The sequence below is a fragment of the Carex rostrata genome, chromosome 15 (assembly GCF_964058835.1).
Source record: "Carex rostrata chromosome 15, lpCarRost1.2, whole genome shotgun sequence".
Lineage (NCBI taxonomy): Eukaryota > Viridiplantae > Streptophyta > Magnoliopsida > Poales > Cyperaceae > Carex > Carex rostrata.
In genome coordinates, this window is record NC_135932.1 from 5209673 (window position 1) to 5353851 (window position 144179).

The following is a 144179-nucleotide window of genomic DNA, read 5'->3' on the forward strand; positions in this document are numbered from 1 at the left end:
CTCACATCTGCATTGTTTTATTTATATTCTTTTTTTGTCTAGCTCAGTAAGAGAACATTCTTCTATATCAATTCATTTATGAAAAAAGAGAGAGTCATATTTGATTCACTCTAATATCTTAAATATTTTTTTTTTGTGATTTAAATTAAGCATATTTTCTTTAACAAATAATATCAATATTGGATAACATTTTAATATGAACATAATTAATAGATATTTGAACTATAAAATAAAACAAAAGTGTATAAATATTTGTTATTCACACATAATTCATTTATATCCATTACTTCAAAGCATGTATTGGTTTTACATTCATCTGTATTGTTATATTTATATTCCTTGTTTTTTTTTCTCGCTCAGTGAAAGAACCTTTTTCTATATCAATTCATTTATGAAAAAAGATAGTTATATTTGATTTACTCTAATATCTTAGATGAAAAACAATTGTCATTTAAATTAAGTATATTTTCTTTAACAAATAATATCAATACTGGCTAATATTTTAATATGACCATAATTAGCAAGTATGTGAACTAAAAAATACAACAAAAGTTTATAAATATTTGTGGTTCACACAGAATTCATTTGTATTCATGACTTTGTTTGAAACATGTATCGGTTTTACATTCATCCAAATATAGTGAGAAGATTCCACTAAAAAAATACCACTAAAGTATATAAATATTTGTGGTTCACACATAATTCATTTGTAATCATGCCTTTAAAGAATATAACGGTTTTACATTCATTTAAATAAAAATACAACTAAAAGTTATAAATAGTAACTTTTTACACACAATTCAGTTTTATTCATGACTTTAAAGCATGTTTGATTTTATGTTCACCCCTAAAGCATGTATTGTTTTCTAACAATTGAGAAATTGTGTGAAAAAGAGTTATGATCCAGAAGTCCTATTTTTTTAACGGGTCATATTTTCATGTTCATTAACGGCAATCTGAACTTTTGTAAAAGAATGCTTTTAGAATTTCAAACGTATGACAACTACCATTATAATTTGAAAAATATAATTTATACACTTAATATTTCATTTTATAATTATATTATTGTATCAAAAAGCAGTGGTCGAATAAATTAGTAACTAAACTATTGTTGATTTCAATTGCACTACTTACCTTGTTTGCGGCTACACCGCAAATGTGCAATTGTTCTTTTATTGTTGGGCAGATTTTCATTTTGGAAAGTGCATTGATTAGGTAAACATAGAGGAAGTGACTTTTATATATGTGCCTAAATTTTATTGTATATTTTTTTTGTGAGAACAATTACATTAAGAAACAAAGAACAGACTGTAGGATATATGCGTAGTCGAAAATAATGATGAACAATAAATAGATTCAGATTAATACAATTGAGGTTGTTTAAGATACGTACTATTGAGTAAAAGCCAAAGGCCATGTTTGGTTGTGGAGTAAGAGGTGGAGTAAACCCCTTACTCCACGCTTAAGGAGCCAAACGAGGAGTAACATAGGCAGTTTAAGATGGAGTAAGATTTGAGCTAAACCGGATTAACTTACACCACCTAGAGAGGTGGTTTAGCTTACTCCACCAAACATGATTAACTTACTCCGGTTTAGTTTGGAATAAGAAATTTAATCCGGTTTAACTTTACTCCACAACCAAACATGACCAAATAGAAGAGGTGTACAAAGGAACCGAATCCTCTGCCCCCTTGTGGCAGGATTTTCCTGCCCACAAGTGTAAGATCGAATCTGAAGTGTTAGATTTTGTCAAAATTCGTGTTGATAGATCTTTGGATCAGCGACTCCGTTTATTAATCAAATACTCCGTTAATTTTCCTCTCTCTTCGCTTTCTTGTTTCTTCCCCAATTAAACCCGCTGGCATATCCGTCTCCCCCAATTTTCTTTCTCGTGCTCTGCTAGAGAAGCACGGCAGACACACCGCTGCCCTCCCCGAACCCACCGGCCGTGCCTTCTCCGTGCTCTCCCTCCTCGATCCTCCTGACTGTGCCCTCTTCCCCTCTTCGTGCTCTCCCTATACCAATTTGGATTGTTTTGCTGGAGAAGCTAAAAAAAATGGTCCCCTCCTCCCTTCATCCTGGTCGTCGCGCCATCTCTTTGCCTCTCCCTGTGCGGCTGAGCGTCACCTCTCCTTCTTGAACAGAGAAAGAGCCAACAATGAGTTATTAAGTTATGGGTTTTTATTTTCAAGTAGACTCTGGTCTAGTAACTATAATGAAATGCAAGATATTGATTTGAAGTAAATCGTATTTTTCATTGAATTAATATCCAATTAGAGTTGAGTTTGTTACAAGCATTTTGTTATTCTAACTAACTGTTTATTCTAATCTAATTGTATGTTGCAAAGGTAAACTATTTGTTTGTTCTAACCCTCAATTAGTATGTTAGAATAATGTGTCCGGTCAATTAGTATATCAATCGAAGTTTCACTGACCTCTAACTCTCAAAGACAAACTCAATTATAAATAGAAAAAAATGTTAAAGGATATAGATGGTGGAAAGTAATGGAGATGCAAATATATTTTTATGTTCTAGTTAGCATTCGTTAATTTTGGTTTTATTTTTGTAGGTATAGTAGTCTTTGCATGAAGGCCATGAAAATTGTTGATAATTTCTGTAACCCCTTGGAATTGTATACCATTGCTAGTGAAAATCTTGAGTCGTGCTTCAACGAAATAGGTGAGATTGCTAAGAGTATGAAGGCTGATATGTCAGCCAAGCATGTTGGTGACACTGCTGACCAGATTCTTATTGGAAATGGAGAAGGTGTTAAGGAGATTAACTACCAAGACCCCCCTCAATCATAGTGCAAAGGGAGGAGAAAACCTCAAAGGTTTAAACATCCAATTGAGTAAAAGATGAGAACTTGCACAAGGAAGAACTGAAATTGGAGTCTGAGTGAGATACACTGCAAGGAATTTAGGATCATTTTGTAATGGTTGTAGTTAATTAGGTGCTTTTGTAATATTTGGGGTTATGTTTTGACATGTCATGCTAAGAAGGAAATGGATGAATGTTGCTAAATGTTTGAATGTTGGATGTTTTGAGTAGATTCTGTCTTGCTTTGTTTGAACCAATATTGAGGGCATAAAAGTCTTTTTATAGAATTCGAATTATCATGTTGTTGCGGATCATAAGCACAAGCATTTTGCATGTACCATTGTTGGATACCAGTGATATTGCTTGTTGATTCAGCATGATATTTCATTTTACGTCTTTCATTGTATTTCATGATTTGGTACAGATCAAGATCCACAGGTTTGAACTTTGAACCAAGCTGCAGTACTCAGTCTGCAAGTTCCATTATAATCCTGCTACTACTATGTCCTATTCATTTTTTTAATGAAACTAGAAGTACAATATAATAAATGTTTTGAAGTATAACTATGTTATATTCATTTTTTTTTATTTTGCTAATTTGTCTTTTTTAGGGTAAAATGGCAACTGCCACCTTACAATTTTCATTAATAAGGAAAAAATATTTACACTAATATTTGCTCCCCTATTTATATAACAGCCCGGAAACTAGAAATGAGATTTTTTTTTTTCTAAATAAATCTCCATCCTAATTACAATCACAACCCAGAATCCAGAAATGGGTTTTAAAAGATAAATCTCCATCCTTTCGAGTGCCGAACTGTTAATGCTGCCTCCTGTACCAGTTGCGTCTCTAGTTTGCTCTCCTGTCTAAAAATTTTCCTATTGCATTCACACCGTAGCGCCCAAGTACCAACTGCTATAGAATTTTTGCCCAGTTTCGTAGTGTTGCTGCCTCTTCCCCCAGTACTGGCACGCCACATGTGTAACAAGTCTTGAGCATTGCTGGTTACAGGTTCCGTACCAGAAACCGTAAGAAAACCTGTTGAGAATTAGAATTTAGAATAATTAACCTTTTTTCTCAAATAGAAAGTTAATGTTAGAGCATATGTCCTTAAATAGAAATATTATTGTTAGAATAGAATAGGTACTGTTAGAGACTTTTTTATAAATATATCCATAGTTCTGAAACTCAGAATCGGAATTGGAATCGGGATTTTGACTGTAGAATCGGAATCGGATGAATCGGCCGGAATAACAATTTCTCAAGGATTTACGTATTTACACATCATTGCTAAGTAGCTGTGGAGAGAGCCCTTCTCCCTCGCAGCATGAGTCTTGGGAGAAGCGGGGCGCAACAAAGAGGAAGAAATGGTACTGTGCACAGAAAGAAGAAGTGAGCAGTCGAAGAGGAGGCCGGACGCAACAAAGAGGAAGAGAGAAATCGGGAGGCGGAGAGGGAAAGAAGGCAGGGGTGCAAGCAGAGAGAAATTATGAATGGAAGACCAAAGGTTTTGAAGAGACAAAAATAAAATAACGGAGACACTGCTTATAGAATTTTCCGTTTCCGTTTTATTTCACAGCTCTCATCACAACACGAATTCTAAAGTCTATCAGACGGCTAAATCAAGGTGTGGGCAGGATTTTCCTGTCCATGAGGGGGCAGGAGATTTGATTCCATGTACAAAAATATAATTGTAATGACTCTTATATGTAATGATTCTTACATATAAGGTATTAATTGTTATTAATTGGGATATGGGCAACAATAATTATTGAAAATATGTAATATAAATATCAGTTAAACAAAGGAAAAAGAGAAGAAGATAGAGTTTATGAGATCTCTTGAGGCTTGCTAACGAATAATATAAAAAATTCATTGGTTGATGCACGTTTCTCTAATATTATAAATGATTTGTCCTTGACATAGCTTTGCAATTTCTTTAATTCTATCAATGCACTGTACCTGCAGAGAATAACATATTAGTTGAAATAGGTATTGACACAATCCAGCTGTATTTCAAAATAGTGAAGGGTTTTGTAAATTGAATGGTGGTAATATATATTGTTTCAACTGAAATCCCCATCTCATCTGGAAAGACAAGTTCGTGTTTTGTTGTCATGTGTACATAATTTTGTGAAACTCTCTGCCATAATTTTAGATGTGAGAATGAAATAGTTACCTATAATAGTTCATTGTCAATCATTGTCCTCATTAACTATGTTATCCTTGCATCTCCCATTTTCTGAAGTGATCACATTTTTATCATTTTTTTTCGCTTGCATTCTCAGCCTTGTTTGTTTTTTTCGCATTCAGCTGCTTCTCCTCAACATGGAACTCAATATTTTCTAGTACAATATCAAGGACAAACGGACCTTGAATTTGCTTGTTTTTGCTCACAATAGTTCTTTTTTTTCTTTCTTTAAATCCCGAATAGATAAACATAAACAAAAGGTAATTCAATCCAATATAAAATATACAATAAGAAAATAGTTACAAGCCGTATGCCGAAAGCTTCACTGATACAAAATAAAAAAAATAAAAATAAAACAAACCTCCAATGTTCTTAGGTTCTTTCGATTGCTTTTGCACAAAGCATGCAGGAGCGTTCATCTTCTTCTTTGCATCCTATATACATAAAAGATATATATTTAGCATTAGTGCGCCTAGGTTAGGTTTTTTTATTAGCAAGCTACTTGTAATGTTTTATGATCGTGGAATGCTATATAAGATTCATTCTGTTGTACCTTGTTTCTCTGTGAAATTCATATATTGTACTGGGTAATATACATTGCTCTAATAACATTTGGCATTCTAGTGTGTACTGTGTATTACACTTCCGTGTTTATTGTTTTTCACTAATGGATCTATATTCAGACCCTTTCAAATCCAATCCGTTTTACAGACCATCTATCTGTTGTAATCGTCTCCAGTTCTCGGTTTCTTGTCACCTCGCGTCTCTCTCCTCTCCATTTTTTTCCCTTTCTCTTTGCTCTCATGGCCTCATGTTTTAATCCACATCGAGGTTTGTACTCTCTATTACACACAATCCAACAGGTTTTTAGATATTTTTTTTCTTTGAATATGGACAATTATTCTCATCTTTGATTTGAGGACAAAATTTCTGAAATTATATAGACTTTATTGCTGCTCCCAAATTTTAAGTCAGGTTTTCATTTGATCCGTCAAACTGCACATTTTAGAAGATGGATCATTAGTTTTCATTTAATGTTGATTCTGATTAATTAACAACATTTTCTTTGTTAAAAGACATGATGTTTGTTAGTCAATGCAAATAATGCATGATTTATTTCTTAGTTTGTTTAATAATAGCTGGTAACTGTTGAACAAAAATTTAGAGTTACTCTTGGCCTGATTTAAAAATACGATTTTAATTGAAATTCAAATTCATATGCACATTCACATTGCATAAATTTAGCAGCGGTTATTCTAGGTGGTGGTGTTGGAACTTAGATTGAAATAATGTACTATACGATGGAACTTAGATTGAAATTAATTTGAGAAACTCATTATTAAGTAAAAATTATATTTTCTAAAACCTAGGTCAGTAGTAAGTGAAATCCATGAAAAAAAAAATATGGTTCTCTAGTTACAACAATATTTAACATATTGTTGAAAAATATATTGTAATTGTATAAAGAGACACACACAGACATACCAATCGGGAAATGAATATTTGCAACCGTTTTGGGAAAATACAGTAAGCTTTCTTATTAATTTGAATAATATGTTTTTCTCAAATTAAAAAAAAGTTAGAAAGATACCATAATAGTTGTAGACAGAGCGAAGATGTTTTGTATGTATTGCTGAAGTTGATCTTAAAACTGGAAAAAAAATAAGACAACAAAGAATTAAAAAATTTGAGTACATAAAGAGTAACTTGTACCAAATCAATTAATTGTTTCTACCATAAAGCTATTTAAAGAATATAAGGAAACATCTTTGGTTAATTGTTTCTACCACATCGAACTGTTACACACTTACACTATAAAGGTTCAAGACTGTGCATGGTCTTAATAAAAAAATGCAATGACAATCATCAGGTTATTTATATAATAGGAAAAAATCACAGAAATTACTGAGGGTAAAGAATCATCCTTCATGTCAGTGTTTGTCCAAAGCCCATTTTAATCACCATATAACAGGATACAGATAAGTTTAGTTAGGCCATTGTTGTAGAAAAATAATCAGAACAATACTCGTACTTGTTTTGAATTATACAATATAAAGTCTGGGTACATTTAGTATATTAGTTTAGTTTATCGAAATGCATTTTTTTCTTTTATCAAAGTTAATAATCTCATCCCTTGTATATATCTAATAAAACACGCATCTATTCGGTACAACTGGTTTCTAAAGTTAGTGTACTGGTACGCATCTCATCTCCTCTACGCACTGTTATCAATCGCATACTGTTGCATTACTAAATCAATCCAAAACATGAAGAAATCAATTTCTTGCTCCAAAAATCTTAAGTGTTACTAGTAATTTGTGGACACGGTCAATTCAGTACATTACTGGTTATGTATCCGTTCAATTTTAATCAAGTCTTACACCACAACATTACATAATCATACTATTTACGCTTTGGTCTCTATAATAGCAATTTTACCAGAAATTGTCACCACCAACATATCACAAAGGGGAGGGGGCCTTACACGGATCAAAAGGAGATGAAAATGAGCCAAACGGCCCTAAGTTGAGCAATTCAACAATTTCCAAACAAAATTCATAGATGGACCTGATGATTGATGACGTCTTTTGTCATGAGATTTAGTACAATTCTTACTCAGTTGCATAAGCAGCAGCAAAGTTTTGATCTGGATTCTGGATGGTAATCACAAAGAGATATCTTATCACAACCATTATTTTAATTACCACAATATTCTCATTATCTATGTATATAATTAGAAAAATTAGAGAAACAAAAAAAAACTTATTAAAATTGCAATACAGGAAATTCAAAGAAGGAAGAACTTAAGAATTAAGAAAGCCAACCTTGTCGTTGCAAAGAAGCTTCGGACGGCATGGAGACCGCATGAAAGATAGGACGGCGGAAGCGAGCGGCGAGCAATACGGAGAGAAGAGAGACGGAGAAGAGAAAATCGTATTTAGAATCGAAAGAAGAGAGATGGAGAGAAGAATGTATTGTCTTAGGAGTGGAGTTTTTGTCTAAAATCTAAAGGGGCTTTGGACAAAATCTCATCCAAAATAAGTTGTAAACCGTCCGATCTGCGTTAAATTTTATACGGGTGGTTTAGATTTACAGAGCCATTTAAAGTTAGTAAATTTTAATATATTAGTGCGAATCTCAAAACAAATCAAACAGTAAGGACCGACTTTGAATGAGTGTCCAAAGTCCTTTGGACAAAATCCAATTCCTTTTTTTAGACCACGGCAAAACAAGGAGTGCGTATCCTCTGAGATAACTTAACTTTTGCATGACCGACATGTCTGGTGCCTATTTGGGGGTGATGTGGGGGGTCAGTATTATGTCTGCTTTGAGATATCTCAGAGGATACGGTTGGGATTTTCCACAAAGTCACGCAAAGTTTGAGATATCTCAGAGGATACGAATTCAAAAGCAAGAGTATCAGCGGAGCTCCGGAGATTCAGAAAAAATATAGAATAGCTGTGTGGGACTAAATGAGCGCTTGCTCTTTAGATTGTCAAGCAACCGGTTGTCCCTTTCTAATGGACCGGGTTTTACTGGGCCAATCGATTGGTTTATTGTCGGCCCGAATTTAGTAGCCTACCTTAACCTTTTGCAATCAAAGAAGAGAGTACGATTGGTATAATGAGAAGTGCATAAATAATATAAAAAATTTATTATCATGTCCTAACTTACATTATCACTTAACTTGTATAAATTATTTGCAACTTTAGTCCATAGGACTAGACTAAAATTTTGGATTATGAAATGATCTACATAAAAACAAACACAATTGCATCGTCATACTAATTCTTGCATTTATATGATGCCAAAACAATTATTTCCAGTAAATATATCATGATCAAATAAATAAAAATTCCGAATGCTTAATGGTGTTCATTTTAGTTAATTTATCTCCAAAAATTTAACAGCATAAAGTTATTTTTCATTTATAAAAGAGATATCACTGAAAATTATATTTTTCATTATTTGATCAACTTTATGAAACTAAGTTTACATCTCCCTATAGTTGTCATTACGATACAACTATAACACATGATCTGAATAGTCACCTTCACATTACACCTACATCAAAAAACTCTTCATAAAAAAACACAGCATAATTTGGCATGTTTGATTTATACTGAAGAATTTAGATTGTTGTTTTGAGTCATTTTTCATTCTCATTTTGTAACAGGTTTAAGTGCAACACCAATTTTTTTTTAATTAATTTATCAAACAAGGGCTAAACTCTTAATTTTTCTAAAAAAAGAAAAAAAAAAATCAGATTGTTATGTAATAGTAGGCAGCAAATTTAGAGCCAGTATTCTGCATTGTTCAATTTTTTTTTTTGTTTGGCTGCGTTTGTTCCTGCAGGTCAGCACTGTTATTCCAAACTGACAGTCTGGGGGTATAATCGTGATTATTTGTGAAAAGTCTGGAAGTTAAGATTAGTGCATACTTTTCTAATACCAAATTACCAACTTTGATTTTTCAAACTTCACATTTCAATTTCTAGTAGCTTGACCAGTTCCGCAATCACAGGATATGCAACCATTTCTTCATTGAAAGAACCATCTATAATTGCGGGGAAGATATTAAATGTCAACATCTCTCCATTCTAAATCTTTGAGGTGGGGGAAGATATTAAATGTCAACATCTCTCCATTCTAAATCTTTGAGGTGGCACTTGACAGATGGTAAATACATCTAGGGGGTGTCAATGACACTTATTTATCTGTTTATCCTACTCATATCGTATTTGATAAAACGGGTATTGATAAGATTTTTTTTTTTAACTTATTGGGTGTGAATATGGATAACGATTTTTTTTTTCATTAGATAAACGAAAATGGATACGAGTAAATGTTATTTCATACTTGTTAGGTAACGGGTAATTATATAAAATAAGTTATGTCATAAGAATATTATGCTAAACATTTTACTATTTTATTTGAATGTTTTATTATTTAGTTAAAAAATTGAATTGGTTAGAAGAGATATTTGTGATTTTGATTTTTTTTGCTTAATAAAAAACTATTAATTAGAATTAATTGCATATTTATGTTTTAATTTTATATTAGTAATTGTGATTTCATATGTATGACATGATAAGTTTTGATGGTTTATTTGTAAAAATAATAAAACTATTATATTTGTATTATTTGTTATTCGTCCACTACCGTTTCATTACCCGTTAATCTTAACGGGTTTAGGTAGGGTAGGGTAGGGTAGGGTAAGGCAAATTCTTAACGAGTATAAGTAGGGTATGAATAAAATCAATTCTTAGTGAGTATGAGTATGAAAATAGTTTCACCCTACCCGTATCGTATCCATTGACACCCCTAAATGCATCTTTCAACGCACATGCAATAAATGGAGCGTTGTGGCTTGTGAAAGAGATTGCCGCATGAACATCTTCCACAAGGATGAAGGAGCAGAGCAGCTATTTGGACACGTACACATTAGCCTCGGGTCCCTAATTAAACCCGTTTAATTACTTCCGGAAAGAGATGTCACAAGTAGTGTTGTAAAAAACGTCTGATTAGATCGATTAATCAACGGTGACCAAACTATTACAGATTCTTCCAATTAAACGGCCAATTATTTTTTATTATGATTGATTATTCTTGATTATTTTCGATTAATTGCTTAGTGGTACCATGTCCATCCAATAACCGCATACCGTTATTTACAACACTGGTCACAACTAAGGGTGTCAATAATACCCTTGTAGCCGTTATTCGACCCGTATCGTATTCGATATGGCGGGTATAGGTAAGATTTTTTTTTTTTGTTAGCTTATTAGGTATGGGTAAAGATTTTTTTCGTTAACTAAACAGATAAGAGTACGGATAAAGGCTATTTCGTACCTGTTACCCTATAGGGTCTAGGGTAATTATATAAAATATAATAATATGATAATATTTGAGTAATAATTACTGAGTACTTTTGGTTATTGGGAAAATTGGTTATTTGCTACTCCAAAACCTTAAAATTTGAAAAATGTCACTCTAAATTTTGAAATTGTAAAAATGTCACTCTAAACTTGGTTAATTCCTAATTTTGTCATTTATATTGTATCCTTATACTATTTTTTATTAAAAATTAACTGAAAAATACTGTTTTGGTATACGTATTTCTGTATTTCCAATTATACCCTTCTGATTCAATTAATGCATCTGTTTATGCATCGCCTCCTCCTTCCTTCGATTACAATCGCGCCTCTCCTCCAGACCATCGCCTCCTCCAGACATTCGATTACCATCACGCCTCCTCTTCCAGACATGGAAGCCGTGTCGCTGCAACTGGCCCGCATCGTTGCAAATCGAAAGCCGCGTCACTGCAATTGGGCCCCGACCATTTGATCCTGACCAGGGGGTCCCACAAGCAGGAGAACAATAGCCTTCAGAGTCGCAAGGTGTTGTGCCAGTTCAGACAGTTACACCACTGACTGATTTTCTTTTTGTTATGCAATTGAACAATTTAGTTAGTATTTTTAACTAATTTTTGTTGTATTCATTTCGCTTATATAAGGCCTTTGTTCCTATGAATTCATTTTAAAGAAAAATAATATCAATTTTGGAGAATTTTTCTCTTCTCTTTGTTACTGTTTCCTTACTGGTTTTTTCTCAGTTCCACCTAAATTCGTGAGATGAAGGAGAGGGAGAGAAGAAGGAGGGTATTTGAGTAATTATTATTATTATTATTTTTAACAAGACTAATATCAAAGAATACAGTATAAATTGCAAAATTAGAAATTAATCTAGTTTAGAGTGGCATTTTTACAATTTCAAAGTTTAGAGTGGTATTTTTCAAATTTCAAGGTTTTGGAGTGGCAAATAACCAATTTTTCCTTTGTTATTTAGTGTATTGTTTTTGTTGTAAGAAAAATATTAAACATATTATTTTTATTTGTATGTTTTGTTCTTTAATTAAATAATTAAATTTGTCGGATGATATATTTTTGTTTTTGAATTATCTTGTTTCATAAAAAATACAATTTAGTTGAAATTGATTACACATTTATTTTTTATTTTTATTAGTAATATTATTACATATGTGAGAAATAAATGAGTTTTGATGTTTTATTTGTAAAATATAATAAAACTAATTATTATAGTAGTATTATTCATTATTCACCTGTGGCTACCGTTTTGTTACCCGATAATTTTTACGGATAAAGATAGGACAGGAAAAGTCAAATCTTAATGGGTAATGATAAAATATCAATAAAGTCATACTTAGTGGGTATGGATATAAAAACACTTCCACCCTATCTATATCGTACCCAATGAAACCCCTGCTCACAACTGGTCACAAGACAATGTATCGTACCATTCACCATGATTTTACACTCTTGAACCTTATTGAACGAATAGGTAAATCAAATTAACCGCAAAAGTAAAACCCAACTATTTAGATCCAAACCCGTTATGAGTTGAGTTTGACCGTTTTTCCCTCCCCAAACTCTCAGCTCTTCTCCTCTATATAAGGCATAACCATTCAGTTCTCATCTCTCACAAAAAAAATATCAATCAATGGCATTTCTCCTAAAACCCCTCCTGCTATCCACAATTCTCTATCTCACCATCTTAACCCCGATCAACGGCCAAAATTGCGGCTGCTCAGATGGCCTCTGCTGCAGCAAGTACGGCTACTGTGGCACTGGCAATGATTTTTGCGGCACTGGCTGCCAACAGGGCCCATGCTACTCCTCACCACCGACCAATGGCGCGTCGGTGGCAGATATAGTCACACAATCATTCTTTGATAGTATCATTGGCCAGGCAGATGCCAGTTGTGCTGGCAAAGGGTTTTACACACGTGAAGCATTTCTGTCTTCGATCGGGTCGTACCCGGCATTCGGACAGACTGGCACAACCGATGACTCGAAGAGGGAGATAGCCGCATTTTTTGCGCATGTTACACATGAGACTGGGCGTAAGTTCATTTATATTTGCAATTTATTTTGCTTTTTTGGAACAAAATTTGCATCATGAAATAGCAATTCAGTTGATCAAGCACCTCACAGTATGCTATCAGTCAAGACTGCATGAAGTATCTCAGAGGTTCTGATGATTTTTGCTGCGTCATACACCATTTATAGTTATTTTAGAGATTTTTAGATCTACAAAATTATTTTAAAATAAAATATATGGTGAATTTGTGATGGTACTATTTGTGAATTCATACATTCATACAACATGGAAAAAAAAAGGTTATCAGCAGCAACAAGCAGTTAGTTTATTATATGACATCAGCCACATCATCCGATAAAAAAAAATTAATAAGTCACGGGGGAAAGATGTATTAGAATGAAAAAAGGTTCTTGTCTATTTAATTATTTCCATAATCAGCCTGAGGTTTCCTACCTTGATGATAATAACACTAGTGAAACTATATATCTAGACATGCTAGGACTCCTTTAGTTTAGCTGATGAAGTTCCGTACCTTGTTTTGCGTTAAGTAGCCTCAGTTCTATTCTAAGTGGCTTAATGTTGGCAAATTTTATACACTTTTGGAACATGATGTCTGCTATGTTTTTGGTGATGCATGAATGTTTCTTTTTTCTTCTTTTGGGATGTGGTAGTTGGTCCAGGGTGCTGGCCACTTAAACGATCATCAGCTTGGTTTGTATTTAACTCTTTTTTAGCAATGAAATGGGCTTTTATGCCTCTTTTAAATATATATATAGATATAGACATGCAGAAAGCTTAGTTTGCTGATTATTATCTTCTTCTTTTTCTTAAAATAAAAAACTCAACAAGGTACAGTTACAAAAGTTCATTTAGTTAATTTGATGCATGGTAGGAAATACTTCGGAAATTTTGACTATTTTGGTTTCTGTAATACGTACAAAATGTACATCTTTTTCATTATCTTTGACTAGAGGTTACGAGGTCAACGAATTGTGCGAGATAATTATCTAGTACGTACTTTTAGGCAGATAATGCATGGGCTTGATGGCAAAACTGTAATTATCAAAAATATTTGTGATACAATTACAAAGATAAGCATGCATGCCTTCTCTGACCAAGTGAGAAGTAGACCTGTTAGGTGTATAATGTAAAAGTTTGTCAACTTAATGTCAACAAATTTTTGCGGTTTGTTTTGTGTGCTACTGGCCTACAACAAAGATAACCAATTTTTAATTCCTCTCGTTAAAAAGTCAACACGGAACCAATTGCCCACGCACCTTAATTTGCAAATTCTTAGATAGCTACCCATCTAAGAAAATAATAAAATAATTCTTGAAAATATAAAATTTAGTCTTAAAATATATCTACACATCATGTTTAATGATTCGAATCAAATTAATATTTAAACTTTAAAATATTTTTAAGATATAAATTGATAACACATATAAATCGATACCTAATATAAATGTTACCATAGCCAATATAGATGGGGTCTTTCATCTAAACATCTATATTTCTCAAATTCTTGGAGTTTCTAATTAATCTAATGTGACAGTTTTTAATATAGTTTTATGAATGTGGGAGAGTTTCTTATTTAAAAATTATGCAGAAAAGTTTCTCATTAAGAAAATATTTATAAACTCCATGATGACCAAATGATTGGCTCAAATTACTTCTCATTTTTAATTTATTGTTGGCGTTGCTTAATAGAAACCTTAAACTTAATTTCAGGGATATGCGAGTTAGAAACTTTAAAAATCTAAATTTTTAAAAATTAGTTAATAGTTATTTAGAAACTCAGTTGAGTTGCTAGGATGTAGATGCTCCAAATATAAAAACAAAAAAAAAAGTTATTTAGTTTATGTCCTGTAAAATCAATGAGGCCGCTACTAGTCTACTATACTACAGACAAGCTAAAATTTTCTTCCAAATAATAAATTTTTTGACGCGGTTAATATTGAAAAATGCAGATTTCTGCTACATAGAGGAGATAGACGGCGCATCAAAGGACTACTGCGACGAGACCAACACACAGTGGCCCTGCGTTGCCGGCAAGGGGTACTACGGCCGGGGCCCACTTCAACTCTCTTGGAACTACAATTACGGGCCAGCAGGTAAAAGCATCGGGTTTGACGGTCTGGGTTCGCCTGAGACCGTCGCCAATGACGTGAATACATCGTTCAAGGCCGCGTTGTGGTTCTGGATGCAGAATGTGCACTCGGTAATTGGACAGGGATTTGGGGCCACTATCAGGGCGATCAACGGTGCGATCGAATGCAACGGTGGGAACACGGAAGCGGTCAATGCACGTGTTGGGTATTATAAGGATTATTGCCAGCAGTTTGGAGTTGATCCAGGACAGAATCTTACTTGTTAGTAGAGAATTAATTATATTATGAAGAAGATTTTTAGATTGTAATGAATAAATTGTAGCTACTATATATCTAGCTATTGTACGATGAGCAATAAAGATGTTACTCTTAAAAACAGTGGTTTAGTTGGATGGATAATTTTTATTAATTAATTGCCATAATTAAATAGGTATGAATTTGTGAATTTGTTTGTATTTTATGTTGTCTAATTCGGTTCAAAAAAATTGTAAAATTTATTTTTTGCTTAAAACAAAGTTCATTCAAACCCAACAAACCAGCTCAGTTTGGCTCGCAACTTGGTTTATAACGATTATAAGCTGATATTTCAGCTCTGATTTCTAAAGTTTGCTTGGTCCAGTAAATAAACGAACCGATCACGAAATGGACCCAACTTGTTGTGACCCCCAAGTAAAACTGTAATGAAGACAGTAATACAAGCTCTAAAACTCTTCTTTCTTTTTCTTTATGGGTCTGTAGGATCGATCGGAATCTCTTTCTATTACCAAATATCCATAACTAACTACTGGATTTCTTTTTTTTTTCAAAAAGAAAAAAAAATATATATTAGGGTTGTAAACGGATACAGATAATCCGCTCCATATCCAAATTAAACGGATACGGATAATTGCGAATACAGATACGGATAATTTTTGCATATGATGAAAAGATGGCAGATACGGATACGGATAATTTCATGAAGGTGAATATTCGTATCCGTATTCGCAATTATCCAAATCCGAAATTACTCTAACCAATTTTGACTTTACTGCTCCGGATAGAAGTTGTTATATATTATCTCATATTCATTTCAGTTTTAGTTGTGGTATAAATGATAATACGATATGGTTTTCAATTTAATCTCTTTTTCGCTAGTGATGGTGCTAAAATAATGCAATTTAACTACCTTTTTATTTCCATTTCTTCTCTCCATTCTTTTCCATTCAAGACTTTAGCCCGTGAATGTAGTATGCTTTAGTCTCTGCTAAATTGGTTTTAGTCATTATTTCAAGACAACAATAAGTCACTCTTTTGTATCTTAAAGTGCATAACTCAATTATCCGACAATTATTAGTTCTGTATCCATATTCAAATCTATATATGTAGGTTATCCGCTCCATATCCGTATCCGTTTAAGGCAGATATGGTTTTAAATTTTGATATCGGTTTACTATCCGTATCATCTCATTAAAAGACGGATACAGATATGGTATTAGCATTATCTGCTCCGAATCTGCTCCGTTTACACCCCTACATATATTGCATCAAGATTTAATTACATTGAGATCCCTGATCCATATATATATATATATATAGATAGAGAGAGAGATGGGCTATGGTGCATTGCAATGTATAGGCCATGGTGTGCATTGGACCATAAATCACCGATTCAAAGTCCAAATGACCGATCCAAACCGTTAATCTTGTTCTCCATATTAATATGTGCTTGGAGACCAAATTTTACATTTTTTGTAATTTTTTTACTATTTATTAAGCCACTTTGAAAATCGCTGATCCAACGGTGACTGTTTGGAACAGTAAAATCAGAAGCCACCGTTGGATCAGCGATTTTCAAAGTGGCATAATAAATAGTAAAAAAATTCCAAAAAATGTAAAATTTGGTCTCCAAGCACATATTAATATGGAGAACAAGATGAACGGTTTGGATCGGTCATTTGGACTATGAATCGGTGATTTATGGTCCAATGCACACCATGGCCTATGCATTGCAATGCACCATAGCCCATCTCTCTCTCTCTCTCTGTATATATATATATATATATAGAGAGAGAGAGAGAGAGATGAGCTACGGTGAGTTGCGAAGTAAAGTGACTATTTTACTTCACACTCATATTTTGCGATTTTAAATTTCAAAACATTGATCCGAACCGTTCATCTTGTTCTCCATATTGAAATGTGCTTGGAGACCAAATTTTATAATTTGTTGGAATTTTTTTATTATTTATTAAGCCACTTTGAAAATCGCCGATTCGATAGTCTAGAAATTTTTAATGTTTTTACTGTTCACTCGGATTTTCAGATTTTCAAAGTGGCTTAATAAATAGTAAACAAATTTCAAAAAATGTAAAATTGGTATCCAAGCACATTTCAATATGGAGATCACATCTAACGGTTCGGATCGACATTTTGAACTTTGAAAATGAAGATATTGCGTAAAGTAGAAACACGTTTTACTTCGCAACTGACTGTAGCTCATTTATATATATATATATATATATATATCTCCATTCTATTATTAAGAATGTTGGGTGTCCGATCCGCCAACGGTGTTCACACAAAAGTATGCATAAAGTTTCAGTACAACAAGCTGTATCTGAACCATAGAAACGTCTTTTTATTTGCAAGTGTACAATCCTAATCGCGTAGTATTATCAGGTATCGATCCACAGGGACGGTTGAAACTTAACTAGACTTTACTTAAATTAAATAAACTCTAGAAGTTGCAAATGTGATTTTGGTGTTTTAAAAAGATTAATAATAATATTCAAAACAATAAATCTTTTTGGGGTTTGTTTAATAAGAATAAAAAGGCGTTTCCAGGGTTCAGATTTTATTTCTGTCCAGCCCCGAGGCATACGGCCCGTACGGATTCCCGTACGGCCTGTAGGGAACCCGAGTTAATGCTGCAGCTACTGTTTTCTGCGTTGGTGCTAATGTTTAGGATTTCTATCGACCAGATCTAGATACCTAACCTCAACTTTCGCATTTTGGCCTAGTACCCGATTACCGGACTCAAATACTTCCCTCTTAGATACGTTAAACCTCAACTTTCGCATTTTGGCCTAATTTATCCAAGTTACTTGTCGGTTTACTAAAAGTATCCAAGGACTTTCGCCTCAAGGAAAGTTTCACCTTTCGGGTACTCCTTGGTTTCACCCTACTTCATATACTTTATTCGGTTGGATTAAATGTCATAGACTTGGCTCCTAACACTTAGATGTGCGCATTCATCTAATGGGATGACTAATCGATTCAAGCAAGCACAAATAAAGCAATCAAAATACTACACAACAAGGTAAAAACAAAGCATTCAACACAAAATCCAAGTAGCATACAAACAAAACCAAACTAGAAACTACATCTTAGCCCTAGAAACTAAAAGAAAAGAAAGCAAATAAAACAAGTAAAGATAATGATAAGGGAGCTCATGGCAAAACTCGAAGAAGGAAGAAGATCTGTCGCAAAACTCTCGTTTTCCTCCTCTCTACTTGCTCTCCAAGCCAAGCCCTCGCTCCCAAACCCTAGGTTGATCCCCCCATGATGAGGAATGATCTCCACCTCATGCCCCTCATGCCCCAAGAAGGATTGTATTTATTCCATGATCTAATCCCCCTTTTTCTGGTGTGGAATATCTCCTTTAATGACCCAGATCCCGTCCCCAGAGGCTTCCTTTTCAGCCCCCTTAAATTATGCTCATTTCAGATTCCAGCTGGATTTTTCGAATTTGCGTCCTACGGGCCGTAGGGGACCTCGTAGGGGACCCCGTACGGGCCGTATGCCTGTGCTTTGTCTTGGAGACTTTGTGCCTCTGTTGTGGAACCTTCTCTGTGGTTGGGCAGATCTTGTACGGGCCGTACAAAATGTCATACGGGCCGTATGAAAAGTAGTCAGATCCAGTTTTTCGCCCTTTTTCCTGCAAAATACCAAACAAAGCATAGCAGTACCACATTTCATCGAAATATAAGTAAAAAGTCCACATTTATAGGCTTTAAAGCACAGGTTTCAGTGTAAATCAGGGCCATAATTTAGATATAATATGGAGATATCAAACGGCTACGATTGAAAGGTGAAACTTCGGATTTAATCTCAGTCCTTCAATTACATAATTTGTCTTCTTTTGATTAAATGCATATGTTTTATGTATAGAAGTCTAAACTTAGTTAAAAACATACCCACCACATATGCTGCCACACGATACGTTACAATTAAAATTGAACAAATTATGAAATTTAGCAATATATTTATCTGTTTCCATATTTCTTCTCTTCAAATGAGAAGATTCCACCTTCCATTTTCTTATTTCTTTGTTTCCTTACTTCTTTGTTTCTCTTTCTTTGTTTTTATACATATTGGTGTGGGTAATTTAGAATATATTTTCAATATATAATATATCAATGTGTGTGTGTGTATATATTCTATAAATTGAAAACAAATAAGAAGAAGAATATAAATTAGAAACAAAGAAGAATATAAATTGGAACGTGTGTGTGAATATATATTTCTCTTATAATATGTGTGTGTGTGTATATATATCCTATACATATATACAATAACACTTTTTATTTATGTTTTTTGATATCATATTATATATTGATATTGAGAGTAGAACTAGGGTGCTCTTAAGCTCACCAAAGTGTTTGGTGAGCTTGACTCTAAAACCGATCAAATCGATTTCAAATGATGAATCCGAACTGTTGAAACCCGCCTACCTTACGTGTGATGCGTCTACATGTGAAATTTTTAAACATTCGAATTAATTTAGTATAAAGTCAAGCAGTCAAAAAAACGTTCAAAAAATGAATGCACTAAAATTAATTTATTAACCTTCTAATTTTGACCAATTGACTTTATACTAAACTAATTTGAATGTTTAAAAATTTCACATGTAGACGCATCACACGTAAGGTAGGCGGGTTTCAACGGTTCGGATTCGTCATTTGAAATCAATTTGATGGATTTTAGAGTCAAGCTCACCAAACACTTTGGTGAGCTTAAGAGCACCCTAGTTCTACTCTGATATTGAATTGTTGTATGATATTTAATATTAGATTCAAATCAAGCTATTATTTGATACCATTGGTACTTAAAAATAAAGAATCATCACATCATCAAATTGTTATCAAAGGTCACGATTAAAGTTAATTAAAAATACATAATCATATAAAATTTCTATTAACATGTGTTTTAATTTTTAAATAGTTATTAATTTTATTGATATATTTGTTACGAGTAAAGCTAATATACACTTAAGTGTACCGTACACTTAACTTTATGACCGTCAGATTTCTTTAAAATTCGTGTAGATTCTTTAAAAGTCGTGGTAGCACGACTTTTAAATAAATCTGATGGCCCTAAGGTTAAGTGTACGGTACACTTGGTACACTTAAGTGTATATTAGCTTTACTCATTTGTTACTTATAATATGTCCCGTTGCAACGCACGGGTATGATACTATATCTATATATATATATATATATATATATATATATATATATATATAGAGAGTTGGGCTACGGTGAGTTGCGAAGTAAAGCGACTATTTTACTTCACGCTCATATTTTGTGATTTTAAAGTTCAAAACGTAGATCCGAACCGTTCATCTTGTTCTCCATATTGAAATGTGCTTGGAGACCAAATTTTACATTTTTTGGAATTTTTTTACTATTTATTAAGCAATTTTGAATGCCGCTGATCTGAGGGTTCACAAAATTTTACTGTTTTTTACTGTTCACAGCAAAACAGCAGTTTTCAAAAATGCTTAATAAATAGTAAAAAAATTCCAAAAAATGTAAAATTTGGTCTCCAACCACATTTCAATATGGATTAAACATCTAACGGTTCGGATCGGTCGTTTGGGCTTTCAAAATAAAAATACGGCGTGAAGTAGAAACGCGTTTTACTTCGCAACTCACCGTAGCCTATCTCTCTCTCTCTCTCTCTCTCTCTCTCTCTCTATATATATATATATATATATATATATATATATATATATATATATATATATATATATATATATATATATATATATATATGATTTGGCTAATATGCTATGGGTAGCTAAGAGGCCTCCCGTGCTACGGCTCAATATTTGACTTTTCAAAATCCTAACGGTCGATCCGAACCGTTCATCTTGTTCTCCATATTAATATGTGTTTGGAGACCAAATTTTACATTTTTTGGAAATTTTTTACTATTTTTTTAGATTTATTGAATATCGTTGTTTTTTATGGTCCAGATTTGTCTGAAAAACAGCGATTTTCAATAAATCTAAAAAAATAGTAAAAAAATTCCAAAAAATGTAAAATTTGGTCCCCAAACACATATTAATATGGAGAACAAGATGAACGGTTCAGATCGACCGTTATAATTTTGAAAAGTCGAATATTGAGCCGTAGTATGGGAGGCCTCTTAGCTACCCATAGCACCGTAGTCAAGTCCTATATATATATATAGAGAGAGAGAGAGAGAGAGAGAGAGTTTGGTTAATTTGCTGCTGGCAGCATTTTAGCAAACTGCTACCAGATCTGTAAACCGTCTGATTTGGTTTTAGATTTACGCTTGATGATTACTTCAATTTGCGGAAATAAGAACTTAACGGAGTTCGTCAATGCTTCAGCGAATTAAACAAATAAAGTCCCGTCTCCTCTCTATCGTATTTTGAAATCCCGACTTTCTCTCTAGTTTAAAGAAAAAGGAATCCCTCCTGCTCGAGCCGCTCTCCCCCTCCGCCAAGCCCTCTCCAAACTTTTCCTCTGCGGCCGCCCTCTCCGTCGCGTTGCGTTTGTGATATCTCTGGACGCATCAAGCTGCTTTTCAGCAATTTGAGCATGTGGGCGGAAACCCTAGCCGTTGTAAGTCGAAGAAAGGTACTGTTCGCTTCCATGTCAGCCCCTCTGTCTCCGCCGCGGCGCACTGCTCTGCGTTTCAACGATTCGAGTATGTGAGTGGAAACCCTAGCCGTTGTCAGCCGAAGAAAGGTACTGCTTGCTCCCCTCCCTCTCTCCCTTCCCTTGCTCAAACTTCGAGTTTGCAAATTTAGGTTTAAATATTATTTTTGTGAACTGTTTCTCTCTCACCGATTCTGTCAATTTTTTTGTTGTATGCCCCAATCAAATATTTAAATGTGAGGATTCAACTGCTTTGAAACTGTTTTTCCCAATCATTTTTCCACATTGGAAAATAATTATAATTAAAAATTGAAATTCAAATCATAAACTAAATAAGTGGTACCAGCTAAATTAGTTCATCCGTGCCTATAAATCATAGTTGAGACTTCCTGATAATTTATACAAGCAATTCTATATTTCCGTGGCTATAAATCTGGTATATCTATATTGTACTTGATATTTATTTTGGATTTTAATTCTTTCTTTCTCTTTCTTTCTCTGAATTTAAAAATATTAACTTTTATTTTCTGTAGATGGTTGTCAGCTGAGCCTAGATGAAATAAAAGAAGAGCCTTCCTTCACATTCTGTTCAAATCCTAGAGAAGTTAAAGTGGACTTTTATGACACAGGAGGTATATTTACCATAAAAAATACCAGCACCGGTATGGTAAAAAGCGAATGGCCCACCATTTTTTTAGGTGTTGCTTTGACTGGTACCAATTTTATAGTACAGGTACATAACTTAGATGTTTCTTTCACTGGTACCAATTTTACAGTACATGTACACAATTTCTTTAGGTGTTGCTTTTGTTACTATTTAAACAATTGATCAATTTCACAGTTCGTGTAGCTTGCAAATGCTGAGTGGTAAAGTACATATATAGGCACTTCAAAGAAAATTAAAGTAGCCTTCTTCAATTTCCATTTACTCTTTTGGCTTTTATGCGATTGTAATTTCTCTTCTTAATTTTATGACAAGTACCATTTTATTTTCTCCACTATAGACACACACAGAGAGAGCGGCAGAGAGAGAGAGAGATAAAGAGACTTGGATGGTATCAGCGGTACTGGCACAAGAATTATCACAGAAGGTGGTATGTGGCTCAAGTATTGGTAAGCTACTGGTGCTGTAGGATCCAGATGAGGTGTTAAAGGAGAAGATGCATTGGTTTGCTAATTTTTGTTTAGAGATCAAATTGTTGTAATTTCTTTGTAATTAAGTTTTTGGATGTAATTTTTGTTCTCTCAACCTATGTTTGCTGGGGTTGGGAAGTTATATAATTTTTATGTGTTTTGATGAACAGTGATAATTTTATATTGGAATTACATTGCTTTTTTTTAGTAATCCATTGTCAATGGATCCCAATCTATTTTAATTTAGGATTGCTTGTTAGCATCCTTTGAAATATTTCTTACATAGGTATCCATTGTTTGTTGCTATATTGATTGACTATACTTAGTTGCTTAAATTCATACTTCCTGTGTTACTTGGGTCCGTTAATTTGCATGATTTTATTACTTGGTATCTAGTAATGATTGTGTTGAGTATGGAATTTCATTGTAAAAGTTTTATTTGTTTTGTTAATGGCTGCATGTATAATATAGCTTTTGTCATAGAAAAATAATGTTATGGGATTGTTTGAAACTGTCATTTCTATGGCTATACCAAGTATGCTTATATCATGAACTTGATGCTCTCAAACAAGTATTTCCATGAGAAACAAACACAACAAATACAGTGCATCAATGAGAAACAAACACAACAAATACAAATGAAGCTAAAATAACATAAACATCAAGTTCAAAGCTTTGCAAATTACATCAAGCAAACATATTCATAATTCATAAACATCAAGTTCAATTAGCAAAACAAGTTTGGTAACTTGAAATATTTCTTCTATAATTATACCAAAAATACCATTTCTATAACTATACCAAAAATACCTCGTGACTTTACCACATATGGAATATCAATCTTCCAATGACAAATCTTCACTATCATATGCATTATCGTCTTTTAATGACAAGTCTTCACTATCATATACATTATTCTCTTCCAATGACAAGTTTTCATCTGCATATGATTCTTGTGCTTGATCCTTGGCTAATTTAGCATCCTTCTTTTTCTACAAAAATAAAACACAATAGTTACTGTATGTTATAAAAAGATGAAATAAAAAAAAAATTCAGAGTTTGATGTTTACATAAAAGGAAAAATAATTGCCATAAGTTGAAATTGAGATTTTTTTTGTTAAATTATTATAGCTTTGGACATGTACTCATATTGTGGCCTTCTTTTTCCCCACAATAGCTACAAGTTCGCATTTTTTTGGCCTTTTTTACTTCAATCGGATGTTTGAATCGTTGCGGTTTTCTTTTTCCCTTGCATTGCGAGACCAGCGGATCAGACAGCTGTGAAATTATGGGGCTCCACCAGTAAAATTGGTTCCTCTCAAGATTTCTGCATTTGTAGTTGAAGTTTAATTTTAAGAAAGAAGAGAGAGTTAATTTAAGGGAGAATTTTATGAGGACTTACAGGTCAACAACATTTGGAGGAAGCTGACGTCCATTGAGACCAAGTCCTGATAAAACACTGATTTTTTTTAAAAAGGTAGAAATTAAAAAGTGAATGACAATTAATTTGGTATTAATTAATTAGATGCGCATTTGACTTGAGTAATGTTAAGTACTGGAATAAAAAATCAGAAGCAAGCAAGAATTTTTTAATAATTTTCAATAACAATCGGTAATCGCAACTCAGTTTTCATTAATAATTCTAAGAATTGGGCAAGAATTTTTTTCAGTAACTAATAGTCTATGCAATATAAGAATTTTTCAGTAACTAATAGTCCAGGGCATTAAGAATTCTAAGAATTGGAGAAAGAGAGAGACTCACGAATTACTGATGTCGTCAGGTGCTGCAAGCTCGAGATCGACAGGGGTGAGTCGGAAAGATCCTCTGGAATTCTTGCTACCTGACCAAACCCTAGCTAACGACAGCTAGGTGGAGCGGGAACCCCCAGCGAGAAGAGAGCAGGAACCAACGGCTCGAGCGACAGATAGATTTCTTCTGACTCGTCGACAGAGAGGGAGGTAGTCGAGCAGATCGGGCAGAGAAGGGTTCAACACCGGTGATTTCTCACATTTTGCGCAAGGGGTAGTCGAGCGGGTATTCAAAATAGAGATGATAGGGAGAGTGTAGAGAGACGGGAGGTAGACGGGAAGTTATTCTTTACCCTATCGCTCCGTTATTCTTAGTTCATCAAGCGTGAATCTAAACCAAATCGGATGGTTAAAAGGTCTGGCAGCACTTTCTTAAAATACTGTTGGCAGCAAATTAGCCATACTCTATATATATAGAGGAGGGTTCAAATGCCTCCATTTTTTGTGTCTCCATCATGCCTCCATTTTTAAAATCTTTAATAACTCAAAATTTAAAACTTAAAAGTCAAAATAAAACCGTTGGATATGATCTACATCATTTTATCTAGGCACGTGTAAAAAATTATGGCATTTCAAATTTGTTTTGGTTGTCATCAAAAACTTATAAAAAATGTACTAATGTGGATAATTTCTAGACGTTGATTTTTCAACTTATTGATTCATATAAAAACAAAATTGAAATGTAATAATTTTTTATGAGCACATAGAGAAAATAATATAGATTACATCTAACGGTTTTATTTTGACTTTTAAGTTTTAAATTTTGAGTTATTAAATATTTTAAAAATGGAGACATGATAGAGGCACAAAAAATAGAGGCATTTGAACCCTCCTCATATATATATATATATATATATACACAGAGAGAGAGAGAGAGAGAGAGATGGGCTATGGTGCATTGCAATGCATGACCCCCTTATGCATTGCACTATAATCACGGATTTAAAGTCCAAACGATCGATCCGAACCGTTAGATGTTTAATCCATATTGAAATGTGCTTGGAGACCAAATTTTACATTTTTTGGAATTTTTTTACTATTTATTAAGCATTTTTGAAAATTGTTGTTTTGCTGTGAATAGTAAAAAAACAGTAAAATTTTTTGGACCATCAGATCAGCGACTTTCAAAATTGCTTAATAAATAGTAAAAAAAAATTCAAAAAAATGTAAAATTTGGTCCCCAAGCACATATTAATATGAAGAACAAGATGAACGGTTCAGATTGGTCGTTTGGACTTTAAATCCATGATTAATAGTGCAATGCATAAGAGGGTTCATGCATTGCAATGCACCATAGCCCATCTCTCTCTCTCTATATATATATATATATATCTGTGTGCGCGCGCGTGTGTATAGTATAATTGGGGTATCTCAAGCTCACCAATGTATTTGGTGAGCTTAACTTCAAAATCTATTAAATTAATTTTAAATAATAAAATTAAATTATTGAAACCGATTTACTTCACAAATAATGAATTTTCATAGAAAATTTTCAAAATTTAAAATTAGTTTTATATAAAGGCAAGTGGTCAGCGGAGCTCCGGAGATTCAGAAAAGATAGAACAGCTGTGTGGGACTAAATAAGCGCTTGCTCTTTCTTTAGATTGTCAAGCAACTGGTTGTCCCTTTCTAATGGACCGGGTTTTACTGGGCCAATCGATTGGTTTATTGTCGGCCCGAATTTAGTAGCCTACCTTAACCTTTTGCAATCAAAGAAGAGAGTACGATTGGTATAATGAGAAGTGCATAAATAATATAAAAAAATTATTATCATGTCCTAACTTACATTATCACTTAACTTGTATAAATTATTTGCAACTTTAGTCCATAGGACTAGACTAAAATTTTGGATTATGAAATGATCTACATAAAAACAAACACATTTGCATCGTCATACTAATTCTTGCATTTATATGATGCCAAAACAATTATTTCCAGTAAATATATCATGATCAAATAAAAAAAAAATACGCATGCTTAATGGTGTTCATTTATTTAATTTATCTCCAAAAATTTAACAGCATAAAGTTATTTTTCATTTATAAAAGAGATATCACTGAAAATTATATTTTTCATTATTTGATCAACTTTATGAAACTAAGTTTACACCTCCCTATAGTTGTCATTACGATACAACTATAACACATGATCTGAATAGTCACCTTCACATTACACCTACATCAAAAAAATCTTCATAAAAAAACACAGCATAATTTGGCATGTTTGATTTATACTGAAGAATTTAGATTGTTGTTTTGAGTCATTTTTCATTCTCATTTTGTAACAGGTTTAAGTGCAACACCAATTTTTTTTTTAATTAATTTATCAAACAAGGGCTAAACTCTTAATTTTTCTAAAAAAGAAAAAAAAAATCAGATTGTTATGTAATAGTAGCAACTATGGCAGCAAATTTAGAGCCGGTATTTTTTTTTCTTTTTTTTCTTATGTCTGCGTTTGTTCCTGCAGGTCAGCACTGTTATTCCAAACTGACAGTCTGGGGTATAATCGTGATTATTTGTGAAAAGTCTGGAAGTTAAGATTAGTGCGTGATTATTTGTGAAAAGTCTGGAAGTTAAGATTAGTGCATACTTTTCTAATACCAAATTATCAACTTTGATTTTTCAAACTTCACATTGCAATTTCTAGTAGCTTGACCAGTTCTGCAATCACAGGATATGCAACCATTTCTTCATTGAAAGAACCATCTATAATTGCGGGGAAGATATTAAATGTCAACATCTCTCCCTTCTAAATCTTTGAGCTGGCACTTGACAGATGGTAAATACATCTAGGGGTGTCAATGACATCTATTTATCTGTTTATCCTACTCATATCGTATTTGATAAAACGGGTATGGATAAGAGTTTTTTTTTTTTTTAACTTATTGGATGTGAATATGGTTAAGAATTTTTTTTCATTTGATAAACGGAAATGGATACGAGTAAATGTTATTTCATATCGATTGGGTAACGGGTAATTATATAAAATAAATTATGTCATAAGAATATTATGCTAAATATTTTATTTTTTTATTTGAATGTTTTATTATTTAGTTAAGAAATTTAATTTGTTAGAAGAGATATTTATGATTTTGATTTTTTTTGCTTAATAAAAAACTATTAATTAGAATTAATTGCATATTTATGTTTTAATTTTATATTAGTAATTGTGATTTCATATGTATGACATGATAAGTTTTGATGGTTTATTTGTAAAAATAATAAAACTATTATATTTATATTATTTGTTATTCGCCCACTACCGTTTCGTTACCCGTTAATCTTAACTGGTTTGGGTAGGGTAGGATAAGACAAATTCTTAACGAATATGAGTAGGATATGGATAAGATCAATTATTAGTGGGTATGGATATGAAAATAGTTCCACACTACCCGTATCGTATCCATTGACACCCCTAAATGCATAGAGGATTAATTTTTCCCGCCTAGGGCATGCCCGCCCTGCCCGCCCGTGTACCCGTGCCCGAGCCCGGGTATAGGTCGGGTACGGGCAAAAAACGTGACAGACTCGATTTTTTGGGCAAATACACGACCATACCCGGACCGACCATACCCGTACCCGACTATACCCGTACCCGTTTACCCGTTGTACCCTACCCGGGTACCCGTACCTGTTGTACCCGATTAAATTCAAAATTTCAAAATTTTCAAAATTCCCCCCAACCCATTTAAATTCTGTTTTTGTTTCTGTTTTTTAAATTTTGTTTTTTAAATCTGTGTTTTTATTTTTGTTTTCTAATTTTTGTTTTTTAATTTCTATTTTTTAAATTCTGTTTTTTAAATTCTGTTTTAATTTCTGTTTTTTAAATTCTGTTTTTTAATTTCTGTTTTTTAATTTCTGTTTTTTAAATTCTGTTTTTTAAATTCTGTTTTAATTTCTGTTTTTTAAATACTGTTTTTTTTTTATTCTGTTTTTTAATTTCTGTTTTTTAATTTCTGTTTTTTTATTTTATATGTTAGATTCATTTTTAATAGGTTAAAAAAATTGGTTTTTTAATTTATGTTTTTGAATATGTGAAGTAATTAGATTTGTTTTTAATATGTTAGATTTTATTTTTGAAATTCGGATTTATTTTTAATAGGTTAAAAAAAGATGTTAGATTTATTTTTGTGAATATGTTATATTAGATTTTATTTTAAAAATGTTAGATTTATTTTTAAATAGATTAGATTTATTTTTGAAAATGTTAGACCTATTTTTGAATATGTTAGATTTATGTTGAATAGGTTAGATTTAATTTTGAATATGTTAGATTTATGTTGAATAGGCTAGATTTATTTTTAAAAATGTTAGATTTATTTTAAATAGGTTATATTTTTAATTTATATTTTATTGTTTTAAAGTAATTGATTTAAGATATTTTTTATTTATATTTTATTTAACCTATTAAAAATAAATGAACGTTTAGAAAATATATTATCAATTTAAAATGTAAACTAAAAATTTCAAGATATAAATAAATTATAAAACTATATAGTTAGAATGAGAATTTAAAAATAAAATAAAATGACTCGTGTAAAGAAATAAATAAACACATTTGTACTTAGCCGAATAAACTTACAAATTTTCGCAAGAATAATTTTTATATATAAGTGATAGGCCTAAATTATATATATATTCGATCTGATTTTTATCATGAAATAATACCAAATATCTTGTATTTTGAATATAAAGTGAATAGAATACACCTAGAATCAAGTTACTGTGTTTGCTTGATTTTAACTTGCAGGAAATGAAGAAAAATGAAGAAAACCGAAGGAAACTGCTCATTGCGGACACACGGTTTGTGATATGGCCAAAATAAGTACTTAGATGGATTTCTGGACGCGCGCCAATTTTAAAAATATATAATAAGTTATACATCAAAATCCGTGCGGATGCACGGATATCGATGCGGACGCACGGATCTCGATGCAGCCGCACTCTGGTCGCACAGGAAAAGTCTGAGCCTAGTGCGGATCTCGATGCAGCCGCAGTGCGGGTGGTGAAGACGCAGTGCGGATCCCAGTGCGGATGGTACTGTTTCAGTGCGGGTGGCCTGGCCGCACTGTAGCAGAACGCATAACTGGAGCCTGATCTTAAAATAGCCATATCTTTTGACTCGTAACTCCGATTTAGGCTTGCGACCACTTTTTGGAAAGCTAGGAAGAAGATCTACAACATGAGAAACTAAAAACGGAAATTTGGAGTCAATTGGACGCACAAAACTCGCAGAAAGCCAAAATTACACGTTTTCAACACGGTTTCTATTTTTGGCGCACCAAGGACACGTTTTTATAGCCAAATGTGGACAATGCAATCCTGAAAAATAATTCAAATATAGCACCCACTAACTCCACTTCCTAGCCTCTAAATTGGACATGGTCTTTAGTTATAAAAGGGGGGTTCATCCTCATCTCATTCTCTCCATCTCACATCATCTCTTCCTCTTTCATTCTCTCTCTATATACACAATACTTAGCGATAAATTCTGGAGAAAAGGAAAGCTTTCAAGCAAGGAGAAGAAGGGTTTCCTGAGCAAGAAGTCGGCAAGATAGAGGTTTTTGATTTGTCAAAGGGTGTAATTACTTCCTTTATTTCATTTTTTCTTACTTTGCCAATTTTTGTAATGGATCTCTCCATGAGGGAGTAGTTCTCTCTCTAGGGGTTTAGGTCAATGCATGAACTTGTTTAATTGTATCTTATTCGGTTATTTGTCTTTGTTATGATTGTTTTATGGGATTTGATGTTAATTTCTGTGATTTATCATTTGTGTTAATTACATAATTAGTACTTGAAATCGCAGTAGTCCCGCTTTGGTATCTCTTTGTCAAAGGATCCAAAGAAGTTAGGACGAGAGGAGAGTACCAAATTATGAATACAAATACCCTAGGGTTAGATTAGGATTGTAACCAATTTGTAATCTAAGCCGGAACTACAGAAATTAAGGTTAGGAATTTGGTGAAGGACCTAACCGTGAAGGCAAACCCTAATTAGGACATCTCAAATCGAATCGGCTATTGGTATGAAGGACTTAATCGTGAAGTATCAATATTTGAGGAGAGGAGAGACTAACAAGAGCTCAATGGGTCTAGGTAACTAGGGTGGGGGACTTCATCGAGAAGTTCGAGTTACCTAGGCAAGTTATTAATTCACGAAAGTGACCCTTAATGACATATTAGGTTAGAAACTTCATCAAATCATACATGAACTTAAACAAATACCGAATAGATATAGTTAGCAAGAGAATGTAGACCAAAGACCCCTAGATCTCTAAATCTTGAAAACAAATCAATTCCTTTCTTTTTCATTCATTTACTCTTATTGTTTTAAAAACTCTCTATTCGGGTATTAAACCCAAATTTAGGAATTGTTAGAACAAACCCCCCAATTTACTTTTGTTGCACTTTACTTTATTTTATTTTCTGAAATTTTATTACTAAAGTTTAAACTAAGTTTTTATCGTACTCCCTGTGGTTCGATACCTCAAATACTACTTTGATAGAATTGTGCACTTGCAATTTAACTCAAACGTGTGTTAAAGGTTTAAAAAATACATCATTGTACTGAAACTTTGTGCATACGCTTTTGCGCGCATCAATAAGTTACAAATTTTATTTATTTAGAAATTATAAAGATGTGACTTGATAATTTTATGTATATATATACACACTATTTGATATTAAAGTATTGAACTATTCAGATTTTAAAAGTCGAATTATAAACACGTAATAATATTTATACGACATTGTTAAAAAAAACAAAAAAAATATCCTAAAATTAAAAAATATATTAGAAATTGATCAACTTTTGATCTGTAAAATAGTTCTTTTAGACAAAATCAATTGTCCTAATCTGAAAATATTTTAATATTCTAATTCTCAAATGAAAAAATCACTTTTATGCCTGAATCTCTGTCTTTGCTCTCTTCAATGATGGAAATTAATTGTTTTGCTAATATTTTGTTTTGAATTTTTTTGATTAAATATTAAGTGATATTTGACAATTTTCAAATTAAGTAATGAAAATGTTGAATTTAAGAGTAGAAGAAAAAAGATAACAAAAATAAACTCAAATATTAGTTTTAGTGAAACTAAATAATTTGTCAAATATCACTAATTGACACAAATGTGATACACTAGAATTGCATAACACTTTTTATTATAACATTAAAAAAATACACAGAATTGACACAAATTTCAATTTATTTTGGATTTTTCTACAATTAGTTATGAATTTTCAAAGTTCTACCGTAAAAAAAAAACTTCAAACATCTACAACTTTGGCTACGAGTGTCGGATTCACGCGTTCTTCGACTTTTCGGAAAGGGGAGAACGAGACGGATCCGATTTTGCAATAATAATTAGAATGAGAATTTAAAAATAAAATAAAATGACTCGTGTAAAGAAATAAATAAATACATTTGTACTTAGCCGACTAAACATACAAATTTTGGCAAGAATAATTTATATATATAAGTTACAAATTTTAATTATTTAGGAATTATAAAGATGTGACTTGATAATTTTATGTATATATATACACACTATTTGATACTTAATTATTCATATTTTAAAAGTCGAATTATAAACACGTAATAATAACATTTATACGACACTGTTAAAAAAAAAAAGAAGCAACAAAAAAAAAAAAAACCAATAAAAAACAAAAAAAAAACAAAAAAAAACAGCAAAAAAAAACCAACAAAAAAACAGAAACAAAAAAACCAGAAAAAAACAGCAAAAAAAAAAAACAACAAAAAAACTGAAACAAAAAAACAAAAAAAAAAAAAACCAGTACCCAGACCGCCCTACCCGTCAAGGGTACAACGGGTACGGATATAGGACGGCTAGGGTATCGTTTTTGAAAAAAATACCCGACATACCCGTACCCGTCATACCCGTACCCGTGCCCGGGTATACCGGGGTACCCGTACCCGCCCGCCCATTAAACCACTATAAATGCATCTTTCAACGTGCATGCAATAAATGGAGCGTTGTGGCTTGTGCATGCAATAAATTGAGCGTTTGGACTCGTAGACACTAGCTTTAATGGGTCCGGATTAAAATCAAACCCATTTAATTACTTCTGGAAACAGATGTCACAAGTAGTGTTGTAAAAAACGTCTGTTTAGACCGATTAATCCACGGTGACCAAACTATTACAGATTCTTCCAATTAAACGGCCAATTATTTTCGATTATGACTGATTATTCTTGATTATTCTCGATTAATCGTTTGGTGGTACCCTGTCCTTCCAATAACCGCATACCGTTATTTACAACACTGGTCACAACTAGGGGTGTCAATGATACCCTTGTAGCCGTTACCCGACCCGTACCGTATTCGATATGGCGGGTATGTCTAAGATTTTTTTTTTTTGTTAGTTTATTGGGTATGGGTAAGGATTTTTTTTCGTTAGCTAAACAGGTAAGGGTACGAGTAAAGGCTATTTTGTACCTGTTACCCTATGGGGTCTAGGGTAATTATATAAAATATAATAATATGATAATATTTGAGCAATAATTAGTGAGTACTTTTGGTTATTGGGAAAATTGGTTATTTGCTACTCCAAAACCATGAAATTTGAAAAATGACACCCTAAACTTTGAAATTATAAAAATGCCACTCTAAACTTGGTTAATTCCTAATTTTGTCATTTATATTGTAGTCTTATACTATTTTTATTAAAAATTAATTGAAAAATATTGTTTTGATATACGTATTTCTGTATTTTCGATTATACCCTTCTGATTCAATTAATGCATCTGTTTATGCATCGCCTCCTCCTTCCTTCGATTCCAATCGCGCCTCTCCTCCAGACCATCGCCTCGTCCAAACATTCGATTACCATCGCGCCTCCTCTTCCAGACATGGAAGCCGCGTCACTGCAACTGGCCCGCATCGCTGCAAATCGAAAGCCGCGTTGCTGCAATTGGGCCTCGACCATTTGATCCTGATCACCAGGGGTCCCACAAGCAGGAGAACAATAGCCTTCAGAGTCGCAAGGTATTGTGCTAGTTCAGACAGTTACGCCAACTGGCTGATTTTCTTTTTGTTATGCAATTGAACAATTTAGTTAGTATTTTTAACTAATTTTTGTTGTATTCATTTCGCCTATATAAGGCCTTTGTTCCTATGAATTCATTTTAATGAAAAATAATATCAATTTTGGAGAATTTTTCTTTTCTCTTTGTTACTGTTTCCTTCCTGGTTTTTTCTCAGTTCCACCTAAATTCGTGAGATGAAGGAGAGGGAGAGAAGAAGGAGGGTATTTGAGTAATTATTATTATTATTATTATTATTATTTTTTAACAAGACTAATATCAAAGAATACAGTATAAATTGCAAAATTAGAAATTAATCAAGTTTAGAGTAACATTTTTACAATTTCAAAGTTTAGAGTGGTATTTTTCAAATTTCAAGGTTTTGGAGTGGCAAATAACTAATTGTCCCTTTGTTATTTAGTGTATTGTTTTTGTTGTAAGAAAAATATTAAACATATTATTTTTATTTGTATGTTTTGTTCTTTAATTAAATAATTAAATTTGTCGGATGATATATTTTTATTTTTGAATTCTCTTGTTTCATAAAAAATATAATTTAGTTGAAATTGATTACACATTTATTTTAATTTTTTATTAGTAATATTATTACATATGTGAGAAATAAATGAGTTTTGATGTTTTATTTGTAAAATATAATAAAACTAATTATTATAGTAGTATTATTCGTTATTCACCCGCAGCTACTATTTCGTTACCTGATAATTTTAACGGATAAAGATAGGACAAGATAAGGTCAAATCTTAATAGGTAATAGTAAAATATGGATAAGGTCATTCTTAGTGGGTATGGATATGAAAACACTTTCACCCTATCTATATCGTACCCAATGAAACCCCTACTCACAACTGGTATAGTCACAAGACAATGTATCGTACCATTCACCATGATTTTACACTCTTGAGCCTTATTGAACGAATAGGTAAATCAAATTAACCGCAAAAGTAAAACCCAACTATTTAGATCCAAACCCGTTATGAGTTGAGTTTGACCGTTTTTCCCTCCCCAAACTCTCAGCTCTTCTCCTCTATATAAGGCATAACCATTCAGTTCTCATCTCTCACAAAAAAAATATCAATCAATGGCATTTCTCCTAAAACCCCTCCTGCTATCCACAATTCTCTATCTCACCATCTTAACCCCGATCAACGGCCAAAATTGCGGCTGCTCAGATGGCCTCTGCTGCAGCAAGTACGGCTACTGTGGCACTGGCAATGATTTTTGCGGCTATGGCTGCCAACAGGGCCCATGCTACTCCTCACCACCGACCAATGGCGCATCGGTGGCAGATATAGTCACACAATCATTCTTTGATAGTATCATTGGCCAGGCAGATGCCAGTTGTGCTGGCAAAGGGTTTTACACACGTGAAGCATTTCTGTCTTCGCTCGGGTCGTACCCGGCATTCGGACAGACTGGCACAACCGATGACTCGAAGAGGGAGATAGCCGCATTTTTTGCGCATGTTACACATGAGACTGGGCGTAAGTTCATTTATATTTGCAATTTATTTTGGTTTTTTGGAACAAAATTTGCATCATGAAATAGCAATTCAGTTGATCAAGTACCTCACTCACAGTATGCTATCAGTTAGACTGCATGAAGTATCTCCGAGGTTCTGATGATTTTTGCTGATACACCATTTATAGTTATTTTAGAGATTTTTAGATCTACAAAATTATTTAAAAATAAAATATATGGTGAATTTGTGATGGTACTATTTGTGAATTCATACAACACATGGAAAAAAGAAAAAAAAAAAAGGTTATCCGGAACAACAAGCAGTTAGTTTATTATATGACATCAGCCACATCATCCGATAAAAAAAATTAAGAAGTCACGGGGGAAAGATGTATTAGAATGAAAAAAGGTTCTTGTCTATTTAATTATTTCCATAATCAGCTTGAGGTTTGCTAACTTGATGATAATAACACTACTTGTGAAACTATACATACAAGCTCTAAAACTCTTCTTTCTTTTTCTTTATGGGTCTGTAGGATCAGAATCTCTTTCTATTACCAAATATCCATAACTATTGGATTTATTTCTTTTTTTGAAAAAGAAAAAATATATATATTAGATCCGTGACCCGCACGTATATTACATCAAGAAGTTGGCTACTCTACTTATATCTCCATTCTATTATTAAGCACGTTGGGTGTTCGATTCGCCAACAGCTACAATTGAAATATGAAACTTCAAATTTGATCTCAGCCCTCCAGTTACATAATTTGTCTTCTTTTGATTAAATGCATCTATTTTATGTATAAAAGTCTAAATTTAGTTAAAAGTATACTCACCACATGTGCTGCCACACGATATACCACATGTGCTACCACACGATATATTACAATTAAAATTGAACAAATTCTGAAATTTAGCGATATATGTATTCATTTCCTTATTTCTTTGTTTCTATATTTCTCATCTTCAATTGAGAAGACTCCACATTCCATTTTCTTATCTCTTTGTTTCCTTACTTCTTCTTCGTTTCTATACGGATCATAATGGAAATCAATTTTTTTTTATTTCCTTATTTCTCTTTCTTTGTTTCTATACATATTGGTGTGGGCAATTTAAAATATATTTTCAATATATAATATATCAATATGTGTGTGTATTCTAAATTAGAAACAAAGAAGAAGAAGAATACAAAATTAGAATGTGTGTAAGTATATATTTCTCTTATAATATGTGTGTGTGTATATATCCTATACATACACACGATAACACTTTTTATTTATGTTTTTTATATCATATTATATGTCGATATTGAATTGTTGTATGTTATTTTATATTAGATTCGAATTGAGCTATTATTTGATATTATTGGTACTTAAAAATAAAGAATCATCACATCATCAAATTGTTATTAGAGATCACGATTAAAGTTAATTAAAAATACAAAATCATATAAATTTTCTATTAACATGTGTCTTAATTTTTAGATAATTATTATTTTCATTGATATATTTGTTTCTTATAATATATCCCCGTTGCAACGCACGGGTATGATACTAGTAAGCATATGAGGGTATATGCTTATAAGTCATCTTTTATTTTCAAAATCCAAAAAGTCGATCTGAACCGTTAGATGTAATCTCTATATTGAAATGTGCTCGGAGACCAAATTTTACATTTTTCTGAATTTTTTTACTATTTATTAAGCCACTTTGAAAATCGCTGATCCAACGGTGGATTCTGATTTTACTGTTTTGTTAAGCCACCGTTGGATTAGCAATTTTCAAAGTGGCTTAATGCATAGTAAAAAAATCAGAAAAATGTAAAATTTGGTCTCCAAGCAAATTTCAATATAGAGATCACATCTAACGGTTCAGATCGACTTTTTTGATTTTGAAAACAAAAAAAATGACTTATAAGCATATACCCTCATGTGCTTATGGAAGTAGAGTACCCCACAACTATTTTCTACATTTTCAAAGTCCAAATTGTCGATCCAAACCGTTAGATGTGATATCTACAATAAAACGTGCTTGGAGACTAAATTTTACATTTTTTGGAATTTTTTTACTATTTATCAAGGTTCTAAATAGCGTTTATCGCGTCATAGCGGGGAGCCTTCAAAAAAAGCTATAGCGAATAGCGACGCTATAGCGAAAGCTATTCCAAATAGCTTTTTTTATTTTTATAAAAATTATATTATATATTTGTACTAAATATCAACATTATTTAGTCTCATAGAACAATAAATAATATCAAAAAATTATAATATTCATATTGAACCAATACAAAGTCCAAATTGCGACTCAAAATATCTATAGTAATACTAATATCATAAACTACCGATCTTTGTCTATTTAAAATATCTTCAACATCATAACATAATTTATCTTTTTTCTATTTAAATTTCAAAATAACTTAGAAATTGAAAAGAAAAAAAAATCATACTTCTAGTAAAATAAACAGATGATCCTTGAAGAAATTCTTGTTAGTCCCTAAAATTTCCATAATTTAGCAATTATTTATTTGATTTATCATAAGTTAAAAAAAAACCAAGAGCAAAATGAAAAAATTATTATAGCGGACCTGAATTTAATATAATATTATAATATAATATTCATCAAAATTAAACAATATCTTCACCATTTATTTATTTTAAAGCTCATATAAATTGAAAAAAAAACCCAACAAATGTTGCATAGCGGGCGCTATTTGCGCTATAGCTGTTACATTCTGAAATTTTAAAACTTGATTAAAATTGATAAATCGATCAATTTTGCTTAAATAAAAAGTTTAATTAACTTAACAATCGTTCAGAAATTTTCTGACCGACTAAAACGAAACTAAAATTTCGTAATATAAATAATGTATGAAATTATGTATAATAAAATTTAGAGATTTAGAAATAAAATAAAATATACCAATATGAATAAAATTATAATTATTCGGTAAATTAGAAACTTAGAAAATCCGTTACATTTCCTTTTAATTGTTAGGAAAGAAGAAATTGATTTAATTAGATTCGTGTGAATAAATAAGTAATAAAATTTCAAATAAGAGTATAATTATACGAAATTATTCGTACAAGATAAATTATATAAAAGTTACCAATTTCATTTATTTGAGAATTTTAAGGATTTGATTTGATATTTATATATATAGACATAGATACTATTCGATATCGATTTATTCGAATTCTAAAAATTTAATATATATATAATTATATAAAAGGAAAATCAAATTATTCGAATCTTAAATTGAGAAATAAAAATACGAATTATATGTACAAATATAGTTACAAAAATATTATGAACTTTCGATTCGAAACTATAGTAGAAACAGATTTTTAAACCAATTAAATGACCCTATTGAAATTCAGAATTTGTTTGGACCTTTGGATGTAATCTAACACAGATCTTAAATGTTGTAACTTAAATTTTGGAATTATATCAACCATTCATCTGCTGCAGCACGGATCTTAAAGCAGGGGATTTAATTACCCCTCCCCACTCTCCTTCCTCTCTTTCCCTCTCTGTTGGCGAACCCCACAACAGACCCCCCCCCCCCCACCCTTCCCTCTCTGTTACGCCAAAGAAAAGAAGAAAAAAAAAAAGAGGGGCTCCGCCCCCTCCGCCTCCTCCGTCGCCGGCAAGCCGCGTCGCGCCCCAGCCCATCTCCCTCTCCTCCTCTTCTCGGTCCGACCCACCTGACCCGCCAGAAATTCTACGCCCAAAAACAGGGGCTCCGCCCCTCTCCCCTTGCGTTGCTGCCACGGCCACCCCGCCGGTCGCCACCCCATCCTCTCCTCTCTCTATCTGACCCGGGGCACTAATCTCTTGGATTCTTCGCAATTGCCGTTGATTTTTGCGAGCTTTCGAGAAACCCTAGAAATTAGGGTTATGGTGCTGAGTCGTGCTGGTGTCGATTGGTGCTGTCCCGGTACTTGGAAGTGCCCATTTCATGTGGTACTCGCTGATTTTAGACGACCGCAAGGCGAGGCGAAATCCTCGGAACCGATCACTTTCTTTCGACATTTTCTCTTTCGGTTAATTTCTAAAATTCTTGATTTGTGTTTTGATGAATTGATTAATGTCGTAGGATGTGAATTTGTTAAGTTTCGAGTACGGGTTGTTGATTTTCCCGACTCGATCGAATTGCTCGAATAAATTAAGTATAATGGGTTATATTGCAAAATGATTTTTATTAATGGTCGGAATGGTAAAATATATGACCATAGTGATTGTATGAATTAAAGGGAATTGTAGTTAGGGTTTTGTAAAGGGAATTATAGTTAATTACACCTTTGCTCGGGTTGTTGATTTTCCCGGTAAATGGTGCTGATTTTGTGTGTGTACCAGCCCTTGACTTGACAAGGACCAAAGAAATGTAAATAAATTAAATTGAGGGTTGTTTTGTGCAAAATACAAGCCTTGGGAATTTTTATAAAAATAAGGGGTATGAATTATAAAATATAAGGCCTATGTGAGATTGGATAAATGTTAAGTAATAAAGAGGAATAAAAGGGTTGAATTGCAAAGTAGACACCAATGTGTGAAATTAGATTAATTGAGGACCAATATGAAAAAGATGTGAATTTATATGAATGATAGACGTGACTTTGCGGTTGGGATATACTTGAATCAAATTGAAATGAATATGACATGATGTGTATATGTAAATTTGGAATTGGACTTGAATTAAAATGATTATAAATGAGCCGAAAGGTATAAAAGAATTGACGAATTGAAATACGACTTTTGGAATTTAAGTTTTGAGAATGTAACCGAACTAAACCAAGTAATCGTATAATATAGGTGTAGGCTCAGTCGAGCCAGATTTTGCGAGGCAATTCGAGACGCCTGATCTTTAAATTAAGCGGTACGCTCGTCATAATAAGGTGCGGGATTCTTGGACTTGTTTGATACTTTATTTTCAGGAATTAAATTATGTATTCGTTTGTCATGTTGAATATCATTGATTGCATCTGAATTGTGTAAAGCATTTGCATAGCCCAATCAAATTAAACTTGAATTGATATGACTTGAGTGATTTGCATGCTGGTATGGTTGTAGGTTGTGTCAATCTATTATGATCTGATTTGATTGAAAGTCACCACGATCGATTTGATTTGATTTGATATGTATGTGAATGGATTTACGAAGTTAAGCACTTGGATCCAATGAATTTGCCAAGTCGGGCTGTATGCTGACTTGGATTCCCAGGATCCTAAATGGCCTTAGGTGAACGGCCCTCGATATGCCCAGTACCGGTTGGGACGAGGGAGGGTGATTATGTGATGATATGTGATATGTTATGATATGTGATTTGAGGTCGTGGGTGACTTGTGTAACGTCTGTGGCTCTGTGGCATTCTCATACGTGTTAATGCATTCGAAAGGTCAATTGAATATTACGACTATTGGAATGATTCCAACGAGGATTTTCTTTATATGATTTGAATCAGACCTTAATAAACTGTTAAGCCAAGCGATTGCAGATGGGTGTCAGATAAAGGGTCCAGCGGTTGGCCATATGTAGGTGTCAGTAACCCTACAGATGTGGGTTTGATAATGGTTCAGCTCGAAAGAACATCTGTAATTGCTACAAGCCCTATTGAATTGAGCTAATGAATTGAGTTAAGCCAAAATATATGTTGTGTTTGAAATTCATCTTGGAAATTCCGTAAACTGTGTTTCAGGTTGATTAAACTGTTGTCGAGCATTGGCATTCTGTTATTTATGATTATATATATCTGTTTGAACTGTTATTGTTTGGGTTTCATTGTTGAATATAGAGTTTGATTGCAAGTCCAATAATCTAAACTGTGGCAAATTTCGCACTAAGAATTTATTCTCACCCCCTCTCCCCGATTATTTTCAGGTTCATTACACGGACGCAGCGAATGAGGATATTGGTAATGCATATAAAAGATCCACTGCCTTGCGTGTATATGTGACGATTGATTTATACACGCGGCAGGCTGTCAGACCCCCGGTGGATTTGGGGTGTGACAATAGCAGACCGCTATTATCGCTATAGCGTCCATAGCTCAAATAGCGCGTTATTATGCATAGCTTAGCGTTTAGGGTCCAAAAACGCTATAGCACGCTATTTAGAACACTGCTATTTATTAAGATGGGTACAAAAACTAGTCAAATTCAGACCATTGAATTTTGTACCCATCTTAATAAATAGTAAAAAAGTTCCAAAAAATGTAAAATTTGGTCTCCAAACACATTTTATTGTAGAGATCACATCTAACGGTTTGGATTGACGATTTGGACTTTGAAAATGTAGAAAATAGTTGTGGTAACTTGTTGTAACTCAAAAATTGTTGTAACTTGATCCCTCCTCATATATATATATATATATAGAGTTAGGCTGGGGTGCTATGGATAGCATAGTGGCCTCTATGCTACGGCTCAATATTCGAGTTTTCAAAATCCAAACGGTCGATCCGAACCGTTCATCTTATTCTCCATATTAATATCTGCTTGGAGACCAAATTTTACATTTTTCTGAATTTTTTTACTATTTATTAAGTATTTTACAAAATTGTTGATCCAACGGTGGCTGCACAAAACAGTAAAACCTGTTACACTAAGGGGCACCTCTAATTGAACAAAAACTGAAAATAAATTGCAATTGAAAGTAAAAGAGATGAGTTTAGAGAAATTGACACGCGGGATGATAACGGAGTTCGGCAAAACAATGGCCTACGTCTCCGGGGCGTCGCAACCTCTTTCTAGGTGCGCCTTTCTATTACCCAATATGAAAGGATTACAATTGTGAACCGTGAGCCCTTACAAAACGGGAAGTCACGGCCAACGAGAGATGAGCGCCGGCGAGCCCTTACAACCAAGGGAAGTCACACGAGCTACTCAAGAACAAGAGAAACACTCAATAGATCACTCTAACCTAATCTAATTAGAGATTAGTGAAGTGGATTTGAGGTTGTTTGAGATTGATTGAGAGATATTGAAGTTTTAAGCTCAATCAACAATGGTGGAACCAAGCTCTCAGAAAATCGCCTCTTTTGAAGTTTAGGGACGGCTAGGTTAGATTTGAAAGTGATCCCTTCGGTCTATTTATAGTGGCAGCTCAAAAATGAGTTGATTGAGCTAAAACGTTACAACGTTTTCCAGAAACGTTGGTAACGTTTTATGAGCCTTCAAAAGTCCGAGAGCTGCACCAAAACGTTACACAAACGTTTCAAAAACGTTACAACGTTTATAAAACGTTACATAACGTTTTGCACTGTAAAAACTTGATCAAAATCAGGAATTTCTTAAGTTTGGAAATTAATTAAAACGTTACCAACGTTTTAAACCGTTACCAACGTTTTAAAACGTTACCAACGTTTTAAAACGTTACAGAAAACGTTACCAACGTTTTAAAACGTTACAGCACCGTTTTTTGACTTTTTTTGACTTTTTTTGACTTTGATCGAGTTGTTTCACAGCGTTTTCTTAAGGTATAATCGTTATAACGTTTTACAAACGTTACCAACGTTTTTATCCTATTGAAACAACATCAAAAACACTTTACCAAGTTTAGATTTTACAATTTACATTCTTGATAAGTCTTCATGATTTCTTCAGTTCAAGTATTCCATATTGCAATTCCATTTGACTTGAACCTGCATAATTCTAAAATAGAAGAAATCGTAAAATTCAATAATTGTATGTTTTTGCAAATTAGTCAAATAGACTAAAAAGATTATTGCTAGAACAACAATCTCCCCCTTTTGACGATTTGCAAAAACATACAATGCGAGTAAGTGCATAAATTGAAAAAATTTCAAATTGGTTCACCCAATTGTGATTTTGCATGTCAAGCCATTTCTCCCCCTTTTGGAAATCGACGAAAGGGAGAAAAATTAGCACAAATTAAAAGTGCTCCCCCTCAAAATATGCACTCCCCCTCAATTTAGTAATATGATGCCGATAATTCACAAATGAGATAAAATTGAGGGATTACTCTAATACTTCATGTCAAACATTTTACAAATCCATTTAAATGTCGCAATTTTAAAGCAATGATTATCAATCGACAAATCAATTCAATGCATATCAATATATCACACAACTTGTCAAGATTCTAAGATATACAATTCTACTCATTCACAAATTTTGCAATTTAACTCTTGACAAGTTATCAATTCACACAATTCAAATAATTCATACATCTCATACATACCAACAACAAATACCAAATTAACTAAGATATAGCAATTCAAGCAATTAACATTTTTGCATTCAAACCCTTAACAAGTTCACAATTCATAAGACTCAACAATTCAAGGATTTCGTGAAAATATTGACAATTTGGTTTTTGGTGTCGATATATATGAGTTTTTAGTTCTAGAGTGAGGAACCACATTTTGAAAATCATTTTAGCACTAGTGTTGTCACACATAATTGGTATGTTGCGGAAGCGAATTTCATAATCATTCAGAGTTTGGATAATCCATAAAATTTGTGTGCAACAACTATCAATGATCCAAGCATTTTCATTACGAGATTTAATCAAACACTCCTACCTTGTTTAATCTCCCCATTTGTTCTTAGCAATTTGAATAAATTAGGGGAGATTTAGTATAAACTTAAGCTATTTTAGCTTTAGAAACCCAAACAACATTTGGGTTGTTGTCTCCATTCCTAAACCTACAATCTAAGGAGGTATGGCCAATTTTGCAACAATAATTACAAAATGTAATTGATGGCTTTTGAGCAATAGAACCTTGCTTGAAAGTGGATTGATATTGATGCTTAATTTCATGCATGCTACACCTATGACTATCATGAGACCTATTTGCAACTTTAGATGTGACACTCTTAGTTTTGTTGAAATCAAATCGATTGTGATGTTGGGGAACATCTCTAGCTACACCATTTCTTTGAGTTTGGTTTTGTAAAGCATTTTTATTTTTAAGTTCATAAAACCATCCATCGGGTCCTTTGAAATAAGTTTTGTTTGACCCCTTTGGATTAAACATGTTCTTATCACTATTTTGAAAAGTATTTTTGTTCTTGAAATTTCTTTTATTGTACTTATACCTAAATGCATAATTTGGTGACTTTTTATCTTGTTTAGCATTTGAGGCATGAGAAGACTTCAATTTGGATGACTCCTTGTTCAAGGGAGTTAAACCTTTTTTGGTAAAGAATTGATAAGTTGAGTATTGCTCACAATTAAACTTAAGTTTGGCATTTGGAATACTTGAAGTTTGAGAATGTTCCCCTTTTTCTTTTGGGCCTTGTATGTGATTGGATTTAAATGAGGATTTACCCTTCTCAAATCCAAAACCAACTCTATCTATTTTATGATAAGATTGATCATGTATCAAATTACTCACATAATAAGGATCTAGACTAGTGACATTTGAAGATTCACTAGGAGACCTTAATGCCCTATTTTCGGTCTCTAAGGTTTGAACTTTAACCTTTAATATGCCTATTTCACCTATGTGCGATGTTTTTAAATTTCTAACTTCACATTCTAACATGTCATTTTTAACAATCAATTTTTGAATAATACCTTCATTTTCAACCAAAATTCTATTGGACTCATCAAGGAGAGATTGCCACCTAGGTTCATCATCATACCGTGTTAGAATCTCATTTGTGAAATTGCTTGTATCATTGGTTTCTAACCGATTGGTACACAAGTCATGTTTGGTCTCATCAATTGAATCATTATATTCTTCACCACCTTCTTCCTCATCGGTCAATTCATCTTCGGTATCAAGATCATTAAGACCAAAACTTAAATGTACCTCATTAGCGGAGCTAGTTGAGGCTTCAATTTCATCACCTTTCTTGTTGATGTTTCTTGATTTGACAAGGTCTTTAAGGAATTCGATGGTGATCTCATCGGTGATATTCTTGCTTGCGATAATCGAGTCGACATCAATTGCCGAGAGACCTTCATCTACACTTGCCATCAATGCAAGGTTTGTCTCTTGTTCATTTTCCGACTCCGTGTCGGATTGCTCTGCCTCGCTCTCATCCGAGAATAAGGCTTGCAAAGCTTTAGCCTTTTTCTTGGCCTTGTACCCATCCAATTGGAAGCAAGTTTGAGTGGTGTGCCCTTTTCTATGACATGCGAAGCACGTCACTCTTTTGTTCTTCTCTTCTCGTTCCTTGTTGTAATTTATTTCGAGATCAAGCATGTCTTGAAACATTTTGGATAGGAGAATGGTATTTTTGGAGGTCTTATGATCAATTTTGTTTATAAATTGATCATTTGAGAGACAAGTGTTTGAGGAGCTAGAAGGTTTTCGGTTTTGAGCCGGAAATGCCATGGTTTTGAATTTTGAACTTTGCTTTGGGTTTCCGGATTGCCGAAGTTTCTCTTCGAAGCTTCGTAAGTGTGCATAGAGGTCATCCGATGTGAGTGAGTCACGTGTACCTTGAATTGCTTCTAGCGCACTCACCAAGCCGGACCATTTGTCTCTCATGAGCATGATCCTCAATAGCTTCCCTACAATTTTATTGTTAGAAAGCGGTTCTCCCAACTCGGTAAATTCATTTTGGATATGCATAAGTCTATTATACATATCCTCAATGCTTTCACCATCTTCAACCTTAAAGGTTTCAAATTTGGCTTCTAAACCGGTTAATTTGGTTCGTTTAATTTGGGTATTTCCCTCATACCGGTTTACAAGAGCATCCCACATTTCTTTTGCGGTTGAAGAGCTACCAAAGATTAAGGCAACCGATTCACTAACCAAGTTAATTATGGCATTAATTGCAAGATCATTGTCTTTCTTGGTTTGTTTGGATTCGGGAGTCTCGATTTTAATGTCGGTGGTAGTGGTAGTGAATATTGGTGTATACCCCTTGTTAACCACATCCCATAACTCAAGAATGTTTAAATAATTGATCATGGTTTTCTTCCAATGCATAAAATTTTTGGTCGAATTGCCAAAAATTAGGGGTTCCTTCACGGGTCTATAGGGTGCCATTTGACAAGTTGATCTAACTCTAATTAAGTGTGTCTTAATTTGAGTAACTTGCTCTGATACCACTTTGTTACACTAAGGGGCACCTCTAATTGAACAAAAACTGAAAATAAATTGCAATTGAAAGTAAAAGATATGAGTTTAGAGAAATTGACACGCGGGATGATAACGGAGTTCGGCAAAACAATGGCCTACGTCTCCGGGGCGTCGCAACCTCTTTCTAGGTGCGCCTTTCTATTACCCAATATGAAAGGATTACAATTGTGAACCGTGAGCCCTTACAAAACGGGAAGTCACGGCCAACGAGAGATGAGCGCCGGCGAGCCCTTACAACCAAGGGAAGTCACACGAGCTACTCAAGAACAAGAGAAACACTCAATAGATCACTCTAACCTAATCTAATTAGAGATTAGTGAAGTGGATTTGAGGTTGTTTGAGATTGATTGAGAGATATTGAAGTTTTAAGCTCAATCAACAATGGTGGAACCAAGCTCTCAGAAAATCGCCTCTTTTGAAGTTTAGGGACGGCTAGGTTAGATTTGAAAGTGATCCCTTCGGTCTATTTATAGTGGCAGCTCAAAAATGAGTTGATTGAGCTAAAACGTTACAACGTTTTCCAGAAACGTTGGTAACGTTTTATGAGCCTTCAAAAGTCCGAGAGCTGCACCAAAACGTTACACAAACGTTTCAAAAACGTTACAACGTTTATAAAACGTTACATAACGTTTTGCACTGTAAAAACTTGATCAACATCAGGAATTTCTTAAGTTTGGAAATTAATTAAAACGTTACCAACGTTTTAAACCGTTACCAACGTTTTAAAACGTTACAGAAAACGTTACCAACGTTTTAAAACGTTACAGCACCGTTTTTTGACTTTTTTTTACTTTTTTTGACTTTGATCAAGTTGTTTCACAGCGTTTTCTTAAGGTATAATCGTTATAACATTTTACAAACGTTACCAACGTTTTTATCCTGTTGAAACAACATCAAAAACACTTTACCAAGTTTAGATTTTACAATTTACATTCTTGATAAGTCTTCATGATTTCTTCAGTTCAAGCATTCCATATTGCAATTCCATTTGACTTGAACCTGCATAATTCTAAAATAGAAGAAATCGTAAAATTCAATAATTGTATGTTTTTGCAAATTAGTCAAATAGACTAAAAAGATTATTGCTAGAACAACAAAACCGTTGGATTAGCGATTTTCAAAGTGGCTTAATAAATAGTAAAACAAATCAGAAAATTATAAAATTTGGTCTCCAAGCAGATATTAATATGGAGAATAAGATGAACGGTTCGGATCGACCGTTTGGATTTTGAAAACTCGAATATTGAGCCGTAGCATAGAGGCCACTATGCTATCCATAGCACCCCAGCCTAACTCTATATATATATATATATATATATATATATATATAGAGAGAGAGAGAGAGAGAGAGAGAGTGACTAATATGCATTCGGTAGCATATGGGCCGATATGCACATGGTCCAAATTTAAAATTTCAAAATCCAAAAAGTCGATCTGAACCGTTCATCTTGTTCTCCATATTAATATGTGCTTGGAGACCAAATTTTACATTTTTCTGAAATTTTTTACTATTTATTAAGCCACTTTGAAAATTGTTGATCCAACGGTGGCTTAACAAAACAGTAAAATCAGCAGCAACCGTTGGATCAGCAATTTTCAAAGTGGCTTAATAAATAGTAAAAAAATTCAGAAAAATGTAAAATTTGGTCTCCAAGCACATATTAATATGGAGAACAAGATGAACGGTTCAGTATATATATATATATATATATATAGAGAGAGAGAGAGAGAGAGAGGGATCAAGTTACAATAATTTTTGAGTTACAACAAGCATTTTCTACATTTTCAAAGTCAAAATCGTCGATCCAAACCATTAGATGTGATATCTACAATAAAATGTGCTTGGAGACCAAATTTTACATTTTTTGGAATTTTTTTACTCTTTATTAAGATGGGTACAAAAACTAGTCAAATTCAAACCATTGAATTTTGTACCCATCTTAATAAATAGTAAAAAAATTCCAAAAAATGTAAAATTTGGTCTCTAGGCATATTTTATTGTAGAGATCACATCTAACGGTTTAGATCAACGATTTGGACTTTGAAAATGTAGAAAATGCTTGTTGTAACTCAAAAATTGTTGTAACTTGATCCCTCCTCATATATATATATATATATGAATATGCTAGCATGCTATGCATAGCATAGAGCCCCTCCGTGCAACGGCTTGGATTTCAACTTTTCAAAATCCTAACGGTCGATCCGAACCATTTATCTTGTTCTCCATATTAATATGTGTTTGGGAACCAAATTTTACATTTTTGGAATTTTTTTACTATTTCTTTAGATTTATTAAAAATCGCTGTTTTCAGCAAATCTGGACCATAAAAAAACAGCGATTTTCAATAAATTTAAAGAAATAGTAAAAAAGTTCCAAAAAATGTAAAATTTGGTCTCCAAATACATATTAATATGGAGAACAAGATGAACGGTTCGGATCGACCGTTAGGATTTTGAAAAGTCAAAATCCAAGGCGTTGCATGGAGGGGCTCTATGCTATGCATAGCATGCTAGCATATTCATATATATATATATAGAGAGATAGGCTAATGTGCTTCCATAAGCACTTGGCCCGAAGTGCTGCCACCCTATTTTCAATTTTCCAAAATCCAAACAGTCGATCCGAACCGTTCATCTTGTTCTCCATATTAATATTTGCTTGGAGACCAAATTTTACATTTTTTGAAATCTTTTTGCTATTTATTAAGCCACTTTGAAAATCGCTGATCCAACGGTGAACCCCTGATTTTACTGTTTGGCAAGCCACCGTTGGATCAGCGATTTTCAAAGTGGCTTAATAAATAGCAAAAAAATTCCAAAAAATGTAAAATTTGGTCTCCAAGCAGATATTAATATGGAGAACAAGATGAACGGTTCGGATCGACTGTTTGGATTTTGGAAAATTGAAAATAGGGTGGCAGCACTTCAGGCCAAGTGCTTATGGAAGCACATTAGCCTATCTCTATATATATATACTAGTATCATACCCGTGCGTTGCAACGGGAACATATTATAAGAAACAAATATATCAATGAAAATAATAATTATCTAAAAATTAAAACACATGTTAATAGAAAATTTATATGATTATGTATTTTTAATTAACTTTAATCGTGATCTCTGATAACAATTTGATGATGTGATGATTCTTTATTTTTAAGTACTAATGATATCAAATAATAGCTCGATTCGAATCTAATATCAAATATCATACAACAATTCAATATCAACATATAATATGATATCAAAAAAACATAAATAAAAAGTGTTATCGTTTGTATGTATAGGATATATATATACACACACACATATTATAAGAAAAATATATATTCACACACACGTTCCAATTTATATTCTTCTTTGTTTCCAATTTAATTAGAACACACACACACACACATTGATATATTATATATTGAAAATATATTCTAAATTTCCCACACCAATATGTATAGAAACAAAGAAAGAAAAATAAGGAAATTAAAAAAAAATGATTTCCATTGTGATTCGTATAGAAACGAAGAAGTAAGGAAATAATAAATAAGAAAATGGAAGGTGAAGTCTTCTCAATTGAAGAGGAAAAATATAGAAATAAAGGAATAAGGAAACAAATAAATATATAGCTAAATTTCAGAAGTTGTTTATTTTAAATTGTAACGTATCGTGTGGCAACACATGTGGTGGATATGTTTTTAACTAAATTTAGACTTCTATACATAAAAGAGATGCATTTAATCAAAAGAAGACAAATTATGTAATTGAAGAGCTGAGATCAAATCCGAAGTTTTATCTCTCAATCGTAGCCGTTGGCGGATCGGACACCCAACGTGCTTAATAATAGAATGGAGATATATATAGAGATAGGCTAATATGCTTTTAGCAGCATTTCAGCTGAAGTGCTGCCACTTTTTTAACCGTCTGATATGCTTTGTGATGTGCGCTGTGATTATCAAGTAAATGAATTGACGGAGCGCTCTGTTTATCTCCATTTGCTAGGTATATGAAATTAACGCTGAAGAGCTCCTCTCTCTCTCTCTCTCGCGTACGATCGTGCCTCCTCTCCTCCCCGATCAACCGACCCCTCTCGCACCGCTCTCTCGATCTGACCTCCCTCTCGCGACTAAGATGCACCGTGTCGATTGTTCGATACCTCTGCCCGTCCCTCTTTCGAAGCAACTCCTAGCTGGTTGCGCCTATCCTAAATCGACTCCCCTTTCTCTATCACTGTTTGAGCATGAGTCGCCTCTCCCTAAATCATCTCCCCCCTCTAGAATCCAGGTAATCAACTCCCTGCTGTATTTCCGTGCTGTATCAGCTGAAATTAAATATATACTTGTTTGACCACTTACCAATTAAGCATAATGTTAAGACCTAATTGGACCAATTAAGCATATAGTTTTAACTTGGAACAATTGAGATTAGTTATAATTTTTATATCATGGAATATTCATAGATTACGAGTGGTTCCCTTTAGCAACATAAGTAGCATAAGTAATAACTGAGATTATTTATAATTACCAATTAAGCAACTAGTTTTCTTGCACTTAGCATAACATTTATAAATTGCATGAATTCAAGTAAAACATAACTGAGGCATATAGATACCTAATTAGGCTTAATTGTTGTTATTTTCATTGTTAATAAGGGTTACTCTGTTGTTTATTAATTCAATTCATTATATGTTATTTTCACCCATGCCACTTGGTCATTAACCTTCATCTTCGGAATTTCAATTTTATTTTTTGATGTGCAGGCATAATGCATGCTTCCAAGGCACACGAACATGAAGATGACAGTGAAGATAATATTCAAGATGGTAGTGAGTACTAGACTAAAGAGGACAGCTTGTTTTGATAGTGCCTATTTGGATATAAAATAGAATAGTAATATTTTGGTATATAAAAGAATAGTAATAGTTTGGTATTGAAAATGATAGTGACATCTTACTTGTATACTGTTCTATGATTTATTTTCGTATAGAATAGTAATATTTTAGTATTCTGTTTGAGATAGAAATGATAGTAATATCTTGTTGTTGTTTGAGGTAGCTAATTTGACAGTGAAGGTTGAAAAGGTTATTGCAAAGATGTTAAAAGTTTTTTTCTTTCTGAGGTAGCTAATTTCATGTCGAATGCTTTGTTTACTCTTGTTATCTGTTTCAATGTTTATCTTGTATACTTCAGCCTCAAATATGAAATATGGTGGTGCTATGTTTATCTTTGGATCAACTGGTACCATTATTCCAAATTTATGTATGATTATTCTGTTTGAGAGATTCATATTACATGGAACTTTTATGATATTACAAAAAGTATGAATTGCCATATATTAGCTGTCAGGGGCAGAGTTACCATGTATCAATTAATTGGTGTAATCATGTTATTGACAATATTACCCTTGTACTCTTCAACCAAAATATGATATTACAAAAACTGAATTAATTTAATTGATAACTTAAACACAAGCATTACAATTTAAAACACGCTTAACTAGATAAAACTGGAAACTTACAGCATTCAAATAAACAATTTAATCACAATGCCCAAAAAAAACATACTCATAATAAAACTAATTATAATTCTATACAATATCAGCCACTCCTAAAAAATTCCTTCCTTCTCTATACCAAAACCCCTTCTATCACTATACCTAAAATAACATCTCATGAAGCCTAAAGTATTTTATAATCCTAATATTCTATTTTTTTTTTGGTTCACAGCCCGTAGGCTTTACAAATATTTCTCTATATCAAGCTTGCTATATGATCCTCCAATCATGTCTGTCAGGACATACTGCATTAATTGATTGAAAATTTTCTTTTGAATCAGAGAATACAAAAGCCACTCCATTTTCATGCTTTGCCAGCAATTCACATCCTCTAAGAACTGCCTTTGCTTCGGCTTGACTGGAACTAGCAGCATCAACAACCCTTGAAACCCATTCGGTTAACACTCCATCTTTTTTTCAGATATAACCCGGTACCCTTGAAAATCCATCCCCAAATGAGGCTCAAAACCTGCCTCTTCCATGGCCTCTTCACCTCTTCAATCCTCGTCATCTATTAGCAAATCGTCCATTTCACTATAGATAAAATTATAAAGTTTGAGATTATTAATTTAGAACAGAAAATTAAACAAAAACAAGAACATTTCAACACTGAATTGGTACGACCACGAGGTTTCCAACCACAGTTCTTTATTGAAATTAGACGATAATTATAAAGGTATATAAACTAATTCACAAAATTCACAGAGATGGTACCATCAAAACAAGGAAAATTGTTCTTTAATCAAACATAGGCCTTCATTCAAAATTGGAGCAGCGTTTCAGAAATTGAGATCTGTACCAGTATGAATTTGTAGATACATAAACATATTATTGGAAGTATATTTTCGGACCAGGGTAAACTTTGCAGTTCTGACCAATAAATTTTGATAGATAATGGTTCACATGTATGCTGTACTATAAAGTAACCTCATAAAATTTGAGATTACTAATTTAGCACATAAAATTAAACAAAAAGGTTCTTCAAAATGATCAATACTGGTTCATTATAAGAATCTATAATTTGAGACATTAGTTATAGATACTGACATATACCTGTGCCAATGATTTGCAGATATTTAAACCTTTTCCAATGTAGTAATCAGGAAATTCTGATTTGCAAAAAATAACATTAATAGTATGAGAAATAATTCCAACAAAGTTGCACTAAGAAAATTTTAAGTTCTGTAAATTCTTTCCCAAATAAATTTTAAGGCAGTATTAATATTTAGAATGAGGGCTTAATTTAGGAGTTTGAACCTCAAATTAATGGCAACCCTAATTTTTCTTGTACCAGTTGTGAGCAAATTAAACCAGAAAAGGACTTTGAAAGGTTTGAAAAGGTGATAATAAAATGATAACTTGACATTCGTGAAATTGTTTATGAGCTTGGGATTTCAATTTGTGCAAATTAACGAAAATAACACAAATCAACCAAATAGGGCAAATAAATAGCAACCAGACAAGGGAACGAGAAGATAGATATACTGAGAGAGAGAGAGAGAGAGAGAGACTACCTGGATACGGTAGGGAGAGGCGAGATGGTCGGAAAGCGATTTAGGAGAGGCGCAGCCAGTGGGGAGTTACTTCGAAAGAGCCGCGAGGCGGAGATGTGGCGAACCACCAGTGCGGCGCGACTGAGTCGTGAGAGGGAGGTCGGGTGCGAGAGGGGTCGGTTGATCGGGGAGGAGATGAGGCACGATCGTACGCGAGAGAGGAGCCCTTCAGCGTTAATTTCATAAACCTAGCAAACGGAGATAAACAGAGCGCTCCGTCAATTCATTTGCTTGATTATCACAGCGCACATCACAAAGCAGATCAGACGGTTAAAAAAGTGGCAGCACTTCAGCTGAAATGCTGCTAAAAGCATATTAGCCTATCTCTCTCTCTCTATATATATATATATATATATATATGCTGTGGCTAATTTGCTGCCGGCAGTATTTCTGCCGGCGGTGCTGCCACTGTTTTTTCTATTTTTTGATGTTCAAACGACAAATCTAAACCGTTAGATGTTTAATCTATATTATAATCTACTTGGAGACCAAATTTTACATTTTTTGCAATTTTTTTACTATATATTAAGCTGGTTTGAAAACCGCTGATTTCAATGCTGCAGAAATTTACTGAAATCAGCGGTTTTCAAACCAGCTTAATATATAGTAAAAAAATTCCAAAAAATGTAAAATTTGGTCTCCAAGTAGATTATAATATAGATTAAACATCTAACGGTTTGGATTTGTTGTTTGGACATCACACGGCTAAATATAGCCCCGGCAGCACCTCTGCCGAAATGCTGCCAGCAGCAATTTAGACAGACCCTATATATATATATTCATATATATATATAGAGTAAGGCTTGGGTGCTATGGATAGCATAGAGAGCTACGGTGCTACGGCTCAATATTCGAGTTTTCAAAATCCTAACGGTCGATCCGAACTGTTCATCTTGTTCTCCATATTAATATGTGTTTGGAGGCCAAATTTTACATTTTTTGGAAATGTTTTACTATTTTTTTAGATAGGTAGAAAATCAAATATCTGAATGGTGCAGAATTTTTTAGATCAAGTGATTTTCTACCTAGCTAAAAAAATAGTAAATTTTTTTCAAAAAATGTAAAATTTGGTCTCCAAGCACATATTAATATGGAGAACAAGATGAACGGTTCGGATCGACCGTTAGGATTTTGAAAACTCGAATATTGAGTCGTAGCACCGTAGCCCTCTATGCTATCCATAGCACCCAAGCCTTACTATATATATATATATAGAGAGAAGGGTTCAAATGCACCCAAATTTTTGTGCACCCAAATGCACCCTATCCTTTTTCTTCGTTTTCAAAGTCCGAATAGTCAATCCGAACCGTTAGATGCAATCTATATATTAAGATGTGCTCGGAGACCAAATTTTACATTTTTTGGAATTTTTTTACTATTTATTAAGCCACTTTGAAAATCCATGATCCAATGGTCCAGAAAATGTAAAATCAGCAATTTTCAAAGTGACTTAATAAATAGTAAAAAAATTCCAAAAAATATAAAATTTGGTCTCCAAGCACATCTTAATATATAGATCGCATCTAACGGTTCGGATTGACTATTCGGACTTTGAAAACGGAGAAAAAGGATTTGAAAGATAGGGTGCATTTGGGTGCACAAAAATTTGGGTGCATTTGAACCCTCATATATATATATATATATATATATATGAGATGGGCTACGGTGAGTTGCGAAGTAAAACGCATTTCTACTTCACGCCGTATTTTTATTTTGAAAGTCCAAACGATCGATCCGAACCGTTAGATGTTTAATCCATATTGAAATGTTCTTGGAGACCAAATTTTACATTTTTTGGAATTTTTTTACTATTTGTTAAGCATTTTTGAAAATTGTTGTTTTGCTGTAAACAGTGAAAAATAGTAAAATTTTCTAGACCATCAGATCAGCGACTTTCAAAATTGCTTAATAAATAGTAAAAAAATTCCAAAAAATGTAAAATTTGGTCTCCAAGCACATTTCAATATGGAGAACAAGATGAACGGTTCGGATCGACGTTTTGAACTTTAAAATAGCAAAATATGAGCGTGAAGTAAAATAGTCGCTTTACTTCGCAACTCACCGTAGCCCATATATATATATATATATATATATATATATATATATCTCATAGAGAGAGAGAGAGTCCGGCTAAATTGCTGCTGGCAGCAGTTCTGCCCAAGTGCTGCCGGGGTTATATTTAGCCGTGTGATGTCCAAACAACAAATCCAAATCGTTAGATGTTTAATCTATATTATAATCTACTTAGAGACTAAATTTTACATTTTTTGGATTTTTTTTTACTATTTATTAAGCTGGTTTGAAAACCGCTGATTTCAATGCTGCAGAAATTTACTGAAATCAACAGTTTTCAAACCAGCTTAATAAATAGTAAAAAAATTCCAAAAAATGTAAAATTTGGTCTCCAAGTAGATTATAATATAAATTAAACATCTAACGGTTTGGATTTGTTGCTTGGACATCACACGGCTAAATATAACCCCGGCAGCACTTGGGCAGAACTGCTGCCAGCAGCAATTTAGCCGGACTCTATATATATATAGAGAGAGATGGGCTATGGTGCATTGCAATACATAGGCCCCTTGTGCATTGGACCATAAATCATCGATTCAAAGTCCAAATGACCGATCCAAGCCGTTCATCTTATTCTCCATATTAATATGTGCTTGGAGACCAAATTTTACATTTTTTGAAATTTTTTTACTATTTTTTTAGATTTATTGAAAATCTGGGTGAACAGTAAAAAACAGTAAAAATTTCTGGACCATCAGATCAGCAATTTTCAAAGTGACTTAATAAATAGTAAAAAAATTCCAAAAAATGTAAAATTTGGTCTCCAAGCACATATTACTATGGTGAACAAGATGAATGGTTTGGATCGGTCATTTAGACTTTGAATCGATAATTTATGGTCCAATGCACAAGAGGCCTGAGCCTATGCATTGCAATGCACCATAGCCCATCTCTCTCTCTCTCTCTCTATATATATATATATGAGGTTGGCTACTCTACTTACATAAGCATATGAGGGTATATGCTTATAAGTCATTTTTTCATTATCAAAATCCAAAAAGTCAATCTAAACCGTTAGATGTGATCTCTATATTGAAATGTGCTTAGAGACCAAATTTTACATTTTCTGAATTTTTTTACTATTTATTAAGCCACTTTGAAAATCGCTGATCCAACGGTGGCTTTTAATTTTACTGTTTTGTTAAGCCACTATTGGATCGGCGATTTTCAAAGTGGCTTAATAAATAGTAAAAAAATTCAAAAAAATGTAAAATTTGGTCTCCAAGCACATTTCAATATAGAGATCACATCTAACAGTTCAGATTGACCATTTGAACGTTCAAAACACAAAAATGACTTATAAGCATATGCCCTCATATGCTTATGGAAGTAGAATAGCCAAGCACTATATATATAATAGAACTGGGGTGTTCTTAAGCTCACCAATGTGTTTGGTGAGCTTAACTCCAAAATCTATTAAATTGATTTCAAATAATAAAATTAAACTGTTGAAACCAATTTACTTCGCAAGTGATGAATTTACATGTAAAATTTTTAAAATTTGGAATTAGTTTTATACAAAGTAAATTGGTCAGCGGAGCTCCGGAGATTCAGAAAAGATAGAACAGCTGTGTGGGACTAAATAAGCAATTGCTCTTTAGATTGTCAAGCAACCGGTTGTCCCTTTCTAATGGACCGGGTTTTACTGGGCCAATCGATTGGTTTATTGTCGGCCCGAATTTAGTAGCCTACCTTAAACTTTTGCAATCAAAGAGGAGAGTACGATTGGTTCTAATTCTTTCAATCTTGAATCTGGAAGTGCATAAATCATATAAAAATTTTTTTATCATGCCCTAACATTATCACTTAACTTGTATAAATTCTTTGCACTTTAGTCCAAAGGACTAGACTAAAATTTTGGATTATGAAATGATCTACATAAAAACAAACACATTTGCATTGTCATACTAATTCTTACATTTATAGGATGCCAAAATAATTATTTCCAGTAAATATATCATGATCAAATAAATAAAAAATTACGAATGCTTAATTTATCTCGAAAAATTTAACAGCATAAAGTTGTTTTTCATTTATGAAAGAGATATCACTGAAGTTTATATTTTTCATTATTTAATCAAATTTATGAAACTAAGTCAGCACTTCCTTATAGTTGTCATTACGATACAACTATAACACATGATCTGAATAGTCAACTTCACATGACACCTACATCAAAGAACTCTTCATAAAAAATCACAGCATGATTTGGCATGTTTGATTTATACCGAAGAATTTAGATTGTTGTTTTGAGTCATTTTTCATTCTCATTTTGTAACAGGTTTAAGTGCAACACCAAATTTTTTTTTTTTAAATTAATTTATCAAACAAGGGCTAAACTCTTTATTTTTCTAAAAAAGAAAAAATAATTCAGATTGTTATGTAATAGTAGCAACTATGGTAGCAAATTTAGAGCCGGTATTCTGCATTGTTCAAATTTAGAGCCAGTATTCTGCGTGTGTTCCGAATTTGTATCCTTTGCATTAACTCAAAAAAGATCTTCTTCTGAGTTAATACATATAGACCGTCCAATTAGCTTTAAGATTCATGCGAAATATATATGCACAAATATTAAAGACTCCTATGTTGTAGGCATAGATCAGATGGACTCCGTTTACAATCAGACGATTCATATACATCAACCGAAAAGATTATCTTTTGAATTAATGATTATTTGTATAATCTTGATTATTTGTATCCTCTGCATTAACTCAAAAAAAAAAATCTTCTTTTGAATTAATGCAGACGATGCGGGCTCGTGTGTCAGGTCGGAAATAAATCTGCTGTGATTCTAAAGAGATTGCAGGATCCTGCGATTCCAAATCTAACCTTTCACTTTTTGAAATGGACAAATCTCAATAATACTTATTTTGTATGCACGAATCTCTAAACAGACAAATAGATAGATATGGAATAACAGGGTCCTGCAATCCCTTTAGAATCACAGGAGATTTATTTCCGTGTCAGGTCAGCACTGTTATACCGACAATCTAGGGTATTATCGTGATTATTTGTGAAAAGTCTGGAAGTCAAGATTTGTTTTCTTTTTTGAAGAAGAAATGCAGAGGTCGATGCCTCTATATTTCATTGATTAAAATGACACCAGTGGTGTCCAGTATTACAAATAAAAGGTTCCAAAGGAAAATGTCAAAGTAAATAAAACATAATGGAAAAAGGAATAAGAAAATTAAATTTAAATGACAGTCTATTGTTGCGGCACTTGCTGCTGCACTTGTTGTTGCTGTCTGAACCACGCATCAAATTCCTGTATGATCTGTGCAGAAATCTGCCTTGTTGTCTGATTTTGTTGTCTAAAAACTCTAGCACACCTTTCTCTCCATAGCACAAAACAAAATGTGATTTGCACTTGTCTAAGAATGAGATCTGGTTCTTTTGTCAACACCCATTTAAATTTCCCTCTATCAAAGGCTGCACCCTGTGGTATGGTTGTTCTAATCTGCCTCAAGGTTTGTCTCACCTGTACCGCAATTGTACAATTTCCAAATAAATGTTGAACGGATTCAGATTGGCTTCTACACATATAACACATATTTGCCATTTGCCATCCTCTTGCCATGAGATTGTCAATAGTGAGAATTTTATTTCTCATTAATAACCAAGTAAATGTTAGTTTGTAATAATCTAGAAGTCAATAATACGATAAATTATCATAAAGCTTTGTTCATGAATTGAATGTTTATTTATATATCATTCTGTTGCCTTGAGTATTATTGCATTTATGGATCATTTCGAGTTCATGACTGAAATTGTGAAACTCCATAATATAGATGATATATACTCTTAAAAGGTCACTGACCAAGGTAATTAGCAGGAACACTAATTACCGCTATAAAGTTAGTATGTGGATTAAAAGATGGTTAAGTTTTACAAACCACCTGACACGAGATGTCATTTTAATCACATAGATACATGTTCTAGGAACATGGTATTTGACAGACCCCGAATGAGACATTAAATAGAATTGTGTTTGTGTCATTTATGTTTTCATTCAGTGTCACGTTCTAAAGTATGAGGTATTTATCGTTCCCACTGAGAAATATGTATGTGTGATTGCTATTTACCGCTGTCCGTAAAAAGCAGTCATAACGGTAGCATTTTCATATGTATAGCTTAGCTGAGGAAGTGATAGTCTGCCAAGAATACTATTTCTCCCTCGTATCTCTATATGAGCTATAGCATCACTGGGCCCCTTGGTAGAGTTAGATTATCTGCATGCGGTATAATTACAAGAGTAATTCTATTTGATAATCTACTCAAGATCAAGAAAAGATTCAGTAAGCAAGGATGACACACATCTACCTTAAAACTGATCTGATAGCTATAAGACAGAAGAACAGACACAAGTAAATAGTTTATTGGATCGTGATATTGTACAGTACAGCATCATCTGTGTAATTGGATGGTCATGATGTGTTGCCAGATACCACTCGTGATTATAGAACTTAAAACGGTTTTAACTCTGTTTACCAACATAATACAGATCCTATTGGGTCACACCATATAGGAGCTACTCGGAGAATCTTACTGATTAATTATAAATTGATTATAATTAATATTAAGATGGTTATAATTAATTATACGTGATATAATTAAATTATAAATATCATTTAGAATGACAAGCAGAAACAACGGTTAATTTATAAACGTACACGTTACGTTGTATAAAAGTTACCTAACAACAACCGAAAAGAAATATAATTGTATATGACAATTATATATATTTGATTTGGATTTTAATTTGTTAATTATGGATTTGAATTATGGGTTTAAAAGCCCAAAAATAATCAAAGCCTTAATTAAAATTAAAAGCCCAAAGTCAAAACCCAAAATCAAAGCCTTTTACTATTCATGCCTTAATGGGCCAAGGGCAAAATTGTCATTTCACACCTATGCCACCTTGCATGACACCTTAGGGTGTAGAAGCATGGAGAAGAGTGTGGAAGGGGTATTTTGGTCATTTCACATATTAAAGCATGAGGTGTCAAGGTATTTTGGTAAATAGATTTGTTTTGAGGGGTATTTCGGTCTTTTGCGAACCTCCTCAAAACACTATAAATAGAGGGGTGAGGGTAGAGAGAAAACTTACTAATTCACGTGTTAATCTAATTACTTCGTTAATCGGTTTTTCTCTCTTCCCCGGTTTCGTTTATTACGAGATTCGGAAAAATATATTTTTGCAAACTCTGTGGTATTTCTTGTTTTGCTTTTAAGTGAAACGGGATAACTTGGAGTCTTAAATATATTTAATCTGTCCCTTTTCGGTGAATAGTGTTTCTGCAGAATTCTGCGGTTTACGGTATTTCTGGCAGAAGAAATAAACTGCTCTCCGGTTAGTCTTGGTGGATAACCGATAGAGGTATCACACGTGTGATACTCCGAGTCGATTCCTTCCCTGGTGTGGCTCTTCTCGCTCGGTCTGCATTCCAACTGTGATTTGGAAACAAGGTATAAACATGTTATATTAATCTATTTAATTGATAAATAGATTTAAAGCTTTAGAAAATCAATTATGGAGTAGATCTGTAAATAGGATTAAATGGATCTTCCTGATTCATTTAATCCGTAGCTTAAGGTAGATGTAAAAAATTTTGTTTTACTTTTTCCGCACCTTAAGCTAAATCAATGAGTTTAAATCGTCAAAAACCCAACAGTAAATACCATTACTCTCATCGGTGCCTTGATTATCCATATCTTGCTTACGTGCGTTTTTACATATGGACCCTCCTCCATCGCCTGATAGCAAGATTTGACCGTGAACTGACCTTCCTTGGTCCATTTCCATCTTGGTGTGTCACGCTGCTCTTGTGTTGTATGGTAATGTGCCAATTCGTGCATCATTTGAATCTTTTCTTCTTGTGCCAGTAATGATAGATTATCCGAGATATGCACCTCCCACTGATTGTCTTGTAGTGCCTGCTGCACCGTTTGTTGGTTCTCCCGCACGTGCAGATATAAGTTTGGAAACTTATTTCTTAGCGGCATATCTATCCACTGGTCTATCCAGAAGTTTATGTGTGTGCCTTGTCCCAGCTCGAAGCTAGCTGAGATGAGAAAGAAATCTCGAATTCTTGACAGTGCCTTCCAAAATGGAGAGGCTGATGACATATTCCATGGCCTTATTGAAGTGTTAATCAATGGTGCAATTTGCATCCATGCCGGCTTTTGAGCATGTAGCCATTGCCACATTTTCTTAGCCAACAATGCATGGTTCATTGTTTCCAAATTTTTAACCCCCAATCCTCCCAGTTCTTTTGATCTTGTAACCACTTCCCATGATGCCAAACACATACATTTGGCTTCTTGATTCTTATGTCCATGCCATAGAAACTTTCTCCGAATCTGATCAATTTTTTGTATAACCCATTTCGGTAACATGAAAGTTTGCATCATATATATCGGCATGGCCATTAATGTTGCGTTCAACAATGTAACTCTGCCTCCAATGGATAGCATTGATGCTTTCCATTTTGTCAACTTGCTCGATATTTTTTGAATTAGGGGCATATAGTGCAATCTTTGCAATTTTCTGTTGGAGAGGGGCATGCCTAGGTATTGAAATGGAAATTTTCCAGCATTGCATCCCATTATGCGTGCCAGTTCCTGAATTTCTTCAAGAGGAGCGCATGTGGACAGAAATTCAGATTTATGCAAGTTAACTCTTAGCCCTGACAAGCTAGCAAAAAATTTTAGAATGATTCTAAGAAATTGTAGCTGCTGTTGCGTTGGAGTGAAAATGAACAGTGTATCGTCAGCAAATAAGAGGCATGGTTGGCATCCTATGAAAGGTGTTACAATGAGCTCCATTTACACTAATTTCTTCATCCATCTAGCTAAGAAATCCATGGCTATTATGAAGAGGTAGGGTGACATTGGGTCACCTTGCCGGAGACCCCGTTTGAGCACTATCTTCTTGCCCGCAACCGAATTGAGCAATACGTACCCTAGAAGAACCCTGTACTATCACTCCTTTGATCCATCCAGTCCACTCTTCCGGGAATCCCATTGCCTTGAGAATTTGTAAAAGAAAATCCCATGACAATGTGTCGAATGCTTTGTATATGTCCGCTTTAAACAAACCCACTTTCTGTTTTTGCTTAGTTGCCATATTCACTAATTCTTGTGCGTAAAGGAACCCTTCATTAATGAATCTTCCTTGTAGAAATCCCGTCTGACTTGGTAAAATAAAATCTTGCACTACCCCTTTCAACCTGTTTGCTAAAGTCTTTGACAGTAGCTTTTGCACTTGGTTTATTAAACTGATGGGTCGGAAATCGTCTGTAGTGGTTGATGATTTTTTCTTCGCTATTAAAGCAATGTATGAATCATTGAGAGGGAATAAGGATGGTGAGTTACTCTGCAAAATATTTTGATAGGTGGCAATCAAATTCGGGATTAGTATATCTTTGAATTTTTTGAAGAATTCATTGGTGAAACCATCAGGCCCGGGCGCTTTGTTTGTCTGGAAGTCAAGATTAGTGCATACTTATCTAATACCAAATTACCAACTTCGATTTTTCAAACTTCACATTTCAATTTCTAGTAGCTTGAGTGCTTGACCAGTTCCGCAATCAGAGGATATGCTATTTCTTCGTTGAAAGAACCATCGGTAATTTTGGGGAAGATATTTTTTTTTTTGATGGTTAGATGGCAAGTACCAAACTAACAGGGGAAGATATTAAATGTCAAAATATCTCCTCTAAATCTTTGAGTTGACACTTGAGATAAATACTAGTTTATTGAAATTACCCCCGGGTTTCAAACCCGGTCCGGTCTGCCCGTGACTCATACCCGATCAGACCGGATCATGCCCGGGTTTGACACGAGTACACGGGTAACCTAGGTACGAGTTAAAACGGATCGGGACCGGTCTTTTAGAAGTCAACCCGTGATTATCCGGACCATGGTGAACCCGTACTCGCCCGGTCCGGACCGTCTACCCGCTGAACTCTCCGCCCGAACCAGCCTATCCGCCTTACCCGTACTCCCAAACCATTATGCCCGGATCCAAATTCAAATTTTTTTCAAAAATTTTCCCCCAAACAAAATGGTAAAACCTACATTGAAGAATATATTGGTACCAAATTCATTCTTATTTGATCCAACTTTATAGCCGGAAAAAATATTAATTTTCACGCTATTTTTGTAACAGTAACCGATACATTTTCTTATAAAATTTCCTTAAAATAAATATGCCACGAATTAAAATCAGACTTTATGGATAAAAAAAAAATTGCAATTCCTTTTTCTTATTTTAGTATCACTGAGCAATTGAGCATCAAGTCTATCTGAAATATAAAGACTAACATGCATAATTATGTTACAATCTATTTATATTTTAATAATTGCAATTGATCTCATGATAAAAAAATAAAATAAAATTGCATCTGCTTTTTAATAACTGCCACAGCTTTCTGCAATATATTTTCATTCCAACGAACATATGTTTTCAGATACACTATATTGAAGAATATATTGGAATATTTTATATACAATTTTCAGATACACTATTTTAATAATTGCAATATATTCTTCAATATATTTTCAATACACTATATATTTTAATAATTTCAATACACTATATATTACTTTGTTCATAAATTATTTCTTAGCTTTCTTATTTTATGAACTATATATTAAATCAATACATCTCGTTATTTCATTGATGAATTATTCAATTGCATAAAAATTAGTTTATTTCTTTTTTTAAATAAATTGGAAATTATGTTGTTTTATTAAATGGAGTTGAGGGAGAATTATATGTATACCAAATATCAATTTAAGTAATTAAATTGATGGAATGTAAACCAAACAGCCAAGGAAACGAGACATCACTGTTGTACATGATCTAAACATATATGTTTATTTTCTAAATGTAAGCCCCTTCAGGATCAAATTATTTAATCCCAGTCCTTTTTAATTTAATAAAATCCTGTCTTTATATTTTTTTTTCAAAACACATAAAATGATCGTATTTTTTTCTGACAGATTTTAAAATAATTCGTAATTTTGGTTTATATTTTATTATAACAAAAATTATTTTCAAATATGCAACTAGTGTCAAATGAGTTTAGTTTAAATGAATTTTGATTTATTGGTTTAAAAAGAAAAAAAAAACAGAAAAAAAATGAGAGGGAGGAATATAATATATGTATATATAATATGAGCAAAACTAGGGAGTGATGTGCTCACCAAGAGGGGTTGGTGAGCACACCTCCAAATGACTATCAGATTGACTCCGAACTACGAATCTAAACCGTTGAAATCCAAGTACTTCGTGAGTGATGCATGTACATGCAAAATTTTTAAAGTTCGGAATTCATTTAGCACATGGTCAAGCGGTCAAAACAATGAACATTTTATAAATTATTTTTTTAATTGTTTTATGTATTAATTTTTCATCATTGTTTTGACCGCTTGACCATGTACTTAATGAATTCGAAACTTTAAAATTTTTGATGTACATGCATCACTCACGAAATACTTGGATTTCAACGGTTTGGATTCATATTTCGGAATCAATCCAATAGTCATTTGGAGGTGTGCTCACCAATCTCTCTTGGTGAGCACAACACATCCTAGTTTTGCTCTATATAATATAATATGAGGAGGGATCAAGTTACAAGAAGTTACAACAACCATTTTCAAAGTCCAAATCGTCGATCGAAACAGTTAGATATGATCTCTACAATAAAATGTCCTTGGAGACTAAATTTTACATTTTTTGGAATTTTTTTACTATTTATTAAGATGGGTACAAAAACTAGTCAAATTCAGACCATTAAATTTTGTACCCATCTTAATAAAGAGATCTGCTTGGGTCTGATGCCCATTGGACCCAAAGTGGTTTCAATGGGTTCGGTAACCGTCAGATCTGCTTTAGGATTCGTGTATACGGATTTTAAAGCAGACGCAAAATTGCGGGCGCGAATCCTAAAGCAGATCCGACGGTTACCGAACCCATTGGAACCACTTTGGGTCCAATGGGCATCAGACCCAAGCTGCTTCCCTTAATAAATAGTAAAAAAATTCCAAAAAATGTAAAATTTGGTCTCCAAGCACATTTTATTGTAAAGATCACATCTAATGGTTTGGATCAATGATTTGGACTTTGAAAATGTAGAAAATAGTTGTTGTAACACAAAAATTGTTGTAACTTGATCCCTCCTCGTATAATATTTGTATATATATGTAGAGGTTGGCTACTCTACTTACATAAGCATATGAGGGTATATGCTTATAAGTCATTTTTTCGTTTTCAACATCCAAAAAGTCGATCTGAACCACTAGATGTGATCTCTATATTAAAATGTGCTTGGAGACCAAATTTTACATTTTTATGAATTTTTTTACTATTTATTAAGCCACTTTGAAAATCGTTGATCTAGCGGTGGCTTAACAAAACAGTAAAATCAGAAGACACCGTTGGATCAGTAATTTTCAAAGTGGCTTAATAAATAGTTAAAAAAATTCAGAAAAATGTAAAATTTGGTTCAGATTGAGTGAATTTTGAAAACAACAAATTGACTTATAAGCATATACCCTCATATGCTTATGTAAGTAGAGTAGCCAACCTCATATATGTATATATAATATAATATGTGTGTATATATATGTATAGTGAGGAGGGTTCAAATGCCTCCATGTTTTTGTGCCTCCATCTCTCTCCATTATTTTCAAAGTTCAAACAATCGATCCGAACCGCTCAACCTAACCTCCATACTAAAATATGTTTGGAGACCAAATTTTATATTTTTAGGAATTTTTTTACTATTTTTTTAGATAGGTACAAAATCAGTAAATCTGAACCATCTAAAAACAGTATTTTTGTACCTATCTAAAAAAATAGTAAAAATATTCCTAAAAATATAAAATTTGGTCTCCAAACATATTTTAGTATGGAGGTTAGGTTGAGCGGTTCGGATCGACTGTTTGAACTTTGAAAATAATGGAGAGAGATGGAGGCACAAAAACATGGAGGCATTTGAACCCTCCTCATGTATAATATATGTATATGTATATCAAATTTGACCTCTGCTAGTAAATAAGCAAGTCTGGACTGATACAGGGACCAAACTGCAAAAGTAATTATACCAGCACGTAAAGCATTCAAAAATACACAGAATTAACACAAATTTCAATTTATTTGAATTTTTCTACAATTAGTTATGAATTTTCAAAGTTTAGCTTTCGAAAAAAATTTAAACAGGCATAACTTTGGCTAAGAAAGTCGAATTTGCGTGTACGATCACTTTTTGGATTTATATAATTATATTACTAGTATCAGACCTGTGCGTTGCAACGGAATATATTGTAAAATTGAACATTAAAATTGAACAAAGAGGTGAATATTAAATAATATTAAAAGAAACAACAACATATGATCGCTTTAGTTCAATAACCTTCTATGAATGTCATTTGCTTCAGATCCTGACGAAAATAATAATATAAGTTTGTTTCCTTGAAAAATGTATATCAATTAGTGATAGTGCAAACAAACATACATTTTTTTAAACCCTAATGTTATTAGAATAGTTGCATAAGAATTAAACGACTAAATAAAAAGATGAGTGGATATAAAGAGGTGAGGAGGCAGAAATTTCAGGTGTATGAGAGACACGCCTCATCAAAAAATTTGCTTATTTTATATTACATTTGAAATAGATATGAATAGAAATAAATCTGGTGTTTATCATTTATCACATTGAAATATTATTTATTTGTATCAATTATCAAATTAAAGTATTAATAATCTGTTTATAATATTTTATATGAACTTATGTGTGTTGAATCAGAGGAAATAATTAATACAATAAAATAAAATTTTAACGTTGGCATTTCTTCCTAAATAAAATTAGATGCAACAAAATTAATGATTCAGAGAATCAAATAAAAATGGCGACTTCAATAATTTAGGAAATAAAAATCATTTACGGTTTTATTTCTCTATTTTTTTAAAAGCAATATAATTTTGAATAAAATGCGTTACCAAAATAGTTATAATCTTTATTATATTATAAAATAAAATTGTAAGTATAGATAATTATAAATTAATTTTTCGGAATGTTAAGTGATAATCTAAGTGATAAATAAGTTAATAATCTAAGTGCCAATCTATGAATCAACAATAAATTATGTATTATTTTAGTTCAGACATTTCCTCGAACACAAAAAAGCATTAATATATACATTGTTTAATAACGTTAAGCAAAATATAGTTTTTCAACCAAATAATAAGAGATAATAAGAGGGACACAAAGAACTAAGAATTATCAAGTTAATTTGAAAAAATAAGCTTTTGATTCTTGATTTTCTCTGGACCGTCGGTGTAGAAACAAAATTAAAAAATATGAAAATAAAATGGGGTGATTTGTATGGCACAAAATTTTTAATATATAAATTTTCATTCTATCGTTAGATGATCTTAATATATAAATTCTCTAATAAATGATATGTATAGAAACAAAAGAGAAGTAAGGAAAGTCAGAAATGAGGAAAAAAATAAATACATTGCTATATTTTTGGTGTATGTTCAATTTTAATTGTAATGTATCGTGTGTCATTACGTATAGCGAGTATGTTTTTAACTAAATTTAGACTTCTACATATTATTCATATGTATTTAATCAAAAGAAGATGAATAATGTGATCAGAGGGTTGAGATTAAATTTGAAATTTTATCTTTCAATCGTAGCCGTTGGCGGATCGGACACCCAACATGCTTAATAATAAAATAGATATATATCAATTGTAAAACAACCTAAATTATATATAATTATATGTAATTATATTATATATACATATATTATATTATATATACATATATTATATTATACATATATTAATTAAATTTATACAATAATTAATGTTATTAAATACTTAATTAAATGATTTTTGACACATTAAATTAAATAGCATTACATGTATGTTGCTTACATTACTCACATCTTCTATGCATGAACATGAAACATAAACTCTTGTTTGATGAGTTAATGAAGAAGAACGAGAATATATCATATGTTGGTCGATCGGAACCATTTAAATTAAAAAGCACTACATTTACTGTCTTGTATCCAAGTTTGATCAAATTTTATTTTTATTTACCCATCCATCTAGTTGATTGAAAATTGAAGTATCGTATGGTCATAAACACTTCGTGTTGGATCGAAGTCCATACATAATAAAACTTTCGAACTTTTATATTGGTTACGTTTAATGTTCTTCCTTGATTATTTTAAAACAGATTTGGAAAGATTTTATTGCAGATCGACCATTGATTTCCCACATGAAAATGAACAGTCCAAAAATGTTTTATAAATTTGAAGGGGTATATAATAATGAAAGTCTATAAAAATGATATGTATAACAGTATAAGTATTATTTGACTATATAAGATGTAAAAAAAAAAAAACTATTTTTTCTGAAATTTTTTTATATGTGTTTCTGTACATCTATTAGGTATTATGTATAAGTATTTGATTTAAGCAAGATTGTTTTAAAATAATTCGTAATTTTGATTTATATTTTATTATAACAAAAATTATTGAGTTCAAATATGCAACCATGTCAAATGAATTTTAATTTATATTTTATTGGTTTAAAAAGAAAAATAACAAAAAAACTGATCCGGACCGGACCCGTGCAACTCGCCTATCCGTGCTACCCGGGGGATTGAGATGGGCCGGGTAGGGTTTTTGAAAACAAAACCCGTGCTACCCAACCCGTGTCATTCGTGCCCGTCCGTTGCCCGTCGCGTGCTACCCTGCCCGGCCCGTTTTCAATACCCTAGTAAATACATCTTTCAACACGCATGCAATAAAAGGAGCGTTGTTGCTTGTGAAAGTGATTGCCTCATGAACATCTTCCACAAGGAGCTGAGCTGCTCATGAGTCGAGTTGAGTCCGAGTTGCTAATTCAGTTCCGAGTCAGAAACTTCAATTTGGAATCAACTCATGAGCAACTCGAGTCGAGGCGAGTCGACTCATAACTCATAACAAAAGACAATACATAATGTTTACTAAAATAATATTACATAACTCATAACTCATACCAATCTAATTTATTCATAACAAAAGAAATATTACATATTTTACTAAAATAATACATAATTAAAGACAATACATAATGAGATAATAGCCAATACATAATTAAGAATTACGAAAATACTAAAATAGTACATAATTAAAAATTACCGAACATATAAGATTTAGTCGTTTGATAAGCGGTGATTTTTTTTTTTTTTTAGTTTCAAGCAGCAATACACTAGCTAGATTGTGGGAAACATGTATAAGGTTTTGGGGAGGCCAAAATTAGGAATATATGGATTAGAGTTTGGTGTGAGTCCAACCGAGTTGGAGGTAACTTGAATTCGACTCATAAATCAACCGAGTCAGTAAACTCGAGTTATTAGCGAGTTGAATCCGAATTAATTCCAAACAGAGTTTCAAGTCGTGAACTTTTTGTGCACCCCTAAGAGCAGCTATTTGGACTCGTACACACTAACCTTAATGGGTCAGGGCTGAATCAAACCCGTTTAATTACTTCCGGAAAGAGATGTCACAAGTAGTGTTGTAAAAAACATCCGTTTAGACCGATTAATTGACGAATTAGTCATTAACGGTGATCAAATTGTGACAGGTTTTTTTAATTAATCGGCCGATTATTTTCGATTATAACCGATTATTTTCGATTAATCATTTGCCAGTACTCTGTTTGTCCAATGACCACATACCGTTATTTACAACACTAGTCACAAGACAATGAATCGTACCATTCACCTTCATTTTACACTGTTGAGCCTTATTGAACGAATAGGTAAATCAAATTAAACGCAAAAGTAAAATCCAACTATTTAGATCCAAACCCGTTATGAGTTGAATTTGACCGTTTCTTCCCTCCCCAAACTCTCACCTCTTCTCCTCTACATAAGGAATACCCATTCAGTTCTCATCTCTCACACAAAAAATATCAATCAATGGCATTTCTCCTAAAACCCCTCCTGCTATCCACAATTCTCTATCTCACCCTCTTAACCCTGACCAATGGCGTGTCGGTGGAAGATATAGTCACACAATCATTCTTTGATGGTATCATTGGCCAGGCAGATGCCAGTTGTGCTGGCAAAGGGTTTTACACACGTGATGCATTTCTGTCTTCACTCGGGTCGTACCCGGCATTCGGACAGACTGGCACAACCGATGACTCGAAGAAGGAGATAGCCGCATTTTTCGCGCATGTTACACATGAGACTGGGCGTAAGTTCATTTATACTTGCAATTTATTTTGCTTTTTTGGAACAAAATTGGCATCATGAAATAGCAATTCAGTTGATCAAGTACCTCACTCACAGTATGCTATCAGTTAGACTGCATGAAGTATCTCAGAGGTTCTGATGATTTTTGCTGATACACCATTTATAGTTATTTTAGAGATTTTTAGATCTACAAAATTATTTAAAAATAAAATATATGGTGAATTTGTGATGGTACTATTTGTGAATTCATACATTCATACAACATGGAAAAAAGAAAAAGAAAAAAAAAGGTTATCCGGAACAACAAGCAGTTAGTTTATTATATGACATCAGTCACATCATCCGATAAAAAAAATTAAGAAGTCACGGGGGGAGATGTATTAGAATGAAAAAAGGTTCTTGTCTATTTAATTATTTCCATAATCATCCTGAGGTTTGCTAACTTGATGATAATATTAATAACACTTGTGAAACTATATATCTAGACATGCGCGCAGAAAGCTTAGTTTGCTGATTATTATCTTCTTATTTTTCTTAAAATAAAAAACTCAACAAGGTACAGTTACAAAAGTTCATTCAGTTAATTTGATGCATGGTAGTAATTACTTCGCAAATTTTGACCATTTTGGTTTGTAGTACGTACAAAATGTACATCTTTTTCATTATCTTTGACTAGAGGTTACGAGGTCAACGAATTGTGCGAGATAATTATCTAGTACGTACTTTTAGGCAGATAATGGGCTTGATGGCAAAACTGTAATTATCAAAATTATTTGTGATACAATTACAAAGATAAGCATGCCTTCTCTGACCAAGTGAGAAGTAGACCTATTAGGTGTATAATGTAAAAGTTTGTAAACTTAATTTCCACAAATTTTTGCGGTTTCTTTTGTGTGCTACGGGCCTACAACAAAGATAACCAATTTTTAATTCGTCTGTGTGCTGGCCTCCAACAAAACCAATTTTTAATTCCTCTCTTTGAAAAGTCAACATGGCACCAATTGCGCACGCATGCACCTTTGCAAATTCTTAGATAGGTACCCATCTAAGAAAATAATAAAAATATTCTTAAAAATATAAAATTTAGTCTTAAAATATATCTACATATCATGTTTAATGCCCTGTAAAATCAATGAGGCCACTACTGCACTACACACAAGCTAAAATTTTCTTCCAACTAATAATTTTTTTGACGCGGTTAATATTGAAAAATGCAGATTTTTGCTACATAGAGGAGATAAACGGCGCATCACAGGACTACTGCAACAAGACCAACACACAGTACCCCTGCGTTGCCGGCAAGGGGTACTACGGCCGGGGCCCACTTCAACTCACTTGGAACTACAATTACGGGCCAGCAGGTGAGAGCATCGGCTTTGACGGTCTGAGTTCGCCTGAGACTGTCGCCAATGACGTGAATACATCATTCAAGGCCGCATTGTGGTTCTGGATGCAGAATGTGCACTCGGTAATTGGAGATGGATTTGGGGCCACTATCAAAGCGATCAACGGTGCAGTCGAGTGCAACGGTGGGAACACGGCAGCGGTCAATGCACGTGTCGGGTATTATAAGGATTATTGCCAGCAGTTTGGAGTTGATCCGGGACAGAATCTTACTTGTTAATTAGTAGAGAACTAATTATGTTATGAAGAAGAATTTTAGGTTGTAATGAATAAATTGTAGCTACTAGCTAGCTATTGTGATGAGCAATAAAGATGGTACGTACTATTAAAAACAGTGGTTTAGTTGGATGGATAATTTTTTTTTAATTAATTGTCGTAATTAATAAAATGATTGATCTACATAAAATTTTTGGATCTACATAAAAATGATTGATCTACATAAAAACTTTATTCCAAATTAAGGACGACTAGACTAAAATTTTGGATTATGAAATGATTGATCTACATAAAAACAAACACATTTGCATTGTCATACTAATTCTTGAATTGTTCATTTATAAAAGAGATATCACTTAAAATTATGTTTTTCATTATTTGATCAAATTTATGAAACTAAGTCTGCACCTCCCTATAGTTGTCATTATGATACAACTATAACACATGATCTGAATAGTCAGCTTCACATTACACCTACATCAAAGAACTATTCATAAAAAAATCATTTGGCATGTTTGATTTATACCGAAGAATTTAGATTGCTGTTTTGAGTCATTTTTCATTCTCATTTTGTATCAGGTTTAAGTGCATCACCTAAACTTTGTTTTCTTAAAAAAAATTATCAAACAAGAGCTAAACTCTTTATTTTGCTAAAAACAAAATAATTTAAATTGTTATGTAATAGTAGCAATTATGGCAGCAAATTTAGAGCCGGTATTATGCATCATTCAAATTTTATGTTATTTTTTCTGTCTCCATTTTTTTGGGAGCTGCTATTTTGAGTGCAAAAAAATATAAACTTCGAAAGCAGAGATAACTTTTACATTTTAGCTCCAAATTTACCGTTATTTTGAAATCTTTAATATTCTCTACTCTTTTTAATTCCATTTGTGCCTAAGTCTTTTATAGGAAACACTTAAATTCTTTTACACTCTAAAAAATGATGAATTGCTGCTTATTTTGTATTTTTTGCACAGGTTATAAACAAATATCAATATGTTTAGAGAGCACTAATAAAACTTTAAAAGTTGAGTCACAACATATTGCTTTAGGTTCAAACTTTATATTTAGAGAGCACTAAATTAGGTTCAAAGAGGACCTCGATATTTAGCATTTCACTATATTTTTTTTCACTAATATACTTTATACAAAAAACTACGAAAGAACTAAGTTACTAAGTATATATTATAGTGATATATGGAACTATTACAAACTCGAATTATTTGATAGTATTCGGAAGTAATCCACAATATTGCTCAAATCTATTTTTAATTTACAAGATAATCCACATTCAACATTATATACAATGTAGTAATCTTTTTAGCATAAAAAATTTTGGTTTATATAAGAAGAATTATGCCTAAATATATTTTTTTTTTCAAATTTGATCAACAAGAATTGGACGCAAATATACAATAGGCAATTCATTATAACAATAAGATTTTAATAAGCAAGGAACACCTATCATTTTGCTGCCTGCAAAATATAATTCAGATTTTGGTTTAAAAAAACGTCAAATAAATTCATGGCATTCGAGTACTTAATTAGTGTAAATCACAATTGGTCTTCGAATAATCAATTATACGAAAACTAGTAAATATACAGTCTCATCATCAACATTAAGTTCATTTTCATAAGCTTTCTTGCGATCAGAGTCAAATATATATATATATATATGAGTTAGGCTGGGGTGCTATGGATAGCATAGTGGCCTCCCGTGCTACGGCTCAATATTCAAGTTTTTAAAATCCAAACGGTCGATCCGAACCGTTCATTGTTTAATCCATATTGAAATGTGCTTGGAGACCAAATTTTACATTTTTTGGAATTTTTTTGCTATTTATTAAGATGGTTTGAAATCGCTGTTTTCCAGTGGTGCAGAATTTTAATAAAAACAGCGATTTTGAAACCATCTTAATAAATAGCAAAAAAATTCCAAAAAATGTAAAATTTGGTCTCCAAGCACATTTCAATATGGATTAAACAATGAACGGTTCGGATCGACCGTTTGGATTTTGAAAACTTGAATATTGAGCCGTAGCGCGGGAGGCCACTATGCTATCCATAGCACCCCAGCCTAACTCTATATATATATATATATATATATATATACACTAGTTAAGTGCTCGTGCGTTGGAACGGGGATTGAAATATTATTTTGATCACTTTCTTTGATTTTCTTGCGATCTGTTGGCCTTTAAACACTCAAGAGGACAGACTCAATGTAGATATGATATAAAAATATGAATTAAACAAAGGGCATAGCATTACATGCATGCTGTTACAAAGAAAACCCTATTATCATGCATTTTTTTTTATAAATACTAATGAGATGCTTATACTGAAATTTACAAAGAAAAACTCTATTATGCATGCTTATAAATACTAATGATATGCTTAATTAAATCTCTTTTCATTTTCTTAACCAAACCAGAACAGAGTCTAAGCCCAATATTTTTTTCTTATTCTCGGCTTAGAAGCTGTCCAAACAAATATTATAAAAAATCCACTAAATTAAATTAAAGTCTCAAATCAAATCAAAGCACTCAAGACTCATTTCAGTTTTAATTTATTTATAACTACTTGCATAGACCCAACCATTTATATTCCCAATTTACCAATTTGATTTCAGTCGAATCCATACCAAGCCAATTATACAAACTTGTGCTTAAGCCCCTCTAACAAGAAGTATTTACCACATATTTCAAATTGATAAGGCCTTCTAAAATTTGAAAGTAATTCACAATTCAGTTTATGGAGTTTCTATCAGCAAATACCAAAATCAAAATGCTTTATAACAACGTACAACATATATAACACTGGTACAAGGTCTTGTAAACCAGCACCACCCAATGGAAAAGTGATGTGGTTGAGAGTAGAAATCTATTAAAAAATGACCCTCCAACAACATACCATTTGTTTTTTAAGTAATTGTTGTTTCTGCCGGTATTAAGCTAGCTAGTGCCAATACAAAGTTCCAGTTAGGTTCAGCCTTTCAAGATATACATATCTGAAACACCATACTCAAATCTTATAAAGTTTCTTTGTAACAGTATTTGCTTGACCATGAAAGTCTTGTCACAAGCATTTGGGCTATCTAGCGCTGCTATGCATATCTGTGCAATCTCCTCTCTTGAAATCTTACCCTGCAATTACAGATAATAAAATCTCAAGGTTTTATGGGTGGTGATCTCACAAATATACAATAACCATCCTGTAGAATCCTCTATCATATCCTTATACTTCAGAAAATGCTCAAAATCATTCCACCTCCATTATTTTATTTGTTTTTGTGTCCTCTATTGAATTGTGTGGCTGGATTTCTTATTTGAATTTCTGATCAGATTTCTTATTTGGATTTCAGAATCGTAAACAACTAAATTGGAATCCAAAAGCTACAAACTAAGAATCAACAAAACAAAACCAGTAAAAAAAATCCCAATAAAAATAAAAAGAAACCAGTAAAAAAAATGGAGAAATCAAAAAGAGAAACAAAGGGAAAATACTTTACTCCTGCGACAAATTTGCCCAAATTACTGATTTCATAATTTCGAGAGGCTTACTGCATGTGTGCTCCGAAAATGACATCTTAGCTAGCAGATGTCGAGGCAAGCAACACGTCGTTGAGGGAGGGTAGCAAGTGGCCGTCTCTCTGAGGAACTCTTGCATCAGAGTCATCGTCGTTCCCCATGGCCGCAAAATAGAAACCTAGAGGGTCCGCATGATGCGAAATGGAAACCCTAGAGGCGCCATCTTCTCTCTTCTCTCTCTCACGCGGCATATTGAAAAAGGAGACGGTCGGTCGTTTGAAAAAAAGAAAAGAGACGCGTATTCGCGTTGGGAAGAAGCGAAGACAGAGGAAACGCATTTTTCTATTTGTTTAAGTGAAGCAATTATATATCATGTAGTTTTTTATGTGGCGTGTACATTTCAAATTAAATTTAGACTTTTATACGTCTGACTACATGAAACATATGTATAAAATCATGATTTATTTTTAATGGCTGAGATTGAGATCTGTTTTGATGAGTGGCTGAGATCTATAGAATGAACGGCTCAGATTTTCTCTTAACAGATAGAAGATTGGATCCCAAAAAATTTGCGTGATATTATAGTAGTCCTGATATATATATATAGAGTTAGGCTGGGGTGCTATGGATAGCATAGTGGCCTCTATGCTACGGCTCAATATTCGAGTTTTTAAAATCCAAACGGTCGATCCGAACCGTTCATCTTATTCTCCATATTAATATCTGCTTGGAGAACAAATTTTACATTTTTCTGAATTTTTTTACTATTTATTAAGTATTTTACAAAATTATTGATCCAACGGTGGCTGCACAAAACAGTAAAACCGTTGGATTAGCGATTTTCAAAGTGGCTTAATAAATAGTAAAAAAATTCAGAAAATTATAAAATTTGGTCTCCAAGCAGATATTAATATGGAGAATAAGATGAACGGTTCGGATCGACCGTTTGGATTTTGAAAACTCGAATATTGAGCCGTAGCATAGAGGCCACTATGCTATCCATAGCACCCCAGCCTAACTCTATATATATATATATATATATATATATATATATATATATATATTATTGAACTAAATGAACATGTGAGAAAGATCTACAATTTGATTCATTTCCATTGCTCAAAGAGAGATTTTTGAATAGGACAAGACTAGCTGTATTATGAATGAATCAAATGTTTCAGTTTAAAGTAAAAAATAATAGTATTAAACGAGGGCATAATCGGTGTAATGAAAAAATATTTTGTCAGCTCTCAATTTTGTAAATTGAGCATTCAGATTAGCACCTCCTTTTGTTTTTCCTTTGTGTGTCTGCGTGTGTTCCTGGCTTCCTGCAGGTCGGCAGTGTTATCCCAAACTGACAATCTGGGGGTAAAATCGTCATTAATTGTGCAAAGTTTGAAAGTCAAGATTAGTGCATTCTTTTTCTCATACCAAATTACCAACTTTGATTTTTCAAACTTCACATTTCAACTTCTAGTAGCTTGACCAGTTCCACAATCAGAGGATATATATGCAACCATTTCTTCATTGAAAGAACCATCTATTATTGCGGGAAAAATATTAAATCATTGAGTCGACACTTGACAAAAGGTAAATAAATCTTTCAACGCGCATGCAATAAATTGAGCATTGTGGCTTGTGAAAGAGATTGCCGCATGAATGGCTTCCACAAGGAGCAGAACAGCTAAAAGAAAAAGAGCAGGACAGCTATTTGGACTCGTACACCCTAGCCATAATGGGTCGGGCCCGAATCAAACCCGTTTAATTACTTCCGGAAAGAGATATGTCACAAGTCACAAGACAATGTATCGTACATTTGTGCCCAATGAAACCGCTACTCACAACTGGTCACAACACAATGTATCGTACCATTCACCTTCATTTTACACTGTTGAGCCTTATTGAACGAATAGGTGAATCAAATTAACCGCAAAAGTAAAATCCAACTATTTCGATCCAAACCCGTTATGCGTTGACTTTGACCGTTCTTCCCTCCCCAAACTCTCACCTCTTCTCCTCTACATAAGGCATAACCATTCAGTTCTCATCTCTCACACAAAAAATATCAATCAATGGCATTTCTCCTAAAACCCCTCCTGCTATCCACAATTCTCTATCTCACCCTCTTAACCCCGATCAACGGCCAAAATTGCGGCTGCTCAGATGGCCTCTGCTGCAGCAAGTACGGCTACTGTGGCACTGGCAATGATTTTTGCGGCACTGGCTGCCAACAGGGCCCATGCTACTCCTCACCACCGACCAATGGCGTGTCAGTGGCAGATATAGTCACACAATCATTCTTTGATAGTATCATTGGCCAGGCAGATGCCAGTTGTGCTGGCAAAGGGTTTTACACACGTGATGCATTTCTGTCTTCGCTCGGGTCGTACCCGGCATTCGGACAGACTGGCACAACTGACGACTCGAAGAGGGAGATAGCCGCATTTTTTGCGCATGTTACACATGAGACTGGGCGTAAGTTCATTTATACTTGCAATTTAATTTGCTTTTTTGGAACAAAAGTTGCATCATGAAATAGCAATTCAGTTGATCAAGTACCTCACAGTATTTTATCAGTCAAGACTGCATGAAGTATCTCAGAGGTTCTGATGATTTTTGCTGCGTCATACACCATTTATAGTTATTTTAGAGATTTTTAGATCTACAAAATTATTTTAAAATAAAATATATGGTGAATTTGTGAATTCATACATTCATACAACATGGAAAAAAAAAGTTCTTGTCTATTTAATTATTTCCATATATAATCAGCCTGAGGTTTGCTAACTTGATGATAATATATAACACTACTTGTGAAACTATATATCTAGACACATGCAGAAAGCTTAGTTTGCTGATTATTATTATCTTCTTCTTTTTCTTAAAATAAAAAACTCAACGAGGTACAGTTACAAAAGTTCATTTAGTTAATTTGATTCATGGTAATAATTACTTTGGAAATTTTGACTATTTTGGTTTCTGTAGTACGTACAAAATGTACATTTTTTTCATTATCTTTGACTAGAGGTTACGAGGTCAAAGAATTGTGCGAGATAATTATCTAGTACGTACGTACTTTTCGGCAGATAATGGGCTTGATGGCAAAACTGTAATTATCAAAATTATTTGTGATACAATTTCAAAACTAGATAAGCATGCCTTCTCTGACCAAGTGAGAAGTAGACCTGTTAGGTGTATAATGTAAAAGTTTGTCAACTTAATTTCCTCAAATTTTTGCGGTTTGTTTTGTGCACAGTGGCCTACAACAAAGATAACCAATTTTTAATTCCTCTAGCTCTTTGAAATTTAGTCTTAAAATATATCTACATATCATGTTTAATGGTTGGGATGAAATATTTAAACTTTAAAATATTTTGAAGATATAAATTCATAACACAAATCGATGCCTAAATATAAATATTACCATAGCCAATATAAATAGGGTCTTCTATCTAACCAAATATAAAAAAATTCTTTAGTCTATGGCTCTATGCCCTGTAAAATCAATGAGGTCACTACTGCACTACACACAAGCTAAAATTTTCTTCCAACTAATAATTTTTTTGACGAGGTTAATATTGAAAAATGCAGATTTCTGCTACATAGAGGAGATAGACGGCGCATCAAAGGACTACTGCGATGAGAACAACACACAGTACCCCTGTGTTGCCAACAAGGGGTACTACGGTCGGGGCCCACTTCAACTCTCTTGGAACTACAATTACGGGCCAGCAGGTGAGAGCATCGGGTTTGACGGTCTGGGTTCACCTGAGACTGTCGCCAATAACGTGAATACATCGTTCATGGCCGCGTTGTGGTTCTGGATGCAGAATGTGCACTCGGTAATTGGAGATGGATTTGGGGCCACTATCAAAGCGATCAACGGTGCGGTCGAGTGCGGCGGTGGGAACACGGCAGCAGTCAATGCACGTGTCGGGTATTATCAGGATTATTGCCAGCAGTTTGGAGTTGATCCGGGACAGAATCTAACTTGTTAGTAGAGAATTAATTATGTTATGAAGAAGTTTTTTAGATTGTAACGAATAAATTGTAGCTAGTACTAGCTAGCTATTGTGATGAGCAATAAAGATGTTACTATTAAAAACAGTGGTTTAGTTGGATGAATAATCTTTGTTAATTAATTATCATAATTAAATAGGTATGAATTTGTGAATTTGTATCTTGAATTTGTTAATTAATTGTTATAAACAAGACTCAGGACTATAACCTCTTCCACAGCTACTTGTGGATTTGGTACTTCCAGAAGCTCATCAGCTGAAGTATCAAGTGGTGGTATTATCTGATCTGATTCAGATATATTATTGTGTAATGTATCTTGAATTTTTTCAAGTATTACATTACTACTACTACTTCCTTTTGCGAGAAACTCATTCTCCAAAAATACACTATGACGAGCAACAACTAATTTGTTCTCGGACTGGTAATAGAAGTAATATCATTTTGTTTCTTTAGGATACCCTACGAAAAAGCATTTGTCAGCTTTGGGATCAAGTTTGTCAGACGCTGGGCGTTTGACAAATACTTCGCAACCCCATATTTTAAGATAAGACATATTTGGGGATTTCCCAAACCATAACTCATACATAGTCTTTTCTACTGATTTGGATGGAACCATGTTTACTGTTTGTGCTGCAGTTTCTAGTGCGTGTCTCCAAAATAATTTCAGAAGAGTGGCGTTACTCATCATGGAACGAACCATGTCAAGCAGAATTCGATTCCTTCTCTCAGAAACACAGTTCCACTGCAGTGTCCCCGAAGGCGTGAGTTGTGAGATTATCCAACATTCCTTTAAGTACGTTTTAAACTCAAAACTCAAGTACTCGCCTCCACGGTCCGATCGTAAAGCCTTAATACTTTTGTTTAATTGATTTTCTACTTCAGTCTTGAATTCCTTGAACTTATCAAAGGATTCAGACTTATGTCTCATCAAATAGACATAACCGTATCTACTGTCATTATCAATAAACGTGATAAAGTAAGAATAACCGTTTCTTACACAAGTACTCATAGGTCCACATACATCAGTGTGTATAAGACCTAATAAGTCACTTGCCCTTTCGCCCTTTTTGGAGAAAGGTGTTTTGATCATTTTTCCACGTAAACAAGACTCGCACCTGTTAATTGATTCAAGATCAAAAATCTCTTTCAATGCACCCTTCTATTTATAGGCTTTTGAGGAGGTTCGTAAAGGACTGGAATACACCTGAAACTATGCCTATTTACCAAAATACCATGCCACCTATTTGTGGCGGTTTGGAGGTCGTCCAAGAGATGTGAAAAGACCATTTTTCCCTTGGCCAAATGGGCTTTGTATTTGGGCTTTCAATTTGGATTTTTAATTTTAATTAAGGCTTTGATTATTTAATGGATTTTAAACCCATAATTCAAATCCATAATTAATAATTAAAATACAAATCAAATATATATATAATTGTCATGTACAATTATATTTCTTTTCGGTTGTTGTTCGGTAACTTTTATACAACGTAACGTCTACGTTTATAAATTAACCTTTGTTTCTGCTTGTCATCTTATATGACATTTAAATTTAATTATAACACGTATAATTAATTATAACCATCTTAATATTAATTATAATCAATTTATAATTAATCAGTAAGATTCTCCGTTTAGCTCCTATACGGTGTGACCCAATAGGATCTGTGTTATGTTGGTAAATAGAATTAAAAACTGTTTTAACTTCTATAATCATAGGAGGCATCTGACATCTGCACTATGACCATCCAATTACACAGATGATGCTGTACTGTATAATACCACGATCCAGTAAACTGTTTTACTCGTGTTAGTTCTTTCGTCTTATAGCTATCAGATCAGTTTCAAGATAGGTGTGTGTCATCCTTGGAAACTTAATTTTTTCTTGATTTTGAGTAGATTATCAAATATAATTACTCTTGTAATTATACCGCTAGCCAATAATCTTACTCTGCCAAGGGGCCCAGTGATGCTATAGCTTGTATAGAGATACGAGGGTCAATAGTATTTTTGGTAAACCATCACTACCTCAGCTAAGTTATGTGTACCAAAGAGCTACCGTTATAACTGCATTTTACCAACAGCGTTAGATAACAATCACACATACACATCTCTTAGTAGGAAAGATGAATACCTCATACTTTAGAACTTAACACTAAATGAAAACATTAATGACACGTACACAATTTTATTTAATGTTTTATTCGGGGTCTGTCAAATACCATATTCCTAGAACATGTATTTATGTGATTAAAATGACATCTCTTGTCAGTGGTCTATAAAACTGGATCATCTTTTAATCCACATACTAACCTTGTAATGGTAAATTAGTGTTCCTGCTAATTACCTCGGTTAGAGACTTTTAAGAATATATATCATCTATATTATGAAGTTTCACAATTCCAATTATTGACTCTAGTCAAATAAAGGAATGATCCATAAATGCAATAATACTCAAGGCAACAAAATAACAGTTTATTAATCACTCAATTCATAAACAAAGTTTTGTGATAATTTATTGACTTCTAGATTATTACAAACTAATACCTTGAGGGATGTTTAGTCATAAATTAGGGGAAAGTAACGCCTTGGCAACTCTAATTATAGCAATGCTTTACATGATCTGTTTTACAATAACTCTGTGTGTTACTTGTAGGATCTTTAGTTCAGCTAGCACTTATTCACCCACTAGTTCCCCATGTTGCTACTGAAAATTCAGTGTCTATACATAACCATAAGACTCAACATGCCTTAAAGGCATGCGACATGTTTTATATTTTCTGATATTGCAATGTTGTACATGATGTTTTGATGTTTTATATGAGCTGCACCATAAATAATTTCATTTTTTTTCCTTTTATGTATAGTGATGATGATAATGAAGTTTTGGAAAGGATAAACTAATTAACGATAGCTTCACATAATTTACAGATTCAAGAAGGTTTTGGAAAGGGTAAACAAAAAGCTTACGATAGTGATGACGACAATGAAGTTGATGATGAAGAATTTGAGTAGTGTTGTTAGAGTAATTATGCTCATATTTTGTTATCAATAACATATTTCTTTTGTTATCAGAAGTGGTATCAGTAAGAAAAAGGTTTACTTTTTCTTGTATCCTTTGTAATCTCTTGTATGTCATTTATAAGAGAAATACCAAATATACATTTTCTTGTCAAACATTCATTTCGAATACTAATCAGTGTTGTGTCATGATACATCTAAGCAAAAAGATGTTGGTACTAATTGTCATTTTGCAATAGCAGCATTTAGGTTGCTACCTGCTTTCAATGAACTAAAGTAAAAGTAGTAACATTTCAAATTTACAAATAAAAAATGACCACTGATTAATACTCACTTAAATAGCAAGCTCTTCTAGAATATTTAATGCAAAATGCATCACTTAGATTTGGATCTAGTTATGCACTGATAGATAGAGTTCCAAGTAAATGGCCGAAATCTTTTCTTTGATTGTATTACTGCCTTGGATGCTCTATACCAGCATTAAAAGACAATATATCTTGAAGTAACAGTTCTGGCCTTTTTTTTATGCAGCATCTTTCCTGTCTTAATCTTTCATGTATATACCAGAACTTGTTTCTTCGTTTATTTAAACTGTAAACTGATCAATTAGGATGGGTACAATTAATTGCATTTGATCCAAGCAATACTTGGTTTTGTATTGGGTCTTCCGACGGAACAATAAAGATTTCATGTTAAATTAATTAATAATTTTTGCATTTCATGTCTTTTAGTTTCCTTATGCTACCTAGTCTTAATTGTAATTGTCACTTCCATAAAATTGCTTCATTACAGCCTGTCACTCAAAGAAATATTGTCTTGTCGCATTACATTTAATCAACCGCTTCAAGGTAAAGCAATAAAATCAGAGACAATTGATCAACCGAAAAATAGAAAAAGAAGGAAAAATTGAAGACACCTGTTGCTGGCGGGCGACTTGATCCCATAACTTGGAGGCTTTAGCGCGAGAATCAGAGGAGATACTGAGCGGTTGAGTGCGGTAGAGAAGAGACGGACAGAAATTGGAGAGCGGGGTCGCTGGAAGAGGGGATCGTTGATTTGGGGTTCTGGGGAGCAGGCTGGCAACGACAAAGGGAGGGATGGAGCGAGAGCGCCGGAGAGAGTCGGGTTTGAGGGAGTGCGTTTGATTTTGGGAGGGTAGCGAACCAGGGAGGGAGCGAAACAAAAAATTTGACTGGAAGGGAAGGGAACTGGAGAGACCAGTTGAAATTTTATCCCTTCAAATGAAGGGTAAAATTGGAAATATCAAAATACGTTTTTAATACAATACTTTTCAGAATAAATGTAATCAATTATGTATATCAGATGTATAAATGGGGCAATTTCATAATTTGAATGATTTTGGGGTGACAATTTGGTAATTTCCAAGTTTTGAGGTGGCATAAAAAAAACAGTTATCATACAAAAAGTAAAATGCTTAGCATAACTACATTGTGACAAATATTTTTTCTAACAAAAAAACAGTTATCACAAATATTTTTTCTAGCAAATTTAATTTCTTAACTAAATAATAAAACATTCAAATAAAAAAATACAATACTTAGCGAGTGAGTCTATGGTACTATGCATATCACGGGTTGTTACCGTGCTACGGCTTTATATTCGAGTTTTCAAATTCTAATGGTCGATCCGACCCGTTCATCTTGTTCTACATATTAATATGTGTTTGGAGACCAAATTTTACATTTTTTTGAAATTTTTTTACTATTTTTTTAGATATTTAGAAAATCACTTGATCTGAAAATTATGGACCATCCAAAAACAGTGATTTTCAATAAATCTAAAAAAAATAGTAAAAAAATTTCAAAAAATGTAAAATTTGGTCTCCAAACACATATTAATATGGAGAACAAGATGAACGGTTCGGATCGACCGTTAGGATTTGAAAACTCTAATATAGAGCCGTAGCACGGTACCAAATCATAATATGCATAGTACCATAGACTCACTCATACTTAGCATAATATTCTTTTTATGATATAATTTATTTTATATAATTATTCGTTATCCAATGGGTACGAAATAATCTTTACTAGTACCCTTACATATTTATCTAACGAAAAAAAATTCATACACATATCCATACCCAATAAGTTAACAAAAAAAAAATATTATCCATACCCGTCTTATCGAATACGGATATATTAAATGGGTAAACGGGTGTCATTGACATCTGAAGGTCGGCAGTGTTATTCCAAACTGACAGTCTGGGGGTAAAATCGTCATTAATTGTGCAAAGTTTGGAAGTCAAGATTAGTGCATTCTTTTTCTCATACCAAATTACCAACTTTGATTTTTCAAACTTCACATTTCAACTTCTAGTAGCTTGACCAGTTCCACAATCAGAGGATATAGATGCAACCATTTCTTCGTTGAAAGAACCATCTATTATTGCGGGGAAAATATTAAATCATTGAGTTGACACTTGACAAAAGGTAAATACATCTTTCAACGCGCATGCAACAAATGGAGCGTTGTGCCTTGTGACAGAGGGGATTCGTATCCTCTCAGGTATTGCAGAGGATTAACCTCACTTTACGGTTTGAGATTAAATCTAAACCGGTTTGAAATTCGAGCTAGCATAGGGGCAGTATTATTGGGCTTTGAGATTCGTGCCAAGTTAAAAAGAACGGTTTAGATCTAGTGATTGTAAAAGATTCTCTTATCAAGTAGGAGAGAATATGAATTCGTGAAAGAGATCCACAAGGAGCAGAGCAGCTATCTGGACACGTACACACTAGCCTTAATGGTTCGGGTCCCTAATTAAACCCGTTTAATTACTTCCGGAAAGAGATATGTCACAACTCACAAGACTACAGCAATGTGTCGTACCATTCACCATCATTTTATACTGTTAAATGAGCCTTATTGAACGAATAGGTAAATCAAATTAACCACAAATGTAAAATCCAACTATTTAGATCCAAACCCGTTATGCGTTGACTTTGACCGTTCTTCCCTCCCCAAACTCTCACCTCTTCTCCTCTACATAAGGGCATAAGGCATAACCATTCAGTTCTCATCTCTCACACAAAAAATATCAATCAATGGCATTTCTCCTAAAACACCTCCTGCTATCCACAATTCTCTCTCTCACCCTCTTAACCCCGATCAACGGCCAAAATTGTGGCTGCTCAGATGGCCTCTGCTGCAGCAAGTACGGCTACTGTGGCACTGGCAGTGATTATTGCGGCGGTGGCTGCCAACAGGGCCCATGCTATGCCTCACCACCGACCAATGACGTGTCAGTGGCAGATATAGTCACACAATCATTCTTTGATGGTATCATCGGCCAGGCAGCTGCCAGTTGTGTTGGCAAAGGGTTTTACACACGTGATGCATTTCTGTCTACGCTCGGGTCGTACCCGGCATTCGGACGGACTGGCACAACCGATGACTCGAAGAGGGAGATAGCCGCATTATTCGCGCATTTTACACATGAGACTGGGCGTAAGTTCTCTTTTACTTACAATTTATTTTGCTTTTTTGGAATAAAATTTGCACAATGAAATAGTAATTATAGTTAATGAAGCAACTTTTTTCTGTCTGTTAACAACATTTTTTATAACGAGGTATAATTAAATGAACTTTCTCAGATTAGATTGCACGATGTTTCTCAGAGGTTTTGATAATTTTTGCTGCGTCATACACCATTATAGAATTAAAATATTGTTAGAGAATTAGATTTACAAATTAATTAACGCGGGTTGCCAATGGATATGGTGAATTTAATTGTGGTGGTGGCATTGCCACCGACATATTTGTCAATTCATACATTCATACAACATGCAAAAAAAAAAGGGGGTTAGCAAATAGCAATACAACATGACAACAAGCAGTTAGTTTATCCATCACATCACCCCAAAAAAAAAAAAATTAAGAAGCCACCGAGGAATCCGGGATGTTGGACTTGATGGCAAAATTGTAATTATATCAAAATTAATTTTATGTCTGTGCACAACAAAGATAAGCTAGCATGCCTTCTCTGACCAAGTGAGGAGTAGACTTGTGAGGTATATAATGTAAAAGTTTGTCCACTTAATGTCGACATATGTTGACGTTTGGTGTTAGGCGGAGGCAAAGAAAACCAATTTAATTCCTCTTTGAAAAGTCAACATGAAACCAATTTCCCATCTTTGCAAATTCTTGCATATATTTCCAAAAAATAAAAAAATAAAATAAATCCTTGCAATTATTTTTTTAAAAAAATTACATACATTTTGGTCAAAATATGTTGACGCTGCAATTCTACAAATGTGTCAAATGTAAAGTGGTTAAATATTAAAACTACAAAAGCATATGAATTTTAAACTCCCCTACATCATAAATATTCAATTATAGAATATAGATGGCCTTTTCATTAAACGAAACATAAATAATTACCTGAGTCTATGCCCTGTCAACAAAAATTGAGCCTACTACACTCAAGCTAATTTTTTTGACGCGGTTAATATTGAAAAATGCAGATTTCTGCTACATAGAGGAGATCGACGGCGCATCGAAGGACTACTGCGACGAGAACAACACGCAGTACCCTTGCGTTGCCGGCAAGGGGTACTATGGCAGGGGCCCAATTCAACTCTCTTGGAACTTCAATTACGGGCCAGCAGGTAACAGCATTGGGTTCGACGGCCTAGGTTCGCCTGAGACTGTCGCCAATGACGTGATCATATCGTTCAAAACCGCATTGTGGTACTGGATGCAGAATGTGCACTCAATAATTGTTTCTGGAGAGGGATTTGGGGCCACTATCAGAGCGATCAACGGTGCGCTCGAGTGCGACGGTAAGAACACGGCAACGGTCAATAAACGTGTCGGGTATTATAAGGATTATTGTCAGCAGTTTGGAGTTGATCCGGGACAGAATCTAACTTGTTAGTAGAGAATTAATTATATTATGAAGAAGATTTTTAGATTGTCATTAATAAATTGTAGCTAGCTACTCTGCTACTGTGATGAGCAATAAAGATGTTACTATTAAAAACAGTGGTTTAGTTGAATGAATATTATTTATTGATTAATTGTCATAATTTACCATCTATAATCAAGATGTTTACTTTATACAGAAGGAAGGAAGGGCTTCATAGCCGTTATAAAATAAACCAAAAATATTAATAATGATAATTGGCCAATTGGGTTAATTTCCCCTCTTTTTGGTATGCTTCGGAAATGCTAAATGGAGAAGAATAAAGAGGTGCAGGGTCAAATCTACAAAATTTCACTTAGGTTATGCTGTGTGTACCCAAGAGATAAATTAATCTCCCACAAGTGCACAATGCTATGGGAATAAAACTGCTGCCATCTGAAATAGATGAACAGTATTATGAAATTTCTGCTTTTTCGAATTTAACTATCAATTTGTTTTGAAATGCGTGCACAGACAAACTAGCTATTTCAAGATGCGTGCACAAGAAAAAGTTGAACGCAATGTTATCAGAATCGGACCGGACCTTGACCCGGTAAAGCTCCGGGTCAATGGTTCACTGGTCAAACCGCCGGGTCAACTGGTTCAACCGCTGTTTTTTTTAAAACAATTATAGTTTATAATCAAAAGTCTAACTGATTATTTATTTTTGTGTCTAAATCTAACAAAGGCAAAGTAGCACTTATCGAATTTTTGTAACTGACATGGAAGAAAGGTAAAACAAAAAATAGCATGTACGAGACTGGAAAACTGACTTGTGTACAACTGTACAAGGCACAAACATATTATTATTGTATCTAACATACATCGACTTTCATTTGTGTAAATAATACATCATTTAATTTACAATTTTCAACTATAACCAAAAAGATCATGCTTAATCATGGCAAACATTATCCTAATTTGCACAAATGGTTTATTTTATTCGGTGGAATCAATCAAACCATGTACTCAATATAATCAAAAGCTTGAACTATTGTAGCTCATATGTAAGAAATTTACTAATACTTATCAATTTATTGTCGATTAGGCTAAAAGGAACTCAATTAAAGAATGAAAGGAAAAGAAATGAAACGCACATACTCCCTGATTCTTATCAGTATTCTCTGCGTACCAGTAAAACTGATTACTAAAGTTCAATTTTTTTGGAAAGAAAAATTATCTTTGACTCAAATCTCAACTCTAATTTCATCTAACAGTCTGCATTGCCCTTAAAATTCTTCAAATTCAGCACAGTTCTTACCTTGAAAGGACATCAAACTCTCATCCTTCCTCCTCCCTCATCTCTTCACAGAAGGAGCACCGTATCCAATCGAACAACACTGCACTATTCCCAATCGGCCGTTTTACAACCATTGATACCTAGAGTAAGGCATTAGCGATTTAGCATCCTTTTGCCAGGAAGGTTGAGACGGGTGGTGGTAGGAGCAGTTGGAGAGGTCGAGATGAAGAGGGCTGAGGTCATGGTGGTAGCCTGGTAGGATTAACAGCAGATGTTAGGAAAGAGAGGGTTGAGGTCGGTGGTGGTCGGAGGCTAAGAGCTGTATGAGAGGTCAGGAAGGGTTCGTTCAGGTCACACAAGAAAGAAAGGTCTCAAAAAATTGAATCGATTTTGAACCGTTTTTTTGGTTGGTCTGATCGTTGGTTTTTTAATGAAACTCGCCCGGTTTAATCGATTTTCACCGGTTTAACAGCAGACGCGGTCCTTTATGAGAACCAAACCGGACAGGTGACCGGTTCCGGGTTATTTCGGTTGAACCGACCGGTCCGGTCCGGTTCTGATAACACTAGTTGAACGGATAGATTTGGAAAAACAGAAAATTTCAGAGTATTGTTCACCTAATTCAGATCGCAGCAGATTTATTCCCACAATGCTATGTATCTCCAAACAGTTACCTTAATATTCATGCCTCTTATTTTCAAGATAAATTTTGATTAGTGCAAAATTGAAACTAAAACAATAAAATAAGTAGAATAAATGCAACATTTTAAATTTTGTGTTGTTGGTTTTCTCAAAAAAAAAAAAAATTGTTGTTAGTTGTCATCAAGAAAATGTAGGAGTATAGCGGAATTTTATAAAGTTCATGATATCCATGAAAACGAAAAATGATAACAAATGTCGTCATCTTTTCAACCAATTCTGTGGATTTTTGAGAGAAATACTTTGAACATGGTTGATTAAAGGAATCTCTCATTCATCAATTGTAAAATGGTTCTAATCATCATCAATATCGTCATAATAAGTATTATTATTAAGACTAGACTAGGAGTACTACTATTGTTGTTTTTGTTGATGTTATTACGGAGAGCATCATCTCATACATGTAACATCATGATTGATTTTGCTTAAGAGTTCGAGTATCTTTTGAGAACAAATAAATTTTGAATTTATTTAAAATCATATTATTTTATTTAAAATTTACGGGACATTAATACTAGGAAAATGACAACTTTAACATTCGTGTTTTGAACGATCCGAATTCTCCACGAATCAATTCAATATTTAAAATATCTTAAAAAAATGTGGATTACATAGCATTATAATAGCATTATAATCGTTCACTTTATTTCAATATATTACATAGCAATATAATCATCGGCCATTTTTATTAATAACCCCAAAAAAAAAGGTTTTTTTTACAAAAATAACCTCAAAATCTGAGTTTTTTCAAATATAACCAAACCGCCAGGGACACGGACGGTCCGCTAGGGATCCGACCGCCAGAGTTCTGGGCGGTCCGCTATTTTTTTTTTTTTTTTTTTTAGAGATCTGATATGATATATTTAAAATTGTCGGATATTTTTCATTCTAAAGTTCATACTACTATATATATTACCTTTCTAAATTTCAAATACTCACTAATTCGTCCAGTTTATTTCCTGTTCTATTAAAACTCATTTAAATTTATAGAATTTTCATTTTACCATTTATTAAGAAAAAGTTGCATAACAATGTGTATTGGCTGTTGTGAGACAAATTTTCATTATTAACATTTTTCATTTTTTTATTGTAAGAGAAATGTTTAGTCTTCTATTGATTGATTTATGAAGTAAACCATCCATTTTTTTAGTTGTGACATACACATAAGCATATGACTAAATAACAATGAGTATGCGTTATAAGTAGAGAAACTAACCATATGCCCTCATAAATCAGCCAATTACAAGACTGAATATTTCTCTTACACTTTCTATGTATATTTGAATAAAAGATAAAATACGAACTTTATAAATTTTATATGAGCTTTGATGGAAAAGACAATAAGTTGGATAAATTTGTCAGTTTTTATAATTTAGACAGAGAAATATGATATTACATATTTATAGAAAGAGAAATGCATAATTTTGATGTTTTTGAAGACTATACATGAAAATAAAAAATATAATGCAAGTCTCACTCTATACGCTTGTTTATTTGAATTTTATTAGTATTAAATATTGACAAGAAAAAACTATTTGTACAAATAATTTTCAAGAAGGGGAAAACAAATATATAGAGAGAGAGAGAGAGATGGGCTATGGTGCATTGCAATGCATGAACCCCCTTATGCATTGCACTATAATCACGGATTTAAAGTCCAAACGACCGATCCGAACCGTTAGATGTTTAATCCATATTGAAATGTGCTTGGAGACCAAATTTTACATTTTTTGGAATTTTTTTACTATTTATTAAGCATTTTTGAAAATTGCTGTTTTGCTATGAACAGTAAAAAACAGTAAAATTTTCTGGACCATCAGATCAGCGACTTTCAAAATTGCTTAATAAATAGTAAAAAAATTCCAAAAAATGTAAAATTTGGTTCCCAAGCACATATTAATATGAAGAACAAGATGAACGGTTCGGATCGGTCGTTTGGACTTTAAATCCATGATTTATAGTGCAATGCATAAGAGGGTTCATGCATTGCAATGCACCATAGCCCATCTATATATATATATATATAGAGAGAGAGAGAGAGAGAGAGAGAGAGAGAGAGATGGGCTATGGTGCATTGCAATGCATAGGCCATGGTGTGCATTGGACCATAAATCACCGATTCAAAGTCCAAATGAGCGATCCAAACCGTTCATCTTGTTCTCCATATTAATATGTGCTTGGAGAACAAATTTTATATTTTTTAGAATTTTTTTACTATTTATTAAGCCACTTTGAAAATCGTTGATCCAACGGTGACTTCTGATTTTACTGTTCCAAACAGTCACCGTTGGATCAGCGATTTTCAAAGTGGCTTAATAAATAGTAAACAAATTCCAAAAAATATAAAATTTGGTCTCCAAGCACATATTAATATGGAGAACAAGATGAACGGTTTGGATCGCTCATTTGGACTTTGAATCGGTGATTTATGGTCCAATGCACACCATGGCCTATGCATTGCAATGCACCATAGCCCATCTCTATATATATATATAGAGTTAGGCTGGGGTGCTATGGATAGCATAGAGGCCTCTATGCTACGGCTCAATATTCGAGTTTTCAAAATCCAAACGGTCGATCCGAACCGTTCATCTTATTCTCCATATTAATATCTGCTTGGAGACCAAATTTTACATTTTTATGAATTTTTTTACTATTTATTAAGTATTTTACAAAATTGTTGATCCAACGGTGGCTGCACAAAACAGTAAAACCGTTGGATTAGCGATTTTCAAAGTGGCTTAATAAATAGTAAAAAAATTCAGAAAATTATAAAATTTGGTCTCCAAGCAGATATTAATATGGAGAATAAGATGAACGGTTCGGATCGACCGTTTGGATTTTGAAAACTCGAATATTGAGCCGTAGCATAGAGGCCTCTATGTTATCCATAGCACCCCAGCCTAACTCTATATATATATATATATTCAAATTTCCACTGATTTAAGGTGCGCTGCCAAAAAAATGGCAAATATTAAAGCTCGTTACAAAGTATCTAATTGACAATCTTTTATTTAACAAATAGATAGATATTTAATCTACAAGTTTAGAAAAATGTTGCCATGCAAAGACACAAAAACCTGACTCGATGTTCAAAACTTCCTAAAGGGAGGGGATTTGCTGCAGAAATTCTCTCTGTCTTCTCTTCTTCTTCTTTACAATCTGTTTTCTATGTATGTATGTATGTATATATGTATATATGTATATATTATACATATATTATAAAAACCGAAAAAAGAGAAGAAAATCAACAAGCTGTCAGAACTTGAAATTTTTTTAATAAAGACCAAGTCCTTAATTTTTTGACAAATACCCTAAACAAAAAAAAAACTAAAACTTCACAAATGAAAATATTAAGAAAAAATCAGATCTCTAAAAAAAAAAAATAGTGGACCGCCCAGAACTCTGGCGGTCGTGTCCCTAGCGGACCGCCCGTATCCCTGGCGGTCCGCTATAGAAGTGGACCGCCAGCAACCCTGGCGGTTTGGTTATATTTGAAAAAACTCAGATTTTGAGGTTATTTTTGTAGAAAACCTTTTTTTTTGGGTTATTAATAAAAATGGCCGTATAATCATTCACCTTAAAATAGTCCGTTTTATTTATTTAAAACAAAAAAGATGATTGTTTCCATCAAACGATTAAAATATATGAATTATGGTATGAAAATGAAAGTCTGAACCAAAACAATTAAAATATATTACAACCGAATTACTTGTTCCTGTTCTTTCGCCCAGTCTCTTCCTGTTCTTCCTCATCAGGTGCATACACTCATCATCTGATTTGTGCTTCTAAGATTTTCAATTGATTTCCGTTGTGATCTGTATAGATCTTATATAGAAACAAAATTGATAATATTTCTAGATTTCTCACGGCAATAGCTATAGAAACATAGAAAATAAATAAGGAATGATTGAAACAATGAAACATATTTATATCGCTAAATTAGAGAGGAAGAAATAAAAAATGAATGAAATAGGAAAACATATTATATCTCTGAATTTCAAAGTTTATTTAATTTTAATTGTAAGACATCATGTGGCGGTACGTATGGTGGGTGTGTTTTTAGTTAAATTTAGACTTCTACACATTATTTAGATACATTTAATCAAAAAAAGACATATTATGTAATTGGAGGGATAAGATTAAATCTGAAATTTCAACTTTCAATCATAACTGTTAACGAATCGGACACACAACGCGCTTAATAATGAAATGGAGATATATTTATTTATCAAGGTTTAAGTCAACTTTTAATTCTCCATATGTAGTTTTACATTTTTTTTTTTTTAAAGACTCGGCTCCTCGTCATTATTTTTTTGGAGACGCACCACAACTTAAAATTTGTTTTCCTACATGACATGTACAAATTACAAACTTAATTGTATACATAATTCATATTTAATTTGATCTGTCATTTTATATAAAATTCGCACTTAATTTTATTTGTCGTTTTAATATTTTATACAAAGTTCACACTTAATTTATACTAATTTGCATGTTAACTGTAAAACCTATATGATTTGGATTAGCTATTTTAGTCATTGATGTTAATTCCAGGTCAAGAGCAACGAGGCAAACTCTTTCACAATTTCTCACTCTTTTCCTATTCCACCACAATTCTTTTGTGCCGAACATCAATAAAATTTGAATGATTCTAGAGTGATCATCAATAAAATTTAATAATTGTATTTATTCTTTGATATAAATGATTCTGGAGTTTAACTTTTTATTTAAATTTTATTGCTCTTTATATCCTTTCATCTTCCATTGGACTTTCTAAACTTCATCTCTAATTTGATTTTAGCTTAAATTCATTATTTTGTGTACATAGCCCCAGGGAGCATTCAGTGAGCTCTTCATACTGACAGGTGGGTCTGTTTACGTCAACATTTTACTGAATATGAGTTATAATCAATTAATAGTATTCAGTGCATTGGTGCATTAACAAAACTCAACAAGGGTACAATAGTCATTTCCTACTATTATTATATTTAATGAATATTTACTTTTACTATTCTATTTGTTAAGTTTATCGAACACAATTAAAATAGAGAAGAAGAGTGATTAATTCTCAATTCCAAATTCCTTTATTCCGTCGCTATTCCACTCATTGCGGAACAAGCCATAACAATGGCAGCCTAGGTTGTCCATTGCTATCATTTTGACTTTTGTTTGAATTTTGTGAATTATGGTTGGCCTATGTTTATTTCCGACTATGTCTATGTTTATTTCTGACTAACATTCATATATTAAATTACTTCTTGATAAAAATATGAGTTTCAAGTACTTACAATAATTCAAATTTAAATTAATTTGTAGATTGAGCATTGTAATCTTGAATATCAAATGATTTTTAGTAATTTTAATTTGACCCATCTAATCATATCATTACTTTGGTGAAGTTGCTTAGTTATTAAATTGCATGTCCAGAAGTGTTCAACTTTTACTTGATATTAATATAACCAACTAAACATGCCTAAACAATGCAGCACTTCGACTGTGGTTCAAATTGAAGTACGTTATCTCTATTTGATGAGTGAGGCTATGGTAATATGCATATTACATATCTAACATGTGTTATAGATATATATTTATTTTAAGTTTTAAATAATTAATTTGAAATTCTATTAAGGTTATTGGTACTAAGATTATAGCTTTGACTCAATTTTGGTGTAAATCTAGAGATGATGATTCATTCTTTAAATTAAATCTTATATTGCCTTTTGATGTTAAGAATCTTCCAGATCTCCTTCTGCTGGAAGAGGAAAGAAGCTCAGACACGACCCAAACTTTGGACCTCCTGGTGCAGGATTCTGGGGTTGGCACCCCCCCATTTCCAATGTTTGGCGTCGAGGAAGATGATGAAGACTTATTAGATTTGTAGTACTTAGTTTTATGCATGTTATGATGTTTTTGTGTTTTCCTAGGATTGTTGCCTTCTTGTGTTGTGGACATGGTAAGATGTTTTGATTTTTTTCTATTGTTTTTGCTTATGTTTTGAATAGCTGTACAGACTTGACATATTTGATTTTGGTACCAATTTTAGGTACTAGGTCAAATATGCTATGATTCTTGATTTCAATGAAATCGGTGGTAAAATACCACTATTTTTCAAAAAAAAAAAATTAATTTGAACCATTAAACATCTTTTTCATATGAATTGTACTTGCAGACTAAATTTATGTTTTTTCTTTTTTTACTTTTTATTATTTTATTAGATAGGTACAATATCACTGTTTTTGAATGGTCTATAATATTCAAATCAAGTGATCTTCTGTCTATCTAAAAAAGGTAAAAAAAAAAAAAGATTCTAAAAAATATAAAATATAATTTGCATGTAGATCTTTATATAAATGTCATGTTTGATCATTTAGATCGACAATTTGAATTTAAAAAACAGAGATATAAACCCATAACACAAACCATTATATAATATTAGTAGAGTAGAACTAGGGTGTTCTTAAGCTCACCAAAGTGTTTGGTGAGCTTAACTCCAAAATTCATCAAATCGGTTTCAAATGACGAATCTGAGCCGTTGGAACCCGCTTACCTTACGAGTGATGCGTCAACATGTGAAAATTTTAAACATTCGAATTAATTTAGTATAAAGTCAATCAGTCAAAATTAAAAGGTTAATAAATTAATTTTAGTGCATACATTTTTGAACGTTTTCTGGCCGCTTACTTTATACTAAATTAATTCGAATATTTAAAATTTTCACATGTAGATGCATCACTCGTAAGATAGGTGGGTTTCAACGGTTCGGATTCATCATTTAAAATTGATTTGATAAATTTTGGAGTTAAGCTCACCAAACACTTTGATGAGCTTAAGAACACCTTAGTTCTATTCATATTAGTATATTACCATAGCCTCACTCATATCTGATATAGTGAAGAAACTTTTTTTTTCTTTCTTTCTTGGGAGAATTTCATATATACCACTCAAAAACTGTGAAATTGCGTATTTACCATTCAAATCTCTATAATTACGTATTTACTATCTAAAAATCTAATAACTCACAAATTTACCCAATATAACTTTAGTATATATCAAATATACCCAAAACTTAGATTAATTGTGTTTATTATTCTTAAAACTATAATTAATCAAGTATTAACTTAACGCCCTATCTTTTTTTCCTTAGATCTGTTCTCCTTTATACCCAATATAAGAGATTAAAAACATATAATCCAAACTGAGCCAGTAACAAAACACAAATTCTCAAACTCAGTTACTACTTTAATAATGGGTTGCGTATCAACATCGAATTCAATTAGAATTGTTATGTTGGAAAATGTGGAGTGGTTACATTGTTTTTAGACGATCAAACTGGAGCTGAAATCCTAATCTTTGAGTCTGTTGCCCTCTTCTCTTCGAGTTTCAGCGGGAGAAATGAGACGAGGAGAGAGTTTCAGCGGAAAAGGGAAAACTACGCCAAAAAAAGCGGGAGGTAAATATATGCGTAGAAGAGGAAGTGGTAGAGAAGGGGAAGAGACTAAATAAACTCTTTTTTATATAACATTAAACTTAATTAATCTCATTTTTTGATTAATTGGATAAATATGTGAGCTATTAGATTTTTAGATGGTAAATATGTAATTATAGAATTTTGGATGGTACATACGTAATTTCACAGTTTTTGAGTGATATAAATGAAATTCTCCCTTCTTTTTTTTTTGGGAAAAAGCATCCGATCCGACCGTCATATCAGTTATAGATATTGAAGCGAATCTTAAAGCTTAACATTTCAAGAGATAAAAAAATACTGGAGAACTCCATTTCTGAAGCGAATCTTCAGTCTCCTTCTATCCTCCTCTTTCCTTTCCTAGGAAGCGGCTCTCATTTCGGCTCCACCGCTCGCCTCAGACGTGGCAAACGAGGTTTAGGGTTTAGTACTTCTCCAGCTACTTCTCTCTCTCAATTCCGAACCAAAATAGAGGTATTTTTAGGGGTTTATGGAGGACTACTTCTGGGTTTCCTAACGAATTAGTTTCAATTATTCAGCAATTCTGGTACAAAAGTTTCTTATTTTACAAGGTATTTCACAAACCACAAGTCTTAAGGCAAGGTTGAGCTCAAAATCAGTGTGTTAGTTTGGCATCTCTATTTTTTAGCAGCTGTATTGGTTACATATCAGACAAGTTGGTACCACTGGTAACACCATTACTGACAAACATAGTCGCTCTATCAAGCCCTAATTCAATCATTCTACCAGAGTTTTCACTGACAGAAGATAAAGAGAAAAAGTTCACATTTGGTCTTTTACGAAATTAAGATTGTATTTTCATATACTTGTCTGTATTCAATTTTTTATCTAATTCTATTTGCACTGCTTGTATTTTTTTTTCTTTTCAAAATTTTAGATAGAGTACATTTCATGAGATACGACTGTTCAACCCTCGTTTCTTCAGCATGAGTTGCATTCAAGCAACGACTACATATAAGCCTAGCTTGGGCCCAGCTGTCAGGAGGCAATATAAGAGGCTTGAAACAGTATATTGTGCTTCTTTATCCTCAACATTCGATCAAAAATCAAGAAACTTCACATGTGGGAAACTTGCTTATAGTCCACCCAAGTATAAGAGACTTGCCCCAATTTGTGGTATGGGTGGTGCCGGCAGTGCTGGTAGCAGTGATGATGTAAGAAACATCCTCTCTATTCTATTATCTTTTAATTTAATTTTAAAGGGGGTAGCGCATTCAATCTCATTGATAGGAAAAATAACCAGTTTCTTTGTGTGGCATCTTTTGAATTGAATCCTTGTATAAATGAAGTCAAATACTACATGTGTAGTTGGTATGCGATTCTGCTGATTTAATGCAATATGTAATGGTATTACAAACCTCTTCTGAAAATGATATCTCTCTACCCGTCTGTAGCCTTTCTCAATGGAGTCGTTGAAGAAGGCAATGGAGGGGATGAAACAAGAAAAGTCACTTCAGGATGTACTGAAAGAGAAGATGGGACTTGACTTTGGTGGATATGGTGGAGCTGGTAAAAAGCCTCCACGTGGCGGCGGCGGTGGCGATGGGGCTAGTGAAGGTAGTAGTTCAGGGTTTAACAATTTTAAGGAGTGGTTGGATGAAGCATTGCAAGTGTTCCTAGCCACATTTGCACTCATGTTTCTGGTATTTATTCGTATTCACTGCTCTATTTAGTTTCTGCTGCACAGAGTATGTACCAGTGATTACTTTCCAGCATGCTTATTTCAGTTCTCTTACACATGGTATTTACTGGTATCAACCATATTAAACTATGGTTTTGGCACAGTGGGGCCTTTGTTTTCTAGGTATTTTTACTATTTCTTTTGATGTTCATAAACATAGTTGTTAATAGATAAGAAAGAAGACAAAAAATTTAACAAGGAAAGCTGCCTTCGCATTCAAGTTATGTAAATGCATTTTCATTATATCTTAACCCCATCAACACAGATTAGAAAAGTGAAAAATAATACATAACAAACAAACTTGACACTACTTATTTCTGGATATAGTATGTGTGCATAGTCCGTGGTGAGGAGCTGCTGCTGCTGGGACGGGACTTAATAAAGTACCATTTATCGGGCAAGAAGAGCATGCGTCTGGCTGATCTACCACCTTTTCTTCGACGTCGCGATGATAGAGAATGACTCGACGTATTGAAGCCCTCAAAACTACTTTAACTGATTTATTGTGTAATGAAGAAAAGAGGATGAGGTTTGGGATAAGAGCCACAATGAGCAGAGTGAGATTTGGTATTTTTCTTCTAGTATTGTTGGATTGTTGAGTTTTTATTTGTTTTTGTTTTCAATCATGAGTATAGTGTTTTCTTGTGGAAGGTATTATGATTTATCGTATTTAGGTTTGTTGAGGATTGCAAAACTTAGCTGCCCTATTTTTTTCTCATCACTTGTGAGATTCAAGTGAATCTCAATATATTTAGACGCTTGTCAATGAACTAGAATTGCACTTTTCTTTTATTGAACAGCTAACCTGCGAGAGTAGGTTTCTCAATGTGGTTTTCGATGTAAAAGCATTTCTTTTTGGTACCTGGAAAAATGAAGGTATGATAATGGTTTCATAATGTTCTTTTTGGTACTGAGAACTGAGAAATGGTTTCATAATGTTCTTTTTGGTACTGAGAACTGAGAAATGGTTTCATAATGTACTTTTTAAATATTCATTTTTGATCAAAAAGAGTTTCTTTTGTGAATGATGAACGCAATGGCGTTTTGATTGCATCTCAAAAAGCAAATGTCGTAACTATATGGAGTAAAAAAATCATATCAGTGAAAAAAAAAATTCAGTCATGTCTTGTAAAACAAAAACAAAAAAGATTATATTCTTACATGCTATCCTATCAGTGAAACGCTTTTGTTTGTTAAAATACTGTTACAAGCTATCCTATCAGTAAAAATGCTCGTCTGGGAGACCACCCTCCCTTTGATCAGAATAAAAACCAATAGAGTTAAAAGAGATGAAAAGAGTTGATTCCGGATTGAATTTTATTAATTGGAAGCGATAAGTAAAATTAAAGTATTTAACGTTTTCACAGTAAGAAAACAACCCCAATATCTTAATTTACAAACAATGCCGCCGAACACTAATAATTAAGGTTAGTTATACAGAAGGATTAAACAGCCAAGAATCAGTTAAAGAAGAAGAAACTAGAAGAAAGCAGCAGCGGTGTATCTTCACCCTTACGAAATTATTTCCCGTCAAGTACCTTCGGTTTTCCTGTTATTTTGCTGGAGGAATCAACCCCTCTCAAATCCCGCCGAATCAAATCATCCTCCTTTGACGCCTCTGTTCCAATTAGGCAACAAGCAAGAATTCCGACTCCATTTAAGATGTTGTGTTGTGTGTGTGAATGTGTTACACAATAGCACTAGCACAAAACCAGATGTACTAGGCTAGACTTTTTGTACTAAACTTTTAAACAGCACTTTCTCATAAAAATAAAACTGAAGCAAGTATACCAAATAGATAAAAGGTCACAAAATCATTATAAGAATCCTCCTAGTCCATCACGCACAAAATTGACTGTCAAGAATATGCTCACAATTTGTACATAAACCTCTTGAAATGGTACAAATCCTAGGATTTGCAGCATAAATTTGTTGTTTAAAAACTTCAATTTAAATTCTAAATTATCTCGTAATAATCTTAATCATCGTTTTCATCAAGAGCTGATCCTTCAGCTGCTTTTTTCTCCCTTTGCTTTTCCCTGCGCTTTTTATTTCTCAATGCACTCTTGCTCATTTCTCTGCCCCCGGAACAAAGAAAGAAATACATTAACAGCTGCAGATTCATACAAGTTCCGATATAACAAAAGTTAATTAGAGAAGATATTTGATGAACTTACCCTGAACCTGATGGGGCTAATCCGCCAAAAAGCTGCATATTAAGAATTCAACATTTTCTTAAATTAGATCAAAAGCCTCAAAGTAGGAAAATTTTAAACAGAAATGCTTTGCAAACAATAATTATAAGTTCTCATGTTTTAATAAAGACAGGATATCCTTTCTGATGCATGAATTTAATACCCATATGCTGGAAAAATGTGCCTCTAGCTCCCATTATCCACTTTTCACTATATCCATAATTGAATGAAAATCAATCCAATCATACTTCGTTGTTTTGATTTTTGATCTCCATGTTTCGTCATGAACCTAATTTGCAGAAGCTAGGGCAATTCAGTATTTTTGGAAAAGAAGTTGTACCTCTTGCTGAACAGAAGCTGCATTTTTTGCACGGGGAGGGCGATATGCAGCTGGTTTCGCAGGAGGTGCACTTACATTTGCAGTCTTGCTTGATGAAGGTTGTGTTGCTTTAGAACCTTGTGCCAGAAAAAGTATATATATATATATATATATATAATCTCACCTTTAGAAAGACAATGCTTGAGAAGAGTAAGGAAATGATTCATCGAGAAAAGAAAACTATAAAACCTTGCTTCTTTGGTTCTTCAATCTTTAGGGCTCCAACTGACTTTACAAGGTCATTTATCTCGCCAAATTTCTCAGGTTCTTCTGGCTTCCAATCAGCCTATAGGAAAACAAAAAATTAACCAACTACAACTGAGATAATCAACTAATATAACTTCCCATAGTTAGTATTTTAAATCAATATCATCCAAACATCCATTAAAATTTCCTATGTGCTCTTACAAAAATTAACTTTCAAAAGCATAGAAAAAAAAAACACGGGGGGTGTTATAGCCAAAGGATAAAGAAGCACAGATTTAAAAGGACCTGATACAATCTGTCGAACATCTTCGTGAAATATAGAGAACCGTCATGATGGAATATTTTTATACTTCAAAAAAACCAATAGAACTTGATTAAAACTATGCAATATTATATGTTGGAATTTTTTTGAAAACTAATAATGAGGCAAGTGTACTTACCAGTTGTCAATTTGTAACCTAGGTGCGGTCGTTGCAGTCATGAAATAGTGGCCATCTGGGGACCACTCACTAGTGACAGAGCACTCGGCCTTTGTTGAACCCAGCAATCTTTTCTCAGAACAGTCCCAAAATGCCTGAGTTAAAAAAGAAAAAGAAAAAAAAAAGGGAAGAAGAACATGAACCTTAAATGCGTAAAAAGAGAACTATCATGTGACATACAAAATCCCAAATGTCATGTAATTGATTCAAAAACAGAATTATCTCATAACACTCTATCCACAGGAAGTATCATTTAAAACACTCTTCAAATTTCTTCATAACAAACCAAACTAACTCTAATTTCTCCAATAATACATAGAAACAAGGAAATACTGCTAGTTTGAGCATCTTCTTCCACATTTTGTGGTTGTGTATGTGATAACCTAAGGTACTCAAAACATGAATTCCACAGAAACATCAAGTAAAAAGGAACATTGCATGAAATAGCACTAACCATGTAGCCAGGCAAGTTCCCAAATCCAGCTAAACAAAGAACTGTTTAATTAAAAGGTTAAAGAAAACAAGTATATATAGCTCCTGCCAACAAAAGATAAATGAAGAAAAGAGAAAAGGATACGTCTTCCTTTGGGGTTCCATCTAATTGTATTGTAAGGTCCTTCACCAAGCTCAAACAAAACATTGCATTTCTTATCAAACACAGTAGCTCTTGCCGGCATAACTGGAATCGTATAAAGGGACTAGTTGTAAGAATTAGATCATATAGACTATTTTGCATAATTAACTAAATGAGGTATGTGAGAAGCTTACATCCATAAACTACAGCAAACTGTGATCCTGAAGTAGACCACTGTACATCATGCACCGGTCCATCTTTCTCTATTAAATAGAATAATGGTTTGTTCATGATGTGAATTCTTGCTTATTATTAAGAACTAGAAATAAAAATGAGAAGAAAATGAAACTTGAGCAAGGATTTTAATGTGCACCGGCCCATCATACCAAGGATTTTAATATTGCATATCTATTCCAAGAAATATTGTACCACACTGATCTTTTACCCGAGCAACATCTAATTAATATAGTTGGTTTTTCATTTTTTGTTTTTCGTACCAGTTCCAGGCTAAACCAGCCAAGCTCGCCACTGGTAATTGTAATCCCTGAACCATACAACACTTAAAAAAAACACATACTAAGAAAGCATATATTGCCCAAACTTACTGAGGGTCACAAGTCCTTCATGGGACCCATCAATAGTTAAGTAATTAAGCTTGGTTTCACCATAGTAACTCTGGTTGGTTTTATCCACATCAGACTGGGCCACAAAGAGTACCCCAAATGAGTCTTTATTCCAGTGGAACTGCACACTCGAGCACCTGAAGAAACTTCTGCGTGCAATCGGCTGCGATTGCATATCTTTATTGCAAGAGTAGATCTGAACACTTGCTGGCATCCCCTGAAGGAGAAAACATTCACAAGTTATTATTTTGAAACTTACAAATGAAATCAAAGATCAATTATGCTAAATATAAAGCCAGAATTACCCTTTGATTTGCAGAAAATCTGGAATAGGATTAAAATATACTTCATATGGCATAGCAACCATAACTGTTTTAAATTCACTTTATTGGCATAAAATAACCAGATTTTTTATAATTAAGAGAGTAAGTATGATAAAAGGATCGACCTTGGCTTCAGGAACAAATGCAGCCAAATATGACCCAGGAGCCTTTGAGATCCCTATTGCGGCTACACCTGGTAGTCTAAGTTTGTAAATAATCCCTTTTGAGAAATCTTTTGGGTCAAAGAACTGTATCTCATTTGTCACCATTCGACATGCAGTAGACTCGTCAGAGCTAAATTGAATTGATGGCCTACAACATTCAACAACAAAATATCAGTTCGTAATTGTTTTTTTTTTTTTCAATTATTCATTTGTTTATCTTATTTGATCTTTCTCTAAGAAATGTGGAAAGGCCACCAGTTTCCATTATCATATAAAATTTATACCCAAACCAGATTTAAAAGACAGAAAAAACCTAAAACAAAACACCAGCCCAAAATAAATTTTGAAATCAGTGTATAGGGGTAAGGTGTGGGTCATGGGGCAGCTGAAAAATAGATCATTTGTAGTAACAGATTGTGAACATAAGGCACCATAAAAGCCATCACAACACAAAGACATACCTATTAATAATTATGTATCTTATTATCTGCCTTTTTTCTTGTAACTTATGTTAAAATTGCAAGAAATACACTTCAGCTTTCAGATTTTGTTCAAGCAAAGAATTAACAGGCTTTGTATCTACGAGGAGATAACCCTGCTCCAAAGAAGCAGTATCGTGTCCATTGACATGGCCTGGCTTGGCAAAATGCCAAGATATGTGTCCGATTTATGGCTACAAATAAAATTTTAATAAATAGGGTGAAAAAATCAAAAGGGAAGAGATTACAGAAGTAGAAGAACTCACCAAGTAGTTTTTGACATGTTCTTCTGCATGAACTGATACACTTGGGCCCCACTTCCAACATTCCAAATCACAACATTTTTCTCCTGTGGAGAAGATGGCTTCTGGAATGTCAGGAGGTAGGTCCCACATGACGACAATGCTGATGCCAGGAGAGAAGGGACCTCAATTGACTTGACCTCGGTAAGAGACTTGCCATCATAAATGGAAACCACACAATTTGGTTTGGTGACTAGGAGTTTTGACCCATCTTCACAGAATTTTGTGGAGGTACAAGGGATTCTCTCCAGCTTGGATGTTGGCTTTGAGTTGGGAAATGGAGGCCCGCCCCATATGGAAAAGCAATCCGGCTCACGAACTGGTTTGAGAATTTAACAAACAGGATGGGCATTATTAGAGGCAATTAGTTAGGTACTAAAAAATGCAGAAAGTAGGTTGCCATTAAGGCCTACTGTGGCAAATAAAAAAGTGAGAATCATTGCCAGTAAGAACTGTGCATTGTTTCCAAGAAAACTACATTTCCAATTGTATTTATCATTCATATTAGAATAAGTCTTAAGTCTCTGAAATGATCACTGGAAATGAGCAAAGGTTAATGCTTGTCAAGTAAGGTACTGTTTTCTTATACAAAAGAGGGTTAATACCAAGTGAAACAGTGGAATCAGCAATTTCAGATATATCTGGAGTAAACCATATTTCACAATAAGCAGGATCAGGTAAAAATTATGAGGATAAGAACCAATTTACCTACTGGAATAACTTATCAAACCCTCAATTTGATTACAGATTGGTCGAAATACAAGTACCACTGTCGGTTTTATTACTGGTTGGCAGAAACAAAGCCAATTTTAGGCATTATTCTGGCGTAAATCCTGTACCAAACAAACCGAGCAAAATTAAACATAAATAAAAAATCTTCTATCCGTAACCTAGGATCTGCACAGCGGGGGATTGTTCGACTGAAGACATGATTAGACGAGATACAATCTCTGAACTCGGTTCCCTGTTCGAATTTGCGAGCTATGTATGTATGCATGAGGCAGCTCAGGAAGAAAGAAGAGGGTTTATGCGATGGTGGCTATGAACCCGACAACCCGGTTAAGATCTGAACCTGTTAAAATAAAACCCGACATATATTTGGGTTTGGATTTCATAAGAAAACGTTAAGAGGCCCAAAATGGTCAATAGCTGTCTTCAGAAGGCCCAAATTTGTATGCAGAACTGAGAAAGACAAAAGGCCTACAAATTGATACTTGGTAAAAATATTAAGCCTTCAAAATTTTAAAATTAATTATATTTTGGTTATTCAATTCAATTTTTGTCTCTTCATTTTTTTGTTCAATGACTTATTTTTTTGGTCTCTTAATTTAAGGTCCAATATAACTTTTAAATATAATTTGATGTTTCTCTATTGATTTACTGCGTGGTTAATCTACAGTACAAATATCTTTACAGTTTTACAAAATACAGTATATGCATAAAATATTCTGAATATGGAATGGTTTTCTATAGTAATTATTTTCTTTTAAAAAAAAACTAATGTTTTCTTAAATATATATTATTTCGGAATAGACTTCGAAAAGTGATCCTAATTACTCTGAAAACCTTAAACAGCTTAGTTCAAGTAGGCACACACTCAATGGGTAAAGATTTTAACAGTGCAGTTTTGGCTTCATGGAGCGCACAAACCATATGAAATGTCGTTTCAATTATATAGTCTGTGCGCTGCATGAAGCCAAAACTATTCTGTTAAAATCTTTATCCCACTCAATTGCAGTAAGCTTATTAATTAGAGGAAAAAAATTATATCAAGATTTCTGACATGATTGAAACAGAGAGTCAATAAATGTGATATCATGTTAAGGGATCAATTAACCAACTATAATCTTAATTGCTAAAATTGATAATTATTTTATTTTTCATATAGTTAGTGTACCGACGATTCTCGTGAGAAAGGTACGTGATATCGATTACAATATCTTGTTTACACAAACTTCTAATCAGAATGAAAAAAAAGAGTTAAAATCCTTCATCTTACTTTTAATGTGAACACTAAATTTTGAATATATGATCTTCCATATTAAATAATAATTATTTAACTACTTAATTGGATTGTTTTTTCTCTACACAAATTACCGCATTAAGTTCGGTTCACAATACCGGTGTGACTCAATTCCTTGAAAAGTATGTTTGATTGTAAAACAAGAATAGCTAAAATAGTCAAATCAAAAATATATATTATTTGTAATATTAAAATAGTCTAAAACTCTTAGAAATAACATATTCTAATAAGATAAAAAGTTTAGATTCACTATTCTAACTATTCTAATTCAATCAAACACAGAATAAGCTATTCTGAATAGCTTAATCTTAAAAATAACATATTATCAATCCAACCAAACATAATACAAAAGAACAAAATAATTGAATGAGCTCAAGGAGATATGGCCCATAAAAATTGTCTATTCAAAATCAAAAGATTCGGACAAAGTTTGGGCTCAATCATTAAAATTTGGCATCACGTGAGGCATCTACAGCAAGCAATTAAATTTGATTTAGATTGTATGATCTGAAATTGAAAAGTTTAGCGTGAAACTATCTAACAAAATCTGTACAATTGGGATTAGATCCAATGTGCGCTTGTGCTACTTGTCTAGCCAGAAAAAGAGATAGTTCAAAGCAAATTGCAATGCCAAGCTAATAGATGCAGGAGCAGAGTTATATGGTGAATTTTTAAAAAATAAAATAGAATCAAATTTAAAGATTTCAACTAAATAAGCACACTGAATTTCGTTTTTATGAAAAACAACTCCACCGATCGGTGGAGACAGCTTACAATGCAGATAGTAAGTATGGTGGAGCAAATGCATTTCTGCCTCCACTGATCACATAATCGGTGGAGCTGTTTTTCATAAAAATCAAATCCAGTGTATTTATTTTGTTGAAATATTTAAATTTGATGCTATTTAAAAAAAAAAATCCTTTTATATGGTGGTATTACTTCAGCTAACAACTCAGCTCAATAAAAAGAATACTTCTTGTGTACGTAGAATACGTCAGAAAAAAATCTAATGCGTAAATAGATGAAGTCAAGATTTGTAATATGGTGGAACAATTTTTATTGTCTGAGCCACGATTTTATAATTATTTCTTAAAAAAAAAACGTAGAAACATATTTTTTTTTTATAAAAAAATTAGGACGGACACCATAATTTTTAAATAAATTTTTATTTTTATAAATATACAAATAGAAGTATAATGTTTAAAAAATATTATACAATTTTTGAAAAATATAGAAGTATTATTTTGACTATGTGCGGTCTACGGTCTACTTCTAAATGCGTCTTTTATTTTATACAAGTATCATTTGCAAAAATATTTATGACTTCGTGATCTGCATTTAATTTGCGTTTAATTTGCCTTTTTGATGTTTCCGAACCAAAATAAAATAAAATAAAAATATATTATACATTTTATTCGCGAATAAAACGCAAATCGTGAATTATTCAAGAATAAAACACGAAAAAATGAGAAACATTTTTTTTCTTTCTTTTGATATCAAATTATATCTAAATTATTTTTGAATTACGAATTTTTATTTCAGCTGAATAAAATTTAAAATAGTCATTTGTCACTACGACACTGTGACACGTGAATATAGATATGAACAATTGACCATAGATACGAAGATATTATTTATTTATATTGGTGCGACGTGGCGCTAAGTAATAATTAAGCTTACTCCATGCGGTGGTCGTGGTGCAATAATTCATGCCTTCATGGAATAGGTCATGCAGCAAATTGTGTTAGACATCATACATATTAAAAACAATTTCAATTAAACTAAATTAATCTTGTCCAATCAACAATTTCGTTTATAAAAAACACTTAAAATAAGCATTTAGTCTAATCATGATTAAAACTTTAACTGAACAATTTTCATTAAAAATATATAAATATAATCAGGGGGAGAAGTTAAAACTTAAAATGTACAAATATGTGATTGGTGAAATTGAATCCAAATTCTCTACAATAATAAAATAAGCTCTAATTACTACTAGACTATAAGTAAAAAATGTGATATTTAATGAGGGAGTTGGATTATATAAAAAGTTCTAAAAAATAAATTTCAACACACATAACTAAAATTTTAAAATTATAGGACGGCTTAGCATCCTTATGAAATGAATGTAGATTCGCTCCTGATCAAGTGAATTTAAAGAGTTTGAGAGTGACTAAGTCCTCTTATAGTTCAATAAAAGTTGTAAATTTCATATATATGTTCTCTGCTATTTTTTAATAAAATTTTACAATTTGTCTATCTATCGAAGCATTTGTTTTTAAAGCAGTTCTAATTATATTTTGCACATTATCATTTTTTATTAAATTTAGTAATTGTATTGTAAATTTTTAGTTCCGTTCCTTGATATACAATAATTACATAGAAATGAACTTTGGTCAACTATAAGTTCAATTTCTCATATAATATCTGATTTTATCTAAATACTTTAGCCATTTAATTTTATAAATAAATATCGGTAGCATCTTATATTTTACATTTTCGTGTTAAGAATCATCTATCATCCTTGATCCAAAGTCAGACAATAAAAATATTTTGTTATCAACGCATCTATATAAATCAGATGCACGGATCGTTACATAAAGCTGACACAATAGAACAGAAATTGAATAATGACAAATAACAATTGGTGGCAACGCGTGGACCCGGTTCATGGTGACAAAATCAGTTGTCACAGCCGCGTGGACTTTCTCCTGAATTCCAGTGGTCCCACACTACAAAAGGGACTATGTGTCACTTCCTCATGTTGCGTACCGCCGTAGCTTAATCTCAAGATAACGGTGTTATTTGAACGGACTCGGTCCACTGAATCAGAAAAGAACGACGGTACTTCTCAATGTTATTATTTATCTGGTCTTAATGTAGTGAAACACTACAGTACAACTGGAAAGCAGGTGCCCATTTTTACAGCACAATATAAGTTTTGAGATGAAAATACCCCTGCTCTTATTTTCACAGCACAGACCTGTCGAAAAACCAAAGAATTGGTGCAGGGATATTTTCGTCCCAAAATTGATATTGTGCTGTATACTAAGAAATTATTGCTGTAAAAATGGGCACCAGTGGCGGATTTAAGAAGAAGATATTTTGGAGTAATAGTTTAGTATAATAGTTTAGATATGAGTAGATATTTTGTTTTATATCTATGTATAATAGTTTAGATATTTTGGAGTAAAATATGGTATTGTAAAATTAATTTTTATTTTTTGCAAGAAAATTTTATATAATAATTTTTAATGCATATTTTTATAACTCAAAAGTCTAACTCCATTTTTGTTAAAAAGAATACCAAAATATATTTTTGATTATAACCAGAGGCGAAGTCAAATTTTCAAATTATAGATGTCAATTATATTAAACTTTTCTGCAAAAAATAAGAACTAATTTTTACAATATCATATCACTTTATTCTAAATTATATAAAAAATCATACATAAATAAATAAAATTAAAAAAATATAAATCAATTAACTCCGTTCCCTCTTCTTCCCTGCACTGCACTCCTGGTTATATTATAGTATGTACATTTTATTGAACCATCAAATTATTCAAAAATTGCACAACTTTTGTTCACGATCTATTGAATTTGATATTGCATAGCAACAAAAATATTAACAACCAACCAACGAATCAAAAAGAAAATAAAAGGCAACTTGGACAAATAAATAGTCTCAGTCGCAGAGAAAACAAGACAACATCGAAGTTTATATATAGACAAACTAATTAAGTAATTAATTAATAGTCCGGCGGTCAAATATGAATTATTAATAGCACTTAGACAGAGAATATATGCTTGTATTTTAGCAACTTTTCATGTGATTAATTTATCGTGCTATTCTTCATTATATATGATTTTTTTAGTAATATGAAAAAAATATTTCCAAAATTTACTTAATTGTATGATTGTTTTCTAGAAATTATTTTTGTAAAAGTTTAATTTATTTTTAAAATATATTTTTTATTTTTAAAACAATGTCGGAAGAGCAGTCCTAGCTAGTCTGGTTAATAGCACTTGACAAAATTATAAAATCTAAATCTAAAACTGAACCAAACAAAAAAAAATTAAACTATGGACCGAATTGATGAGTATCAAACTAAATAAACTAATTTTTAATTCAGTCTTGTTCAATTTCTTGAATAATGCTTTATGCCATTTTAATCATTAATTGGAGCATAAAAGTCTAACTAGATAATTTATATATTTGTATGGGTAATAATTAATAACGCAATATCAATATAAATTATTGATTTTTTTAGTTTACTTGGTAAATTAATTTAGTTAGTTTCCAGTTATTACAACAAATCAAAGTACTAAAATCCATTTATAGCACAACCAAATAAATCGAACAACTAAACCGCTTTATAAATAAAATGAAATTCAGTCTGTTCAAAACCAAATTAGCTAAGTAAATTAAACATCTCGCATGAATTATCTCAAGGGGTTTGTATTAAAATTAAATTCTTCCGCTTACTAAATTTCAATTAAGTAAATCGTCAAAATTTATCAAATAGCATGCTCAGTTCATTCAAATCAGAGTAAGGTTGCAGAAGGTGATGAATTAATTGTAGCGCTCCATCGGATGCAACAAATAAAAAAATTAATAACTCAAAATTAAAATTATAAATGTCTAAATAAAAGCGTTAGATGTTATCTATGTTATTTTCTCTGTATGTACTCATAAAACACTATCACATTTCAATTTTGTTTTTATGTGAATCAATAAATTGAAAAGTCAATGTTTAGAAATTATCCACATTAGTACATTTTTTACAAACTATTGATGACAATTAAAACAAAGTTAAAATGTTGTAATTTTTAACATGTGCATAGATTAAATGATGTAGATAATATCCAACGATTTTATTTTGACCTTTAAGTTTATAATTTTGAGTTATTAAAATTTTAAAAACAAAGATACGATGGAGGCACAAAAAATGGATGGCATGCCTTATTTATGGAGTAAGAAATTGCTTAAGAGCGATTCATTTTTTGTTGTCTGGTTTTTGGTTTTGGAGAAACCAAAACTGGGTACTTATTAGCTTAATTACATTTTCCTTTTATGGGAAGTTAAACAAAAATTATTAATACGTCAATAAATATATATATTTAGGTATAGCTTATTACAAAATAAAGTTGGATGCCATGATTAAGTTCAAATCAAAGCATGTATAGAACAAGCTTGCATTTCTTTTTGAAAACCTAGGATTCAATTATGGATACCTAGAACAAGCTTGCATTTATGTAATTAGCGTTCATATTATATTCTCAGATGGATGCATGAATAATTGAACGCTGTTGAACCATGATACTTGAATTCTTAAATAATTGAGACAGGTTCTCATGTAGACAACTTGTTCTTTCTTTAAATTGGAATAAAACATGCAGATTTCGGAATATATTGAATCATGATGCTACCGTACCTTGTTAGGTACATTGTACACAAATTGTTTATTTTTAAGATCTTTTATTTAAGAAGTTGTTTTAGATTAGATGAGAGGAACAGCAAATGTAAGTATTATTAGAGGAGTAGAACTAGGGTGTTCTTTAGTTCATTAAGTTTTTTTTTGGTGAACTTAAAGTTTAAAACTTATCGAATCGGTTTTAAATGACGGATCCGAACTATTGAAATCCGTCTACTTTACGAGTGATGAGTCTACATGTAAAAAATAATAATTTTAAAATTAATTTTGCATAGAGTCAAGTGGTCAAAATACATTCAAAAAATGAATGCATTAAAATTAATTTATTAATCTTCTAATTTTGACCGCTTGACTTTAAACTAAATTAATTCGAATGTCTAAAATTTTCACATGTAGATGCATCACTCGTAAGGTAGGTGGGTTTCAACGGTTCAGATTCGTCATTTGAAGCCGATTTGACGGGTTTTAGACTTGAGTTCACCAAGGAGATTGGTGAACTTAAGAACACCCTAGTTCTACTCTTATTAGAGATTATTTTCAGAAATTCATCCCCAAACACAAATTATATGTTGAAGAAAAATAAATTTGTAATTTGAGATATAGCTTATCAGATTTAATTATACAACAACAAAGTATATATAAAATTTTTGATAGTAAAACACACAATGTAGTAATTCAATTCATGCATTAAATTAGGTGAATTCACACAACAATCAAGAAGCTCCTAGAAGCACATGTGTCATTTTTTTATAATCTAACAAAAAAAAAATGAATCGTTAAATTGTAAAAATCAGCTGAGATAAAGTTCATCAAATGAATAAAAACAATATGATGTAGTATGGCTAAGCCGAAATTTTTATTTATACCATAATTAAAAAAAAATAAACCAAACACTGTAGCTTGACGAGAATTCGAAAACTACCCAGGCCGCCAATTCATTTAGTGGCCCCAAGATCAATGTTTTAAAATGCGGTTTTGTTCATGCATGCGGAAGGCCACTGCATACCGCATATGCGGTATGCGGACGCATATGTGGATTTTAAAATAAAAATTCACGTATATATATATATATATATATATATATATATATATATATATATAGATAGATAGAGTTAGGTTGGGGTGCTATGGATAGCATAGTGGCCTCTATGCTACGGCTCAATATTCGAGTTTCCAAAATCCAAACGGTCGATCCGAACCGTTCATCTTATTCTCCATATTAATATCTGCTTGGAGACCAAATTTTATAATTTTCTGAATTTTTTTTACTATTTATTAAGCCACTTTGAAAATCGCTAATCCAACGGTTTTACTGTTTTGTGCAGCCACCGTTGGATCAACGATTTTGTAAAATACTTAATAAATAGTAAACAAATTCAGAAAAATGTAAAATTTGGTATCCAAGCAGATATTAATATGGAGAATAAGATGAACGGTTCGGATCGACCGTTTGGATTTTGAAAACTCGAATATTGAGCCGTAGCATAGAGGCCACTATGCTATCCATAGCACCCCATCCTAACTCTATATATATATATATATAGAGTACGGCTAACGCGCTTCCTCTAGCATATGGGCCGAAATGCTTCCGGTGGAAATTTGAAATTTCAAAATTCAAAAAGTCGATCTGAACCGTTCATCTTCTTCTCCATATTAATATCTGCTTGGAGACCAAATTTTACATTTTTCTGAATTTTTTTACTATTTATTAAGCCACTTTGAAAATTGTTGATCTAACGGTGGCTTACCAAACAGTAAAAATCAGAAGCTACCGTTGGATCAGCGATTTTCAAAATGGCTTAATAAATAGTAAAAAATTTCAGAAAAATGTAAAATTTGGTCTCCAAGCAGATATTAATATGGAGAAGAAGATGAACGGTTCAGATCGACTTTTTGGATTTTGAAATTTCAACTTTCCACCGGAAGCATTTCGGCCCATATGCTAGAGGAAGCGCGTTAGCCGTACTCTATATATATATATATATATATATATATTCATATTCATATATTTGAATTTATTTTTACATAATAACATAACCAACAATAATTTTTTGATTTTTTTAATAATTTTTAATTAAAATACAATCAAATTATGAAAACCGCATGGAAGACTGCATGGCCGCATATTTAGACCGCATGGCCGCATTTTTAATCCGCATGACCGCATATTCGGACCGCATATGCGGCCGCATGGAAAAACCGCATGAAAAAATCTCATGGGCATTCTGAGCATACGCATATGCGGCCCATGCGGCCGCATTTTAAAACACTGCCCAAGTTTAAGGGTTGTCAATTGGCCCTGTGACTCCAGTCTAAGGTCTCCAAATGAATTGGCGGTCCCATATTTTTTTTTTGTAAATTTTAAATTTCAATCCATAGCTGTGTGGCACAGATTTCAAGGATCGTAAAATTTTTGTAAAAAAAAATATCAAAACTCTTTTTTTCTTTTCTTCACCTAAAGTCTAAATCGGTTTATTTCTCCTTTGTCTATTCTGCAATTTCATTAAAATTCTAGAGTTCATTCTGTCTAACCGAACTAAACAAATTAAACTGATTGATCTATTTAAATCGAAAAACCAAACCATTTAACTTAAATTCTAAGTTCTATTTTAAAATCAATTAAACCGGACGTACCAGATTAACGCCCTCACTTCCTTCCTTCATACTTATATAGGTCAGGTTTGATTTTGGAGTGAGAGGTAGAGTAAATCCTTTACTATTTTTTTAAGAGCCAAACAAAGAGTAAATAGGAGTAAAATAGAGTTAGAGGTGAGTAATTCGAAATAAATTATTCCACTTCTGTAGGTGAATTAACTTAATTCACACCTACTCTATCTGTAAAGTCCATTATCATAGATATGATTTATTTTTCAGTATAAATTATTTTAATCAACAACTTATTAAAAAATATTCGGTGTACGAACTCGGACTTGAGATTTCTCATAAACACCACTTCCACCGCAATGCTACATACCATCTCTTAGACTTTGACTAACTCAAGACTCACAAATCACAATAAACATGCATTACATTGAAATCGAATCGTCTGCCCCCCGGGTGCAGGAAATTCCTGCCCCCAGAGTCACTGCGGAGTGGGATCGGTTACTGTTTAAGGGTTTAACTATTGTTACTGTTTTTAAATGGGGCCCCACCCGCAGAGACTCTGGGGGCAGGAATTTCCTGCCCCCCGGGGGCAGACGATTCGGTCTCCATTACATTACTCAATTCCTGCCCCCCGGGGGGCAGACGATTCGGTCTCCATTACATTACTCTCTTATCCATGAACTCCCCTACAGAACTTGCTCACGCTTCTCGCTCAGGTCCCCACATTTTACCTGTCAGATACCATCTGTTAGCTATATAGGGTATGTTTAGTTGGAGTAAGAATATGCTATTTTTAGAATAAGGCTATTTGAAATAGCTTGTTTTTTGTTTGAATGGAGTTGAATAGCTAGAATAGTGAATTCCACTCTTTTGTCTTATTAGAATAGTCTATTCTTACAAAAAGTTGAATTTAACTATTCTAATAAGACAAATGGCAAAAGAACTATTTTAGTTATTTTTATTTTGCAATCAAACATACTTTATGAGCACAGCAAATCAGAAAATCACATTAAAATCATATTTTATTTCCGTTTAATAACCGGACCAAATTTTCTAACTGTTTTTCTTTCTTCCTCATCGTAATTGTTTTAACATTACTAATCTGATGTGTCAATTGCTAACATAATTGCTGGGACGTATTATAATTGCTAAATTAGCAAATTTGCTTTATAAGAGAACGTTTGTTTAATGACACTTGTCTAATTGATTGGCTCAAAATCTTTCTTAGTGCTCTCTCTCCAATAAAAAAAAAAGATGCGTTGATGTGGACATAGAAAGCAATTTAATTTAATTGCACCAATGCAACAGATTAATTCCTAAAATTTTCATAACCGTTGTTTAGCAATTAATTTCAATTGCTGGATTGGAGATGCTCTATAATTAACAAAACTATAATTACTAGACATATGTGCCTTCTATTTTAACAAAAAAGTAAACAAAAGTAATTGCTAAATGTTATTACAATACTAAAAATATATATGTATTTTTTTTTCTTGAAGAAAATGCCTCCAATACTAAAATATTGTTAAAATAATTTCAAAGAAATAAAAAGGAAATTCCAAACAAGTAATCCTTGCAAAAATAATGGGCATAAAATTGTCCATAAGTATTTCGTTTTCATTTGCTAAGTCTTTGTAAATTTTGTTAAAAAAATTAATATTAAATAAGAGAGAGCTCTATTCTATATCCGTTTTTTCTCCTTAATTAATTTGTTTCCATTTTGGATTTGGTCTCTTGAAGACTTACGACACACACATATATATTTTTATTGTTGAAACTTCCAAAATCTAGGTACAGTGGTACACAAGTAACACAACCCAGTACAGTATGACTTGTGATATATATATATATATATATATATATAGAGAGAGAGAGAGAGTGTGGCTAATATCAAAACGTTTGCACCAACCCTCCCGTGCAACCGAGTCAGTTTCCGATTTTTAAAGTCCAAATGATAAATCTAAACCGTTAGATGTGTTCTCCATATTAAAATGTGCTTGGAGACCAAATTTTACATTTTTTGGAATTTTGTTACTATTTATTAAGCCACTTTGAAAATCGCTGATCCAACGGTGGCTGTTTGGAACAGTAAAATCAGAAGCCACCGTTGGATCAGCGATTTTCAAAGTGGCTTAATAAATAGTAAAAAAATTCCAAAAAATGTAAAATTTGGTCTCCAAGCACATTTTAATATGGAGAACACATCTAACGGTTTAGATTTATCATTTGGACTTTAAAAATCGGAAACTAACTCGGTTGCACGGGAGGGTTGGTGCAAACGTTTTGATATTAGCCACTCTCTATATATATATTAGTAAATAATTTATATAGCACAACAGTGTCATGTGACGCATTACCATAAAAGAATTACTGTCTAATGTATTGATGCATCTTACTGACAATTAATTAAGCCGACTTGAAGAATAAATGTTGAGGTGGAAACTGTGTTTTATTTAGTCAAATATGATATATACTTAATATATAATATGTATTTTGAACAGATACCTGTACAGAAAATATAAATAACTAAAACAACAAGACCTTTTGAAAAGTAAATTTTATCATATGCTATTTCTCATCTACAATGTAATCAATTTAAGTAAATGATTAACCGATCTGTTCAACTCTATATATGAGTTGGGCTACGGTATTTCATGAAGTAAAACGAGTATTTTACTTTACACTTATGTTTTGCAATTTTAAGGTTCAAAGCGTTGATCTAAACGGTTGAAGTTGATCTCCATATTAAATTATGCTTGGAGACCAAATTTTATATTTTTTGGAAATTTTTCACTATTTCTTTAGAATTTTTGAAAATCTCTGTTTTTGATGGCTCATAATTTTCTGAAAAATAGTGATATTTAAAAATTCTAAAATAATAGTAAAAAATTTCCAAAAAATATAAAATTTAGTCTCCAAGCACAATTTAATATGGCGATCAACTTAAACGGTTCGGATTGATATTTTGAACTTTGAAATTGAAGATATAGATCATGACGTAAAGTAAAACACTCACTTTACTTCGTGAAGTACCGTAGTCCAAATATATATATATTTTGAATTAACTACTTGTATGTCATGTGTGTTAAAGATCAACAAATTATTGCAGTACCGTAGGCCAACTCTAGTATTAATGCACGCAATTGTCAACACAAAATATACAAATTAAACTATATTTTCCATGAGTTGAACATGAAATTAAGTTTCAAATTGGATACGCATGCATGATGCTCAGTATATATATATATATATATAGTTTAACGGTCGAATACTATGTCAACAATATTAATTATTCACTAGCTACTCAAGTAACTAATATATATATATATATATATATATATATATATATATATATATATATATATAGAGTTAGGCTGGGTGCTATGGATAGCATAGTGGCCTCCCGTGCTACGGCTCAATATTCGAGTTTTCAAAATCCAAACGGTCGATCCGAACCATTCATCTTATTCTCCATATTAATATCTGCTTGGAGACCAAATTTTACATTTTTATGAATTTTTTTACTATTTATTAAGTATTTTACAAAATTGTTGATCCAACGGTGGCTGCACAAAACAGTAAAACCGTTGGATTAGCGATTTTCAAAGTGGCTTAATAAATAGTAAACAAATTCAGAAAATTATAAAATTTGGTCTCCAAGCAGATATTAATATGGAGAATAAGATGAACGGTTCGGATCGACCGTTTGGATTTTGAAAACTCGAATATTGAGCCGTAGCACGGGAGGCCACTATGCTATCCATAGCACCCCAGCCTAACTCTATATATATATATATATATATTAGTTACTTGAGTAGTTAGTGAATAATTAATATTGTTGACATAGTATTCGACCGTTAAACTATATATATATATATATATATATACAAATTTCAACCAAGCTTGACGCAAACATGCTGTTGAACTGTATTTTCGGGGACTTAATTAGCCAGCACTGAATTTTCATGTATACATATACATATATAACAAACGCGTTTGCTGTAGTCATATAAAAAACGACACTAACCTAATTTTTACAACTTGAATTTCATTCAGCAAACATATTTCTCAAAAGATGAAAATATATTTTATATAAATATGTAGTCTTGTGCGTTGACGTGCGTACAATTATTTATCTTGCCTATATTAAAATGATGTTGAACTAGCAAAATTGTACCCAGTCGATTGCAAATTTAAATTAATTCTTTAGACCAGGGACGTCAGGCGGTGCCGCGGTAGTGAGGAAAAAATGGGACTAATTAAGTTCTTCTTATAAATTTAAAAATTGTAATTTTGTCTATCAAACTTTATAATTTTAATTGAGAGGGTTCAAATGCACCATCATTTTGATGCTCCAATATGCTCCACACTCTTTATCTCCATTTTCAAAGTCCGAACTGCTTATCATAATTTTCATAATAAAATATGCTTAGAGACCAAATTTTATATTTTTTAGAATTTTTTTACTATTTTTTTAGATAGGTACAATATGGCTTTATCGAATGGTCCAGAATCTCCTTAAAAAAGTGATTTTGTAGCTATCTAAAAAATAGTAAAAAAAATTCTAAAAAATATAAAATTTGGTCTCCAAGCATATTTTATTATGAAGATAACGTTGAGCGGTTCGGATCGACTGTTCGGACTTTGAAAATGGAGATAAAGTACGTAGAGCATATTAGAGCACCAAAATGATGGTGCATTTGAACCCTCCTCATTTTAATTATATAAAGTTTATAATTTTTATATGCATTAATACTTTTCAGTTTATTTATAAAATAAAATTACACTACACTCAAATTTTCCGATCCTTTTTTTTAATTTTTTTTTAATTTCGTCCCTGTCAGTTAGGCTTATATAATTTGAATAATTGCTTTCATACCAATTGTTGAGGATATTTTTCTATGGAGACCGCTCAGGAACTAAAGTGTGCCCCATGACTTACACTCATAAAATAAATTGATACGATCGAAATCAATATTCAGGCTAAGACTTGACAAAATACAGAAATATATATCAGATTGATTACACACTCATATTGATAGCACACTCGAATTGATGCACAATGAATCCAACAACTTTTGACATATATAGCTATATATTGCCAAAACAAATATTTATCTGTGGCATACTAATAAAAATAAATTTGGAATATATTATAAGTATAATTATATGAAATCATAATATAGGCTAGGACTTGACAAAACACATAAATATTATCAGATTGATGACACATGCACACATCAATGAAGGACAACCTAACAACTTTTGACATAGCTATTACCAAAAAAATATTTAACAAAAAGAAATATTTATCAGCGGCTTAGAATAAATTTGGAATATATAAGTATAATTATATGAAATAATCAAATAATATTTAGGCTTGGACTTGACAAAACACATAATTTTTTATCAGATTGATGAGACACATCAATCAAGAACTACCCAGCAACTTTGACATAGCTATTACCAAAAAGGCAAAAAGTATTTACCAGTGGCTTAGAATAAATTTGGAATATAAATTTAATTATGTGATATTCATATTCAAGCTAGGATTTGACAAAACACAGAAATATTTATCAGATTGATGCATTGCACACTCCTATTGCCGAGATTTTTATTTTTACCCAAAAAAATAAATATTTTATTATAAATAACCACGGTTTAGCAAAATTTATAAAAATGCCCAAACCGCCTAGATTATATGAAGTCCGGATTTAAAATCCCAAACTGCCTAAAAAATTTGCGATCCGAAATTTTTTTTTTTTTTTACGGTTTTTTGCACTATAACTACGGGATCTGAGTAAACATAGCAAAATATCTCAAAAAATTGTAAAAATTGACCGAAATGCAGTCCTGACATCGTAGAACAAGGCTGTGAAGTTTCGCAAAAAATCTTCAAACAGATCATGAGATATCGACTCTCAAAAACTGCCCGAACTGCTGAAGGAGTGCTTCTGAGCCCAACTTTGCACCTCTGGTAAACATAGCAAAACATCTCCAAAAATTGTGAAAATTGACCGAAATGTAGTCCTAACATCGTATAACAAGGTTATGAAGTTTCGCAAAAAATCTCCAAACAGATCGTGAGATATCGGCTCTCAAAAATTGCCCAAACTGTTGAAGGAGTGCTTATGTTCCTGGCTGTTCCTGGCCAAAATAGGGGCCGAAACCAATGTGCAAAAAAACATATGGTTCGGCCAGAGCCAAAGCAGGCTGTTCCTGGCCAAAACAGGGGCCGAAACCAATGTGCAGAAAAGCCTATGGTTCGGTCAGAGCCAAAAAAGGTTATTCCTGGCCAAAATAGAGGCCAAAACAGAGGGAGAAAATATTTATTTTTGTTATTTTTGAACCATATTAATTGCAATACATTTAGTTTTCTTATCCTAATTAATTTTCTTATTTTTGTTATTTTTAAAGCTTGTCGTATTCTTGTTATTTTTTATTTTTGGTTGTTATTTTTTTGTTTTAGTGTAGTGTGTTTTTGTTGTATAAATACTACCATAAAACGATAAAAATATATAACATAGCTCAATCCAAAGCATAATAAAACATAACGAAACTAAACTACACTACAACAAAAACTATAAAACTAAACTCAAACATAATAAAACATAACATAGCTAAACTGAACTAAAACTATAAAAAAACTCTCTATCATTGGTACGTCAAAGGGGTGAATCGGTTAGGTGCTCTACCCCTGTTCTCTCTACTGAATATGCGCTCATGCCAGTCATTCCATTGTAGTTCACCGTTCTGTGCTCTGCGAGCTGGTGTAATCTGATCCTCGGGCTCGGCCGCTATGGTCATAGTAAACTTTAACTATCTTGACTTAAAAGAAAGGAAGAAATTTACTGAAGTAGAAAATTTTAACTATCTTGACCTAAAATAAAATAAATAATGACATACCGGGGGAAGAATTGCACGTCCATTTTCGTCAAGATAGCAATGCCAACCGGACATACTCAGTACCCAACGATGGTAATCCCACTCTGGCTGCTGGGGGGGTTCTGGCATCTCACAAGCCATAACAGGTGACGCGTCGGGCTCGTCCTTTTGTACTAGCAGACTGGCCGTGGTCCTCATAATAGGTGGCGCGTCGGGCATCTCACAATCAATTTTTTTCTCCGGCGTCTCACAGTATGGTGACTAGCTTAGCGGACTGGCTGTGGTCCTCAATGCAGGGGGCAACCAAGTTCAGCACATAATGCTCAAACGCTATGTAGCCACGTTTTCCAAGACAAACAATTGAATGCCTGACACTTTTAAGTGCTACTAGCAACTAAAAAAACAAACAAAGTTAGATAAAAACAAGTTATGAAAAAAGTTATATTAGATAAAAAAAAGTGTTCTTCTAGGTGCATTACCTTGCGAGCACCTTTTCGGCCAGTGGGGATATAACCATCATCGTCGAAGATCTTCGAGCGAAGAAAATTGTCATAATCTCCCTTTATATACACCGATGCCATGCAGACCCGTAGGTAACAAACCTGATATCTCAATAGGGGATGTCCCTGGAACTGCACCCCATCCCCCGGCATCTGCCACAAGTTGGCACTCATATTCGCTACCCTGTTGTAGTGCTCCTCGTAATGCGACCTCCAATCTTTATTGGCGTAATTAGCGTGGGTCATCCTGTAATTAATATGTTAGTTGCAAGCGGGGAAGAGTGGATCATATCGAAACTGACGGAGCACCCGGTCTGGATAGTGGTGCTCCACTATCCAGAAGCACACCAGCGGACCTCTGTAGAGCCACATCTCATGATCATCCTCTACAATCTGTGGCAGCCTCCCCTCAGTGTATAGCTCATGGTACGGAGCCCAGATCACCTGCGTCTCACCCAGACTATAAATCTGAGTTCGGACCACCCTGATACCTATTGGTTTTCCATGAGGGTTGTCCTTGTACAAGTGATGTCCATACCATTTCATGCCAAATGTCGGGCGGTTTTAAAAAATATACTCAAATATGCTAAAATATGCTAATTGCAGTAAAAATATGCTAAAATACGCTAATATGAAAAAAAATTGTTATTCGGGTAAAATATGCTAAAACAAGCAAAAATATACTCAAATTGACTAAAATACTCTAATTGCGGTAAAAATATGCTAAATTACGCTAATATAAAAATATGTTATTCGACTAAAATATGCTACAACAAGCAAAAATATACTCAAATATGCTAAAATAAGCTAATTACAATAAAAATTTACCAATATACGCTAAAATACGCTAATTGGGGTAAAAATATGAAAAAAATACGTTATTCGGGTAAAATATGCTACAAAAGCAAAAATATACTCCAATTGGCTTAAAAACTTTAAAATATGCTAATTACGGTTAAATTTTGAACTAAAAAACTCAAAATAAAATTAAAAGTAAATTTGGTACCATAATTATCACTAATGACCAATAATTTTGGTACCTACATTAACACTAATTAATACTAAATTGGTACCGTAATTAATTAACTCTAATTAGAACTAATTAACACTAATTAACAATAACTCAACTAACTAAATATAATTAACACTAATTAAAACTACATTATACTAATTTGGTACCTTACTAAGTTAATTAAACTAATCTACAACTAAATTTACACTACGAATGAAATTTTAAAAAAACATTACTTGCAAATATGGTGGAGAAGAGAGTAGAAAGAGAGGAGAAATTTCGGATTTGAGGAGAGAAAGTGTAAATTTGAGAAAATGAAATGGGAGGAGAGAGAAGAAGGACGGAATGCCTATTTATAGGCCCGGACCGCAAATATTCTATATGGTCCCGGGAACGCAAATTTTCTAGGCGGTTTGGGATTTTAAATCCGGACCGCATATATTCTAGACCGTTTGGACATTTTTATAAATTTTGCTAAACCGTTATTATTTATAATAAAATATTTATTTTCTTGGGTAAAAATAAAAATCTCGGCTCCTATTGATATTAAACAATAACACCAACAACTTTGGCACCAGTTGGTAGCTACTACCAACATTTAAAAAAAAAACCCAACAACTTTGACATAGCTATATATATTACTAAAAAGTACATACCAAAATAAATATTTATCAGAGGCATACTATTATACCATTAGAACAAATTTGGAATATCTAAGTACAATTAGATATAGTATTTCTAAACCAAGACAACTTCGTTGCCAAACACAGAAGAATCTTTGACCATGGTTCGAATTTATTATAATTCAACCTTCGTACATTTTATTATTTGCACGTTATGCGCTATAATCTAGCGTTACATGTGGTTGACCATAGTCAAGTGTTTTCCAGCTAATAAATCTCCTCCTACGTACAATGTCAAACCTCGGCGAATGAAACAGTACCATGGTATATCTCCACATTTCTTATAGAAAAAAAGATTTCTTCTTTTTGTTTCTTTTTGCTTTTGAAAAAGACAAAAAAGTATGATGAAAGTTAACGGAATGTTTCCATCTTAAACTTGAACAAAAGTACATTAAAAAATATTCATTTTTAATATAAATATTCAGACTTGATTTTTATGGGTCATAGTATTTTAATATTTAAAAATGAATTAATATCCTCTTCATAATTAGTATGATATGCTTGTGATCTCGACAGTCCTGCCAAGTTTTTTTTAAAAAAAAAAGATAGAATGGGAGAATAATTCAAAACAGAGCAGAGTAATAAGATTGGAGTTTTTTTTTTTGGAAGTATTAAGTGAGTATCCTCTTTGAAATAATTGAAAATTTCAATCGTCCATTACTTTTTTTAACCTATTTAAAAATTTACAGAGTATGGCTAATATAACATCAGTGTCATTTCAGTCTATATGACATTAACTCTAAAACCCATCAAATTGAGTTCAAATTGTGAATTCAAACCGTTCAAACCGATCTACTTCATTAGTTGTGCGTTTACATGTAAAATTTATAAGTTTTTGAGTTTATTTTGTATCAAGTCAAGCGGTCAATTGTTTGAGTTTCTAAGTTAATTTTAATACATTCATTTTTTCAATTTTTTTGCCGCTTGATTTGACATTAAAATAACTTGAAAATATAAAAAGTTTGCATGTAAACGCATCACTCATAAAGTAAATTGGTTTGAACGGTTTGGATTCACCATTTGAACTCGATTTGATAGGTTTTGGAGTTGGTGTTATATAGACTGAAATGACACTGATGTTATATTAGCCATACTCTTTAGTATATCAGGTAACTTGGTTTATTTGCCATCAAGTTAACTGTCACTTTATCTTCAAAATTGATCTCAAAAATCCTTTTTATTTTATTTTTTTAAAATAGTGGATTTAGTATTTGGAATATGTCTGCAATTTTTTGTTATTAGGTTTCATTTTGAAACCTAAAACTCTTTTTCAAGCATCAATATATTAAATAAGGACCTAGATCTTTATTTTTATTCAAAAAAAAAAAAAATTAAAGGTTAATGGCCAAGCCATTTAACAAGATTATATTAATAAGAAAAAAGTTTATGTACGTAAGCCATTTAACAAGCCATTTATGTACGTAAGAATATGTCTTTCTTTTTTGCGAGAAAATCCTCCTATTTCTCTTTTTCCATAGCGCCCACAATCATGCAGCCCATACCGTGTCCCATATAAATCATGCACTACTGGCTAGTCTAGCTCTTGTTTGTCTTCAAACCTCTCCTATATCACCTGTTCCACCCTTGTACCCGAATGTTGTACTGTGTCGTGAGACCCTGTTAGAACATGGTGACATACGAGCATTTTCAAAGAATATGATCTCGTATTTCCAACATGCCACTTCCACACAACACACAATCCTGCATCACGTTACATGCTCTTGTCCCAAAGACTTCCAGTATCTAGGGGCGGATCCAGGATTTTCGTCAGCGAGGGGCAAAAAATTATCGAATCGGGTTTAAATCTATTAACTAATTGGATAGTTGATAAAAAAATAATACTTGGACTTATATTTTATAATAGTCTGACTTGTAATTTCTAATCCTCTAACTTATAATTCTAATTACCAATCATAATTCAAGAAATTTATTTTGATTTTAACCCTATATTTAACCCGAATTAGAAATTAAACATTCAGAAAGGGACAAAAAAAATTTCAATGAGGGGCAGAGTCGATCGAAATCGACAAATCACCACTAAAACTCAAAATCCAGGGGGGGCCTGCCCCCCTCTGGTTCCACATGGGTCCGCCCCTGCCAGTATCATCAGTGTGCCAGTCTCTTATAATTAAAATAATCTAAAATTTGAGTTTAAAATTCAAATCATTCATTAAAATTCAAGCTTATTAAAAATTTACTAAAATGTAAATAATTTTTAAGTTCGTGCCAAACAGTCCAAATTCTTCACAGACAAATGCAAAATTTGAATTACCAAATATAAATTTGACCAATTTACTAACCCATTCTGGCACGCACTTCTTCGATCCGCCCCTAGGATTTCATACAAAACGATCTACAAAATTTTTATTTGTGTATACACTAATTAATCCCCTCATGATCCAGAACATGATCAATCATTTGAATATAATACATCCATGTTTAAAAAAAAATATTCATCTAGAAATAAATTATGGTAAATCAGAGAACTATTTAATTTGTCCATAGAATCTTCTATAAATAAAAGATGAAAAAAAAATGTGCACCACAGCTCGATCGAGTCATTTCTATATGTTGGTTCATCCCGTGCATAATGTCAAACAGTTTAATTAGATTATCAATTATAGCAACACTAAACAAGAGGAGAGGGGGGTGTTGTCTCCGATGGACATCAAATCGAGTTCTGTTCGATGTTCAGTTTAAACTGTTTTATTTGATTTAGGTGAATGATTAAAATTTACTGGACAAATGAGATTAATGCAGATTTAATTCCGTTTGCACGAGTCTCAAAGACTTAGACTTGACATTCGTCCGATGTACATTGAAAACCTGAAATTTCTAAATATTTGCACGAATTCAATTTATTCATTAAATTTATTGTGGTTAATATGTATCTTACTGTTTGAGTCAGAATCCGATTCATTCTTTACATATTGACACGAGCTTAAAACACCCTGAGGGTGTTCGGCAAGTTGGTTTGGCTTAAATTTTAAGCTCCACTAAGGAATAGGTGTTTGGCAAGATAAATTTAAGAAAGTGAGTCTTTAGTTTTCTTAAGGAGGCTTAATGCCTTAAGCCATGTAGAATGGTGGCTTAAAAATTGGAGCAAGCTTAAGAAAGTGGGCAAAAGAGGCTTAAGAAAGTGGTTTTAAGCTTTGCAAAGGAGCAAGTGTTTGGCAAGCTTAAGACTCCTTAGAGCACTAAGGAGGTCTAAGGAAGCCTAAGCTATTCTTGCCGAACACTACCCCTATGAATTTCTAAGACTGCATTCCAGAAAATAAAAATAAAAAGGGGAGAAGCATTATAAAATTTGAATATTTTGTATATAAAATTCTTATCTTTTTCATTCTTTTTTTCTTTCTCTCCTCATCAAAATTTAATATTCTGAAGCAAATAAATATAATCCAGTCAAATTTGACTCTCTCCTCTTTTTTTTTTTTTTTTTTAAATCTTCTCTACCCTCTTATGGAACCCACTTAACGCTGATGATGCGCTCCAAAAAAAGGTACGCGAGGGAAAAAGAAGAGAGCGCATATAATTGAGCCCTGATCAGATCTGACATGGATCATTTGTTCTAAAAAAAAAAAAAAAACTAATTTTGAAGGTTAACTGACTGGAAAAAAAATGAAATATGCATAAAACTTAGCAAAATTTTGAAGATTGAAGATTTTGTGAATGTAGAAATGTGAACTAAAATTACGAATTCACATTCCCTCAGATTACCGGACTGAATACAATTAAATTGAACGGTCGAAGATTGAAATTTTTAACTCGAAACAAATCTCAAAGCACAAATAATACTTCCCCTCCGTCATCCCGAACAAACACCCGCTAATATTAAATCTGGACCGTCCGTTTCAATGTTTTTTTGAGTCAGGTACCTGAGAGGATACGAATCCTGAAATTACTGCCTATTTTCTTCCTCTTCCATCCCTTTCTATCAATCAGCTGTTTGTAAAATGTAAATAGACCCGAAGTGATTGATCAAAGTCACCACTGCGTAGCGCAGTTGGTAAAGACACTCCACTCTCCTTTGAGAGATGTGGGTTCCATTCCAGCTAAAGGCCGAAAGATGTGTGAATGTGTGGAACCTACGGACATATCTCAAAAAAAAAAAAAAAAAAAAAAAGTGATTGATCGAACGTTCCGATTCTAAACCCAAAGAATCCTTTATTTTTTGTTGTTTTCCAATGAAAATCGAACCGGTCGGTGTGTCTCTGTGTCAGAAAGCGAAAATGCCACGAGGCAACAACTGTCTACACAGTTATTATAAGCTACCTGACAAATTTAATTTGAATGTGAAACAGTAACTCATAGACTGAACCTCTCCAAAAGTAGCAGTTCAGTATCATGAAAGTTGAACCGGTGCTATGCTTTAATAATTAATACCTTTTATTTTTTGAGAGGAGGGTTCAAATGCCTTCATTTTTTGTGCCTCCATCATGCCTCCATTTTTAAAAACTTTAATAACTCAAAATTTAAATTTTAAAATTCAAAATAAAACCGTTGGATATGAATTATATAATTTTATCTATGCACATGTAAAAAATTATGCCATTCTAACTTTGTTTTGATTGTCATCTTGAGCTTGTAAAAATGTATACAAATTTGGATAATTTCTAGACGTTGATTTTTCAACTTATTGATTCATATAAAAGCAAAATCAAAATGTGATAATTTTTTATGGGCACATACAGAAAATAACATAGATTACATCTAACGGTTTTATTTTGACGTTTAAGTTTTAAACTTTGAGTTATTTAAGCTTTTAAAAATGGAGGCACGATAGAGGCACAAAAAATGGAGGCATTTGAACCCTCCTCATTTTTTGAATGTTTTTTCCATTTATTCCGTATTCTTTGATTTATGAGAGAGAAATAGGGATTGAGAAAGATTGAAGCCGCAAGAAACCAAAACGGGGAAACTAATTCTGACCAGACATCTGATGTCACTTACCCTGGTTATGTGGGACCCGCTTTTTTTTCTCTCTGAGTTGTGTCTTAGCTGTCAACTAGGAAAAAACAAGAGGAAGAAATAGTTCGGATAAAAGTGTCACTGACCACCTGGTATACTTTTTCAGGTCTCCTCAAGTAAATAAATGAATGGATACCTCCATTACTTTTTGGTGTGGTATGTTTTCCTCTGATTTTTACATATTATAATACAATTGATTCTGTTCATATTATTGATAATTTGAGATGAAGAAAGAATTTTGTATAGATAGAGATCAATTATATAATTTTTAACTTAAAAAATCACGGGAGTCAAGAGTATTTATGATATTTTGCTTAAAATATATAGAAATATAAGTTCAAAATATTTGAGAAAGAATAATGATCAATTGATCCGGTCAATGTGTATATATATGTGTTCCTAATTTATAACTTTACAAAATTAATTTTGACCTATTAATTTATTAATTGAACTTGTCATTAAAGGTGGTTGATATATACATTAAATTATAACAAAAAACAAAGCGTCTATGAGTTTAACACCAAGAAGACTTCTGAACTTAATCTAAAAAAACTAATATATAGGATTCAAATGATAAATTCAATCCATTAATTATGAATATTTGACAAGCCAACTATGCATGTTAAATAATAAATATTTTTTTATGCATTTATTTTGCATCAAATATTAAAACCTCTTGATCTTATAAAAATTGAAATTTAGAAATTAAAAATTTAGCATGCAAGTATACAAGGAAACTTCAGTTAGCTTTTAAGGCTTCAAAGCCAGGGTATGGATATCTCCATTTATTTTCAAATTGAGAGGGCTTACCAAGTCCAAATATTTGTCCTGCCCCCCTATTTAGTGACCACTGACCAAAGCCACCAAGGGTTTCTTTTATAAATAAAGCCCCTTACCTCCTCCATCCTTCTCAAACCCATATCAGAATCATATAACACAAGGAATTGCTAGCTTAATTGGTGAAACTTCCTGGATTATCTTGAGACTCCATCTAGCTCTCGCCAAGTGCTTCATTTTTCCTTGTATCTTGTAAGTCTCCTATTCTATCAACATGCAATTCAATAGATACTTGTGATCTGTGAGTTGTTAGTTGTTAGTGTTAACGATCAAAGAAAAGAGCTCCTCCTGTTGTTTTTAGTTTTGATGAACTTGAGGTTTAGTGAAGAGGAGGATAGGCGAAAGCCAAAGCTTGTATAGTGAGTTTGTTATTCAAAGATATAACTTTTAGATGCCTCTTCTACTCTTATTGTGTTCAAAAACTATGACACTGCCTTAGTTATTCAATGGAGTTATCCTGTTTTGATCAAAATAGAGGAGAAGTGCATATTTTTGAACGGACTCTTAAATAGACAAAGCCTTTAGCAGTACGCATCTGATGACAAGGATAGGTTTCTCATCATAACCTGGAATTGAATTGCGTGTAAAGGACAAATGCATTAATTGTTGAGTAATTTCCAATACTTTTCACATTACAATTTGATTTATATTTTATATATATAGTTGTCCGAATCTCTCCTCTTTGGTTCCTACTAAACATTTTGGTTGGTGTTATATTGAATTCTTCTGTTAATAAGAAATAAATGGTAAGCCTAGTTAGTAACCTCTCTCTTTCTCTTGTTTGTTCTTTCTGTTTTGGTTGGTGTTATATCAAGTACTGTATAAACTATAAACATTAAATTTTAGATACTATTTAGCATTTGTTGAATTCGATCGCAAGGGTGAGCACCATAAACATTCGGCTACTGTATAATATTTATTGAAGTTGGTTGCCAATGAAATGAGTTGCATGCAACTTGCAAGTACAGATCTGGCTGGAATTCATGCAAGGAATCAAAAGCCAAGAGGATATATATACATACATTGTTGAAATATCGAAAGCATATCCTCAGGCAAAACAAATAGTAATAATAATAAGAAGAAGAAGAATAACAATAGTGATATAATTATAAATAAAGACAGGATTGGCGGTTTGGTCCTGTTGTGAGACATTGGATACATCCTTTTGATTTTTTTTATAAATAGAATCAATTTTAAATATTTTATCAGAACAAGTATTATTGATTTAGTTTTTATAAAAAAACAGTTCTGCCGATTACTTAATCACAGGATCGGTGGAGTATTTACTATTTATTGATTTATGTGATTAGATTGTAGATGTGTTATAAAATGGTTTCACCGATTTAGCAAATTGGTAGAGCAAACGTATTTGTGCCACATAATCGGTATAATCGGTAGAGTCTTTTTTTTTAGAATTCAAATCATTGATGTTGTTTTGTTAAAAATATTAAATTTGATTCTATTTTAATAAAAAAAATATCCGGTTTGTGCCGCTTCAAATAAAATATCAAGTCGTAAACTCATAAAATATATTTTATATAGTAGAAAGATTATAAATAAATGCTGGAGGACGACATTTGTGTGCAGTCTACAGAGGTGGCTCCACAAGCGCAATTTCCGGTACTCAGGATATTGTCGTTTTGAATCAAACAAATGCAAACTTAAGGTAGTTGCACGGTAAATTTAATGACACAGTACAATTGCAACCACCAAATCAACCAATTAAACACACTTTATCTAAGACGTTAATCTAAATAAATTAATAAATCATAATTTTTTTTGTGAGAATAATAAATAATTATTTTTGTAAGGATGGATATCCTCTTATTATCCTCACATTATTCAACTTCCAAACGGAGCTTAATGGTATGAGTACATTAAAAAGGTGACTAATATGAAAGTATATATATATCCGAACTAAAATACAGCGGCATCCAATATATATGACACCAAAATGTTTTTCCATAAGAAAACAGTAGAAACAGCAATATATAAATCATATTAAATCCTAAAACATGAAACTAATAGGAAATTAAAAATCATTGGCGCTGACCACCGACATGCATGGATTAATAAATGTTTGTTGTAAATTTTTGATCAAGTTCGTGTCAGATAAGATTATAGGATTAAGTTTTGAGGTAATATTTACAGTCTAGAAATATTGTAAGGATCAAATTGGCCTGTTTATATTAATGTAATTAGGTTATACTAATCACATTAGTAAGTGGCAATCATAGATTTTTATCTGCTCAAAATATAGTTATATTAAATGATAAGTAATATTAATATGAGCAAAATAAATATAATTGAAAACTCAAACGTTTATCTAAATAAATTAATAAATTATAAAAATATTTAGAGATAAAAATTTAAGTAGCTGTTGATGACATGGTGAATTGGAAATATAATTAATCAAATTAAATAAGAATTAGAGATAACATTGAGTTAACTCAATTCGAAATTTTGATAAATAGTTAGTAGAAATATGTTCGTCTAAAAATTAAATCTTCTTCGTTAGTAATATATCTAGAGATTAACATTATGTACACTTTACCTTTTCTTTGTCAGATAGTCTCACTAGCTTAGAAATTACTGTAGGGATAACAGCAGACAAACAACTGATAAGACTTTGACAAAATTTACCACTCCACCTTCCCTGCGTTGAATCCCTTTTATGTGGTTCCATTGTCATACTCTTGCTTAATTTAAAACCTTTCTTTTCAATCACTTTCAACTCCCATAAAACTCAATTGTCAAAATATTAATTAAGATATGCATAGTTTTGGGTTTTCTAGCTTGACAGTGATGGATATCCATTTTCATATGAACAAGTCAATTGCTTGACACATTCAACAAGTTGATAGGTTCTATAGTGTTTTTGTTTATGTCAATATTATTTTATAATGAAGAATATTGCTATGCATTACGTGAACATGTCAATTATATTCTCTACATTACAGAATTTTTCAGTTCCATAGTTGTTACAAAATTGAAGAGAATTATTCAAGTATAAATAATTAATTCTCACTTTTCAGAAAACCGAGAGAACGGAGAAGATGCTAATGACTCAAGCAACAAATCATAAGAGGGGGTACAATTACGATGATAACTACCTCCATTTTACCAGCAACAACACCAGCACATCAGTAGGCCTAGATTTCGAGGATACCATGACCTCAAAAAGGATCAAGTCTGGTACTGGTATAGGTACTGCTCTACCTCCTAAGGTACCAGTTTGTCTATTAGCTGCTTTCTCTCTCTCTCTCTCTCTTTCTTGCTCGCTCGCTCTTCTTCTGTCTATCTCTCTCTAAAAGTTGGCTAATAACATGAAACCTCCAAATGTTATGAGCAGGAGAAGAAGGATAAGATAGGAGAGAAGATAGTGTCATTGCAGAAGCTTGTCTCTCCTTTTGGCAAGGTTGAGAAACAAAGCCCGTGCTTGTCTGTTTATTCCATCTTTTTTTTCTTTAAAAATATTATTTGATCTAGTTTCCCTGTTTCATTTCTGCAGTCTGATACCGCTTCAGTTTTGCAAGAGGCATCTGGGTACATTAAATTTCTACATGATCAAATTCAGGTACTTGTAAATAATGACAAACTTTTCAAATAATTAATTTTACCCTACCAAGTTGTATCTCATTTTCATGATATTAATTGTGTGTGTTTTATGTAATCTGCAGGTACTGAGTTCACCTTATCTAAGGAGTTCTTTACCTGGTAATGTTGAGGTGAGATCTTATTCTTTATTTCTTTTTTTTTCTCCTTTTGGAAAATAGGACAAATTGCAAAAAGTCTGTCTAATGCAACAAGAAAATCCCAAATAAAGTACCATAAATTGTCAATTTAAGTCCACCTAATTGAACAAGAAAATCCCCACCAAAAGAGCTACCAAAAATATATCACTCAAACTGGTAACAACTTGTAACATCCTTTTGATATCACTCTTATTCAGGTATTCTCAGCATCAGTTTTATTATTTTTTCATGGAACACAGGACCCAGAATACTATAGTTTAATAAAGAGAGGACTCTGCCTAATGCCAGTAGAGTTAACACTTGGCGTAGCGAGAAGCAATGGTGCAGATTTATGGGCACCGATCAACTCAAAGTCTAGTCCAATCAACCGATGAAGCTATATTAAACCAAAATTTGGAGCTACCTAATCTTTGAACAAGGTCAATTAAATAAATTATATGGTTGAAGCAGTCAAGCAGCAAGGTCTGGAAGAAAGGTCATCTGTCATGTTTAATTAATTCCTAAAGTCTAACCAAAATTATTTTCCCGTCTAACTATCTATTTTATGTAACTGGAATATTTCATCTGATGTGTGATATCCAAAGTTAACTGGTGCACAAATTCTTTCTAGTTTGGTGTCTGTTGTATTGTATCTAATTTAATGCAAATTAATGAAACATGTCCTTTCTTTATTATCTTTCTTGAGAGAAATGATGCGAGAGTACTTTAAATCTCTGAAATGAACAATGCCTTTTATTTTGACAGTCGTTTGGTTCATCAGTTGGTGTCAATAGTATTACGCATTCAACAGGCATTTACCATAGATAATGTTACGTAAGATAATGCCCGTGCACAGTACATTTTTGTTTTCAGGGAAAAAAAAATTAGAAAACCGGTAACTTAATTGCAAAATTTTTAAAGGCTGCTTTTCCGCCTAACGGGCAAAAAATAATGGGTGTAAAAAAAATAAAACAGAAGGCCGGGGCGGATATGCATAAATCTTTCTTCTGGAAAAGAAAAGCAAGAATCCTGTACATAAAGGTGGGTTCTCAATCTGAGAAACCTGATAGAAAAGGTCAAATTTCACTTTAGCTGCACGAGTGTTGAAACATACTGGTGAAGCATAATCTTTTGTCTCAATCCTGGTCAATTTTTCTCCATTAATTTTCATTTTTTTTTATATATATTATTTTCTATATATTATTTTAGTAAAATGCTATAAATAATTTAATGTAAATTGATCTCTATTTACAGCGTAAAAATTTTGTATAATTGATTTCTATTTATATTTAATCTCTAATGTACTTGTTCAGTGCTCCTTTCTTAAGAGTCTTTAAGCTTGGAAATGAAGGAAAGGAATTGATGTTTAGTTAGTTTTTGATGGATTAAATCCTTAAGGAAGCTTAAAGACTCTTAAGAAAGGAGTACTGAACAAGTACATTAGAGATTAATTATACAAAACTTTTAGTTAGTTTTTGTTTTTGTTTTAATCCATTATAACCCCCATTCATACAGCTTCGTAAGGAGCAACCTATTTCTTTATTGTTTTTCATTCTTTCTCTCTCATTGGAAGTACGGAGTCCTAGGCACAGCAGTAAAAACATTTTCCTATCTCTATCCAACATCATCGGCTCTCCATTAACAAACTCATAAATCTAGTACTATAGATAGTTTCATCTCGTGAATTTTTCTATAGACATCCTACTTGATAGAGATATTCTCCTTCTCTTTAAAAATTCACTTTGTTTATTCAAAGCCTTTATGCTTATGTATTGAGAAATTTCAAGAGATTAGCTTTAAAACCTTTGTCAGACCCTTGATATGAGCTTCTGTATTTCTAATTATCAGATCTTGCACCTGATTTAATCTTACTATCAAACAACAATATCTAAAACAACAAATACGGTACGGAATAATGAGTATTGATTTGTCCCTTTGAATTACAAAAGTTTGAATTTGTTGGACTCGTACGAAAAACACTCATAACATTGTGTTGATGTTAAAGTAGTCAACTTGTACTGACCCGAAATTGATAAACTTTAGTTTTTCTGACATTCTGACATAGGCGGGCTTATTAAGTTCTAATATTTTATACAGAAAGTGTGAAGAAAAATTCTTAATCGGAACAAGAGTTGAAGTTGGGTAACAAGAGGCAGATCGGAGCATCAGCGATTGGTGAAATCGATCGATGCTTACGTCATCAGTCACTGATGTCAAAATCGGTCGCTAATAGACAAAATCGATCGTTGAAGATCTCGTCACTAATGCTCGTCTAATAACGTCATCTTGGTCGCTGAATGATGCTATCTCGGTCACTGTTTGTCGCTATTAGTTTTTGCTGACATCATGTAAAGACATCAGCGACCAAAACAATTGGTCACTAATACCCAAACATCGACCGCGGATGTCTTGGGAATCAGCGATCAAAAAAATCGATCGCTAATACCTGAAACATCAGTGACCAAAAAAATCGTTCATTGATAATCTTCTGTCATTTTTTTTGGTTTTTTTTTGTTATTTATTTCCCCCCCATTTAATTGGTACCACATGTACCAAAAATTCACATCAATCAAACATAAACATAAACAACATCGAGTATCAAACTAATAAACATAAACATCGAGTATCATACATAAACAGTATCATCTCAATATCTAAACAATATCTAAACATCTAAACAACACCATCTCTGTCGACATCCGACCGATATTCCTCCCCATCATCACCGTCATCGTCGTCGTCATGATCCTTGTCATCACCGATGTCATCCTTAGGATCGGGCATCGAGGCATGGTGCGAGCTCGAACCTCCCTGTGAGGATATAAGAAAGTAAATGTGTTAGTTGTTTAGATAATTAGGATTTAGAGATTTAGGATTTAGGATTCACAATTAAAACATACTGAAAAATTGAATTTTATACCTGAGAAGCTCTGATAGCTAAGGTGATCTGCTCGGTGATCCGCCCGATGAACCGGGGCATAATAGATGACAATACCCGAGAAGATATCGCATCAATATCCTCTTCTCTAATGCTCGGAGCCACCGGCACACAAGAATAGGACTGCGAAGAACATGAGTGAGTACTACTAGACCCACTCTCATGAAAGATGGCCCTCATCTTGCCTGAAATATTAAAAATAAGATAATTAGTATTATCTTACAAATTTAAAAATAAATTTACAATTTTAAGGAATGTACACTAGTGATCCTATTTGCCTATTTGAACTTTGATTTGTACCGGTACAAATCAAAGTTCCAATAGGATCACTAGTGTACATTCCCCTCTCTCTCTCTCCCTCTTATAAAAAATTATGAAAATTATGGTCAAATTAAGATCACGTCCCCTCTTATAGTCTTATAAGACCAAGCAACTCCAATTAAATAGTATCAAATGAGACGGTCGAAATCAAATAACTATACAACAATGTCATCACAAGAATGACAGCCAATGCAGCCTTTGAGACGAAGAGGGCCAGCAACGACTGCCTTTGTTTTAATTGTCGTCTGATCTTTGAAAAAAATAATAATAATAAATCCCCCCAAAATCCAACGACTATTATTACAGAGGCAGTCCTATACCCGTTTGGCACATCCTCTTGGAAAACCGGGTTTAGGGTTTAGGCTTAAATTGTGCTTAAAATTTGTCTAGCTTAAATGTCTCAAGCTTAAGAAAACATAACTTCAGAAAAAATGTACATAAATTTGAGGAAAAAAGTCAATGGCAGACAAAAAGAAAATGTTGCTATCAAATCTTTTGCAGCTGAAAGGCAAGATCTGAGAACAAATCTGTTAACGGAATTTCTTGTCATGGATAAAAACAAACACTAGGCTACAAAAACATAAAGAGAAATGTAAATCACAAAATAATTTCAAATTACGGGCAAAAAAATAATAGGTTACAAAACAAACATGTTATGAAATGGAATCACCAGATGCAAAAGCTGATTGATTGTCCTCCTGGAAACATTCTTTAGGCAGCCTGAAGCTCAAACAAAACATAGCCTGAAAATAGAAAAGAAGAACGAGACCTCAGTAATATCACAAGGAAAAAAGCACATCTTATAAACTATAAAGTGAAACGTTTCATGCCTACTTGGCAGCAACTGCCAAGTTTAAAAAAAAAAGAGAAGTGTTTCATGCCTGACCCTCCAAAACCTCGTAATGATTTAAGCTGTGAAGGTAGGAGTTAGAAGCACACCCACAAAACATAAAAGTGTAATTTGGATAATTGTTAAAGAAACTAAGAGAAGCAAACATATCATATGTTTCTCCTATTTTCAGGGGATGAGCATTACAATATTTTAACATTTTGTAGGGTTAGCAATCTATTAAAAAAATGTACCTTGTTAGGTGCGACGTCCCGAATTCTACGAAAAACTGGTTCCTCTATTTTTGCATTTAAAGCTTTCTCCGCCACCTAAAAGTAAAATCTATTGTCAAGAGCAAGAATTATGACAGATCTTAACATGAAATTTCTTTCTATATAAAATAATCTTCTCTATCATTGATGTTTTTGGTGGCTTGCACTGCGGAGACGAAATAATGACTAATTTAAACTTAAGCATGTTTCCAATATATTTCTTAATGATTCAGGCCTCAAACCGGGGACAAGAGAAATACTTTTCTTCTCTAATAATTATGTTTGACATCTCAAAAACTATTAACCATACTACTTAGTAATGATTGAAGAAAATAAATAAAGCAATGGACCTTTTGCAAAATATAAAAGAATTGGAAATTTTTGTCCCCAAATAAAAATATTTAGAGAAACCAAAGAATATTCCATTACAATTTTCTTGTATGTTGAAAAACAGTTTTTTATATTATAAATAAAAAACATGTCTTCTGCAAGTAAGGGCAGGGTCTTTTTCAAATTATTGCAAGAAACCCAAAAAAATAAAACTCACCGCCAACAAGGTTTCATTAGATTCACTTGCACGAATGAAGCAATAGCAATGTATCCAGGGCACATCACCCTTCCAATATTTCTTCTGAATAAGTCCATTGAAAACATCTAACACAAAAAACAAAACAGAGGTAAAACTATTGGAAACCATTTGAAGTATATAGATCCATTTATTTACTTATTTGTAAGAAGCAGACTAACCAAGAAAATCCACGGCCGAAGCAGGAAGATTCATAATTACATGGTCAAAATGCTCCCAAGGTTTGCAAGCTGATTCTATATTTACACCACCTCTAATTCTCTTATTCTGTTTTCTTTTTCCTTTGATTGGTTCACTGTCTGTACTGCAACACTCTGCAGAAAGAATCATTTAATTATTACATAATTGGCTTTACACCACAAAATTTGCAGAATCTGAGGAGAATTGTAGTAATTCTGCTTAATTCATTAATATTATTTTTGCTCAGAAAATATTATTTTCCTTTTTAGTCAACCGCAACAACCCACACAACACATCACAATCAATAAAGAAAATAATGTAGATCTTGTTCTCCATCAATCAACTTGAAACTTTAACAGTTAGATTTATCAACTTTAGATAGGGCGATCAAACAATTTTGAAATAACACCAATTCTGATACATTGTCAGTCTCAATGATAGAGAACACTTCTAAAATATTACTTTTAGATTTCGATGAATTTTGATGTCAGTTGTCACAATTATCAAAATAAGCTGATTGTGAATATATGCTTTCCCATAATTAAGGATACCTGAGCCCTTGCCAGAAATTAAAGCTGAAGAGCAACATGATCGCCTTAGAACTGTAAACTACTGAACTCCTAAAATTACCTTCAATAGAGATTTCCGCTCGCCTTTTGGAAGCAGCACTTGTGAACTTGGTAGAATCATCTACACATTTCCCATTGCTTCCTCCAGTATCTAGCATCAACACAAATACAAATTAATTAACCATAAAGGCAAAGAAAAGAAAATGATAAATAAATAGATAATGCCCCACTTTTAGTTTGTTGTTTTTCTTTGTTCAAATGACAAACAACTCTATATTTTTTTCAGCTTGTATTCCCATTTGCCATTTTCATATTCACAAGTAAAATGAACGTCGATAAACAAGGTTTAGGATCCAATAAAAATACTTCAACTTTACAATCTTAACAATTGTCAAAAATAAAACTGAAAATTAGGAAATCTAACTTTGCAGGCATGATCTATAGGATACATATATCATCTTATAGTAAATGATAAGCTTCCCATTCATGTTTAACGTTCGTCAAAGTCTCAAACAATCTTAACTTTGCAATGGTCCAGATTGCCCGAAACTTGATATATCCATATATCCAACAACACACCTACACATTTTATTTTGGTCTTGTAGCTTTTTAAATTAATTGGATAAATATTGTCAACATTGTCAAATAAATCCATTGTCAAGGATCTCATTCTGTACAGAAAAACAAAACAACACCCATAAAATAATACTACAAACTAAAATCTCAATACACGAAATCATAGTACTCTTCTTGAAACTAGAAAAAAAATCTTGTAGGGAAGAAACATTCATATTTCATACCTAAAATTTTGACTACAACCTAGAACACCTCCGAACCAACCTGAAAAAATAATGTACCATGCCTGAACCTGACCCTGACCCAACCCATTTTCTGAAAATTAAATGAAGACCAAAGCTGGATCAACATGCAAACCAACAAACCTGGACTCCATCTGGCTCAGACCTGCCCAATCTAAACTCCAAACCAGACCAACAACCCAAATAACATGCCCAACAGAACGACCCAATTAGAATCTCTAAAAACTCCCCTCATATTGAAATTAAGTTTGCAGGGGCAACAAGCCAAAAACAGAAATTTGAACTGCCCGAAACAGTCACTGAACTACCCAGGACCTGTGGAAGTAGCCCCAAATAACCAACACCCTTTATTGTTTTAGTCTCAAGAAAGTATAATGTTGCCAAAACACACCCCAAAATAAGTAAAACAAATAAGTCTGTACCATTTGCAGATCCATTATCTGAAGTAAAATTATCTTTATCTTCTTCTATACTAATAACAACTGGAGGCTCCATTTTTTCTTCTCCAGGAGGCACTTTCACAATCTCTTTCATGAATTCCCTTGCATCCATGTTATATGCCTTAACAAACTGCTCCACTTTGTTGATTTTCATATTGATTTTCAGATACTTGATGCTGTCCGGATTCAAATCATTCGAATAAACAAAGCATCCTTTCTGCGCTGCTGGGATGGCAAAAGGCCCAATACCACAAAACATGTCACAAATAACATCTCCTTCTTTGAAAAGGGAAATTAATCTGATATGCTCATGTTCTAGTCTAGAATTCCAATAAACCAAACCATAGTCCAGTTTAAATGTGGCACCGTATTGCTTCACTTCTGTTTCCATGCTCTTCTTTCCAGCCAAAATTTCAAATGTTGGCACTCTGAATTCATTTGTGATGGTCCCCACCTTGTTTACTACTGTTTGTATTCTTGGTTGATTTTTCTAATAAGACAAAAATGAAAATAACAAAAAAAATGTAACTGATGCAGGAGAATACATCCAGAAATGAAGCATGCAATGAAGAGTATTCAAAATCTTTCAATTTTGATAGCAGACAAATGGTCCTTAATCATCACCCATTGGTCATTTCAAGGCAGTCAAGTTAACTAACAGAATACAAACTAGATTGTTTAGAGACCAGCATGCTAACTACAAAACTTTAGAGGACCAAACGGGTTTGAGAACCATTACTGTATCTTACTTTCTCGTTTTTCTTCTTTTTAATAGAGTGCTAACTTAAGTCGGAAGAGGAGGCTTCTTTTTTAAATGAATAGTCGTTTCATTCAGTAGTTTAGATTTAACTGAACTGTATTTTGGCTATATTGCTTTATTTTTCAGCCTGACTGGTTTAATAAGTATGATGACCATGGGTTGTACCAAGTCTGAAACTAAGTGAATTTGTTTTTTGTCTTATAATTCTTAATTTTGTTTCTTCATCTATGTCTTTTTTATTTTATAGGAGTCTAAATCTAGATTGATACAATATAGATTTTGGGTTTTCCTTTATGGTTGTTACATAAAACACGATTCTTTTTATTAAATAGCTCTGTCCATGAGCACAGGGTCTTTTTTTTTTTTTTTTCTAAATTATAAAAGTATACCTATTGACTTTGGCTTTACTAATGAACAAATCATGCTACACAATTTCGGTCAGTTTTTTATATTTCAAAATGAATATACCAGATAAGATAGTAATATCTAAATTATCTAAAAATAGTAATACTATGTTGTGCCCTCAATAATATGAATAATAATATATAAAATAGCCAGAAATAACATACTCATTATGCTGAGCTCATAATGTTTTATTAAACTGAAATAAGCAGAATTTCAATTGGTTTATTGAATTCCTTTTCCAGTTCAGTTTGGTTGTATTTACAGTTTAGCAAGCCCAAAGCAGTTCAGTTTGGCTGATTTTTAGGTTGCTTTTGAAGTTCAAAGTGAAATTGTCGAAATAATCTTAACTTTTAGTTACAACAAGTTGACAGTTTTTGAAGTTGTGAAAAGAAATAAATAGATAAGAGGCGTACATCATAGATGACCTTCGCTATGACATTTTTATATGGAAGCAACTCTTCACATATGTTCAGATGCGCAACATGGCCTGAGTAGTTCCAAAAGGTGTCAGTTATGAATTAAAGCAAAAACAATTATTGCAAAATACACACACATGCACACTCAAATATGCAAGACATTATAAATGCATACCTGTTGTTTCAAAAGATGACGGTACCTCAACTTCGGGAGGCAGAATCTGCTTTAAGATGTGATCTGCATACAAGAAGAAAATGGAAAATGAAAAAATGAAAAAAAAGAAAAAGAAAAAAGAAGAGAACACAAATGGGTCAAATTACGAAACCCCCCCCACAGTTCAATTTTTGGTCCAAAAGTTCCCTGCTTTGTATTGATGTCCTAACTATTTGTAAAAAATCCTGATCACGGGCCATGGAGGCTATTCTCAACCCAATATCAAGAGGACTATTTAGCCAAGTTTACCTGCACAGCATTTGGTAATTGCTGAAAAATAAACAAATGATAAGAGAAACTATTAAACAAACCTGCACCCCAGTAAGAATATCCAAGAGTCAATGAATGAGGTATCACTTCGATTTCACACAACTTCTTTACTGACTCCAAAATTTGCTCAGGAATTTCAGATAAGTCTGCACAATTAGCATATATTAATAATCAGAAGGGATTAAAAAGTTAAATTTAGTAGGTGTTATTATCCAATACGAAATTTTTTGAGCTTGCAATTTCAATTAACATACCTGTGTTTTGAATCCTTTCAGATAATATGGCCAGGCGATTTTTCTCACACTCTGGATCTTCTACAATAGGTTTGATTCTAGGCTTGTCTAACAAATATCTGGCAGGATATACGAAACATGAGAGGCCACAAGAAATAATAATGATGATATAGAAACTTTCGACAAGTACACTTTTCTTGCCACAGATTAATATCAATTGCTACCATCCATTACTTGGATTCAGATTTTAACTTGTTAATGCTGAACCAATGTTGTGGTAGTATCAAAAGTTGAAGCATCAAATGCTCATTTTAAAAATATAAAGAAAATAAAAAACTCTCTCAGTAAGCAAGATTTTAACCTTGAATCTCAGTACTGTAAAGTTATTCGGTACCAGTGAAAGGTTGATTGTGCAGAAAAAAAAAAAAAAAAAAAAAAAAAAAAAAATTTCTGAGATAAATTCCTTCAAATACTCAACCTGCAGGTGCAATTTCAGGTATGTTCGTTCAAAACCTCAAATATCACAATAACTACAAGATGAGCTCAATATGGCCCAACCCCCCCCCCCCCCCCCCCCCCCCAAAAAAAAAAAACGAAAACACTTAGCAACACCTTTTCTTGTGTTCATCACAAAACACCCAATATAATCCCCTATTATTAGTAAACTCGTGAGATAATTAGAAAGTGAAGGCACTGTTCAGCCAACTTTTTCCATCCAAAAAAAAAAAAAAAAATCTGAAATATGGAGATAAAAGCAAGAAAGGCATAAGTTACATTTCCAGTGTTTCTCAGGATCATATGACATTCTCATCTTTGAGGGTGCCAACATGATATGCTGAGGTTTAGTATCGGAAAATATGATAACTACACCTAAACTTTACAAGAAGAACGAAAATTTAGTGAGCTTGAATTACCCATTAAGGAGGCGAGTGATGGAGCTGGAGAGTTCACGAGGGATACGAATAGCCAAAAGGTCAAGCTTTTGCTCAAATTTCTTCTCATCCAGTTCCAAATCAACAGACATTGCTGTCAATTGCTTTGTTCTCTAATCCAATGTGGAGTAAGTACTGGAAATTAAACCACTGGAGTTAGGAGATTAAAGCCACGTGAAGAATAATAGCACTAATTCATACCAATTAACATTACTTTTCTTTATATTTTCCAGCATAGTGATTAAAGCCACGTGAAGACAAGATTAAAAGCTTAAACCCTAAACTTCAAGAAGAAGTATCAAATTATCAATTTTCGGACAAAGAGAAGCAATACCAGGGAAGAGAGAGAGAGAGAGAGAGAGAGAGAGAGAGAGAGAGAGATCAAAGAGAAGAATTATTCTTGCTTTTGAACTATGGAGAGAAGAGAGAAACGGAGCCGTGAGAGTGTAGAAGTAGAAGAGAAGGCGCGGTTAGCCGGAGGG

General features: G+C 33.0%; 8 protein-coding genes and 4 long non-coding RNA genes across 15 annotated transcripts; 8 read left to right on the forward strand and 4 right to left on the reverse strand.

The window, feature by feature from the left end:
* The first annotated feature begins 12513 nt into the window (after window positions 1-12513).
* LOC144565997 (endochitinase EP3-like) lies at window positions 12514-15402 on the forward strand. Its single transcript, XM_078315861.1, has 2 exons — window positions 12514-12936; window positions 14885-15402. The coding sequence occupies exons 1-2, from the start codon at window positions 12534-12536 to the stop codon at window positions 15289-15291; spliced, it is 810 nt and encodes a 269-aa protein (XP_078171987.1). The 5' UTR covers window positions 12514-12533; the 3' UTR covers window positions 15292-15402.
* LOC144566000 (uncharacterized) lies at window positions 13746-72000 on the reverse strand. The gene is made up of 2 exons (XR_013515098.1): window positions 71899-72000; window positions 13746-14191 (listed from the first exon to the last, which is right to left on the reverse strand). It is a non-coding gene; the product is annotated as an uncharacterized LOC144566000 (long non-coding RNA).
* Window positions 21701-23253, forward strand: LOC144566001 (uncharacterized). Its single transcript, XR_013515099.1, has 2 exons — window positions 21701-22002; window positions 22446-23253. It is a non-coding gene; the product is annotated as an uncharacterized LOC144566001 (long non-coding RNA).
* Window positions 50439-51545, forward strand: LOC144565999 (uncharacterized). The gene is made up of 2 exons (XR_013515097.1): window positions 50439-50715; window positions 51191-51545. It is a non-coding gene; the product is annotated as an uncharacterized LOC144565999 (long non-coding RNA).
* Window positions 51977-53701, reverse strand: LOC144566002 (uncharacterized). The gene is made up of 2 exons (XR_013515100.1): window positions 53499-53701; window positions 51977-52518 (listed from the first exon to the last, which is right to left on the reverse strand). It is a non-coding gene; the product is annotated as an uncharacterized LOC144566002 (long non-coding RNA).
* Window positions 70573-72614, forward strand: LOC144565998 (endochitinase EP3-like). Its single transcript, XM_078315862.1, has 2 exons — window positions 70573-70882; window positions 72099-72614. Exons 1-2 carry the CDS (start codon window positions 70603-70605, stop codon window positions 72503-72505), a joined length of 687 nt encoding a protein of 228 aa, XP_078171988.1. The 5' UTR covers window positions 70573-70602; the 3' UTR covers window positions 72506-72614.
* Window positions 72615-78050: 5436 nt separating this feature from the next.
* Window positions 78051-80138, forward strand: LOC144565995 (endochitinase EP3-like). The gene is made up of 2 exons (XM_078315860.1): window positions 78051-78506; window positions 79623-80138. The coding sequence occupies exons 1-2, from the start codon at window positions 78104-78106 to the stop codon at window positions 80027-80029; spliced, it is 810 nt and encodes a 269-aa protein (XP_078171986.1). The 5' UTR covers window positions 78051-78103; the 3' UTR covers window positions 80030-80138.
* Window positions 80139-86097: 5959 nt separating this feature from the next.
* Window positions 86098-88108, forward strand: LOC144565994 (endochitinase EP3-like). Its single transcript, XM_078315859.1, has 2 exons — window positions 86098-86537; window positions 87554-88108. Exons 1-2 carry the CDS (start codon window positions 86135-86137, stop codon window positions 87964-87966), a joined length of 816 nt encoding a protein of 271 aa, XP_078171985.1. The 5' UTR covers window positions 86098-86134; the 3' UTR covers window positions 87967-88108.
* Window positions 88109-97698: 9590 nt separating this feature from the next.
* LOC144566279 (uncharacterized) lies at window positions 97699-99913 on the forward strand. Of its 3 annotated transcripts, none has more exons than XM_078316269.1 (4): window positions 97699-97874; window positions 98299-98575; window positions 98816-99064; window positions 99430-99913. In XM_078316269.1, exons 2-4 carry the CDS (start codon window positions 98348-98350, stop codon window positions 99562-99564), a joined length of 612 nt encoding a protein of 203 aa, XP_078172395.1. In that variant the 5' UTR covers window positions 97699-97874; window positions 98299-98347; the 3' UTR covers window positions 99565-99913. The 3 variants fall into 3 exon arrangements, with proteins under 3 accessions (XP_078172395.1, XP_078172397.1, XP_078172396.1); XM_078316271.1 differs by having other exon boundaries at window positions 97712-97827; XM_078316270.1 differs by having other exon boundaries at window positions 97743-97972.
* A 991-nt stretch (window positions 99914-100904) lies between these two features.
* On the reverse strand, window positions 100905-105894 carry LOC144566045 (Eukaryotic translation initiation factor eIF2A family protein). Its single transcript, XM_078315901.1, has 13 exons — window positions 105718-105894; window positions 104792-105146; window positions 104008-104194; window positions 103542-103776; window positions 103131-103199; window positions 102940-103041; window positions 102817-102857; window positions 102324-102457; window positions 102169-102232; window positions 101866-101962; window positions 101638-101753; window positions 101280-101311; window positions 100905-101180 (listed from the first exon to the last, which is right to left on the reverse strand). The coding sequence occupies exons 1-13, from the start codon at window positions 105755-105757 to the stop codon at window positions 101081-101083; spliced, it is 1572 nt and encodes a 523-aa protein (XP_078172027.1). The 5' UTR covers window positions 105758-105894; the 3' UTR covers window positions 100905-101080.
* Window positions 105895-129820: 23926 nt separating this feature from the next.
* LOC144566696 (transcription factor bHLH153-like) lies at window positions 129821-134191 on the forward strand. 2 transcript variants are annotated; one of them, XM_078316720.1, is made up of 6 exons: window positions 129821-129972; window positions 132816-133007; window positions 133133-133198; window positions 133292-133357; window positions 133461-133508; window positions 133775-134191. In XM_078316720.1, the coding sequence occupies exons 2-6, from the start codon at window positions 132837-132839 to the stop codon at window positions 133907-133909; spliced, it is 486 nt and encodes a 161-aa protein (XP_078172846.1). In that variant the 5' UTR covers window positions 129821-129972; window positions 132816-132836; the 3' UTR covers window positions 133910-134191. The 2 variants fall into 2 exon arrangements, with proteins under 2 accessions (XP_078172846.1, XP_078172847.1); XM_078316721.1 differs by lacking the exon at window positions 133133-133198 and having other exon boundaries at window positions 129832-129972.
* A 1914-nt stretch (window positions 134192-136105) lies between these two features.
* Window positions 136106-143810, reverse strand: LOC144565993 (S-adenosyl-L-methionine-dependent methyltransferases superfamily protein). The gene is made up of 13 exons (XM_078315858.1): window positions 143680-143810; window positions 142787-142884; window positions 142574-142678; window positions 142224-142286; window positions 142046-142119; window positions 140450-140957; window positions 139271-139360; window positions 138622-138774; window positions 138422-138528; window positions 137857-137931; window positions 137444-137516; window positions 136435-136637; window positions 136106-136325 (listed from the first exon to the last, which is right to left on the reverse strand). The coding sequence occupies exons 1-13, from the start codon at window positions 143787-143789 to the stop codon at window positions 136188-136190; spliced, it is 1797 nt and encodes a 598-aa protein (XP_078171984.1). The 5' UTR covers window positions 143790-143810; the 3' UTR covers window positions 136106-136187.
* Between the last annotated feature and the right edge of the window lie 369 nt (window positions 143811-144179).

Bases quoted from the DNA above. Each gene is read 5' to 3' on its own strand.
- LOC144565997 (XM_078315861.1), top strand. From the start codon at position 12,534: ATGGCATTTCTCCTAAAACCCCTCCTGCTATCCACAATTCTCTATCTC. The intron at 12,937-14,884 runs GTAAGTTCATTT...TGAAAAATGCAG, and splicing joins TGTTACACATGAGACTGGGC to ATTTCTGCTACATAGAGGAG.
- LOC144565998 (XM_078315862.1), top strand. From the start codon at position 70,603: ATGGCATTTCTCCTAAAACCCCTCCTGCTATCCACAATTCTCTATCTC. The intron at 70,883-72,098 runs GTAAGTTCATTT...TGAAAAATGCAG, and splicing joins TGTTACACATGAGACTGGGC to ATTTTTGCTACATAGAGGAG.
- LOC144565995 (XM_078315860.1), top strand. From the start codon at position 78,104: ATGGCATTTCTCCTAAAACCCCTCCTGCTATCCACAATTCTCTATCTC. The intron at 78,507-79,622 runs GTAAGTTCATTT...TGAAAAATGCAG, and splicing joins TGTTACACATGAGACTGGGC to ATTTCTGCTACATAGAGGAG.
- LOC144565994 (XM_078315859.1), top strand. From the start codon at position 86,135: ATGGCATTTCTCCTAAAACACCTCCTGCTATCCACAATTCTCTCTCTC. The intron at 86,538-87,553 runs GTAAGTTCTCTT...TGAAAAATGCAG, and splicing joins TTTTACACATGAGACTGGGC to ATTTCTGCTACATAGAGGAG.
- LOC144566279 (XM_078316269.1), top strand. From the start codon at position 98,348: ATGAGTTGCATTCAAGCAACGACTACATATAAGCCTAGCTTGGGCCCA. The intron at 98,576-98,815 runs GTAAGAAACATC...ACCCGTCTGTAG, and splicing joins GTGCTGGTAGCAGTGATGAT to CCTTTCTCAATGGAGTCGTT. The intron at 99,065-99,429 runs GTATTTATTCGT...TTCTGGATATAG, and splicing joins CATTTGCACTCATGTTTCTG to TATGTGTGCATAGTCCGTGG.
- LOC144566045 (XM_078315901.1), bottom strand. From the start codon at position 105,757: ATGTCTTCAGTCGAACAATCCCCCGCTGTGCAGATCCTAG. The intron at 103,200-103,541 runs GTAAGTTTGGGC...TCTATTTAATAG, and splicing joins TGAAGGACTTGTGACCCTCA to AGAAAGATGGACCGGTGCAT. The intron at 101,312-101,637 runs GTACAACTTCTT...CTTAATATGCAG, and splicing joins CAGCTTCTGTTCAGCAAGAG to CTTTTTGGCGGATTAGCCCC.
- LOC144566696 (XM_078316720.1), top strand. From the start codon at position 132,837: ATGCTAATGACTCAAGCAACAAATCATAAGAGGGGGTACAATTACGAT. The intron at 133,008-133,132 runs GTACCAGTTTGT...TGTTATGAGCAG, and splicing joins GTACTGCTCTACCTCCTAAG to GAGAAGAAGGATAAGATAGG. The intron at 133,199-133,291 runs GTTGAGAAACAA...TCATTTCTGCAG, and splicing joins TTGTCTCTCCTTTTGGCAAG to TCTGATACCGCTTCAGTTTT.
- LOC144565993 (XM_078315858.1), bottom strand. From the start codon at position 143,789: ATGTCTGTTGATTTGGAACTGGATGAGAAGAAATTTGAGCAAAAGCTT. The intron at 142,120-142,223 runs GTATGCATTTAT...GGAACTACTCAG, and splicing joins GTCATCTTTTGAAACAACAG to GCCATGTTGCGCATCTGAAC. The intron at 136,638-137,443 runs GTGATTCCATTT...TTAATATTTCAG, and splicing joins TCAATCAGCTTTTGCATCTG to GCAAGATGAGGGCCATCTTT.